Source organism: Tenrec ecaudatus, chromosome X (assembly GCF_050624435.1).
Source record: "Tenrec ecaudatus isolate mTenEca1 chromosome X, mTenEca1.hap1, whole genome shotgun sequence".
In the NCBI taxonomy this organism is placed as follows: domain Eukaryota; kingdom Metazoa; phylum Chordata; class Mammalia; order Afrosoricida; family Tenrecidae; genus Tenrec; species Tenrec ecaudatus.
Genome location: NC_134548.1, coordinates 3,580,887 through 3,725,065, shown reverse-complemented (window position 1 = coordinate 3,725,065; position 144,179 = coordinate 3,580,887). Strand labels below are relative to the sequence as shown.

Sequence of the window (144,179 nt, the reverse complement as noted above, 5' to 3'; positions counted from 1 at the left end):
AAAATTCACAATCACAGGGTAGAAATGCTTTCATGTCCTCAAGGATGATTGATAACGTGACTGGTATTTTTGGCTTCTTGGGAAATCTTGTTCAGATCCATAAACTGATGATGGAATTTGGGTGGAGTTTCTATAGGAAACTTAAGATGAGGGATAGAGGGTACATTGACGTTTCGGGATTGTGGCAGTCTCATAGGAATGAACGGATTATACCTGGGATACCACAGGTGTGGAATGCCTTTGGAGGAGGAATTGAATTTTCAAGTTAGGAAGTAAGAAGAGGGGAAGGAATGATTCTGTTCTGGAACACTCAGGTGTATTAAAAAAAGGAAATACTTAACACCTCTTTGTTCAGCAAATGTGGGAGAGTCCTTGGTAGCTACAGGATGGAGCAAGATTACCATATCAGGTCAGAGTTCTCCAGAAGGAGGAGGTAGAGTTTATTGTAAAGATTACTGTCTGCTGGTGACTGGGTTTGGACGTGGCAGGTGGCTACATTCTCTTTCTGATCATGTTCCTGTGTGAAGACTGGGGCACACAATGCAGTCAAAAACCACATAAAAGACCATTCCTGAAAATTGTGTAAATAAGAAACAATGAGTTCTTAAATCTAACATAGAAAAGAGAGCTAAAGAGGAAAGGTTTCGGACTTGTGTTGGTTTGATACATATAAAGAGCTAGTTTTTCACTTTGAAATGAACTCCTGAAAATTTTTTTTGGAGTGCAGAATTTTTTTTAATCTTTTTTCTGTATCTGTGGCACTGTTGGACACACACACACACACAGAGGGAGAGAAAGAGAGAGAGAAAGAGAGAAAGAGAGAGAGAAAAACGTTGAATGATGAAAACCAACCAGCATTGAAAACATCATGAACAAAGGCTGTGACAATGAGTTAAGGTGGCTCTGGTTACACAGCTTGGTGATGGTCACAGAATTTTCCAGCAGAATAATCATATGTTGATTGTTATTCCTTTTGCTTAAATTAGAAGGGAAAAAAAGGCGGGATGAAAATGATATCATTTTCCTTGTCATGTTGAGACTGTATGATTCCTACTACTTTTAAATCCTCTTCACAGGTGGGATACTAGTTTTAAGCAATTTGCCAAGGTTCAGTTTTTTCCCAGCAATATGAATTATCCTTGTAAGGTTCACATTTCAGTGGTGACAATTATCTGTCCCCCTGTAAGCAACATCACCCTGAACATGCATCAGTGTGTCTGCAGCCCACAGAGGAAGGTGGTGCTCTCTGTTGATCCATGGAGTCACTGGTGACCATGCTGATGGTGTCACTTAGCGGTTCTACAGTTGTCACATAATGGAACAGGCCCGCAGAGTCACACCTTGTTTGATTTCACTCGGTCTTGCTACATCTCGCCAGCTGCTTTTTATTCCAAACGGAAGGTCTTTGGTAACTCCATGAAACTGTACAGATGCTGTTTTCTAGACAAGGGGGCTATGCGGACATTGTTGATGCATGCAAGGCCAGGCATGAAATCCTAGTCATGCAGGTTATGTATTGAATGGTTTTATTACATTTATCAATTCAACTGACAATGTTTTCTGTTCTAGGTTTAAAGGGCAATGCCTTCCCCGTTATATGTACAGAGAAAAGTAGACAATGGATTTGTTGGTATTGGTAAGTACCACCCAGGTGTTTCTGTAGGAAAGGGAGTGTTGAGGGTGGATCGATGGCCAATCTTTCTGACAAGGACTCTGGAGATCTAAATTTGCTTCTGCTAACCATCAGAGGTAAAACCAGGTACAATCCCCTGAATTTTCCAAGCACTTTAATTTGTTATGCAAGGAGATAAAATGATATTACATTAAGAGCCCCTTGAAACTTTGAATATTACCAGGAGAAACTAAAAACAAATGCTTACACTTTTTTCACGTCAGTCATGGGCAGAGGGCAAGGTTCTGAGCCTGTTAAAAACAACCTGAAGAATTAAAGCCTAATGGATCCAGCTTGGGTATTGATACCAAGGTATCTAGTCAAGAGCAGAGTAGATTTTCAAAGCAACCGGAATCAATCATTCAAGGTATAAGTCGATTCCCATAAGACTGGAGGAAACTACATTAGTCTCCACGACTCTTTCTCCAAGTCAGATATTCGGTTACAAATCAGGTGGCTGTTGGTCCAGATTTCTTCCCTTCATTTTGTCAGTTTGTTTTTTCTTAATGTTTTAATGGTCCTGAAGATTATTCTGCATTTTCAGTGGCCAAGAGTCTAAATATTTGATGAAAATTGAGTAGCAGCACACTGAAATGGAAATAACAAACTAATAAATGAAATGATGCGCCCCATTCGTTGGCCTACAAATCGATTTTCTCTCTCCCCTCTGTAACGGTTATCCTTTTCATATACTCTCACTCAAAGCTTCAGCATCTCTTGGATATCAATCTACAGATTAGCGCATCACCAGTAAATCAATCTATTGCTATTGAGTCATCGCTGACTCATAGTGACCCTCTGCAGGATGTCTGAGTCTTTGTAAATATTTCTAAGAGCACTCAGCCTCATTCTTCTCATGAGGAGTGCTTGAGTGGTTGGAACTACCAACTTTGCCATTCAGAGTCCAAAGCTCACTTAACATCACCATCTTGGCTACTCAGATACTTATGTCCCTATCCATAATTTCACTTGAAGGGGCTTCAAAAACTTGGTGGGGGAAAAATTCCATGAGCTTTTGATTTCATCCCCTCCACCAACTTTTCTTTTTTAATCGTTTTATTGGGGGCTCGTACAACTCTTTTCACAATCCATCCATCCACCCATTGTGTCAAGCACATTTGCACATTTCTTGCCATCATCCTCAAAACATTTACTTTCTGCTTGAGCCCTTGGTTTCAGTTCCTCTCCCCGCCCCCTCACTCTACTCCCCTGTCCAAGAACCTTTGATAATTTATTATTATTATTTTGTCATATCTTACACTGTCTGACGTCTCCCTTGACCCACTTTTCTGTTGACTCTAACTTTTCAAGTCCCTTCTGAAATATGGTGGTGGTAGTTAGGCTTCACTAAATTGATTCTGACACTAAGATGATTCTGACTCCTCATGGCAACTCTGTGAGGTGCAGTGGGAATGCCCCTAGACGTCTATAGACAATCACTTTGAGTCCTTCGTCTTTGCAATGCCAGAACTAATTAGGTATATGTTTTATTCGCTTATTTATTTTCCTCCAAGGTCCAGTGAACAAAACGTTGGAACCTGTCCATGTCACAGAAGATGTTTTGATAATGCTGTATAAACTTATGGATGCACTTGGAGGATTTAGCAATTCACCTGGACTTTTGGTAAGTATCAGCTCTACCCCTCAAAGAAGGTATCACCCTCTCCCTCATCAGTGATTCTAGTCAGAACAGTGGCAGGGTGCAGTATCACATAACAGTTTATTCATAAGGACCCCAACTTGTGGTGATCAATCCATCTGCTCAAGTACCAACCACTGTGCTTCTCTTGGTTTTCAGAGGATGGCATTTTGGATGTAGATCACTAGTTGTCTGTCCCAAGGCCCCTCTGGGACAACCATGTGGATCGCTCCTCCCTTGGTTCTAAAGCTTTACCAATTGTCATGGAGACAACTACAGTCCCAGGTCCCCTTCTGAGAGCAAGGTAGAAATGAGACCCCTAGGACTTTCCAGAATGCATGACCTTTAAAAACAGAGAATCAAGCCATTTTCCCAAGGCGTCACCACCAACAACCAAAAGCAAACCCACAGCCATTGTCATGAGGCTGATTCCAACTCCTAACAGCCAGATGAGACATAGCACCTTAACCATTTACATCATCTAGGATTGTGTGGACCCACCAAAGGATGTATTCTACTGAAAACCTGCCTCATCTGTATAGTCACAATTTCTCATGGAAACTTTCCGCTCTCTATATGCCGCATTTCAGCAAGAAACACTTCTGTGTCCAAGGAAGACTTTGACAACTTCTTGGATGTTCTCAGAGAAGAGGACATTCCTGAGAAAAACCTCGTCCATGTCATTGAACGAGGAAATGCAGCCAGACTCTTCCATGCATTTCTATTTGACCTGGCAGGTAAGCATAATTTCAGGTAACACATCAATCTCATTTAAATTCTTTCTAAGCAAATCATTTGTTATGAGCTCCAGTATTTACACAGACTCCTCAGTGTTATTAATATCGCCTGATGATCTCTTTCCCACTTGTCTTTTTTGTTCTTCTCCACAGACAATTGTCCTAACCCTTTTCCAATGTTGCCAAGAACCCTTTCCATGACTCAGACATTTTGAGGGTAAGTTACCATGAGCAGTGTCCATCGCTGCCCTTCCCAACCAGGTAAGGATCTCCCACAGGGTTTTCACATGGGCTGTAGGTGCGGAGGTGGGTAAGGGTCGGGTTGCTAGGCAGAAGATTAGCACTTGGCAACCGTGACCTGCTCCATGGGAGGAGGGGGAGGTTGCTGCTCCCACAGAGTTCCAGCCTCAGAGACCCACAGTGGAGGCTCCAGTCTGGCCTGTACGTTCCTGGTGGAGTCAGCACCAATTGGATGAGAGGTTATGGTCTGGGGTTTGGTAATCCTTCAGTAGCTGTTTTATTCTTGGTTCTCCAAAAGTATGCACCCAGATGACATTTCCTGATTGATGGTCCCCCTGCCATCGATTCAATCCTGAATCGTGTTAATGTTGTGGATAGATGCCATCACGTTGTCCGTGACTCACCGTGACCCAATGCACAGCACAAGGAGACACTGGCCAGTTCTGTACCGTCCTCATGATTTTTAAATCAGTTACAGCCTATCGTTGCAGCTACTCTGTCAATCTTTCTGGTTACAGGTCTACCTCTTTTTTCTGACCCTCTACTTTAGCAGGCAGGACGACCTTCCTCAGGAAATGATCTAAAACCCCCACAGTGGTCCTGTCCCGGTTTCTCTGGGTGTAAATCTTTAGGTGTTAAATGTCTAACTGCAACTCCACACCAGTTTCTTTCTATAACTTGTTGCCCTGAATTCTATTCCAAACCTGGGGAAGCAGGAAAATAAGTAAAAATGCCTCAGAACCTCTCTTTGTCTGCTTACAGAAGCTAAGTGCCCCATCGCTCCTAGCAGAGGGGCTGGTTGGTTCAAACAGCTGACATTTCAGTTCCCAGAAAACAACTTATCCAAGTACCATCAGGCTCTCTAATTCAATATTGGTTCCTCTTTTTAAAAAAACAGTAGTGTTTCAGATTAGGATGTGTTATCTCATTGAGTTAGGTGTATACACGTGGCCAAGATGTCTGGAATCACAAAACCGCTGCTTCCACCATCTCCATACCCTTGGAATCATTCCTAGTGGACATTCACCTGTTTTAGAGACAGACCTTATTAGATTCCATGCGAGAAAGTATAAAATTCTTTTACCTGACAGATACTCAAATCCAGACACCCAACTACCCATGAGCCTCTTTCAAGATCAGCCTGACAACACCCTGCCCTGGTTTTTCTCCCCCACACAAGGTAACTGCATGGAGGCCACAGGCCTCCCTTCCCCGGGGAACCAGAGTCACCAGTAGGAAGAGCTCCCTCTACGTTCCTCTGCAGCTCATCTTCTCCTCCTAGAAGACAGGTGGTCTCCCCCACCTCACCTTTCTCGGTGTCCCCTCCTCTCTGTGTGGTGTCCCTAAATAATTACTTCAATAAAATTATTTGCTATGCACATGATTCCCGTGTTTCCTTGCAGAGAAGGGACTGAACTTGAGGCTCAGTAGATGTCCACATTCAATAGACTTTTCCAGGCAAGTATGTCTCTGGTGTAAGGGATGGCCCTTGGGAGACAAGGTTGGTTGGGATGGAGAGAGAATTCAGAGAACCGGCCAGCTCAATAGGTCAAAGGGTCTAAGCCATCATGAGCAAATATTTACTGTGTGGATGTGACGCATATCTGTGTCCCAGATCTCAGTAGAGCATTGTGTTCATCACAGGGTGACGAAAAAACTTGACCGAATGTTCATGGTGGATGAGAGAGCCTCCTATGAATGTACTCACTAATCAGATACTCTCTCTGCTATTATACAACTCTTCTGTTTGAAATTACATGGGGAATATGTTACGCTCTAGTAGAGGGTCAGTAGTAATCAATAATGAGAACACATCTGAGGCCTCAATCAAAACCTGCGCTTTACACCCATTGTCTTCTAGTCATTCCAATGCACAGGGACGACCAGGGACAGAGCAGACGTGACCATGAGGGTGGACAACTCTTCTACTCAATAAACAAGAAAGAGAAAGTATTAGGTTGGAAAGTGTTGGTTTAATCCCTTAAAAGACTAAACTGCATTTGCTAGTGATTTGTGTCTATGTTTCAAGCATTTAACACACTTAGGACACAGTCAGACTGTCCAATGTTAAGCATGAAGTACACACAGTAGAAGACAAAATAGATGAGAGAGACTTTCTGGAACTATGAAATTGAAGTGCATCCCAAACCCTCACCATCAGATGAAATGGAGATCCCATGGACTTAGAACTAATTTTAACAAGAGCACAGCAGACAAGAGCCAAATCTCTAAAACTATATAACACTAAAACACCTCAAATCAGAAATTACAATGAAAAAGTGGGCAAAGGACAGGAACAGACAGTTCACCAAAATGTCATCGAATGGCTAACAAAATGAACAAAATGCTCACAATCATTCACCATCTGGAAGATTCAAATTGAAGCAACCATGAGGTATCACCTTACACCAACAATGAGAACCTGATTATAAACCACGGGAGCAACAAATGCTGGGGAGTGCAGGATGAGATTGGAACTCTCTTCTGTGCCCGTGGGACTCTTACGTCCACTGTAAAGACGTACAGCCACTCTGGAAAGTGATATGGAGACACTTCAAATTACTGAGAACAGAAGCTCTGAGGAACCTGCAATACCTCTGCTGATTGTAGCCCCAAAGAACTAAGAGTGATCACATGAACAGACAGCATGACCTCCCCTGATCACTTCAGCACTGGTCACCGAGCAAGACGAGGCAACAGGTCAAATACAATCAGGAGAAGAATGATTCAAAACAACATCTGGTGCATGCAAAATAGAGTATTGTTCATCATTGAAAAACTTAACAGACGAGGAGAACATGGGGCTGAGTGAAGGCAGTCTGTCACAAAAGAAAGATATTGTATGAGACCAGAGACTGTCAAACGAAAGAGAACAGGCTGTAGAGGTTTCCAGGGACAGGAAGGGAAAGACGGAGAGATGAAGAAATGCACAAGAGGTTGACAGGTACTGATGGGGTGAAAGGATGAACAGAGATACCTAAGAGGGAGAAGAGACAATGGCGTGGGTGGCAGAATCTCAGTGGACTGAGGGATGGTTTAAACTGCTATATACAGAGCGGATGGTCTACAATGTAAACCACCCCTCACCTAATTCACAATAGAAAATTCACTTAAAAATTACTCGTGTTCTTATAACCCAAATATTTCTGAAGAATCATTTATGCTAAAGTACTGCTGACACTTCCATGATAATAACTTACTGTATAAACCAAGGAAAAGCCCCTGAAAATCAAACATTGTTCTTAATAGTAAATCAAATTTCTCCCTAATAAACTTCATTATTATGAAAAACAATATAAAATGTCACAGGCTCAAAAATCTCCAGCTGGCCAGGTTCTGGTCAACTCAATGTGGACTGCCTCACTCACACTGCACAAGGTGCCATTAGACCGCCTTGCTTTTAGACCATGGGCTCGTCTCACCAATACTCAGCAAGCCTAGCACCCTTGTACTAGGTCATGAAGCTTAGACCAGTCACTCAGCTGTCATCTTCTACCCCCTCTCCCCCCGTAAACCAAGTCCACAAGTGTCAGTGGCAAACTTGACCTCTTTATTGCTGCATTTCTCCCACTTCCACTCAACAAGTGGATCCATGTGGTTACCTAGCAAGCATTTCAGCCTGCTCACAGGCTCCCTGTAAGGGTCGCAGCTTGATGCCCTCAACTGGAGCCACTAAAGAGGCAAATAAGCTCACTGGAAACAGGGCACATACCCACTTCCTGTGGGACATTACTGACAAGGAGCCTGGTGGAGCTGCGTTGATGAAGCCAGAGCCCTGGAGCTGGAGGAGTCACATGGGGCCTCATGCCAGCTCAGCAATGCTTCCACAGCCAATGGATCCACTACTTTCTACCCACTGGCCTCTGCTATTCCTGCATTCCACGCCATTGCATGTCTTTCATGAGTCTGAAGGGGAACTTAAAGATTGGTATCAGAAATATGGTCTAATATCGGGCTTATTGACATGATCTGGACTGGGATGTTTTAATATGTAATTATACTTTCTATAAAACATTTGCTTATATACATGTCTATGAACTTGTAACTCATCAACCCGACTATTACAAAGAGAGAGAGATGAGAGAGAGAGAGAAAGGATGATGATTACTAGGGGTTAGGGAGAAGACAAAAATGAAGTATTCAGGAAGGACAAGGATATAGAGAAGAAAAAACAAAGTCCTGAAGTCACCCATTGTCCAAAGATTGACATGAAATTCGGCACCTTGGGAGACCAGATAGTCTGTCTCAACTTTATTTACACCCTCCTGTTTATTCTCCTCCAGGTGAACACTCTGAAGTTAGTTGCCTTCAGTAGTTGCAACATCAATGTTTGCAGTGTATGATTTAATAGGCAGATAAGTGTAATTCATTGACAATCATGTTGACTCATGGGTCTAGGCTCCATGGAATGCCACACCCTCACATATACTATCAAGATTACACCCAGAAAACTCAATGGGCGTAGTCTACTGTCCAATCAGTCAGCATTAGGATACACACGCCTACTGTGCTGTCTGCCTCCTTGGATGTGTCTCTCAGCTCCCTGAAGCTTCCCTTCATTAATTTCCTGAAAGTCTTTACTCAAGTTAATCTCAAGACCAGGAAATGGGCTTGAAGTTCAAGTGTGTTTACTTTCCTGAAGGTATTCATTCCACGTTTCGCTCTAGTAACTCCAGGTCTCCTAACCCTTTAGGAAAGCTCTGCAGTGAGGACGTTTTAGTTGCATGTATTTGATATCCTTTGATTTCTGATTCTGTTCACCTTTAGGTGCTACCTACGAATGAGGAACCCCATTGGTTTTCGTCTTCCATAAAGACTGACAAACTCAGAAACACAAAGGAGCAGTTCTGCTGTTGCGCAGGGCGACGATGAGTCAGAATTGACTAAATAGCTGCCATGAGTTTGCCCCCTTTTTATTTTCAGATGTATGTGTCTAGTCATGCAACAGGTTCAATATTTTTCATAGTTCTACAATCAGCTTGTGAAATTAGGGAGGTACTTTTAAAAATTGCTTCCATTGTTTTACTTTGCATAGGTTACTTTGAATGGGATAGTCAAGGACACCAAGCCACTTGCTACAAAAGACTGAGACCAAATAACCAATGGTGCAGTCTAGAAGGTCAAGCACTTCAGAAAAAGCAGAGGTCGGAAATTATAATCAGAAAGGAACAGTGATGTTGCCTTAAAGACTGTAATTCAAGTCACCAAATGTGTAGGGTTTGTTGGCTGGTAAATCACTCTGCTCTCTCCACAGCGAATCCTTGGTTTGGTTTCTTATTGTATCATTTTAGTTACATAAATATTTCAAGAGCCTCCTGGTGTAGGCCAAATGCTTCTGAGGTAATGTGGGCCACAGTGAACTAGGAGGAGACCAGGAATTGAGGAGGCCGTGAGCGGGTGCAAATGGGGGAGGAACAGCCCAGGGGAGGACAGTGGGAATGGCCCCACAACTTGAAGAACATCCTCTCTGTCCCTCAGTGGGTCACACAGATGTTGTGACGTTGCCCTATGCTCTGATGGGCACATTATCACGAACAAGAAAAGACAAAGAAAGCCCCCACAGTAAAAAAAAAAGGAAAGCCCCCACAGTCTGTTTGCTGCATTTATATTCTCAAGAATTGACTAATATTATCACAGAAGGGTGAGAGAATTAGCCTAATGTTAATTGGAATATCTATGAGAGAGTAAAATTAAGATTTAGTGAGCTCTACTTTACCAAGCCTGATACCCTTCTCCAGCGCCTGGTCTCTCATGCCAGCAAGCCCAAAGTATGTGTGTTAGTGTGGGTAGACGAGAGAAGCAAATACAGAGACACTCATAGGAGAGAGTTTTACATAAAAAGAGTAATTTTATATTATGAAAAAAATCCCAGTCCAGTCCAGATCAAGTCCATATGTCTCGGACATTAACCCCTTATTTCCATTACCAGTCTGCAATTTCCTCTTCAGATGCATGCAACGCATGCAATGGTGCCGAGTGCATTAAGATCACAGGCGAGTGACTGGAAATTGTGGGTCCAGTGGCAGTGGAAGCATCTATGCTGATTTGGGTCTACACAGGCTCCTCCAGCTCCAAGGCTCGGGCTGCCATCAGTGTAGCTCCATGTGGCTTGTCAAAAGGAATGTCTCCCTCCCATGGAGAAAAAGCAGAGGTCGCCCACCTGCAGGAGAAAGACGGAAGTTCCCAGAATTCTCAGAAGGCCTTGCACACACAGATGCCTCATTGGCTATGGCCTGATTGACAGTATAGATCCCACCCCTTCTCAATTTGACAGATCACGTACCTGGCATAGTATGTAGAAAGATATCTCACCACCCTTGCATCTACAGAGCACTCTGGCCATATTTCCAACACAGATCTGTGTCCTTTTAGCAGTCCATGTTACTGCAGTATTCTTTGACAGCCCACAATTCATATGAATCAGTTCTTCTTTGGTCTTCCTTATTCAATGTTCAACTTGTTCATAACAATGCCTTCTTTTAACAACAAGAATGACCATACACACCCTGACTTCCCCAGCTGGAATACACAGAAATCAGGTTGAGGACACCTGTGGGAAGAGACGATAAAGAAGCTCAACATGAGCAGCTAAAACCTGGCCAGGGTCTGGCTATGGAAGAGAACCTCAGTTACTCATATGCAAGTTCAGGCTGCAGCTGAAGAAAATTCAAACAAATCTAGGAGAGCCAGAATGCGACCTGAAGTCTGTCCCACCTGAATATCACGAACATCTCAAGAAGATATTTGTTGCACTGGAAGCTCAGGCCAGCAGGACTGATAAGCTGTGGTAGAACCTCTGGAACACCGTTCGTGAAGAAAGCAAAAGTTCATTAAAAAAGAAATGGAAGAAACTATCAGAGGGGATGTCAGAAGAGACTCTGAAGTTGCTCTTAACAGTGGAGTAGCTACACAAACGGAGGAAATGATGAAGTCACAGAGTAAGAGCGAACACTGCCAACGGAAGCTCAATAAAACAATGGAAAGTATTTTAATGAAATGTGCAAGGCCTACAGTTAGCAAACCAAAAGGGACGGACACGCTCAGCATAACTGAAACTGAAAGAACTCAGGAAAAATGTCAAGACTTTATTTACAACGTTGAACCATTCTATGAGCAAAATAGTGAGTGACGCAGGAAGCATCAATTGGAGGTGGGAAGAATACACAGAATCAGACATAAAATTATCAAGGGATCTTAAAGGAGGGAGGGCTGGAAAAGACAGGGAAAATAAGGAGCTGATACCAAGGGCTTAAGTAGAGTGTGTCGTGAGATGTACAAATGTGCTTGACACAATGGGTGGATAGCTGGATTGGTGATAAGAGTTGTTCGAGCCCCCAATAAAATGACTTTAAAAAAAATACAAAGAGCTCTTTATCTGCCATTTCCAGAGGGAGCACAGGAGTAGGAACCAACGGGATTGGAGGAAGACGTTCAAGCTGCACTGAAAGCATTAGCCCATGACCAGGCTCCAGGAAAGGGGAGAGCACCAACTGAAATGTTTCAACAACTCAATAAAGCTCTGAAAGTACTTACTTGTCCATGCCCGGAAATTTGGGAGGCAGCAACTTGGCCAACTGACTGGAAGAGATCCAATATTGTACCCATCCCCAAGAAAGGTGACCCAACCGAATGCTCACACAGTAGAACGATGTCATTGGGGGCACAAGCATGTGCAATGTTGCTGAAGATCATCCAACAATGGTTGAGTGTACAGCACTGCACTGACAGGGGAGCTGCAGCGGGATTCAGAAGAGGGTGTGAAATGAGGGATTATCATTGCTGATGGCAAATGCTTATTGGGTCAAGGTAGATAATTCCAGAAGATGTTCACTGGTGTTTCATTGACTATGCAGACATTCAAGTGAGTGGATCGTAAGAAACTTTGGATCACCTTGAGAAGAATGGGAATTCCGAAACAGCGTGTTGTGCTTAGGGAGTTGTGCCCACAAGACAAGAGCACGCGGCACGCTTGCCTGACATTCATGAAGGCAGTGTGTCTTGGGTGTATCCCTTCACACTACATTTCAATTTGTATGCCAAGCAAATAATCAGAGAAGCAAGATCATATGAAGAAAGAGGCATCAGGACTGGAGAAGGCTTCTGAACAAGCTGGCTTGCTTAGAGGGAGCAGGAGCTGAAATGCTTTCTTATGAAGATCAAGGATTGCATCCTCCAATGCAGATTACAACTCAGTGTCGAGAAGACCAAAATGTTCACAGCTGAACTAATAGCTAACATCGTGATAAAGGGTGAAAATAAATGGAAACTGTGAAGGATTTTGTCTTGTTTGGATCTACAACCAATGGCTGGAAGCAGCAACAAGAGAGGAAAAGACTTATTGCATCAGGTGTACTTGCTGCACAAGGTGCTGAAAAGCAAAGATGTTACTTTGCAAACTAAGGTGCACCTGACCCAAGCCATGGTATTTCCAATGACCTCTTTTGCCTGTGAAAGTTTGAAAGAGGAGGACCACAGGTGAAGTGATGCATTTCCATCGGGTTACTCTTGAGAGTATCACAGACTCCAGAAGACAAACAAGTTTATCTTGCAAGAAGTAAGGCCAGAGTGCTCCTTAAAGTCAAGGGTGGCAAGAATTCCTCTTACTGACTGGAAATGCTATCAGGAGAGACCAATCCCCGGATAAAGACAACACACTCGTTAAAGTAGCTGGGCAGAGAAAGAGAGGAAGCCCCTAGTAAGATGGACTGATGCAGAGTCCACAACAATGCACTCACACCAAGGACTGTGTGAATGGCACAGGGCCCGGTGCTGCTGCCTTCTCTTACGCACAGGATCGCTGAGGGTCGGAACCGACTGACGGCCCCTAACAACATCTGTATGAAAATGCATTGTGGGCCACAGTCCTAAGACCAAAGGTAATAACTTATTCCTGTGGCTGATTAACTCTTGTCTAGAAGACAGAGTAACACGAGGGACTCAAGTCTCTGTATCAAGCCAGGTTGGAGGAGCTTCACACCGAGAAGACATCTCTGGTTCTGCATGAATGGCTCAGAGGAGCACACTGAGAAGACAGTGACAAGTGCAGGATCTCCTTCCCACCACAGAGGTCAGACCCACAGACAACACTCCAGATCCCACAGAGGGACGCCAAAGACCACCAGCATGTCCCTCACTGGCTTTGAGGCAAAATTTTCTTTCCAATGAGAAGAATTGCCCTTCTGAGGTTCACATTTCAGTTGTGACAAATGTAAACACCATCACACTGAACATGCATCAGTGTGTCTGCAGCCCAGAGAGGAAGGTAATCCTCTCTGCTAACCACGGAGCCATGGAGTCACTGGTGTCCATGCTGATGGTTTGAATCAGCGGTTCTACAGGTGTCACGTAATGGAATGAGCCCGCAGAGGCACACCTCGGTTGATTTCACTCCGTCTTCCTGCATTTCACCAGTTGCATTTTATTCCTCATGGGAGGTCTTTGGGAACTCCATGAAGTGTAGATACTATTTTGTACACAAAGTGACTCAGTGTATATTGAACGCAAGGCCAGACATGAAATCCAAATCAACCAGATGATGTAGTGAATGGCTTTACAACATTCACCAATTCAACTATGTTTTATGTTCTAGGTTTAACGGGCAATGCCTTCCCCGTTATGAACATACAGAGAGAAGCAGCCAATGAATTTGTTGGTATTGGTAAGTCCCATGTGTTTCTGTAGGAAAGGGGTGGGTTGAGATTGGACTGATGGCCACAGCTTTTGACAAAGACTCTATAGATGTGAATTCTAATTCTGCTAAGCATCAGAGATCACGCCAGGTAGAATACCCTGTATTTTCCCAGCATATTGTGTTATGTAAGGAGATAAGTGATATTATATGCACTTGCAACTTTGAATAATCAAAGGAAAAACTGAAAGCGAATGCTTAGTATGTTTGTTTAATGTCAGCCAATGGGCAGAGGGCAAGGTTCTGAGTCCGTTAAAGGCAACCTTAAGAACTAAAGCCTAAGGGAACCAGCTAGAGTACGATACCAAGGCCATCCTGTCATGAGCAGAGTAGATTTCCAAAGCAATCCCAATCAATCATTTAAGATCTATGCTGATTCCCATAAGACTGAGGAAACTATGTCAGTCTCCACGACCCTTTCTTCAAGTGAGATATTTTGTTACAAATCAGGTGGCTCTTGGTCCAGATTTCGTCCCTTTATTTTGTTAAGTATTTTTAATGGTCCTGAAGTTTATTCTGCACTTTCAATGGCTCAGCATCTAAGCATTTGATAAAAAATTGAGTAGCAGCACAGTGAAATGGAAATAAGGAACTAATAAATGAAATTATGCGCCCCATTGGGTGCCGTACAAATCAATTTAATCTCTCCCTCTGTAACTCTTATCCTTTTCATATACTCTCACTAAAAGCTTCAGCATCACTCGGTTATCAATCTACAGATCAGCACATCACCAGAAACCCAACCTACTGCCATTGAGTCGTTTCTGACTCAGAGTGACCCTGTACAGGATGTCAGAGTCGTTGTAAATCTTTCATAGAGCAGACAGCCTCATTCTTCTCATGAGGAGGGCTTGAGTAGTTGGAACCACCGACTTGGCCATTCAGAGTCCAAAACTCACTTAGCATCGCCATCGTGGCTCCTCAGACTCCGATGTACATATACATCACTGCACGTGAGGGAGCTTCAAGGAGTTGGCGGGGGGAAGTCCATGAGCTTTCAATTTCATTTTTTTCACTAACTTTTCAAGTTCCTTCCTAAATGTGATGGTGGTAGTTAGGCTTCACCAAGTTGATTCTGACTCTTCATAACAACTCTGTGAGGAACAGTGGGAGGGCCCTACATGTCTATAGACCGTCACTTTGAGTCCTTTGTCCTTGCAATGCCAGAAAGAATATAAATATATTTTTTGTTCACTTATTTATGTTCCTCCAAGATTCACCCAACAATACTGTGGAACTTGTCCATGTCACAGAAGAAAGTTTTGATAATGCTCGATGAAACTGTGGAAGCATTAGGACTTACCAAAACGGCTGGACTTATGGGTTAAGTATCAGCTTCACCCCTCAAAGGAGGAATCAATGTCTCTCTCGTCAGAGATTCAAGTCACAACGGGCAGGGTGCAATGTCACATGACCATTCATTCCTCATGATGTCCCTTGAGTTCCCATCATTCCATGCCAACTCGTGGTGATCAATCCATGTGCTTGAGTACCACTGCGCGTCTCTTGGTTTTCAGTAGATGGTATTTTGGAAGGTGATCACCAGGCCTCTGTCCCAGGGCCCCTCTGGGTGCACTAAACTAACAACCGTCCTGTTGACATCCATGTGAATTGACCATTTGCTCCACCCTTGGTTCCAAAACCTAACCAATTCCCATGGAGACAAATGCAGCCCACGACTCTCTGAGGGCCAGGTAAAACTGCAACCCTTAGGGCTTACCAGAATGCACGATCTTTCAGCAGCACAGAGTGAAGCCATGCTCCCATGGCGTCCCCAGCCAACATCCACACACAACCAAAAGCAGACCCACAGCCATTGTCATGAGGTCGCTTCCAACTCACAGCAGCCAGATAGGACACAGCACCTTAACCATTTATAGGGATTGTGTGATCATACTACAAATAAGGAGTTCTACTGTAGCCCCTGAACATCTGCCTCCTCTGTATAGCCACAATTTCTCATGGAAACTTCCTGCTCTGTGTATGCCGCTTTTCAGCAAGAACCACTTCTGTGTCCAAGGAAGACTTTGAGACCTTGGATTTTATCAAGGAAGAGATTCCTGAGGCAAACGTGGTCCATGCCATCAAACGAGGCAACTCAGCCATGCTTTTACATGCATTTCTATTTGACCTGGCAGGTAAGCATAATTTCAGGTAACACATCGATCTCACTTAAATTCTTACTCTGTAAACCATTTGTCATGAGCGCCAGTATTTACACAGAATCCTTAGTGTTATTAGTGTTGGATGCTGACCCCTTTCCCTCGTCTTTTTTGTTCTTCTTCACAGATAATTGTCTTAACTCTTTCCCAAAGTTGCCAAGAACCCTTCCCTGACTCAGATACTTTCAGGGTAAGTTACCATGAGCAGTGTTCATTGCTGCCCTTCCCATCCAGGTAAGGATCTCCCACAGGGATTTCACATGGGCTGTAGGTATGGAGGTGGGTAAGGGTCGGGTTGCTAGGCAGATTAGCACTTGGTAACTGTGACCTGCTCCATGGGAGGAGGGGGAGGTTGCTGCTCCCACAGAGTTCCAGCCTCAGAGACCCACAGTGGAGGCTCCAGTCTGGCCTGTAGGTTCCTGGAGGAATCAGCACCAATTGGATGACAGAGGTTTGGGTTTGGGGATCAGTAAACTCTCTGCAGTAACAGTTTTTTTTTCTTGATTCTTCAAAATTATGTCCTCAGATGACATTTCCTGATTCATGGTCCCCCTGCCACCCATGCAATCCTGAATCGTGTTAATGTTGTGGATAGATGCTGTCACGTTGGCCCTGACTCACCGTGACACAATGCACAGCACAAGGAGACACTGACCAGTTCTGTACCGTCCTCACGATGTTTTAAATCAGTTACAGCCTATCGTTGCAGCTACTCTGTCAATCTTTCTGGTGGAGAGTCTGTCCCTTTTTTTCCTGCCCTCTCCTTAATCAGACAGTCTCCCTTTTCTCCTCACTACAGCTGGTGTGAGGGAATCCCCAACCTTGCAATAGGTTGCCAAGTGCCTAACTGAAATGGTACACCGGTTTTTGTAACTAACTTGTTGCTCTTAATTCTACTGTAAAATGGAGACCCTGGAAAATAATTTTAAATGGCTCCGAACTTCTTTATGTCGGCTTAAGCTAAGTGCCCCATCTCTCTTTGCAAAAGGACCGGTTGGTTCAAACAGCTGACATTTTGATTTCCAGAGGACAACTTACCCATGTAGCACCAGGCTCTCCTCTTCTATTTTGTTTCCTTTTGCTCTTTTTAAAGGTAGTTTTTAAGGTCATGATGTTTCAGGTCAGTGAGTTAGGTTCATTCCCAAGGCCAAGTCTTCTTGGATCATGAAACCCGTGCTTCCATCATCCCCACATCCTTGGAATCATTCCAAGTGGACAGTTACCTATTTTAGAGACAGACCTTATTAGATTCCATATGAGAAGGTGTCAAACTCTTCTACCTGACAGATAATCAACTCTAGACACCTGAATACTCGAGACTCTTTTAAGATCAGCCTGACTTAACACCCTTCCCTGGTTTTTTTCCCCACACAAGGTACCTGCATGGACGCCCACAGGCCTCCCTTCCCCATGGAACCAGAATGACCAGTAGGAACAACTCCCTCTGCAGCTCATCTTCTCCTCCTAGAAGACAGGTTTCCTCCCCCGCCTCACCTTTCTCAGTCTCCCCTCCTCTCTGTGTAGTGTCCCTAGATAATTAAATTGTTCAAATAAAATTATTTGCTGCATACATGGTTCCTGCGTGTCCTTGCAGAGAAGGGATTGAACCTGAGGCTCATTAGACATCCATATTCAATAGAGTTGTCCAGGCAGGTATGCCTATGATGTAACTGATGTCCCATGGGAGACAAGATTGGTTGGGATGGGGAGAGAATTCAGAGAACCGGCCAGCTCAGTGGGTCAAAGGGTCTAAGGCATCATAAGCAAATATTTATGCATGGGCATGGGGCTGTACTGACACATATCTGTGTCCCAGATCTCAGTAGAGCATTGTGTTCATCACAGGATGACAAAAATCCTTGGCCGAATGTTCATAGTAGATAAGAGAGCCGCCTATGAATTTACTCATTGTAATCACATACTCTCTGCTATTATACAGGTCTTATGTTTGAAGTAACATGAGGAGTGTGTTACCTTCTAGTAAAAGGTCAATAGTCATCAATGATGAGAACAGATTTGAGGCCTCAATCAAACCCTGAACTTCATGGCCATTGTCTTCTAGTCAATTCCAACGCACAGGGACACCTAGGGACAGAGCAGACGTGTCCATGAGGGCGGGCAGCTCATCCACTCATTAAACAAGGAAGAGAAAGTGATGGTTTGGAAATTGTTGGTTTAATCCCTAAAAAGATTAAACTGTATTTGCAAGTGATATGTGCCTATGTATTGAGCATTTAACACAGTTAAGAGCCCTATTGCAAGACATGGTCGTACTGTCAGGTGTTAAGCGTGAAGTACACACAGTAGAAGACAAAATAGATAAGAGAGACTTACTGAAACTATGAAACTGAAGTGCGTCCCAACCTATCACCAACAGATGAAATGGATTCCATGGACTTGGAACTGATTTTAACAATAGCACAACAGACAAGAGACTAATTTCTAAAACTATAGAATACTAAAACACCTCAATAGGAAAAAATTACAATAAAAAAGTGGACAAAGGACAGGAACAGACAACTCATCAAAAATGTCATGGAATGGCTAGGAAAAAGTTCACAAACATTCAAACTGTTCACAATCATTCACCATCTGGGAGAAGCAAATCCAAGCACCGATGAGCTATCACCTTGCACCAACAACGACAACCTGATTGTAAAGCACAGAAGCAACAAGTGCTGGGGAGTGCAGGATGAGATTGGAACTCTCATCTACGCCCGTGGGACTCTTACTTACAATGCAAATATGTACAGCCACTGTATAAAGTGATATGGAGACATCTCAAATAATTGCTTATAGAAACTGTTAGGAACCAGCAATACCTCTGCGGAAGATACACCCTAAAGAATTACGAGTGATCACATGGATAGACAGTAGGCACTCCCATGATCAATCACTTCAGCACTGTTCACTGAGCAAGACGATGCAACAGGTCAAACGGCCATCAGTAGAAAAATGCTTCAAAATAAACTCTAGGGCATACACACAATAGAATATTATTTATTACTGAAAAAAAGGAAGTACCTCATTATCTGAATGGACCAGGAGAACATGGGACTGAGTGAAGTCAGTAAGTCATAAAGAGAGATTGTAGGAGACCACTATCATTAGGATCACACCCAAGACAGAGACTGTCAATCCAAAGAGAACAGGCTGTAGAGGTTTCCAGGGACAGGAAGGGAAAGATGGAAAGATGAAGCAAAGCACAGGAGGTTGACAGGGACTGATGGGGTGAAAGGGTGAATAGAGACACCTAAGAGGGAAAAGAGACAATGGCGAGGGTGGTAGCATCTGAGTGGACTGATGGATGGTTTAAACTCTTATATGCAGAGCGGATGGTCGAAAATGAAAACCACCCCTCAAATAATTAATAGGAAACTTACTAAAAAATTAGTTATCTGAAGAGGAAACCGATTACAAGGATCTACATACATATAACCTACTCCATGGGGGGTGGAGAACAGAAATGTGGGTGAAGGGAGACGTCAGTGTTAAGAAATGACAAAATAATAGGGGAAATGAGGAGCTGATACCTTGGGCACACATAGACAGCAAATGTTTTGGGAATGATGATGGTAACAAATGTACAAATGTGCTTGACACAGTGCATGTATGTATAGATTGTTATAAGAGTTGTATGAGCCCCCAATAAAATGATTTTTAAAAATTAGTCATCTGTGTTTATAAATATTGTACTTCTCATGAATCGTTTATGATAAAGTATTGCCGGCTATTCCATGATAATAATTTACTTGAAAAACACCTGGAAAACAAACACTGTTTTTGATAGTAAATGCAATTCCTCTCCTCCAAGTCACTTCATTCCTATGAAAAATGAAGATTTTCATAAAGGAGGTCTATGTAGCACAGGTCTAATCAGAACTATGGCATTCACATGAGTCAAAATTAATTGAGGATGACACATTTGGGATTGTGCTATGGAATCATGGTCCTTGTCTTCAAAATACAATCAAATAGCGTTTCACACTTTGTTGCTGCTCACGTGGTCTTTGAATCAATTCTGACTCAGGTGTGACACTAGGTGTGTGGCACACAAGATAACTGTGAAATTGTTAAGGCTGCGACTGGTCAAAAGTATATTGTCAGCCTTACAGCACAAGACTTATTATTTTCAGTCACCTTAAACACATGTATAAGTTGGATATTGAATAAGGAAGACCAAAGGAAAAGTAAATAATGCATTTGATAATGGTATTGATCAACAATATTCAAAGCACCATAGTGTGTCAAAAGAACAAAGAAATCTATCTTGGAAGAAGTACAGACATACTGCTCCTCAGGGGTGCGGCCTTGCAGAGAAATGATCAGCGGAGACCAGTCCCTGGAGGACATCATGCTGGGTGATGTGGAGGGGAGGCGAAAAATGAGAAACGGAATGACACAGTGGCTACAACAATGGCTCAGAAAGAGAACAACTGTGACAGGGCAGGACTGGGAAGTGTTTCCTTCTGTTGTGCATCAGCTCGCTAGGAGTCAGAACTGACCCAAGGACACCTGACAACACATGGTTATAAAGGAAATATATAAAGGTCCATTGCCTGTCATGCTTCCATTGAGACTCACAATAGCCTGGTAGTCCTGTCCACTTTATGAGAAAGAGATAAAGAGAGGGGGAGGAGGAGGGGAGAAGAAGGATGAAGAGGAGGAAGAGGAAGTGGAAGAAAGGGGTAGAGGGAGAGAAAGGAAAAAGAGGGTAGTCAGGAAAGGGGGCCAGGAGAGAGAGCAGGAAAAAAAGACCTGAAGTCACCCCTTGTCTAAAGATTGACATGTATTGAGGCAACTTGTGAGACCAGATGGTCTGTCCCAACATTATTCACATCCCATGCAATTATTGTCCTCCAGGTGAACACACCTGACGATATTTCACTCGGTCTTACTGCACTTCACCAGTTGAATTTTATTCCAAACGGAAGGTGTTTGGTAACTCTATGAAGTAAAGTGTACAGATGCTGTTTTGTACGCAAGGGGGCTACGCGGACATCGTTGATGCATGCAAGGACAGGCATGAAATCCTTGTCATGTGGGTTATGTATTGAATGCTGTAATTACATTTATCAAATCAACTGACCGTGTTTTCGGATCTAGGTTTAAAGGGAAATGCCTTCCCCGTTATTCATACGCACAGAAAAAAGTAGCCAATGAATTCGTTCTTGTTCGTAAGAACCATGGTGTTTCTGTTGGAAATGGGCGGGTTGAGATTGGATTGATGGCCACAGCTTCAGACAAAGACTCTGTAGATCTGAACTCTGCTTCTCCTAGGCATCACAGGTCAAGCCTGGAATTCCCCAGTATTTTCCCAGCGTGTTAATGTGTTATACAAGGAGATAAGTGATATTACATGAAGTGGTCGTTGCAACTTTGAATAGTCCGAGGAGAAACTGAAAACAAACGCTCAGAACGTCGGCTTCAGGTCATCCCGGGGCAGAGGGCAAGGTCCGAGCTCCTTAACAACAACCTGAAGGGAGCCGTGGAGGACGCGAACCCCGCAGGCTGGTTGTCGGGGGCTCCCCGCCTCGCCCACGCTGGAGTCGGCCGCGCGGACGCCAGGGACGCAGGGGTCGGAGGGAAGCAAGGTTGCAGGGCCCCGGCCGCTGCGGAGCAGCACAGACAACACGGCCTCCTGGATCCCGAGGATGGCCGCAGGTGCGCCTCACCTGCCGGGGCGGCGCTTCAGCGCGCGGAGACTCCTCCTGCACCATCGCTGGACCGCGCGGAGCCGCCGAACCAGGTCGCAGCGCACTCAGGTCCGCGCCGAGGCCAGAGCCCCGCCCCCGCGGCGCTGGCCCCGCCCCCGCGCGGCGACGTCGCCACGTGCACGTCCCTAGGACGCACGGCTGCAGCCTCGGCGCGCGCATGCGCCAAAGCGGCTCCTCCTCCCGCCGCGCGACCCCGGGCCTGCGTGGCCTCTGAGGGCGCTCTGAGGTAAAAGGCGCGGCGGGGCGCCCTTCCGTCCGCCGGAGCAGCAGGTGGGCCGCGCGGCTGCAGGCGGGGAGCGGGGCGCCGGGAGGCCGCGGGGGCTGCGCTCGCGCCCCGCCGAGCACCCTGCGGCCGGCGGCCCGGCCTCCTCACGCCGCGCTGGACCCGCCGCCCTCCCGACGCGCCGCCCCGGCCCCGACCCCGGAGACGACCCGTTACCGGCTGCGACGTCGTCGGGGGTCCCGGAGAACCGGACCCACGGGACCGCCAGGCCCGCGCCGAGGCCCGAACATGGCCCCGCTGCCGCCACCGTCGTCCACCGGCCGCGTACGTTCACTTCCGCTTTCCGGAAGTCCCGCCCCCACGACCCCGGTGACCCGGAAGTGCCCCCATACCTGCTGCTGCAGCTAGTTGGGCCCTGGAGGCCATGGCTGGGCTGGCTGCTGACCTGCCCGAGGGGCGTGGCTTCTGGAGGCCCTGCAGACTGATGGCTTGTGGTTCCAAGGGGAACCCGCTCTGGGCCCCGAGGTCTTCCCGTGCAGCCTTTACCTGGGAGCGGTGCCCCGGAGACGTGCGCGACCCGATCTGGACCAGGCAGCGTGCACCCCCACAGGGGCTTTCCTTCTGCCCCCTGCCCGGCCTTGGATCCCCTGGAATGGGCAGTAGCTGCTTCCTTGGGAATTTTGGGAAGCGCAGGGGATTACACTGCAGCCACCTGCAGGGTGGAAGGTGGGCGCGCGCTGGGCCAGGAGGCTGGGTTGTTTCCTGGCTCTGTGTCTGCCACCCAGTTTTGATTTCAGGGAAGAAGTGGCCAAGGCACTCTCTGAAGCCCTTCCAACCTAAAGCCATGATGAAACTGCCCCTCCTTTATTCCCCACCCCAATACAAATTCAACTCAAACTCTTCCCCTCTCGGTTAAATCGCCTTTTTTTTTCCTTCCCACTTAGAACCTTTGTTTTCATTTATTGACGACATGACCCAGTGGCTTCAATTATTTTCAGTTCAGGTCTTTGGTAAAAAACTACATCCAAAAGACCTGACCAACTGATAAAAGTCGTTTTGCCTATTCGTTGTGAAATTCAAATCCTCTTTCAAAGTTGGGGGATGCACCCTCATGACAACTATGCACATAGAAGACAAGATTTCTGTCCTCACCCGCCCAGTAGCCACTTCTCGTTGCGCCAGCAGCATCTTAAGAAATGTTAGCACCTGTGACAAATGGTATCTCAAAGTTTGTCTTTCCCGTCAATCCCCAGATCTGTGATTTGAGCAAACAGGCTTCAGGTTCACCTTTAATGCAAAGACTGTTATCCTCAAATGATGTTTTCTCCCTTTAAAGTAGTTTTTTTTTAATCATTTTATTGGGGACTTATACACGTCTTATCACAATCCATATATACATCCATTGTGTACGTACATTTGTTGCCATCATCATTCTCAAAACATTTGCCTTCTACTGGAGCCCTTAATATCGGCTCCTAAGAGGCTATGGGTTAATTATGTTTTCTAACCTGGAGATTCAGAGATGCTGACTCTGTAATGCTTCCATATACCCGAATGTAAAATCCCCCTAGCCAGCTGTGGAATTTTATAGCCCAATGCTTCCAGTATATCCTGCAAAAAAATAAGGGATGTTTCATATTCTCTCGGGAATGCGATGTTCCACAATGCTGATGGTTGCAGTACGACTGTTGCTGTCAGTGGTAGCTTAGAACCTCAAGCAGGAGGACGTGAGGGCTGGCATCATCTGAGGTGATTTGCTGTGAGAAGAGAAGGCACAGATGATTGAGGCCAGAAACTTGAAAATTAGCTCTGGTTGCGGTCATTCAGGCATCTCAACTTGGAAGTAAACACTTCCCACCCTATCTCTGAAGTTAGCGGTTTTGTTGTCTGTGACTACTTTTATTTTTGCCCTTTATGTAGGTGGAGCACCCTCACCTGGTTTACAAATGTATTGACACCCATCTCCTTCAAGCACGGGAGCACTTACAGTTTCCCCCTTTTTTACTATTTATAGGATTTCCTTCTTCACAAAACTTCTGTTCAAGACAAACTGTTGTCATAAACACTTGAAAGTGTTTCCTGCTATCAAACAAATAAAAACCAACCTTAAGAACTAAAGCCTAAGGGAACCAGCTAGAGTGTCGATACTAAGGCCATCTTGTCATGAGCAGAGTAGATTTTCAAAGCAATCCCAATCAGTCATTTAAGGTATATCAAAGACTGGAGGAAACTGCCAGTCTCCATGTCCTTTCTCCACGTCAGCTATTCGGTTACAAATCAGGTGTGGGTTCAGATTTCTTGTCAACATTTTGTTTGGTTTTGCTTAATGTTTTAATGTTCCTGAAGAATATTCGGAATTTTCAGTGGCTCAGTGTCTAACAGCTGATGAAAATTGAGCAGCACAGTGAAATGGAAATATCAAACTAGTAACTGAAATGGAGCATCCCATTGGGTGCCCTACATATCAAGTTTACCCCTCCCCTCTGCAACTCTTATCCTTTTCATTTAATCTGACGCAAATCCTCAAATCTGCTATTTATTAATAAACAGACAAGTACATCACCAGAAAACCAGCATGCTGCCATTGAGTCTTCTCTGACTCATAGTGACCCTGTACAGGATGTCTGAGTCTTTGGAAATCTTTCTAAGAGTAGACGGCCTCATTCTTCTCAAAAGGAGTGCATGAGTGGTTGGAACCACCAACGTTGCCATTTAGAGTCCAAAGCTCACTGTTCGGCACATGTTGGAAAAAGGTAGGGGGCAGATCACAATGATCTACATATAATCCCCTTCCTGAGGGACAGACAGCATAAAAATGAATGAAGGGAGACATCGGTAAGAAGAGTAAGACATTAAAAAATAGTAATTATAAATTATCAAGGGTTCATGAGTGTGGGAGAGGGAAAAATGCGGAGCTGATACCAAGGGCTCAAGTAGAAAATGATGGCAACAAATGTACTTGACACGATGAATGGATAGATGGATGTACATATTGTGATAAGAGCTGTACGAGACCCCAATAATATAACTGAAAATATACATGTACGTAATAGCTCTGTGGTGTAAAGCTCTCTTATGCACATGAGTGCCACTGGATTTGTGTCTCGTCATCTGGACTGATGCAGGTGTCATCGAGTCGCTTCTGGCCCATAGTTACCTTATGCACAGCAGAAGGAAACACTGCCCCAGCCTGGACCATCCTCCCAATTGTTCCCAAGCTTCAACCCATTGTTGTAGCCACTGGGTCAGTCCATCTCCTCGGCCTTCCTCCTTCAGCTGCCCTTTACTTTATCAAACATGATGTCCTTCTCCAGCGACTGGTCTCTGACAACATGTCCAAAGTGTGTAAGACAAGGTCTTGCTATCATCGCCTCTAGGGAGCATTCGGGTCTTAGTCTTCCGAGACAGATGGGCTTGTCCTTTGGTTCCCCCACGGGACTTCCAATATTCTCTTCCAGCTTCATCCTGCAAACGCATCCATTCGTCTTTGATCTTCCTTATTCAATGTCCCCCTTTTATTTGCACCCGAGGCTATCGAGAATACCTTGGCCTGAGACAGGAGCACCTCAGACTTCAAAGTAACATCCTTGCTTTTCAATACTGCAAAGAGGTTGCGTGCTGCAGATTTACCTAATGCAACACATCTTTTGGTCTCTTCGCTGTTGCTCCTGTGAGCAAGGACAGAGGATCCAAGCAAGATAAAATGCTTGACAACTTCAACCTTGTCTTCATTCATCATGAATTTACCTTTGGTCTCCTTGGGAGGAATTGATTTGTAATCCCTGCTGAAGGCTGCCATCCTTGCTCTTTATCAGCAAGTGCTTCAGGTACTCCTCCCTTTGGGTCAGGGAGGTTGGACCATCTGCCTATGAGAAGTTGTTACTAAGCCTTCCTTCGATCCTGATACCACATTCCTCTCCACATAAGCCAGCTTCCCTGAGGATTTGCCCAGCATACCGATTGAATTAGTATGGTGAAAGGATAAAACTCTATAACACAACTTTCCTGATTTTAAACCGTGCAGTTTTCCCTTTTTCTGTCTGTACAACTGCCTTATATTTTAAAAACGGGATATTCTTCTTTAAAATAACATTAATTGTGAGTTAATGTATATATTATTCCATGAGTCAATCATGTCCAGCAGAATTGTACAATTGCTATCACAATCAGTTCCCAAACATTTTTTTCTTCCGGGACTCCTTCACATTGTCTATGTTTTACACATCTTCAGCACTGTAACTGCCCTTCCTACACACACAAACTCTGAACCCTTACTCTACTTGCTGTCCCCATCGGTTCATCAGTCCTCATGTTCATAGATTGAAACACAAAATAACATAGAACACAACTTCATAAGGGTGACCTCCAATGACATACCACCTCTGAGATTCAACCTAATAGGAACAAACAAATACAAAAATACAGAAAATGTTGAAAACCAGATCAGTCCAACATGTATCAGGAGGGGTTGACTGACAAAGTTTTAACTGTTCAAGTCAGATATTTGCCTTTCATCTTCTGTACTCATGTCTCCAATGTACTCTGTGTAGTGTCCACTTTACTCCCATGCCTCAGTGGAGGATAGAGTTCACTGGAGGTTTATTTCCCATCTAGTTCCCACAGGTGAATTGTGGGTTCCCGCTGTCATCCATAGCCTTGTACAGCTGCCTCTTGATCCATGTACAGGTTCAAATGAGAGCAAGGACGTGTGCTGGAATTCCGATTCTTCTTGAGGTTATCCGACAGTTCATGCCTTGGTACAGTGAAACACAGGTAAACATCTTTCTAGCACTTTCTGTATTGAGCCTAGATCAGCGGTTCTCAACCTGTGGGTTGTGACTCCTTTGGGGGTCAAATGACCCTTTCACAGGGGTTGCCGAAGACCATTGAAAAACATAAATATTTCACAATATATAATTATATAGTGGTCTGTGGTGACTCACTATGCTTTAATTATGTTCAATTTGTAACAATGAAAATACATCCTGCATATCAGACATTTACATGACAATTCATAACAGTAGCAAAATTACAGTGGTGAAGCAACGAAAATAATTTTATGGCTGGATGGTCACCACCACATGAGGAGCTATATGAAAGGGTCATGGCATGCTCAAGGTTGGGAACCACTGGCCTAGATCCTTCTGACATCAGCAATGATATCCCTCGTTCCATGTCCTCTCCTGAATCCAGCCTGAACCTCTGGCAACTCCTCATCAGTGTTCTGCTGCATCCATTGTTGGGTGACCTTCAGCAGCCTGTTATTTGCCTGCAGCATCAGTGATGTCGTTCTATAACTTGAGCACTCTGTTGGATCACCTTTCTTCGGATGGGGTACAAATATGGATCTCTTCCAGTCACTTGGCCAACTGGCTATCTTCAAAAATTCCTGGCACAGAAGAGTGAGTGCTTCCATGCTTCATCAGCTTGTTGAAGCCTTTCCATTGGTGTTCCGTCCATTCCTGGCACCTCGCTTTTGGATTGTTTATTCAGTGCTGCTTCAACTTTTTGCCCGGGTTCTCCGTCATAAAGATTTACAGTCTTAGAAACACTATAGGGGTTTGTCACCGATCTAAATCGACAGTAGGACCGTGCTGTGGAATCATTTTGCTTTAAATTGTAATGAGCTGACACTTAAAAATATGTGGGATCATTAATAAGAATGATTCAACTGTGTCGTGGTTTTAACCAGATAGAATGGGACATTCTAAAAAAGGATGTTTGGTGAACTATCTTAGGATAGTAAAATAAATAAGGACTCCCTGCTATCAAGTCAGTTCCAGCTCACAGGACTATATGATAGAGTTTATATAACTGTACAAATTAAATCTGTGCATATTAACTTATTCACACACATAAATATCCACGTGTGCATGTGTAAAATATATATACTAATATAATAAATAGACACAAGGGGGCTTAAAATGGAATTTTTCAATAGTTTTTTTTACCTCTGATGTATGTGTGTAAAACAATGAAAAACAGCACAAAAATAAAGTTTTCATTAAAAATGTCATTAAAATAGTTTTTAAAACAGAAGTATGAAAGTTATAACAGACCTTGGTTATACTTTGGACTGATAACTGCAGGTCAATGGTTTAAAACCACCAGCTGCTTCTCAAGAGAATTACAAGGCTTTCTACTCCCATAATGAGTTACAGTCTTGAGGAAGGGACCAGACTTCAACTGGTATGCCAAGACATGAAAGCAACATACCAGCATGAAGCAGGAAACCAACAGAGAGGCCTACAGGGCTGGCAGCCCCAAGTCCAACTACATGAACACCCCCCAGCCTCCCACCCCAGAAGAGTGCACTTCAGAGGACAGCGCTGAAGCTGCAGCTCAGGAAGAGGAGCACTTCTGACAGGAGTAAATGAAGAGGGGAGGAGAGAGAGTGGAGTACATCCTGACCCACGTGATCGAGGGCAATGTAGACGAGAGGAATTATCTAAACCCAAAGGAAGACCGAACATGATAGTGGGACAAAAGGAAAGGAAAAGGAAAAAGAGGCAAAGAACTGGGAGGCAAAGGACATTTATAGAGGTCTAAATGCAGGCATTACATATATATAAAATGAAAGCAAATAGATCGATGTACATATATTGTAAGTATTAAGGCAGTAATGGACATTGTGCCTCCATTCAAGTACTCCCTCAATGCGAGAACACTTTGTTATAACCTGGCATTCTGTGAGGCTCACCTTCCCTGCCATGATTGCTGAAGACAAAATGTTTGCATAAGCATATGTGGTGAAGAAAGCTGACGGTGCCTGCCGATCAAAAGATATAGCATCTGGGACCTTAAAGGCTTGAAGATAAATAAGTGGCCATGTATCTGAGAAGCAATAAAGTCCACATGGAAGAAGCACACCAGCCTGTGTGATCATGAGGTGTGGATTTGTATCACGTATCAGGCATGAAAGACACAAAACAAAAAAATCATTAATGCAAATGAGGGGGAGGGCAGAGTAGAGACCCAAAGCCAATCAGTAGTCAAGTGGTCACAAGGAAGAGACGAGCCAGTCAAGGTGCAGTATAGCACTGATGAAACAACTTCCCTCTAGTTATTTAATGCTTCCACCCTCCCCATCCCACCACCACCATTATCATGACCCCAACTCTATCTTACAAATCTAGCTAGACCAGAACATGTACACTGATACAGATAAGAGCTCGCAACACAGAGAATCCAGGACAGATAAGCCCCTTAGGACTAATAATGAGAAGGGGAAGGTAGGGGACAGGGAGTAAGGGGAGCCAATCACAATAATCGACATAGAACCCCCTCCAAAGGGAACAAACAACAGAGAATGGGTGAAGGGAGACAATGGTTGGTGTAAGACATGAGAAACAAAATTGTAAATGATCAAGGGTTCATGAGGGAGGAAGGGAATAAATGAGCTGATACCAAAGGCTCAAGTAGAAAGAAAATGTTTGGAAAATGATGGCAACATATGTACAGATCTGCTTGACACAGTGATTGTATGGATTGCTCGTGATAAGAGCCCCAATATAATGATTAAAAAACATTTACAGTCCTGAAACTTCCAGGGACAATTGTGCCCTGTCCCACAGAGTTGCTATGAGTTGGCATTGACTGAATGGCAGTGAGTTTCTTTGGTACAGAAACAGGCTTAAATAGATATTACTTACGCTTAGTCTTTAGACTACAATTTTGTAATAGTATAGATTTAAATATATTTTTTAATTGAAAATTTTTGTTTTAGGTTGTGCAAAATTTTATTGAAATTATGTGGTTAATTAAATGTACAGTTTAAAAGTTGAATATTTGAATATTGGATTAATATTTTTGCTATGAGCATTTGCTGTGTCATTTTAATATATTGGCCATAAATATTTACACTATATATATATTTTAGCTATCAATTAAGAGAGGAAAAGAAGTTTTTTACTTTGAATACATTTTTTGTTACATATATAAATACATAATACATACATATATAAAAGTATAGGTTTATGGAAATTTGAATAATTACCAAATTTTGGAAATGACTTCTTTTTAAGAATTTAATTTTGGATTTTATAGAACTTTTGATTTTTTCAATTTTTAGCGTTATGTTTACATCTCATTAAGCTGTTGGTAATATAATTACAAACCAGGAGTTATAAAATTTTTAAAATAATATATTTAAAATACCTTTTTAAACATTCTTCTTTAATATTTACCAATTTATAAAAGCATTTCAGTCATTCTCTTTCATATCTTTCAAAAATGTAAAATAAATTATTTAAAATAATTTAAAATATTTAAACTAAATTAATAATAAATTTATTATAAATTTTAAAATTATTATTTTAAGTGCATTGATTTCTAATGCTTTTAAAAATGCCAATTGACTTAAGAATTTTTGGTGGGTCAGTGTTTTTAAAATTTGTGTGTTTTTTAAAATTTATGTTCTCTAATATAAATTTTTTTATACTTTCAACTGCTAACAACGAGGACCAGGGTTCAAAACCACCAGAGGTACTCCTTGTCCACTATAGAAACTGATTTAGTAAGTGAAGTCAATTTATTTTTAGCTCTAAAATTTAAAATAGAGAGCTTTGAATGTTTAAAGAAAATATGATGCCAATTTAAAATAGCAGGAGTTTTCTTGTTTGTTTAGGAGTTAGGCTTTTAGTTAATAATCTAGTTGTTATTTATTTTTATAATTAAAAATAGACAATTTTACATTGACTATGTTTGTGTTCTGAGTACTAGTTAAAAGATCTCTGGAGGGATTGTTGAGCTTTCATCTTTTTGTTGTTTACAAATGATTTTATTGAAAGGCAGTGAGTTTACTGAGGCCGCTGGAGTGCGATATAATTTTTAATTAAGGTGGACTCAAGAATTAAAGAAATTGTCCTTTTAAGGATTGAAGATAATTGTTGTGGCTTTTGCTGAGGTGAAAAATATGATTCTTGTTTCATAGATCACGAACAACTCATTTAGTTTTTCTGTTCCTGAGGAGAAACTTTACTTCTCTAAGAATTATTTTGAACTTCAATTGACAACCAATAGTTTCTGGAATAATTGAGTATAGAAATGAGATTTTTGGACAACAGAAAAATTATATTTTTATGTGTATTTAAATGAGAGTTTGTTTTATTTTCATTAGATTTATTTTGTAATATAGAAAAGATACCATTTGTTTTAAAACTTTAACTTGACATTGGAAATTTCTTTAACTTGAAAAGGCTCCGAGGGAAGGTCTGCATGTCTTCGTCTATGTTTCCTGGACCCTGGGAGATCTCCATGCGTCCTGGCTTCTGTCTCACCATCTCGTTTATTTTTCAAATGAGATTGACTCAAGATTTTTCCAGTTGGGTTCTCTACAGAAGCAAAACCATTCATGCTTGGATGTGTCTGTATATAGAGAGAGTTATATCAAGAAATGCTTTACAGTTATATAAGTAGACAAATTCCGTCCAGTTCAAGTCCCTCCATCAGAAGTGAGCTGCAGGCTTCTCTGACATGTGTAGCCATGGAAGCCAACCAACAGGAAGCCGGATGATGAAGCAGGAGGGCCACAGACTGGTGGATGCAGAGGTCACTGGATCTGAGGTCGGCTGAATGAATGCAAGGTTGGAGGTCCACTGATGGCTGCTGGTATCAACAGATCAGTGAACCAGAAGGATCCCGCTCCAACCCACAGGACAGGGTAAGAGAGTGTTCAGCTCTGCTCAGGGGCTCTCCCTAGTATACAGAAGGACACGCCCCAATGAAGTGTCATCAGCTGCCCCCAGACGGAGAGTTTGGGCTCCACCGTTACCTTCATCCAGGACTCTCTCCTTGTATTAGGCTGGGTTGACCAGAGAAACAAATCCAATGACTCTCAGGTATGTGTAAGAGAGAGCTTTATATCAAGAAGTAATTGTACATTAGGAAGACATCCCAGCTCTGTCCAGGTCAAGTCCATACGTCCGCTATTAGTCCATAAATCCCTCTTCAGACTCACGCAGCCATGTGCAGTGATACAGGATGCAGGGAGAGCGCAGGCCGCTGGGTGCACAGTTGTGTGGATCCAATGCTGCTGTCTCCGGCAGCTCTCCCAGTGACTCCACACCAGGCAGGTGAAGCAGAGAAAGAGTGAAAGTTTCCAGGATTTCCTGATTGACAGGTTAGCTCTCCGCCTACACTTCAAGTTGATGCAAAATTACGTAACTACCACACTCCCCGAAACAAAACCCACTGCCATCAAGTCAGTTCTGAGGCCCAGCGAGTCTGTTGAACAGGATAAACCTGCCCTGTGAGTTTCTGAGCAGCCCTGTCTTTCTCCTGGTCAGCTGGTAGTTTTGAACTGTGGACTGCAGTTAGCAGCCCAACTCTTAACCATCAAATTGTGTTCAGGCCAACACCCTAAACTAATCATGCCCTGTTAATGCACCAGAGATAACCCATTCTCAAATGAATTGGGATTAGTACCACGTCATGCAGAAGACACAGTCAGTCATCATAACATTAAGTCACCGATGCCTGCTTCAAGGCTCAAACAAATGTCTCTCGTAAGATGGTGTGTTTGTGTTAATCAGCAGCATACGCCGTGAGTGTATTTTTAATTGGTTCTGAATTTTCCCCCTACAGCCAAAACATCCTCAGTGTTACTTGATGAATTGGCTGCACAGAATGGAAATAAGTAGGAAAAATGACATTTCCCCCCAAGAAAGCATTTCTATCAATCTGCTTGATTTGTATAATTTTATGTACCCAGCTTTTATTTATACCCTGTTCTTCTCCTTTCAGCTCAATATGAGTGGGTTTTAACTTATGTCTCAAGCTCATTGATTCTGATTCATAGCAACCCTGTAGGACAGGGTCCTATACAACTGTCCCCGTGGGTTTCCACGACTACAACTCTTTATGGGGGTAGAAAGCCTCCTGATCTCCCTAACTCATTACAGCACCGCCTTCTTTATGAGTCATAATGCATACTGTCTATTTATTGAAAGCTGCAAACATGCATTGTCTTTGCAACACGACTCTTCCCATAGATCATACCAATTAGCCGGACTGTGAATATTATGCTGTTTGGCCGTGACGGGTCTATTATGGAATGTTGAAGACCACAGGCACTCATTTCCCCACACGTTGTCCCCAGAAGATGTTACGTTTCAGCATCCTGGTAGAAACGTCATCTTCCTTTCACGGAGGTGAGACTGAGCAGTCCGATGGATAACCAAATATGCCACCCAAACCCAAGCGAAACTCACTGCCATCGAGTCAGTGCCGACTCTGCGACCCTATAGGACGGAGTAGAACTGCCCCAGGTGCGTGTCTTGTTCGGCCACTCCAGCTGTGTAGCCTCTGAAGACGGCTCGGATCCCAAATCTTTGCATCAAGGTGCTCACCAGCTCCAGGCTCTGGCCTTGGGAGCAGGACTTTGTGACATGATCCATGAGGAGCAGATGCAGCTGCCATCCCTGGTCTCTTGTAACATCCTCCTTGGAGGCCAATGGTCAACGTGCCCCACTCAGGATGTGGTCACTGGGAGTGAGGCAGAGTTTGATTACTCTCCCAGTGACCTGTGCTCACCTTCATGAGTAACGAGAGCCAGTGGGCATCAAGGCCAGTCCAGAGGGACCGTGAGCAGAACTGTGTGCGATACACCTTCCCTTTCTTACAAAGTGCCCCTGGGTGGACTCAAACCTACAACCTTTGCGTGAGCACCTAAGGACATGGATTGTTGTCCTCACTCGGGGCCTCACGGAAGGTACGGCTTCATGTTCTAGATGGAGGGAAGGGTCAGAGGCACAGAAGTCCATGGACAAAGCCTTCCTGGCTGTGGGCGAGGGCCTGACAGAGACATAGTGGGTTCTGTGGGAAACGGCACAATCCTTAATGAGGTGGACATGGTCTCAGGCTCTTTGGGCATGTGGTCAGGAGGCACCGGTCCCTGCAGAAGGACATGGTGAGGGTTAGGGATTGTGTGAGTCTGGGTAGACTAGAGAAACAAATCCATGCACATTCTTACGTGGATAAGAAAGAGCTTTATAGACAAGAGCAATTGAATATTCAGAAAACAGCCCAGCCCAGTCCAGATCAAGTCCATAAATCCGATATTACTCATATGTCCAATACCAATCTACAAATTCCTCTTAGACACATGCAACACATGCAATGACGCCGGATGCAGGAAGCGCACAGGCCGGTGGGTGGGAAGTTCTGTGGATCCAGTGGTGGTGGAAGCATCTCAGCGCTGGTGTGGGTCTCGATGTGGCTCATTCCTGTCCAGGGCTCTCCCTATCCTCAGCATAGATCCATGTGTCTTGTCAGTAGAGAGTTTCTCAGGGAGGGAGTCTTTTCAGTAGTTGTCTCTAAGGGAGTGAGCAGAGAGAGAGAAAGACAGTCTCCTGCCTCCAAAGAGGTATCCCTGTGTTCCCAGAATGCTCAGGAGAAGGCCATGCCCATACAGAGGCCTCCGGGGCTATATCCTGATTGACAGGCGAGACTCCACCTCTTTATTCTTGATCCTCAAATTGACACCAGATTATGCAACTACATCAGGGATCATGTCAACTAGACACTCCTGGCTCAGGGTTTCCTGGATCCAAGCCCATTGATCAGGATGCAGCCAGGTGATGGCTCCTTGAAGGTGTGCCCTTTTGTTCAATAAAAAGACAGAGCAGGGTTGAGTCCTTCTCAGGCCTTTGCCTTCAGGGAGAGCTGGATCTTGCTTCTGGTTCCTCAGTCTCCTGGTGTGCCGGCTGCCAATCCCAGGAGTCATTAACAGACTACCAGGGTGGATTAATTTGTCCAGCTTTGGATTCATTTGCCTCTTGCATCCGCCAGCCTGTGCATCCTGCTCCCTCTGCTGTGTCATGGTCCCCTGTGTCATCTTCCAAGAGTCAGGAGAAACCTGAGAGAACCAGACTAGACTTACCGACGTCCACAACTGTGTCAGCCATTTCTGTATGTATAGATCTTTCTCTCTGTACAAGCACATCCAAGTAATGCTGGGGTTTGTTCTCTAGAGAACCTGGCTGTGATAGGTAGGTTTATTGTGCCAACCTGGCCAATGGGAACGTGGGATTTGTAAGACCGCAGTTTGATTGGAAGGCAAAGAGCTACATGGCTTGGCAAGCCCCGCCATGATCTCTCTCCTGCTCTCTGGTGATCAGACCAGTGTGTGGCTGCCTTAGCCGCTTCTCTGCCTCAACTTGTGAGCTACACTACCTGTGGGACAGCCAACCTGTGGTTCATATAACTAGAGCTTGAGGTTCCTTTGAGATCTGCTTCAGCACACAGCTGGTGTGTACATCGCTTGAGCTGGGGACTGTCAGATCCTGTCATCTTTCTGACTGTCGGTGACCCGTCCTGCTGTTTCATGCCTGTGGCCAGACTGCCTGCATTGCTCTAAGGAAGACTCAGCTGTCTGCTTCCTTGGCCTTGGACCCAGCACCCCTCGTGAGCTGAAGGACTTCCAGTCTATTAAGTGTTTCACGGAAGTGAGTTGAACTAAACCCTCTGTACTGCTGTGTGGACTGATTAGCTGTTATACTCCTTTGTAACATATTTGTCTGTTTATCTATCTATCTTATCTATCTATCCATCTAGCTATCTATGTATCTATGTATCTATCTATCTAATCATAAGTGTCCTGATTTTGTTTCTCTAGAGAGCCCTAACACACTAAACTAACACATGCATCATGCCAGTGCTGAGATGCTTACAACACCACTGCATCCAAAGACTTTCTATCCACTGCCCTGTGATCATCCCACATTCAGCATCATTGCATGTGTTTCGTGAGTCTGAAGAGGACTTTATAGACTGGTATCGGATGGATGGGCTTGGATTGGACTGGCTTGGGATGCTTTCTTAATGTACAACTAACCTTTATATAAAACTCTCAGACACATATCAATCCCTATGTATTTGTCTCTCTAGTCTACCCAGACCGACACAACTTATTTTCCAGCCATAACTCACCAGGCCTTTCTGGTAAGGTGCTGTCTTCTGAGTGGGTTCCCTTGGCCGGCCCTCTGGTTCTTAGCTGAGTGCTTTATCACGGGTGCCAGTGCTTCGTTCCTAGCTGACTTGTTTCTGTGTGTCCCCTCCAAAGCGTTTGTATGTCAGTGTGTTGAGTACGTGATAACACAGTGGAAGCGCGCACAGGAGGTCTCAAGTTGGTTTCTTCCCGCTACTATTTTTTATCCTTTGTGACACTGTTTTATTTCTTGCTTTACTTAATACATTAAAAATAATGGTTTGCTGTTGCATTCAAAGATTAAGAGCAATCATAACAGATGATACCGGGGAATGGAAACCAGAGACAATTTCTTTTTTCTTTTAAATTGCTTTATTGGGGGTTCTTACACCCCTTATAACATTCCATACATCAGTTGTATCAAGCACATTTGCATATATGTTGCCACCATCATTTCTAAAACATTTTCTACTTGAGCCCTTGGTATAAGCTCCTCTTTTTTACCCCCTCTCCCACCCTCATGAATCCTTCATCAATTATATATTATTATTTCATATCTTACACTATCCATTGTCTCCCTTCATCCACATTTCTGTTATTCGTCCCCTTTGGGGTGTGGGGTGTGGCTATATAGCCAACCTTGTGATTGGTTCCTCTTTTCTCCCTCTTCCCCCTCCTCGGCCATCCCCCTCCCCTCATGGTATCGCTTTTCTCAGGACTTTTCCGGAGGGGTTTATCTGTCCTGAATTCCATGTTTTGAGAGCTCTTATCTGTACCAGTGTGTGTTCTCTGGTCTAGCCAGCTTTGTAAGGTAGAGGTGGGTCACTGTAGGGGTGCGTGTGAGGAAGCATGTAGGAACTGGAGGAACAATGTGTGTTTGTTGTTGCTCTGCAACACCAGGTTGAATCGCCCCTTCCTTGTAGTCCTTCTATTGGGAGGGCGGGGGGGGGGGGGGGGGCAGGTGTGTCCTGTTGTTAGAAGGGAGAATTGGCCTTTGAAGCAAAAAAGGAAGAGGAAGGAGCATTTGTTCAGAATCATCCAGTTACCTTTATAGAACCTATATTCAACCAAGGTGAGGTTGTTCCAGTAAGTTACCTAGAGTGGTAGTTGGACAGGATGGAGGTTTGGTTTTGGGGGGAAATAGCTTATTCTTTAGGATATCACCTCGGGGTGTCTTAATTCTGACTCGGCACCACCGAGCACTTGTTACTTCATCTCTGCCCTGCCTCTTCTAAGAACCCTTGGGCCGAGTGTGTTCAAACACTCAGTAGGAGACCCCTGGGGAAAGTAAGACGTAACAAGTTCTTCCATCTAAAGTGCAGGGAGAGCCTTCCATCTTATGTGGCATTTAAGGGTGTGCTGTGGGTGTAGAAGAAGCAGCATTTCCAGGGTGGATTTTAATTCAAAAGTTTCCACTTGAGCGTTTCTATCCTTGGAAACGCACTCAAATGAAATGATGTAGTTTCATGGACTCCACTGCATCCTCCCTCTCTGTTTCTCGCTCTCTCTCTTTCAGGTAACAACACACACACACACACACATCTAAATAAACACAGCGTGTTGGAAGGAATAAAAACACTAAACCAGCATTGAACACATGAAAAACAAAGAGCATGACCCACTCAGCTTGGCGAGCATCAATTAGCCCTCCTCCAGTGGAATGGCCATCAGTTGTCTTTTTTCTTTTAAGCAGAAGGTTATCTGTTTCCCTGTCAGGACAATTTTACTTCCTTCTATTGTTAAATGCCCTCAGAAGTCGACATACCTTAAGTACTAAACCACCCTTACTGGGGAAGAATTTCCATATAATAAGACACACGCATCTGAAGTACACAGTTGAGATTTCACCAGTACATAATCCTGTGCCAACACCCCCACATCCAAGATGTAGAGCATCCACTGCAGCCCCCAAAGCAACTTTTATTACGGTTCCTCATGTTGTGTTGACCCCCCACCCATAAATTTTTTTCTCTGCTCCTTCATCACTGTAAATTTGCTACTGTTATGAATCAGGTGACCCCTGTGAAAGGGTCGTTCAACCCCCAAAGGGGTCACGACCCACAGGTTGAGAACTGCTGGTCTAGAATTTCTGGGACCATGAAGGCTGGATGTGCCCTTGAACCTGTTGCCAGATATTCTCTTTGAACCTAAATTCTTAAAAGACAATAACTCCTGAAGTCTTGCTGAAAATCAAACTCGTGTGTAGCTTACCTGCAAAAGACTCCCTGCCTTGAGCATTGTGCTCTTTCAAAGACCTAGCCCTGTGGGATCCAGCTGACCATGGCAACCGGAGAGGCGTGATGAAAATGAGGAGCTAATGCCAAGGGCTGAAGTAGAAAGGAAATGCTTTGAGAATGATGATGGCAACAAATGTCCAAATGTGATTGACAGATGGATTGTGATAAGAGTTGTACAAGCCCCCAATAAAATGATTTTTTAAAAAGAAAGTAACAAAAAACAGTACCTTAAAGGAGGGAAAGATTTCTTATATGTGCGACAAATGTACTAATCATAAAATAAGTTATTGGAAAATTCAACTCTGTTATATACTAAAACTCTTTTTCATTCAAAAGAGAATTTTAAAAAAGGTTAAGGAGGAAAGACTGTTTAGGACGAAGAACTCAAGTCAGGAGGAGGGGATTGCGGCACCATGCGAAATGAGACATCTGTGTAAAAGTTTTTTACTTGCTTTGCTTTCATCTGTGTGCATTCTCAAGAACAATGCAAATAGAACTCATTACTTAAGAAAGAGGGAAGGGCAGACAGTGCTGGGAAGTGAATGAGCCAAGGGATGCTTTGTCTATCTGTTTTCAAGAATGGCTGGTGGATGCTTCAGGTTTCAGTCTGGAGAATAAGGTCTGAGATCAATGAGGTATGTAACTGACCGCGGATGCCTTCTCTCCAGGTGCCTGTGAGTCCTTACCAACCCCCACCATGAAACGGTCGTGCAGTTGGCTCTGACCAGGTGAAACCCAGAGGTCTGTAATTCATCAGAACCCCTGTTCCTCATTGCAAAAATCCCCAGAAAACCACGGGAATAACAAAATCCTTTGTTTTGTTCTCAAAGACCATCCAATTTAGCGTTACCACAGTCAGCTTCAATTCTGGGTGCCCACAGGTGTTTCTGTGTACAACTATGATGATATGGTTGTTTTAAATTATATTTTTTTCTAAATTAAAGCACCGGATCTCCCTTCAAAGCAATTGTGGGTGAGCAGACACTTCCAAATTTTTATTTGGTAGTCAAGGGACACTATAAAATGACCGTGTTGACAGATGCAAAAGTATGAATGGATGGGGGAAAATAACCCGATTGACAGGAAGTTAAACATTAGGACTTACTTCCTAGGTACCCACTGATGTTGTGGAAACACCAACCTCTCGTTGCACAGAGGAGTGCCTGACCTGTGAGTGACACTCATGGTTGGAAGGCACCAGTGTGAAATACTAGTGATTAATGCAGTGTGTTAGACCAGGTAGACTAGAGCAACAACTCCAGGACACTCAGCTGTGTGTAAGAGAGAGCTTTACATCCAGAAATAATTACGTATCCAGCAAACATCCCAGCCTAGTCCCGAACAAGTCTATACTAATCCGTAAGTCTGATACTAGACCATGAATCCCTCTTCAGGCCCCTGCAGCCAGGGTCAATGATGCAGAATGCAGGCACGTCACAGGCTGAAGGACGCAGAGTTGAGTGAGTCCAATGACATGGTCTCTTAGCTCTCCCAGGGACGTGACAGCAGGCAGGTGAAGCCATAGAGACTGGGGGAGGTTCTCAGGACCCTCCTATGGGAGGTCACGCACACCAGGAGGCACCATCCAGCCGTGACCTGATTGACAGGCTAAACTCCACCCCTACACTTCAAGTTGGTACGAGATCATGTAACTCCAATATGCACTGAAGAATACAAGCAACTACATTACTCTAGCACATCTCTCAGGCTTACGGAAATGGTTACAATTCCTTTCAATGATACCCATTCCTCACAAACCGGCTCCTCTTTTACTAGACCAGCATGACTGTTGTCTTATATCTACTCTGTAAATATCAGAAGTTACTTTTCAGATATGCATTCAACATTTATCAAGGAATAATTTTATCGGGGTCTCGTACAACTCTTATCACAATCCGTGCACCCATGCATGTGTCCAGCGCATGTGTACACGTGTTGCCTTCATGATTCTCAAAACATCTGCTTTCTACTGGAGCCCTTGGCATCAGCTCCTCATTTTGCCTCCTCCCTCCCCGCTCTCCCTCCCTCATGAACCCTTGATAATTCATGAATTATCATTATTATTTCATGTCTTACACTGTCTGATGTCTCCCTTCACCCACTTTTCTGTTGTCCATCCCCCAGGGAGGGGGTTCTATGTAGATCATTGGAATCAGTCCCCCTTTTCTCCCCCACTTTCCCCTTACCCTCCTGGTATGGCTACTCTCCTTGCTGGTCCTGAGGGGTTTATCTGTCCTGGATTCCCTGTGTTTCCAGCTCTTATCTGTACCAGTGTCCATGCTCTGGTCAAGCTGGATTTGTAAGGTAGAACTGGGATCATGGTAGTGGGAGAGGTTGCTTTAAAGAACTAGAGGAAGGTTGTATGTTTCATCGTTGCTACACTGCACCCTGACTGGCTCGTCTCCTCCCTGCGATCCTTCTCCAAGGGCATGTCCAGTTGCTGACAGATGGGCTTTCGGTCTCCACTCTGCACTCCCCCTTGTTCACAATGATATGATTTTTATTCTGGGTCTTTGAGGTCTGATACCTGCCCACATCGACACCTCGTGATCACACAGGCTGGTGTGTTCTTCCATGTGGGTTTTGTTGCTTCCGAGCTAGATGGCCGCTTGTTTATCTTCAAGCCTTTAAGACCCCAGACGCTATATCTCTTGATAGCCGGGCACCATCAGCTTTCTTCACCACATTTGCTTTAATATGGTGTCTTGAAATTCCAAAGGTAAATTCAAGAACAAATTCTTTTTTGTTGTTGCAAAAACTCCAAACCGATATGATACATGTCCTTGCGTTTCTACTGGAACCCACGAGGACTTGGGCAAAACTCCCCGTCCCTGTTTCCCTGTTTGCTCAGAATTTCAGTGAATCTATTTCAGATGTGAGCACTGTAGCAGGAATAGGCGAGATCCAGGTTACATACAGCACTGATGAAACACATAGCATTCTTCTCACCCTTTAACGCTTCTGCACCATCATGACCCCGGCTCTACCTTCAAATCCGGCTAGACCAGAGCATGTGCACGGGCACAGGTAAGAGCTCTCGACACAGGCAATGCAGGACAGATACACCCCTTGGGAACAGGACTGGGAGTCTCAATACCTTAAGAGTAGGGGGAAGGTGGGAGAAATGGGGAACCAATTGCAATGAACGACATATAACCCCTCACTCCCCCGACCCCCAGGGGGGCAGACAGCAGAAACCTGGGTGAAGGGAGTGGATGGTATAAGATATGACAATATTAATAATTTGAATTTATCAAGGCTTCATGTGGTTGGGAGGATACGGCCGGGAGGGAAAAAGAGGAGCTGTTACCATGGGCTCCCAGTGGAAGGAAACTGTTTTGAAAAGGATGATGGCAACATCGGTACAAATGTGCTTGGGACAGTTGATGTATGAATTGCTATAACGCTATAAGAGCCCCCAGGAACATGATTCACAGAAACCAAACCAAACAAACAAAAATGGGCTAGCTGTCTGCAGCAGGAGCCCCGGTGGTGAAGCGGTTAGGAGTTGGGCTGCGGACCCCACGGTTGGCAGCTTGAAACCATCAAGAGCTCTGCGGTAGAAAAACTGGGCTTTCTGGTCCCATACACGTTTATAGTCTCGGGAACCCACTGGGTGTAAGTTAGCAATGACTCAATGGCAGTGAGGGAGGTGACTTTAACAGCGGTGCCACGGAAGAAAGGCCTGGTGATCCCCCTCAGTCGAAATGACACCAAGGGAACCCCCTGGAGCGGACACATGGGGTGCTCCTGAGTCCAATGAATGATTCATGGAGGTGGTGTGGGGAGTGCACTTTACCGACACACCTCCAAGTCGATCAGCATGGGGGCTTCTTGCAGGATGGCTTGCAGAGAGGACGACTCTGCAGGAACGGGCCCAGAGCCTCTCTCTCCCCCTTCTGCTTCTTCCTCTCCATTCTCACTGGTCCTTAGGTGACCCTGCAAGCACAGCGCCCAAGGAGCGTGACGGATCCTCTTACAAGCCTTCAACGCGCTCCTCCTTCATTCTTTGTGCCCTGGGGGCACCTTTGCAGGAAGTTCCTGGAACACTGTCGCATTGTGCTGCGGGGAATCCTGCCTGGTTTAAAATAGGAGGGGGGGGGCGTCGCTTCCTTATTCAATCTGTGGGTCTCTCACCATTGCCCAATCTGTGTGCTGAGCGAATCACCGGGAAAACGGCATTACAGGAAGAAGGATGCAGCGCCAGGATGTGAGGAAGGCTGATTAACCACCTGCGATGGGCGGATGACACCACCTCGCTTGCTGAAAGTGAGGAGGACTTCAAGCACTCGGCCGATGCAGCTCAAGGAGGGCAGCCTTCCGTGTGGACGATGACGACTCAGTGTCAAGACCAAATCCTCACACCTGGACCAGTAGTTTGCACCATGGGAAATGGAGAGGAGATCGAAATTGTCGATGATGTTTGTTTGTCTTGCTTGGATGCACAAGCAATGCTCCTGGAAGCGGTAGTCACAAGTCAGTGCTCACAGGAGCATTGCATGGGGTGAATTTGCTGCAGGGGACCCCCCACCCCCACCCCGCTTAAAGCGCTGAAAAGCAAGGATGGTTTGCTGTGAGAACTAAGATGTGCCTGTGGTGTATCTGTGGTGGAAATTGGGGGTCCCAGGATCACAGAGTCTCCAGTCATGCCTTAGCTACCCTGTGCGTTTAGTAATTTTTATGGTGTGCTTGTCATTTTGACATAATCTTGAGAGTCTTAAAAAAATTTTTTTTAATCCTAAGATTATTTGGGCGCATTCTTCATGAGAGCTGTTGAAGATTTCACAGTCAAATAAAATAATATACATATCTATTTAATAAATCTTTGTATTGGAGCCTCTAACTGCGCTTATAATAATCAATACACCCAGATAAGTCCTGTAGAGAAAGACTGCAATTTCCTGGGCTGACTAAGCGAATGGTAGGAATTAACCCCTTAATTGCCTCAGTGCAGGGTCCTCACCATGCCTATTAATGGTCTGAAAGAAATTCAACGGAGGCATAATTCAACCTGAGACTCAAAACGGATTTGGGGCATTTGCTGTGCCGTAGACCCCAAAACCTAGTTCTCAGAACGCACACTCTAATACCACTCTCTCCTCTGAATATGGGGCGTGTTCAACTCGAACCCAAAGTTCATTAGCTTCCCCGGCCAATCAAGGTTTATATCGTTGATAAGTTTCCTAACAAATGTGTTTTTATTCGACATCCATAAAACGTTGGAAAGCTGGGGAAAGTAGTTACGTTTATACAGAGGATGAGCCCTGAAAATGCTCACAACATTTCCACATGCAAACCCCCGGGAGTGATTAGTCGACTCAGTGGCAATCTGCACCACTGGCGAGTGGGATCAATTCTAATTCATGCACCGGGTCGTCTTGCAGAGTTCTGGAACTCTCCGAGCCCAAGATGTCAGTCTTTCTTCTACTTCCAATATGTTCTTTTGTAAACTTATATGTTTCCACATTGTTTCATTACGGTTTTGGAATGTCTGAAGAGAGATGACAAAATTTGATGTGACCATGGCTAATTCTTCTTAATAATTTTAAAGCGAAAAACCTGAAGGAAATTTCTGAATTAATACAAAGTAAAAAGAAAAAAACAGATTGAAAACCAAACCTTTTATTTCCATTTAAAGTCGGAACGAATGACAATGTCCTGTGATACAATATTGACTCTTCGTTTCATGAAGCTTCAGATATCATTCAAGCCAAGAAGTTACTAAACATGTGAATTAAGTGTATAGGTAAGTGCATCGATTCAAACGAAATAAGGTTGTATTAAAAAATCATTAGACTTATAAGCTAATAGGTAAATGTAAACCACAAAGATGTCAATGTCTACTGTCATCATCTGATACAACATGAGAGTGACATTTATGATGCACAAGCAATCTCCTACCCTGTCTGCACAACTCTAGTCTAGAGCCATGCTTCCCAGCCTATGGGTCCCAACCCCTTTGGGTGTCGAACGACCCTTTCACAGGGGCTGCCTGATTTATAACAGGAGCAAAATTACAGTGCTGACGGAGCAACGGGAATACTTTTATGGTTGGAGGGTCGCCAGCACACGAGGAACTGTATGAAAGGGTCGCGGCTTTAGGGAGGTTGAGAACCACTGCTCTTCAGGCAAACGTGACCTATCATTGAGAAGACAGCACCCCAGCTCTGTCCTGGAGCAGTACGGAAGGAGACCAGATAATTGTACAGAGGCTGGGCGTCAGCAGCACAATCTATAAGCAGTAAATCAAGGTTACCTAATTACCCAGAAGGATGGCAGTGGGTTTGGTTTCCCTGTCTCATTATTGAGGACGACCAACCCTGTAATCATACCAATTTCTTTTCCCTAACAATTTCCTAGATGATGAAGCAAAGATAGCAGCTCCAGGGGGAACTGCCCCATACAGTGGCCCATGGCTTATGTTAGTTGTGCAAGCAGACTTGCAACATCATTATCCCGGAAGCAACCGGTAGATTTGAACCACTGACCTTTGGCTTATCTTCCATGCATGTAGCCACGGCACTAGCATGGCTCCTGCATAGGAAACCTCTGTCACAGGGCTGAATGTCTCTCATACCAGCCAGGCAGAGGGCTTCTGAGGCTTTACATCTTCAGGGGAGTAGAGCAGCGGGTGGATTTGAAGCACCAACCTTGCAGCTCGTAGTCCAAGGCTTCCCAGAGCACAGCCCCATGAGTCATAGAGCACAGAGGCATATCCGATCAGCAGTGCACTGATGGACCTCTTGTGCTATGGACACCCAGGAAACCCTTGTCCACAGGACTGAGCAGAGTCTCTCCAGTGGTGACCTCGGGGGTGGGAGGGCGGGGGTTAGCAAGAGGCGCACGCTTGCCTCCCGGGTGTCATGAGATTTCTCAGTCGCTCTGCAGGAGGGATTCTCAGGGTCCATCGGGTTGTTGACTCTGACTCAGTGACCCCCTGGTGAGTAAGTAGGACAGTCCCTGCAACGTCCTGGGCTGAGGTTTTTATGGGCACACACCGATTTTGGTTTTGATTTACTATTCTTATAGCCGAACTCACTGAAAGGCATGGCGCATAGCTTCCTACAGAACGGGCCCCGGTTTCACACAAAGGAGAAAAAGATAGAAGACATGGGAGGGAGGCTGGCGCACACCCTCGTGGGCATGCCCTCTCCGTGGTTCCTGCTACTGTGTCATCTGAGTGACTTTCAACTCAGGGGACTCAGCTTCCAGCACCGACCCAGGCGTCTTCCTTACATAAACACGATGACTGTCCTTCAGGGTCCCCGCCCTCTGCCCAGGGTGCATTCTACACTTGAACCTGGCTTGTGTTTTCACCCTGCACTTCAGACCGGTGTGCAAGATGAGAAAACTCTTGGATCGTGTGCTGGCCGTCTGTGATCCCTTTGAGGAAACTTGAGATGTCATAGCTTGACTCTGTGTGCTCGATGATTTTATTGTGTGCTTGTCGTTGCGATGTATGATCTTTATTGTGACATGTGATCTTGAGAGCCCTGTGGCACATGCTTCATGAGAGCTGTCAAAGGTTTAGCAGCCGATTAAAGTACTGTTATGTCATCGGATGAGCTCTTGGCTGTGATGGCTTGTGTATTGCCGGAAGCTATGTCACTAGCATTTCAGATACCTGCAGAAGCATCCAAAGGGAAGAGGTTTCCACACAGCTTCCAGACTAAGCACAGGCTACAAAGAATGAAGAGGCTGTCCGGTTCCGATGGATTCGCCCCGGAGACCCTGATGAACAGCACTGGTCCATTCTCAGATACTGAAAAGTCTCTTGAGTCGCCGCAGAGCATTGTCAGGCTTAGTGCCAGACGCTGAGTCCCTCGGGTCTGCAGGCTCTCAAAATACGCCCGAGGAAGAGCTGCCTTCTCAAAACAGAGTCCTTCTTGTTGATATGGATGGAATCAAGACTCCGGGCTTTCGTTAGCTGACGGCATGACTCACAGAGTGAAAACGACCGCAACTATTTATTCATTCGTGGAACTTGGAATGAATAAAGTACGAATCTAGGAATATTATCGATTGTCATTGTTTTCGTTGTTAGTTTCGGTCGAGTTGGCTGCAACCCACAGAGACTCTGTGCACCACAGAAGGAGACAGTGCATGGTCCTGCGCCAACCCTCCCAATCATTCCTGCTCCTGAGCCCACTGGTGCAGCCACTGGGTCGACTCACTCGTAGACTTAGAAGTCATCAGAAATGAATCCTCACCCCGAGGGCTGATTTAGCCAATTTACAATTGGACAGTCGTCTCATTTACTATGCCAGCAATGACAAATTCAAGAGACAGGACATCACATTTGTTTTCTAAAGAGACATTTCAAGATTTATCTTGAAGAACAATGCTTTCTGAATAGGATCATATCTAGCTGCACTCAAGGAAATCCAGCCAACGCAATAGATAATCGAATGCATTGGCCAACCACTAAAGTTAATTATGAAAACGTTAAATCTTCCGTCTGAAGACAATTAAACCCATAATCTAGATGCATTGGGAATTATTAGCAACTAAAATACAAGTGCAAGAAGCAAATAAGAATGGGCAGAAATTTAAAATATGGTCTTGGTAATGGAAATGGGGCTTGGGATCACATGGTAGAACTTTGTAAGAAGGAATGATGTCTTCATCACAAATCCTTTGTGTGGTTTTTCCAACGACACAAACGACAACAATACACATGGACCTTTCCAGATGCAAGACACAAAAATTACGTTGCGTACCTCTGTGAAAAGAAACGATCCAGAAGCTAAATAAAGGTAGCTAATGTGGGAGCATCTGCTGACAAGTCTTCTTGCTACCAGCAAGAAAATAGAGGTGGGGTGAAGGAAGACAGAGTTTAGAGAAAAAAAACCTTCCCTTAGACCTGTTCTTGTGGCCAACTTCCTGCTGCAACACAGCCGGACAAACAGAAACAGAGTGAAACAGAAAGAAAGCAATAAAAATCCCCCGAAAATGGACCAATCGACAACACGACAATACACGGAGTCAAGAGTTGTCAAAAGATTTCATGGTGCTGGGATCCATCGTCGAAGCTTATGGAAGCGGCACAGGAAGAATCCGACAGATTGCCACAGTGGACGCATCTGTACAGGACCCCCTTCAGAGGGTGGAGAAGCAAGGTGTCATTTTGTGGACTAAGGTATACCTGATGTGACCTTCGACACTCTGCCTTGCTCCACATGCCTATGACCGTTGGAAAGCGACTGCGGCAGATCCAAGAACTGATGCCATTGAATGGTTGCGACAGCACCTGCATTCGAACTTCTAGCCTTCTGGACGCGGAGACAAAAAAAGCCTGTTCCTCAACGCCGCCTCTTGGGGGTGTTTCTGGAACAGAGATGCCGGGGGACGAAGACGTCATCGGTCCACGGCTCTGTTGAGCTGGTCTCTGGACGATGGTTGGCTTGTGTGACAACACTGAGGTTGAGAGTTAAAACCGGAGCGACTGGTCATCTGCAGAGCAGCAGGTTCAAGTCGGTACCGGGACCAGCTGCCTTGAATTGTGTCTGACACCGGCTGAGCCCCCCTGTGTGCCACAGTACAAGTCTGGATACATGATGGGTTTGGTGGTGGTGGTGGTAGTGGGGTGGGGGAGGGGGAACTGATTTTAATTAAGGGATGGCTCCAAATGAGCCTGTCGGCTGAAATTGAAGTTTACATTCTAGTTCACTTAGGGGACCTGGCCCAGAGCAGTGACCTCAAGGACCGTATGCACTGGATCTGATGGATGGGAGTCAAATTTCATCACATCTTTCAGTGTGGTAAACTGAGTCAGAGAAGAGTTCCAGGCACTTTCTCCTGTCTACACATCATCCCCACTGTATGCTCCCATAACAGTGCCCCTCCATGAGAACTCCCACGAGCACAGGGCTGACCACCATGAGCTAGCAGCCCTTATCTACAGGACACTCAGGGACAGCCACCTCCCCTCTGCCGTCCCCAAGGATAGTATCAGACGTCTCCCCCAAATGAGCTCAGGGACTGTGAGAGTTAAGATACTTCCCACCGATAGAGATCTATGCACATATACTTATATGTTACATATTAAGGTAGCAGATACTCAAGTCCTCCCTCAACGCAAGAACACGTTGTTCTCACAATACTGCATTCTGTGATGCTCACATTCCCGACACGATCGCTCAAGGCAAAACGGGTGCATAAGCAAATGCGGTGAAGGAAGCTGATGGTGTCTGGCTATCAAAAGATATAGCGTCTGGGGTCTTAAAAGCTTGAGGATAAACAAGGGGCCATTTACCAGAGAAGCAACAAAGCCCACACGGAAGAAGCACACCAGCCTGTGAGATCATGAGGTGTCAAAGGGAGCAGGTATCAGGCATCAATGACCCAGAATAAAAAAAGCATATCTTTGAGAATGAGGGTGTGTGTGGAGTGGAGTCCCAAAGCCCATCTGTAGACAATTGGACATCCACTCACAGAAGGGTCATGGGGAGGAGACGAGCCAGTCGGGGTGCAGTGTAGCACTAACGAAACTCACGTCTTTCCTCTAGTTCTTCAATACTTCCCCCCACACCCCACTGTCATGACCCCAATTCTACTTTACAAACCTGGCTAGACCAGAGGGTGTGCACTGGTACAGAGAAGCTAAATAGGATTGATGTGAATGAGGGGGAGGGCAGAGTGGAGACCCAAAGCCCACCTTTAGACAATTGGACAGTTTCTTACAAAAGTGTCACAAGGAAGAGAAGAGTCAGTCAGGGTGCAGTGTAGCACCCATGAAACATGCAACTTTCCTCGAGTTCTTTAATGCATCCTCCCCCCAAATATCATGACCTCAACTCTACCTTACAAAGCCAGCTAGACCAGAGCATGCACACTGCTACAGATAAGAGCTGGAAACACAGGGAGTCCAGGACAGATAAACTCCTCAGCACCAACAATAAGAGTAGTAATACCAGGAGGGGGTGGGGGAGGGAGGGTGAGAAAGGGGGAACCAACCACAATGATCAACATAATACTCCCTCTCAGGGGGACAGACAGCAGAAAAGTGGGTGGAGGGAGATAGCTATTGGTGTAAGCCATGAAAAAAAATTTTTTTTTACATAATCAATGGCTCAAGAGGGAGGATGGGGGAAGGAGGGGGGATAAATTAGGAGCTGATACCAAGTGGTCAAGTAGAGAGCAAATGAGTTGCAAATGATGATGGCAACAAATGTATAAATGTGCTTGACACAGTGGATGGATGGGTGGATGGATGGATGGATGACGGATGGATGATGGATGATGGATGATGGATGGATGATGGATGATGGATGGATGATGGATGATGGATGGATGACGGATGGATGATGGATGGATGATGGATGGATGATGGATGGATGATGGATGGATGGTGGATGGATGATGGATGATGGATGGATGACGGATGGATGATGGATGGATGATGGATGGATGGATGATGGATGATGGATGGATGGATGGATGATGGATGATGGATGGTTGGATGGATGATGGATGATGGATGGATGGATGGATGATGGATGGATGATGGATGGATGATGGATGATGGATGGATGATGGATGGATGATGGATGGATGATGGATGGATGGATGATGGATGGATGATGGATGGATGATGGATGATGGATGGATGATGGATCATGGATGGATGATGGATCATGGATGGATGATGGATGATGGATGGATGATGGATGGATGATGGATGGATGGATGGATGATGGATGGATGCTGGATGATGTATGATGGATGATGGATGGATGGATGGATGGATGATGGATGGATGATGGATGAATGGATGATGGATGATGGATGGATGATGGATGATGGATGGATGGATGGATGATGGATGGATGATGGATGATGTATGATGGATGATGGATGGATGGATGGATGGATGATGGATGGATGATGGATGAATGGATGATGGATGATGGATGGATGATGGATGGATGGATGGATGATGGATGATGGATGGATGGATGGATGATGGATGGATGGATGAATGGATGGATGATGGATGGATGATGGATGGATGATGGATGGATGAATGGATGATGGATGATGGATGGATGATGGATGATGGATGGATGGATGATGGATGGATGGATGATGGATGGATGATGGATGAATGGATGATGGATGATGGATGGATGATGGATGATGGATGGATGATGGATGATGGATGGATGATGGATGATGGATGGATGATGGATGGATGGATGATGGATGGATGATGGATGATGGATGGATGATGGATGGATGGATGGATGGAAGATCTATTCTTATAGCTTATCCCCCAAATAAAATGATTTCAAACAAACAGAGGAAGGAATATAAATTCGTGTCTTTTACACAGAGCGGCTGCCCAGACATCCACCTGACAGAGAACCCTGATTACCAGGGCCATTTTAACAACCGGTTTGCTGACTCAACAAAGCCTTAGGCATGAGTTCTCCTGCAGCTGGGAATGTGTGAACCCCACTGCTGCCTGGGACATGGTTTCCAGCATCACAACACAAGCCACCACAGGAAGCCAAACTGACCAACCAATACTGTGAAGTGGAGGCTGTCGTGTACAAAGTAGAATGATGCCATGGGGGAAGGAGGAAGAATTTCTCTTTCAGGGACTTTGGATTTATTTCAATGGTGGTGGAATGCTCGGGAAAAGGTTGTGCAAGGGTATCGCCAAGGGCACCGAATTACACATGGAGACGTCGTTGAATTGGAGAATGTCTTGTGTGTATTTTCCCACGTTTAAAGAAAATTAATAATTGCATGAAAAACAATGAGTACAAGGAAGAGGAAACTGCTGTGAAATAGATAATGATAGTGAATTTATAACTTGATATGATTGAGTTATGAATTTTTCTCTGAGCATTGCCCTGGCTGCATCCTCTAGGTTTGCTGGATTTTCTTTGTTTCATTGGGTTTGAATTTTGTTGTTGTTGTTGAACAGTCAGAACCGCAGGCGACTCCAAGGGAGAAGGACAGGCTTCTCTGCTCCAGGAAACAGTGACTGTCTCAGAAACTGCCCACGTGGTAGTTCGACCCGCCCTACAGTTGGCATCAGCTTGATGGAAGTGAGTGTCACGGTGTTGAAGGAGAGCCACTGATTAAGTGCTCAGGTGCTAACTGCAAGGGCCAGAGGTTCAAATCCACCCGAGTCTCCACAAGAGAATGACCTGGTCGATCTCTTCCCATAAAGATCACGGCTTGGGGGATCCCGTGGAGCAGTTCTGCTTGGTCACATGGGTCACAGGCCCCAAACAGCAGCAACTAGACAAAGAAAGAAGGTTCACGGTGCGATTCAGCAGACATGGCATCCCATGTATCCCTCTCTCGTGACCACCACTGGAGAAAGTCTGCTCACTCCGATGACGAGGACTCTCATCTAGTCACAGACACCATTTCATGGAGATCTGCGTGGAAAGATATTTTGGTGCACTGCGGATTATATGTTAGTATGTGTTCTTTGAACTCTGGCAGTGGCGCCTGGGAAGCATCGAGTGCTAACAGCAAGGTCGATGGTTCAAGCTCACCAGCTTCTCCAAGGGAGAAAGAGGAGGCTCTCTGCTCCCATCAACGTGGGAGCTTCAGAATCCCTACATGGGGGTCGCTGTTTGAGGGAACTGACTTTGTGGCAGTGTGTTTATTCTTTAAAGAGCCCTGGCAGTACCGGGGTGAAAGCACTTGTATCCTAACCACAATGTCAATGGTCAAACCCACCATTATCTTCTAGGGAGAAACCTACGATAGTCTGCTTCCATAAAGAGATAGAGTGTGGGAAACCCACTGGAGCCCTGCTGCACTGTCCTACAGGAGGGCTACGGATTCGAATCGGCATTCGGTTAGGGCTTGTATGGCAGTTACGTCATCTTCTGTCAATTGGAGTGAAGGGATGGAGTCTAGTCTGTCAACCAGGTCATAGCCAATGAGGCCTCTGTGTGGGGATGGCCTTCTACCGAGGATTCTGGGAACTCCTGTGTTCCTCACTGGAAACAGGACACACACTCCCTGCTTCACACTCTGTTGACAAGCCACATGAATCTCTGCTGAGGAAAGCCAGAGCCCTGGAGTAGAGCAGCCACACGGAGACCGCGCTAGCACTGAGAACCTTCCACAAGACTCCACACACTGGCCTGTGGTCTTCCTGCTTTCCGCTTCATTGCATGTGCTGTGTGAGCCTGAAGAGGAATTTATGGATCCGTATCAGACATATGGGCTAATATCAGACTTAAACTGGGCCAGGCTGGGTTAGTTTCTTAATATATAATTGTTCTTTGGTATAAAGCCCTCTCATACACATTTGAGTGTGTCTGGATTTGTTTCTCTGGTCAACTCAGACTGACGCAGCTTAGGATCATATCAGTAGAGATGGATTCAATGGACGGAATCAGTTAGGAATCAGTAACTTGAAAGAGCAAAATAGTTGCCAGGAAGAAAAATCATTTATTAATGATCGTGCATTCGTGACATGGGAGAGAAAGTATGATTTGAGGGCAAAGAGGCTTTTATCTTCAGATTGATGATGATTCTGTTGCCATGGAGAGGGGATCATGCCTGCATTCTTGATGCCAACTTCTTCTTTAAGACATGCAACAACATACAGACGGACAACATCACTGAACTGGTTTAGACATTTCCAGGAGGATAGAGGGGAGGTAGCAGAGGGGTGCAGAGAAAAGACATTCTTAAGATGAGCGTGGGTGTTCGCATGAGAAATTCACACACCCCAAACTCATAGGAGCGTGTGCCTGTCAAGGGTTAAGAGTAGGCGTCTCTGTTTCCTGTGTCTAGTTGCGAAAAGCCCAAGTGAGACTCAAAATTGTAACTATAAATATTGTTTTTAAACTCCTACTTACTGGAAAAAACGACTATCAGAGGGCAGAAGTGTCACCTAATTGATATTCCCAGGACAGTCATCTGAAAGAGAATGGGAAGGACAAGGAAGGAAAGAGAAGACATGAAATGAACAAACAGCTGGTCATTTTCGTGCATCCCCATTGATCACCCTTAAAGTGACAGATTTCCAAAAAAGATGAGCCTGAGGAGGACATTGGAAAGCCCCCTTCCCCCCATCCTCTGAGGCGAGCCTCGCAGTGGAAAATCCGGCAAAACTTTTTTTCTATGGGTTGCGGGAAGGAGTGACTTTACCTGAATCCATGGCATTCACTATGTTCTCTACAGGGATGTCATTCTCTTTGACCACGTCCACAAAAGCCTCATAGTCTTCCTTGGGGACCTCACCGTCTCTTGCTGCATATCAGGGAGGGTGTAAGGCCAGAGGAAGAAGCATCAGTGCCCGTCAGAACTACCGCACTTTCAAGATGACAAAGCTCGACTGTGGGGTCCTCACTGGGTCCTATTTCGTGGAGTCCAAATAGAGTCCCCTCCTTGTGCCTCTCCTTATGAAGACAGAGGGCCTGAGCCTTCAAAGAGGAACAACCTGGGCTGCTAATCAGTGAATGCCAGTGACAATGAGTTTGGTTTATGTGGCTATTTGATAAGCTCTACTGAGACAATGAAGGACTCCTGGGGATGCTGTGAAGTCCCTGGGGGATAAGAGATGAGCTGGGTGTGATCCACAAGGTCAGTAGTTCAACACCAATAGCAGCTCTGAGGGACTTAAGATAAAAAGATAGGACTCTCTACTCCTATAAGGAGTTACTGTCTGGAAACACAAAGAACTCATGTCCTCTGTCCTGTAGAGTTGCTATGAGTCAGCATCGACTCTGTGGCTGTGAGGGTTTGGTTTTGAGGTTTTCTTAATGACTTCACAGTCCCAAGTGAGTCTCAGTGACAGAAATCCAACAATGACCACAAAGCCTCACTCATCAATCTGGGTACCCCAGATTCATTCTGCAGCCATGCCAATGTGGGTCTACCCCTCAAAAGGTTCACGTGTATCTATTATGGATGGAAAATACATGTTGTCCAGGCTAAGTCCCATCCCTGTGATTAGAGCCCCTTTGGGACATGAGTGTCCTGGGTTCTGCGAGTGAGGTTGTGTGAGTGAAGGATGTGCCTTCAGTCAATCTCTTCAGATACTCAAGGGACGAGAACTCACAAACACAGCAAGAAAGCAGAGATGCGATAAAACCCAACAAAACCACATACAGGTTACATGAAGAATAGCACGGAATCCAGGGCTCAGAAAGAGAACTTTCCTAACAGTGATCACCGTTGGGGTTAGGAACCACCAAGTCGTTTCTGATTCATATCAACTTTAGGTTAGAACTGAGCAAAATAAACAATAGAATCAACGGAGCAGAGCAAATAACTATCCTCACAGATGGATCCATAGACCACATCATGCATGGTAAACAGGGTAAAGATCCGAGCTGCCAAAGGTTTCATATTGCTCAGATCCACAATCCAAGCTCCTGGGAGCAGAGGTAAGAAATCAGGCCCCTACAATATAAGCAAGTATACTGCATGGGAAACTGTAAAGTGCGGTGAAACAAGGATGTCTCTTTTAGCACTGAGCCGCACACGCTTCAACCAGGATGTTTCCCACAGCTGTCTGCATGTGGAAGGTGGGCGGTTCTTAAGGAAGATGAGAGAAGGGAGTCATTTGGTTTATGGTGCTCACACTTGGAGTCTAGACTTCTATCTTCCCGAACATTGAGAAAATAAATTTCTGCTCCCGAAAGCCACCCTGTTGTAATGTCTCTGGTTCGAGGTGCTGGGGAAGTCAGACAGCATCTGTCAGTGCCTCTGCTGAGTTGGTCAAGAAGGGATTTGTTGGGTTGTGTGAGAACACGGAGATTGTCAGCGGAAACCTGAGCGAGAGGTGGGGTGCCGAGCAGTAGCTCAAGTCTGATCCAGCACCAGCCGCCCTGATTGGCATCTGACCTTGGGGACCCTCATGTGTGTGTCACAGTTGATGTTGGGGGCTGACACGATGACAGTGATACTCCTAAAACAGTCTTTTGAAATGGAAGCGTAACTACCAGGTCACTTGGGGGACACGGTCACTGTCAGTGACTTCTTGGACTGCACTGCAATACGTATTGGATCTTAGGGATGGAAGTTCACAGGTCTCAAGTCATTCTGTGGTGTGTTTTCCACCACACCTAACAGACTACTCCTCGCCCCGTAAACCCACAGACTCAGATCCCACAGGTTGACCCACTTCCACAGGAATCTATGGGGCTGTCAATACTGGAAACTCCCCAGAGAGCTTGTTGGGATACATACAAAAGATTTCCACCAATTTTGTTCTGTTGCCTGCTTCATCCTTGTTGAAAACAACTACAGAAACGGTCTTGTCACTGATATTCGTAAAGTAGAAGCTGTTGTCTCCTGAATCTGTGAAAGACAGAAAGTAGTATTTCAATCCTCTCGATAATCAGTTGGCTGTACCTTCTTTGGCCTGGGTGATCTGTCCTTCCTTACAGGGCCGTCGACATCTCACGGACTTTGTTCAGAACACAGAGAGACCTGGGTCTCTGCATGGCTGCCTTACCCACCAGCACCTCCTTCAGCTGATCCTGATGCCTGTGTCCCCAGTGATGTCTAAGTGCCAAGAGAACTTCGCTGCTCTTGGGTGCTGCGACGTGGATTCAGACTCTCGGCCACCGCGTGTGAGAGTAGGATTGCACCAGGGGGGTGAAAATCTGCCCTCTGTAATAGGTCAGGCTGACAGTCCTGAGTTCCTCAGAACTGCTGAGGTTTCAAATGGGCTCTCTCCTGCCAAGGTGCATCCCCTGTGCCCCCAGGGCTCCCTCGTCCCCACAAGGGCTTGGTGACGGCAACAAAGCTTCTTAAATCACAAGACTTCTATTTTACAATGAGTGGTGAGACAGAGTCATGCCGTGAGTGCACAGACCTTGTAACAGCCGATTGTTAACATCATGGGAAGGAAAGTGTGTCAGTTTCCCAGGAAAGTTATTATTTAAAACAAAATTTTATAATCTACCTGATAGATAAATTATGGGTGGATGGATGGATGCTGGATGCATTCATTAATATAGTCTAATGATGGGTAGATGGATGAATAGCAAATAGATAAATGATTCATAGATAGATGGTGAATGGGTACATTATATATGGTTAGGTGGATTAATGCATGAATTGATGGATTGATCGTTTCATGGAGAGGTAGATAGTTATTTATATGATGGATAGATGGATATGTGATGGCTGAATGGATGGTTGGATGGATGTGTAGATGGTTAGATGGATACGTTTTTGGGTGGATGGATGGATGGATAAACAGATAGATGGATGAATGGATAGATAGATGGATACATATAGAGATATAAATTATGGATAAATCAATGGACAGATGGATGCATAAAAAGACAGATGTTTGAATATATAGATAGATGGATACATATCTATAGATTAATTATGGATAAATAAATGGATAGATGATGAATAGATAGGTAGATAGATAGAGAGATAGAAGTTGAACAGTTGGATCATGCATGGTTGGGTAGATGAATGCATGAACTGAAGGTTTGATGGATAGGTAGCTGTATGTGGATAAGCAAACATACGAGGGGTTAGTTGTATGGATGGGTAGATAGGTAGATGGATCTAGGGATAGATGAATAAATAGCTCTAATAGTCTTAACTCAAAGTGGAATCATGTACAACAGAGTGAACTAGGGCTTTACCCTACGCCATCTTCACAATTTCTTGATATGCTCAAGTCAATCCTTGCCAGAATGATGTCAATCCATCCCACCAGGGTTTCCCTCACTATCGCTGTGCCTCTACTTCATCCCAAAATTATGTCCTCCAGCTCTCCTTCCCTCCTGATGACAATCCAGAAGCAACAAGCGGGACAACGCACTCTTTGAATGCAAGTCAATTCCAGTGGCTGACTGTCAGAGGATGCTCAGCAGACCTTCATTTCTGCTCTGCCTTCACCTGGAGGCTCCTCTGAAACCAGTCTACCAAGGATGACCCTGCTGGTGTTTGAAATCTCGGTGGCAAAGCTTCCAGCAGGACAGCAACGGGCAAGCCGTGCAAGTGGGGCACACTGACACGTAGGTGGTAGACCTTTACAGCTGAGCAAAGTCTACAACATTGATGAGAGTAAACACCCAAACTCACCACTGCCTACCTGTCTTCCTCCTCCTGACCCTGATCTGTTCATCTGTGCTTTGGGGACTGTTAAATCTATCGCCTCTCTAAGCTGCACTGGATGCGGAATGGTGGTTTCCTGTCATCTGTTCTAAACTCACTCACTGTGGATTGCCATCAGACTGGGAGCTTGCAATGGGTCACCGTGTGTTCATTTTCTCCATGGAAATTAGCACACACTGTGGCTGGGCTTCAGTGCCTTCTTTAGCTGTAAACCTTGAGCATGTTTGCTTCCATGCATTAGAGTGATGCCATGGTGCAGTGGATGAGCACTGCTACCTGAAGATTGGGGTTCAAGTCTAAGCAGGACCCTGCACAAGGAAGGCGTTGTAATCCACCAAAGAGGAGAAATGAAATGAACTCCAGGCTTTGGAAGCTCCACGTGTGCACCTCTACTCTGAAATGCATGGAAGTTCCCAGAGCGAGGGTTTCCTCAATCAGTACCGGTGTATAGAGCTGAGATGGTGACTATTGACCTGACATTGAGCTCAAATGCAAGGAACTGGCTTCTGAGGGCATTTGCAATAAGCAGCAGGGGCTCTCATGAATTCCAGACCTCTGGGGACAAGGTACTCACAGTCGACTTGGAAATGACCCTCTGCTGTTCTTTTCCCCGTTAATAAAATCTGGTGGCATTGGCCATCAACCCTGAAAAACAAACAAGGCAGCAAATTTTTCTTTAGTTCTCATGTTCTTCTCAACATATTCCCCTGCGGTCTTAAAATATTTTATTTTTTTAGGATTTATTCTACGAGTGCGTTATTGAGAATAGAGAGGAAAGAAGGCACAGCGATTCCTGGATTCCTGTGCATAAGGTATGTAGACACAGGGGGCCTCCTTGGAGTTGTGTAAGCATTCTTCCCTTCCTGCCCTGCATTGCTCATTCCTCAGGAGTATAAAGCCAGTGCCCCCTAAGTTTCCTAGGAAACCCTCCCGGGTTCTCTGTCCAGTTTGATCACATAAAGGCAATTCTTCAACAGGAGCCCGGTTCAAAGCAGGCATTCCTCATCAGTGGAACGAAACACAGCGATCTGATTTTAAACAAGACTTCCGGGGATATTTGCTTGAAGGGTTAAGGCACAGAGATGGACCCAGGTCAACCCCTGCCCACCTGACTGAAAGAGAGGTACATGTGGAAGGACGTCAAAGAGAAGAGACTCAGCAGGATGTGGACGTTAACGACCAACACCTTTAACGTCGCCTGCAAGTAAGGTGTGTGTTTTGTTTTTGTTTGCAAGACAATTTAAAAGCGATTACAAGCACGGCATCAACAGGGAGCTACCAAAAATTCCAGCCAGATTCAGAGGAGACGATGGGAGGAGTATCATCATCACTGACATCAGGTTAACGCGAGAGAATACCAGGAAGATGCTTATTTCTGTTTCACTGACGATGCAAAGCAATTCAACTCAGTGCATCATAACAGACTATGAGCATCTTTGCAAAGAATGGGAATTCCAGAGCATTGTATTGTGCTCATGCAGAACTTGCACGTCCACCAACAGGAAGTCCTTCAGACAGAACAAGGTGACACTGACAGGTGTAAAATCTGGAAGGGATGCAGCGAGGGGATGTGTCTCTTAGCTCTTGCTGAGTGCATCCTTCATGGAGGGGACCACACTGAACACAGTGCATGGGGTCACATGGTCAGGAGTCAGGTCCTATCACTCTCACCTGCCTATTTTGGTCAGAAGAGTCCAGATCAATCTTGTGAACCATTCAAACATAAAGTACCACCCGCCCGCCCCACCAGCAGTGGACCTGTTCCTATGTCTACAGTTTCCACTCTAACTGTGATGTATTGATTTGTCCCCACCCCCACCCCCGGCCAGGAATTTGGGATACTTCCTTGTTCCCTGCTCTATCTGTGCAGCTTCCCAACTGTGACTCCTTGGATGCTATTTGAACTCATCCTCATGGCCTCCCTCAGCTGGATATTGTGTCTGTATCTTGTAATCGTCTTGGTCTCATTGTACAATACTTTTTATATTAAAATACAATCAGGAAAGGCGTGTTTCAGGGTTAAAGCCTTTAGGCTACTCATTGAATCTGCACACTAAGGACATAATACAAAACCTGGGCTCTATGAAGGAGAACATGTCACCAGGATTAGAGGAAGGTTCAAACCGAACCCACAATACTCAGGTAACGCAACCTGGCTTGCTGCGACAATGAGGACTTGGGGCACTGGAAGAGCAAAGACTGGTACCTCCAGTAAGGGTTCAACATGCGGAAGAAGTCAAGGTACAGAAAACTCCAATCTTCACCACCGCACCACTAGAGGTTGACCTCGTGGCTCAAGAGAAGCGATCCCGGTGTGCATGGAATCAGTGCAGAGATGGCATGATGTGCTGCATTGGGTCAACTGCTGCACAAGAACCCTTCAACATGCTGAAGAGCAAAGATGTAATGTTCAAGACTAACAAAGAGCCAACCTGTGGTCTTTCCATCTTCTCATTTGCAAACCTGAGATTGGATGCGGGTTATTTGCTTGGATTTTCATTGGGTCACTTTAGGTAGATTTTACTTACTTGATATAAAAATCAAAGGATACTGAGTTGCCGTCTTGAGAAACAATGATGTGACGGAGGTATGCCAGCAGGGGTCCGCCCACCTGGGTCTTCTCCTTGTTAGTCGCTGCTACATACGTGTTGTACCATATCCCTGTCATCTGCAAGGTGTTCATAAGAAACGTGAGTCCTGTAATCCACCCACTTCAGAGGGAAAACAAGGAATGGGTCTGATCTTGTTGACAAAAGCAAAGTGAACCCAGGCCCACAATGCAGCCATCAACCGGAGCTCAGAGTGCCTCTTGATAGAGCAACCACAGCGTCACCCAACACCAAGGAAATAAAATCCAAAGGATTGGAATCCAAAGGAAGCAGAAGCAAAACCGTGGTCGTGGAGTTGGCTCTGATACCCGACGTAACCACGGGGATCACTGAGTCTCTTCACTGTGAGGCAAACCCACAACCCAACCCACTGACACAGAGGAGCGGCTGCCTCTTGGCAACCCATTATAGGACCTCTGAGACGCTCCATCTTCATGGAAACAGACAGCCTCTCTTTCTCCCTGAGACAAGCAGAGTGGGGAATCATGAAGAGCTGTCAGACAGCAGCATGGCTTTAGGGACACACTGATGGGTTGACCAAACCGCATATAGACTCTGATACAAAGTCACCTAGACGAACATTCACACACACACAGACACACAGACACTCCTTTCCAACTTCTGCATTTTACCTCAGGTGACACCTCAGTCTCCAACTGTGGTTCTGATTCGGCACAAACCAGACCAAGGACCAGTGTCAAGAGCAGGGTCTTCATGCTGAAGGTCATCCTTGCTCCCTTCATGACAGCAGCTCAGGTCAGATTGCAGGTGAGACGCCCTGAACATGACTGCACTTTTATATCATTTCTGATGCAAGGAACCGATTGTCCTCAGTCAAAAAACCATGCCTAATAGAAAGTCTCAGCATCATATCCGGCTTGGCAAGTGAGCCCTTCCCTGGCCTTGGGGACTGGCACGCAGGAGACTAATCTTCCGAGAAGCTTAGAGAAGGTTGAGTGGAGATGGAAAATTGACCTTTCTGGGGACAGCAGGAACAGGACACATTGAAACAATGTGTCAAGGAGAATCACGTGCCACCCTCACCATCGTGGTTATGTTTGGTTCCATTGTTACAGCCACAGAGTTCATCCATCTCCTTCAGGGTCTTCCTCTCTTTAAATGACGCTAAACTTTACCAGGAAATTACGTCCTTCTGTACGCCTGGTCCCCCCTGAGAACATGCCTGACGTAGGTGAGACCAAGTTTTATTCTCTGGGCTTCAAAGGAGCCTTGTGACCATACTTTTCCAAAATAGCTGTACTTCTTCTCCTGGTCGTCCAGTGTTGTCTGCTTGACTGCGGTTGGGTCCATCAGCACATTCCCTAGAACGATGGGAGCGGCTCGATGCTTCCCAAAGTGGAAAGACCTCGCCTGGACTATCAGCTACGCTCCTGGCCAAACATGGACGATGTCTTACACTTGAACAGGCCTCACAGCAGGGGACCTCACTGTGTCAGGATTTCACTTGCACTTCTCAGAGGTTTCAAAATTCTGGTTTCACAGAGGGAATGTGTCTGGCCTTGTTATGCATGGCCACCTGGGTGGACTTGAACACACAATATCTAGACATGCAGCCAAGAACCTGAAGTAGATCCCTATAAATACCCCTGCACGATATTTTATGCTCTTAAGAAACACACACACACCATCACCCCCTGCCACCACCACCAACAACAATAGCAAAAGAAGATGGAAAAATACACAGCTCTGTACCAAAAAGAACTCGTTCTCACTCCTCCCTTTCAGGGGTTGCATATGAGCAAGAGCCAATGGTCCTGGAGGAAGAGGTTCAAAATGAACTGAACAGAATAATAAAAAACATCAGGAATTGGTGGGACACCCTCAATTGTTGTCAGGACATTTGGGAGACAAGTACTTGGATAGCAGACTGGCAGGGACCCACATTTGTGTTCATTCCAAAGAACAGTGACCCCAAAACGTGCCCACACTAGGGAAAAACAGCACGGACATCACGTGCAAGGGACGCTTTGCTGAAGATGCTCAAACATCGGTTGGAACAACCCATCGACATGGAGTTGCCAGAGGTTCAGTCTGGATTCAAAAAAGAACGTGGAACAAGAGATACCATGGTTGATATCAGACCAATCTTGACTCAAAGCAGAAGCATCAGAAACGACTCTGCTTGTGTTTTGTTGACTTTGCAAAGGCACTGGACCATGGGGACCATCACAAAATATCAACAGGTGTGAGAAGAATGAGGATTCCACAACATTCCATCGTGCTCCCACAGAGTTGCATATGGATCAGGAGGCAGTTGTGCAGACAGAGCAAGGACACACTGCATGGTTTAAAATCAAGACAAGTGCAGCAGGGTATAAGCTTTCCCCCTACTGGCTCAGTGTGTTAGCTGAGCGAGTGATCAGAAAATGGCTTCTATGAAGAAGACTGTGACATCCAGATTGGAGCAAGGCTTATCAACAACCTGCAATATGCAGGCGACACCACCCTACTTCCTGAAAGTGAGGAGAACTTGAAGCACTTGCTGATGAAGATCAAGGATTTCAGCCTTCGGGGTTGCATCTCCCGGAACTTCTTTCGATGGGCCCCGCGTGCAGCTGAACCTCCAATCTTTCCGTTGTCATCTGGGCAGTATGTCCAGCAGTCGTCCACCTATGTCTGTCATGCTGCAAGGTCTCCCGTATTTCACGACTGAGAAGATTGTGCTTTACCCTCTGACAATGTCCCTACTTATTCCAACCAACACCAGGTCCCCAATCTGGGTAGTTTTCATCCGGGTTGTAATTCCAGATGACATAAGGACCCAACGTATGGACGCAGCAGTGACTCCCGTCACGCTGGCATCTTTGGAACCTCCGGGGGCAGCTGCACTCTGTCCTGCGGGCTTGCCGTGAGTCATGATCAGCTGCATGAAGACCCATGCATGTTTTCTGAGTAGCGCTTTGATATGAGGCAGGCAGGAACCATGAAAAAGAGGATTATTCAATGCCTTTGATTTTCTGTGACCTTTCTAATGTCCAGAAGCACTTCTGGATGCGCTCAGGGCTGGACAAACAAGGAAACGGGCATGTTGGACTGTGACACCCTAGCAAGAGTACTGAGGGCAGCTCCAGACACAGAAGTCCCTTGTTCTTCGACACTGTGGGCCTTGGGTTTTAGGTGCTTGCTTTTGTGTTCCTGTCTCAGGACTCTGTGCTTGTTCTCGGTCTCTAATGTCAGAGTGTCTCTGCGTGTGTCTCAGTGCATGTGTGCTTGTGTTTCTGATAAGTATTTTTCCATGGTTGGTGTGAACAGGCTATAAAACATCCCTGTGATCTATCAGTTCGATCTGTCCTGCACCATTTTTTTTTAAGTTAGTCATTTCATTTATTTTTTAATCATTTATTTTAAAAAATACTTTTATTGGGGGCTCTTACATCCCTTATTGCAATGCAGACATTCCTCCAATGTGTCGAGCACATTTGCACATATGTGGGTGCTGACAACATTTTCAAAGCATTCTCTTTTCACTCGAAACCCCCGATTATCAGCTCCCCATTTCTTTCCTTCCACCTCCCCGCCAGCCCGCTCTCACAAACCCTTGATAAGTTATGGATTGTTTTTTCCATCTCTTTCATAGTTCTCCCGCATGAGCCTCCTGACATCGTTCTCTCTCAAAATGTTTGCTTCTGCTAGTTAGAGTAAGCCACGGGCCTACCCACACCAGGCACAGGCAAGAGTCTCAATCAGCCTGACCATCAGAAAGAGATCATTGGAATCTCATGTATGTGGATCGATCTTGACACTTGGTCAGCTGGCCTCTCCACTGACCCGATGTGAATGGGTTCTAGGAGCAAGTGTCTCTTGCATATTCTATCAGAAAACATTGCTCCCCTGAATTTTAAAATACTGAGGTTGGTCTTAACTTTGTTAATCATGATATGTAATTTTAATTTTAAAGCTATCATTTTTTTATCCTTGCCATTTTCTTTCCATTGTGTCTTGCATGGTTTCTGGTGGTTTTCGGAGTTTGTGGAGCAAAGAAGGAGTGCATGCATTACAGATAATAACGGATGCCAGGATTGATAGGGGATGTGTGGGTCGGGTGTGGGTGGAAATGAGGAAGGTGAAGGAATTTGGGGAGCAAACAATGAATCAGGGGACATGGCCAACCCCAGGGCTACTATTAGCAGCATGCACACTCTCTGCAGGATAGCAGAATCAATGGCGTCACATGCTTTCCTGGGGTCCTTTCTATTCTCCCTACATGTCAACAGGGAAAATCCTAACATCTGCCCATGTGGGTACTTGTTATGTACTATGTTCAACATGCCTGGCTGGAGTCTACTCATGCTCTATCCTGAACTCCACTGTCGTTTCATGCATTCCGTATCTTCGTGTACAAACACCACGTGGTGATAGTGCTTGGGCCCTCACCTGAAACTCAAAGGTTTGAAACTCCCTGGGCTTCCCCTGGAGAAAGATGTGCCATTACACTTCCATGAAAGACACTGCAGAATTGGAGAATCTATGGAGCAGTCCCATTGTGTCCCATGGGTTCAGGATGCGTTGGAATCGACTCGGCCACAATGTATCTGTTCTTATTGCAGTGCTGTTGGTTTTTGACAGAGAAATTTAAGTTGAATTAAAAAAAATGTCCTTTGATATTTTTGGGTCTGGAATGATTCCTGCAAAATTTTAACATCGATGGACTTAGATGTGAACCGGACCAGATAAGGGATTCTTCCAGCACAGAACACGTCACTTCCAGAGAGAACGGACTGATTTTCACTGTCTTCTGTTGACTGAGACTTTAGTCGCGTGAGCTTGGATTTGTGTCTAAGATATTCTAAGTGTGATTAGCAATAATGTTAATTGCAACCACAGTTGTCAAAAAAGTAGAGGGAGGTATGCATGCAATGTTAATTCACTCATTTCATAGAACTCGTTGTACTTTTGATGAAATACAACGTTTTTATTCCGTTGTATTTGTCGCTTCAGTAAACGAACATAGAACGTGAAGAGCAAGTGAGGGACACACCATTCATCTGTTCAGCTTTGCGTTTCCCCCCAAACCCCACTGGATATGATATGAGTGCATTATGCCATTCCTGAGAGTTTCCAAAGAGCTATAATTCACGTTCAAACAATGGCTGTAAGTTCAACAGAAGCAGACGGTTTTCCAAAGGTGAACAGGATACGTCCAGAGAAGAGAAGTCACTGAACTGTCTCTAATCTGTCAAACACTATGACTCTTGTCTGACTGGCCTCCCCTAAAGGAGTGGGATCCTCCTACTCCTGTGAAAAATGCTTCAGGATCAATCACACAGCTGATGATGCGCAAAGGATATTACAAACGAGGAGGCCAATCAAGAAGCAATAGGGAAACGCCCTACAAAACAGTTTTATTGGGTTTTGTCAGGTACAACGTCTTATTTTTTAAGTAATATTTCAACACCCTTATAACATAATCTAGCTTTGTATAATTTACATTCTTATTCAAGTATTAGCTGTATGGAATAATATACTACCTTTTTCTATACCTTTTATAAATACTTAAAACAGTCCTTAGGCCGGTGAACCAGCTGTTGAATTATGCAACTCTCACAACTGCTTAGAAAGAAGGTCTGTCTTCTTCTGTTAGCCAGAGCTACGTCAACCATAATCAACGGAATGGCTGTGGAATTGGTGTTCTTGGATCAGTTTAGTGCAAAGGTAGTATTTCCTCATTGATGACTATAATCCTATCCTGGGATTTGATGTGCTACACAATTTCCAAAACGACGGTGCTCTGTTAGTGGAAAACGTCAAGAACAGATGCACCCAGACACAGTGAGAAGCATTCCTGTGTCCACAGATGGGAAGCATGGGCATGAGACCCTCTTGCTGGACAGGAGACACGTGGTCCTCTTGGTGACGGGAAGGGCAAGAGCAAAGGTGAGTGAGGTCAGGACGATTTGAACGAGGAGCCTAGAGACACCATGGGAGGAAACGGACAATGTCTGCAAATCATACGTAACAGCACATACTTGAATTTGAAAGGACCAGCAAAGACAAGTCGGGAACATGGGTGTGGTGATGAGGCAAACTCGGATGAGCTCGGATGCATATATGAGGGCATGTTGGAATCAAAGCTGAATTTAGGGGAAGCTAATGGATGGTTCTTAGGGCCTCATGGATGCCTTAAGGAAATGAGCCCACATCCCGAGGTTAAAGACCTTTTTCCTTCAATTTCTAATTCCATGTGGGGACACTGTTGTTTCCCCACACTGCATTTCAAAGGATCCCTTGATTTAACATAGGGAGGTCAGACTTCTCAAGTGTTCTTTCCCCATAGGTATGAATTTTAACTCTAGAAATGCCAGGAAGCAATAATTGGCGTAAGCGATCTTCTATCTTTACAAACCATGGGATATCAGATTTTATCACTGCCTTAACTTCACCTTTGTAATCCTGATCAATAATTTCTGCAACAATCTGAACACCTTGAGAATTTAGGTTGGACTTTCCCAATAAACATCCCAGAGTTCTTTTAGGTAGCGGACCCCACATGCAGCTCATAATAATTTCTGATTTAATCACAGCTTTTAACTTTCCTTCACAACTCTGATCAACTCCAGTATCAATTTGAATTTCTTGCCTATTTACGTTAAAACTGCTTGATGAAAACTATATTACTGTTTCAGTAAGAGGTTCCTGCTTTTTAGAATCAACAAACTGCCCTGAGGGCTTCTGGTTCATTGAACTTACTGCAGGGAGGTCAGAGGCTGGTCTTTTGCAAGTTAGGCTAGGTCTCCCCTCCTACTGTGTGGCTTGTGGATACCTGTGATTGCTGCCTTTCAAAGATTCCTTTGCTGGACTAGGGAGAGGCTTTGCCTTCCAAGCTCTGCTGGGTGGGGCTTAAACCAACCTCCATCCTTTATTACCTGTGCTCAGTTCAAAGGGGCTCTGAGCACGCCCCTCTACACTTTTTGTGGCTGGGTGTAACTTTCAGGTAAATGTCCTCTATTGCTAAACTGAATGACCATGCTCTGCCCAATGTCTACCTCTATGGCAGCAGGCGCGACGTCCAGATGCCTTGGACTCTTTCCCTGGGTCTTTTCCGCAGTGAATTGTCCTGGTCTTTTGTAATATCTGCCTGCAATCTCTCTGATAATGTCCCTCTGCTCCACATGTAAAGCATCTCCCTTTAGGTCTGGTGTAGCTTGCCAAAGCCGCAGCCATGAGGTTGGCCCTGTGCTCATCTGACCCTACATCCCGGCATAGCCTGATATAACCTAACAGTGTGTTCTGCTCCTTGAAAGGGCGTATGGCAGCTTGACGTCATGTATTCGATTTCTCAAATGCTAATGTAAGAATAAGATTATGTGCTGCCCCTTTGTCCGCCACACTCTTGTGGACAGCATCCTGCAACCTGGACATAAAATCCATATTAAGGCTCATCATTCCTTTGCTTTCCTGTGGTGTAACTTGGCCGTCTGCTTTCCCAGGCGTTTAGACAGACTTCCCACACCTCTGTGAAAGTCTGCTCATCAAATTTAATGGTGCCTCAATTGTGATGTAATTCTTCTCTTCTAGCAGCTGATGAACCCCTATATCTATGGCCTCTTCTGCATTTATGCGTGCTCCTGCAAGGGCTGCTTCCTTCCATAGGATCTGATATTGCAAAGATGCTGAAGGGGAAAGGCACACTTTCATCAGAGCTTTCCAATCTGCCGGGATCCAATATTCCATATGCACCATATTCTTGATCATACCAATTACAAATGGTGAATCTGGACGATAGCTAGATACTGCTTGTGTGAGATCTTTCAGTAGCTTAAAGGGAAAGGCAGTATGCCGCCATTCTTGATTCCCTTCAGGGTGCTGCTCGTCAGGCTCCCTGTCTATAACTCTCATGGGATAAGCCATTCTGAATTCTAAATATGCTTCTTGAGCTATACTCTTCTCCACCCGTGAGAGCAAAGGTGCTTTCCTGCTCCTTGACTCTGCTTCTTGCTTCCTGAGCCTCACCTTCTATGTTAAGCCTCTCCGTTTGCATTCCTTTGGATCTAATCTCGTCTCTCCCTCTAGCATGGACTTGCTTGATGGTTGTATAATTCCCTGCGCTATATTCTGGTGGGGCAGATGCTTCTACTCTGTGATCTCTTTCTGCCTCAGACCTGTTTTTCTCAACTCCACCTAAATCTTCTCATCTGCCTGACACTCATTCTGCCTGCTTCTCACCTGGTTTCAGTCTGCATAGCTTAGAGGCTTCTCACTGCTCTGCTGATCTTGTTTCTTTGCTCTCTCACCCTGCAGGGGCTTCAACACTGCTTTAATCTGCACCCACAGCTCCCAGGCCTCCATGGGTATGCTCTGTCCTTCCCTGTGAGCTTTTCTTAAGTTAATGGCTACCTTACCCCAGATCTCCATATCAATTGTTCCTGGCTCCAGAAAAGAAGGGTTAAATTTCTTTACCACTTGAAGAAACTCTTTCATTCTCTTATTCTTTACCACTACATTTTGTTTCTTCAAGACATGGCACAGTTTCATACCATACTCTGTATCCTTGCTCTTTGCCCAACTCATAGCTCACTTGGAATAAAAAACACACTTAAAACATAAACTCAAATTGTTTATTCTTGATTCACCCTTTCTGTCCGATGAGGTGTTACAATTGTTACACAGGATATAACTCAAAGGAGTTCTTTTGCTACGAGGCCCCATGTGATGGCCGCCGTATGTGAGGGAAACCAGCCCCTAACACATCATCACGGGTCCGGTAGACGCAATTGTACAGCGATATTAAGTAACGATTATAGTAAAGTCATTGAGAGCATGAGAGATAGAGAGACTGAAATAAAGGAGTCAAACACATTTCGGGAGGAGAAATCAGGCTTGTTCCCTTGGAGCGGATGGTACTTTTGAAGTACTGATCATGTACATTTCAGCCCCACACATAACTACAACCCCTCAAAGATATGCAATGTGAAAAATCCTATAGTTCTACCCTGTCCTACAGGATGGCTGTGAATTGGAATCAGGTGCAAGACATTGAGTGACGGTTCAGGAGCATCTCAATAAACTTGGAATCAATTGATCAAATCAGTTAGGAATCAGTAACATGAAACTGGCCACCACAAGTGGCTGGATGGAAATACATTAATTAAAGATCTTGAATTTGCAGGAAGGGAGCGAACGAGTGATTTGAGGGCAAAGGGCGTTTTATCTTCAGATTGATGATTCTGTTTCCATGGAGACAGGCTGATGCTGTATTCCTGGTGCCAACTTCTTAAGACATGCAATGATATAAAGATATGCAATATCACTGAACTGGTCTAGACAGTTCCAGCATGATAGACGGGAGGTAGCAGAGGGAGACAGAGAAGAGACCTGCTTAGGATGAGTGCTGGAATCCTCATCAGAAATCCACATTCCAATTATCACGGGAGCGTGTACCTGTCAGAGGGCTATGGGGGCTTCTCTACAGGCTGTGTCTGGTTGTCAGAGCCCCGGAGAGAATCGACAGCAGGCATGATCAAGATTTCCCTGAATGGTTGTATGTGTTAACAATTTTGTAGTTTTCCATATTTTAGAATAGAAAGTTTTAGAATTTTCTATAATTTTATAAAGTCTGCACAAACAGGAGGTTACAGGATATAGCAATCTGTTTCCTTGGGGCTCCTGAGTCCTATGCATCTTCTATAAATTATCTGTGGAACCATGAAAGGAATAGGGATTTACAAGTCATGGGTTCACACCAGAGTCTCCCAGGGATGAATAGTAGCCCCCTGGTGGCACACTGGGTTAAGCCATCGGCTACTAATCCAAAGGTCAGCAGTCCCAAACCCCCACTACTCCCGTGGACACAATATCACACTCTGCTTCTTCAGAGATTCACAGCCTTGGAAATGCTCTGGGGAGGCTCTGCTTTCTCTCGTGGGCCACTCAGCCAAGTGGGAGCCACTGCACTCTGGGTTTGTTGTTGTTGTGTTTGGGTTGGGTTCCGTTGGAGTTGTTCTGTCAACAAGGTAATGTTAGCCTTGGTGTGTCCTGTACTTATGTCTTCCGAGATCGGATTCCATCTCTTGTGGCCTCCTCTTGGAAAGGTTCAAGGCTCCAAACTACCCAATGCCCAGCCATCTGCTCCTGAAATGTCCAAGACATTGGAAAAGGGAAAACCTTCTACAGCCCAGTTCTCCCCGACTCGTGAGGGCCCCACGTGTCAGCCCAGTCTCCGAGGAAATGAACCCTCGTGTCCATTGGAGGATTTCACCAACCTTCCTCCCTCAGTGCCCAAGTTATTTTTAGTTTGCTTTTATTCTTAACTCTCCTCCATTAAAGAAGCCCTGCCCTTCTCCCACCCACCACGTAACATATTTGGACTCCTGATATATTACTATTTTGGTCGTTGTCAATGTTCAACCTGTAAGATTGTAACAATCAAGATTGGTTAAAAACTCTTACCTACTGGAAAAAACAACTGTGAGAGGGCAGCGCTGTCCCGTGACTACTCACCTCATCGATATTCCCGGGACAGTCGTCTACAACGATGGGTAAGACAAGGAAGAAAAGAGAAGACATGCAATGAACAGACAGGCAGTTTCATTGTGCGTCTCTATGGACAGGCGCCCTCTAAGTGACCGCTCTCAGGGAGGATGAGCTGTGCAGAGGACATGGGAACCCCCATCCTCAGAGGCGGGCCTCACCACGGTAAATCTGGTAAGTGCTTTGATTTAGGGGGGAACCAACAGAATGTCTTTACCTGCTTCCATGGCATCAACTATGTTCTCTGGTGGAATACCTTTCTCCTTAACCATCTCCACAAACCTGTCGTAGTCTTCCTTGGAAACATCCTTGGTTTTTGCTGTACATCAAGGAATGGAAGGCAAGAAGAAGAAGTATTTTCAACATGACAGCGTGTGGCTAGTGGGTCTTCTGTAGGTAATATTTGGTTGAGTCCAAATAGTTAGCATAGCATTATTCTGTGTTTTCTTGGGAGGAGACCTGGAAGCTCTAACGAAGATAAGCAGGCCGCTAAATGTCAGGACTGCCATTGGACACCAGCTGTCGTATAGAGTCGCTGTGAGCCCAGCTCAACTCGAAGACGTGTCTTTGCTTGTTTAGCTTTGCTGAGAAAACTAAAGAGTCCAGGGTCCCTACATGGATTTTGTCTCTGGTGAATCCCCTCTGACCAATGTTGAAGGGCGTGAAGAGCCTTGATAACTTACAAAGAGTACTGAAAACTCAATTATGGCAGTTGTAATCATGTTAAAATATAATCCCTGATTGTGGTATCACTCTTTTAACCCACTTTAATTTTGTTCTAGTTTTTAAGATTTCTTGGTTGTTGTTTTCATCGATTGAGATTTTCTTTTTCTTCGCTCATTTAGATATTGTTGTATTTTTGTGTTGTTGATGGTTTTATTTGGGTGAATTTTGCAATGTATGAAGTCCAGGATAGGCAAATTTGGATTATTGGCTAATCGGGAATATGGACGGGAGTTTGGAGGGAAGTGGAGAACTAGCAATACATTCAAGAAGGTAGAAAATGATCTGCAATTGAACGCGGCGATGAGTCCACAACCCTTTTGATACGACCTAAGAGGGGACCAATATGCTATGTGAATTAGACCTCCATAAAACTCCTGGGAGAAAAAAGAGCCCTGAGAAGGTTGGAAGGGGGATCTCAACCTCAGGATCATCTTGTCAAGCGCCCGAGCAGCTGCTCAGGAGCAGGATGAAGCGGTGGCAGCTGTCAAGATGGACAGCGTCTGTAAACACAGAAACAAAGCGACTCAATCCTATCAGGTCACTGTTCACCCAATGGTTGGATCAAGGGCAATGAGTTTGGTGTGTTTGCTTATGTCATTAGGTGTGTGGAGGAAATCAAGGCGCCCGGGGGGTGCTATCTGGTATGAGTTGGGTTTTCAACCTACAGATCAGCAACTCAACCCCTCCAGCTTCTCCAAGTGGCAAAGACGGAGCTGTCTGCTCCCATCGAGATGTTCACTCTCAGAAACCAAACCCAGGGTTGCTATGAGCTGGGACGGGCTGGGTGGCAATGAACTTGGTTTCCAGTTCTGGGTGTTCTTATCTTGTCAACACAGAATGGGGACTCTGACTGACTTAAGAGCCCCACGAAATACAAGAGCCCGTGTGGCATGGCAATCAGAATACAACCAGGACAACACAAGCCCACTTGGGAAACACCACACCGAATCTGTGACCATACCGTAGGAGGGTCTATTGCTCAACAGGTTCAAATTTATCTGTTATGGATGGAAAATGCACGTTGTCAATGCTAAGCCCCATCCCGGAGATTACAGGCATGCAAGATCTCCGTTCTCTGATTGAGGCTGTGTGAGTAGACAGTATGCCTTCAGTCAATCTCTTGAGATATTCAACAAGTAGCAAGGACACAGAGCTTGCCAGAGAGTAGACAGATGCTGTGTGACGATTCGCAAGGAATCTAGAACTCGGAGAGAGAGCTTTCTCATACAGCCATTGTGGCTGGGGTTGGGACCATCAAGTCACTTCTGACTTCTATTTGTATTACGTTGCAACAATGGGGGAAAAGGTCAACAAACAAACAAAAAACAGAGTAAAAAGAGCTAACCAAAATTAATCAGAAATGGGCCCAAGGACCACATCACGATCAACTGAGTAAAGCTGGGAGTTTTCAGAGTTTTCATTTTGCTTGGACCCATGTCCATGCTCCTGGACGCAGTAGCCCGGAAATCGGAGTCCTTAGACCACTGGTCCAGACCGCTTTAAGTGCAGTTGAAGACGCATGCCTCTTTCAGGGCCAGGCTACTCCTGCCTCAACCGTTCAAGGCATTTTCTAGAGTTACACACACATTTGAAAGCTGGGTAGGAAACAAGGAGGACTGAAGATCAGATTCACTTAAATGATCGTCCTGACCTGTCAAATCCAGTCTCGTAGCTCCCCAAACATTGAGAAAACAACTTCCTGCTCCTGAAAGCCACCTGTTGGGATTTTCTGGTACAGCGGTGCTGGGGCACTAAGAGGGTGACCGTCCGTGACTCTGTGGCGTTGGCCCACAGAGAACGCGATGGGTTGTGTGTGATCACTGAGACAGTGAGATAAAAACTTGTGGGGTGGGGTGGGGGTGATGCACCGAGCAGCAAGCTCAAGTATGATGTGGTAGAAGCTGCCTCGTGCTGCAACTGACTCTTCACAACCTTCTTTTATGGTTCTCAGTTGATGTTGGGAAAAACTCATGGGCTGGGAGGCTGACATGATTGACACGGAGAATACAATTCGCTCCATCTATTGGAACAGAAGCTTAAATTCCCTCTCACTCGAGGGACTTAGCCGGCACTGGTAATGTCACAGGTACTACCTCAACACTTATTGGATCTTAGGGCTGGGAGTTCACATTTTAAACCATTTTCTAACACTGTTTTTCACCATCTCTAAGAGATCATTTCTCACCCCATAAACCCAAGGACTCAGTGTGTTTCATGGAGTCCTGACACCCATGGGTATTTCTCTTATTTCTATAGATACACGGTGCCGCCAAATACGGAGAATTACACAGAGGGGCTCATGGGATACATACTTAATAATTTAACCATTTTTGTCCTTCTTCCGTCTTTACCCTGGTTGTCGTCAACTACCATGATAGATTTCTTCTCGTGATGGAAAAACTGGTATGTGTTCTCTCCATAATCTGTGAAAGTCAGAAGTCGGCATGTTAGACCTCTTGATAAGCAAGGACCCCACATTTCTAGTCCCCTGCTGCGATGTAGGGTGACCCCTCCTGTGTCACAGGACCATCACCATCTTGCTGGCCTGGCTCAGAAACTTTTAGCCTCCGGTTTGAGGGCTGGGTCTCACTCATCACCACCCCCATAAGCTGGAAGGGACGCCTGTGTCTCCAGTGGTGTCTGAGTACCACCAGAGCATGGCCACTATGGGGTATCCTGGGGAGGGTTCTGACTCACAGCCACCACGCGTGAGACCACAGGACCCCCCAACAAGGTGCCCAGTGCTGTCATTTGCAGATCAGATTGCCACAACTTTGTCCCTCTGAACATTGGTGGGAGCAAACTCATAACTTTCTGTTTGCAGTCGGCTGTTTAACCACTGTACCTCCCGGGTTCCTCTGCGACGGCACAGGTTTGGAGATGACAGCAGAGTTTCAAGAATGAGAGGAAGCCTACTGTAGGTTGAGTGGTGTGACGGAGTCGGATCATGCACGCAGGATACACTGTCAAGGTCGATTGTTCTCACCGTGGAATTAAGGGGAGTCAATTGTGAAGGACAGTTATTATTCAGAACAAAAACATATGATCTATTTGATAGGCAGGTTATGGTCTATCAAATGGGTTATGGTCATATTGTTGGTGGACAGAGAGATGGATCATTTTATAAATCAATGGTCAGATGGATACAGTGATAGATTAACGAAGCATGGATGAGTGGATGGTTGGATCAATATATGTATGGATGAATGGATGTAAGATGTATGAACAGATGAGTTGACAAACAGATAGGTAGGTAGGTTGATAATGGATGAATATTAATTTGAAGCCTTGATGGGCGGATGAATGAATGGATGGATGTGGACAGGCAGAATCACTTGAATGGCCTTAACTCATGGTGGGACCATGTAAAACAGGGTGAGCTATGAGTTGGCCCTGTGCCATCATCACGATTTGACAATAAGGTCAAGTCCATCCTTGCTGAATTTTCCCAATCTATTCCGCCCAGGGTTTCCCTCAAAGATCACTGCGCCTCGACTTCATCCGAAAGAGGTCTTCCTCCAGCTCTCCACCACTCTTCACAACGTCAGCCTGTGGGACAACGTTCTCTGGGAGGGCAAACAGTTCCCACTGACTGGTTTGCAGAAGGTGCTCAGAGGACCTTCCTATCTGCTCTGCCTCAAACTGGAAGGTCGGCTGCAACCTGCCCAACACGGGTGGCCCTGCTGGGGTTGGAAATAACGATGGCAAATCTCTCGGCATGACAGCAGCAGGAAAGCCACCCCAGGAGGACACAGTGACAGATTGTGGAAGAAACATACACTTAAGAATATTCTACAGCACGGAAGGCAATCGACTCCCAACTGAAAACTTCCTGGCTGTGTTGCTACTCTTCACCCTGATCTGTCCCTCGGTGCTTTGGGGCCTGTTGAATCTGTGTGCTCTCTATTGTGCACAGGATACACCACGGTGGCTTTTAATGTCTATTCTCAACTCACTGTTGATGGGCATCGGACTGGGACCTTGCCATGGGCCACAGTGGGAGGATTTGTCCTCAGAAACTAGCAGACACTGTGGCTGAGACTCGGTGCCTTCTTTAGTTGCAACGATGAGTGGGCTCAGCTGCTTAACTTAAGTTTCCTCGTTTAAGTACATTCACAGGCACCTCCGAAGAAATGCCTGGTGAGCTCCTTCCAAACAAAGCAGAGCAAAAAGCCACAGAACATCCTACGGAGTGCAGTTCTAGTGGTCACCGCTTGGGGGCGCCAGCAGTGGGACTCAACTGCACTGCAAATGGCGTGGTATGATTCCACGCACAGGAGTCATAGTGTGTTACAGAGGAGTAACACTGAGACCAAAAGGTTGGGAGTTCCAGTCCACCCAGAGGCTCTGCAGAGGAAGTGGGGGCAACCTACTTCAGGACGGAAATATAAAATAAAAATCAGCCATTGGAAACCTTTTCCACTGCACTGAAACTCATGAAGAAACCCGGATGCTGAGTCATCTGGAAAAATACTGGTCTGCAGAGCTGACATCTGGACACGCATAGTGTGAAACTGACCTCACATTGAAGACAAAAAGCAAGGATGGGGAGATCCTCCCGGTTCTTTGGGGTACATCTGCAATAAGGAGCAGGGGCTGTGAGAATTCCAGACCTCTGCAGTGAAGATACTCACAACCAGTTCTGAACACTCCCTGTTGGGGGTTTTCTCCCACTACTGAAATCAGCCGGCATCCACGGGGAGTCCTTCAGGAGAAACAAGGAAACCATCACAGAATTCCTAAGTGTGCATTCCCTTCCCAACACACTCTTCCCTCCTTTCTCTTTTTCTAAACGATTTTGTTGGATGGTGCGTTACTGAGAATACAAACAGAACATACATAAACTCAAGTGATTTCCACGCGTGGGACCGTTATGCCCCCCAACCCCCACTCCCCGCAGAGTTGTCCTTCTCTTATGAGACCAGAACCACTTCCCCCGACGCATCTGGTCAAAACTTTTCAGTCCCTGGGGTCAGTCTGCTGCCGTCTAGACAATTCTTAAAGAAGTACAATTCTCAGAGCAGACATTTGTTATCAGTTCAGCTAAACATCAGTCCTTTCAAGAAGACTCCAAGTGATACTTTGCTCTAAGGATTAAGGCGTAAAGATTGGTTCAAGTCAATAATTTCCAGGGGTTATCCACTCTGCATGCCTCCAGTAAATCTGGATCCTATCAGAGGTGACTCTGAAATTTGTTCCTGAGGGTTGAGCAGGAGCGGCAAATGGGGGAGCCAATGAAGTAAAAGAATTGACGTGGAAATCTCAAGGGAGGGCTTAAGAAGAAAAAAATAACGTTCTAATGAGAACGGAAAAGAACCCGACTTAGAAGCCCCAAAATCAAGAACATGCTCAACTGAAACGGAAACACAGAAGAGAAAGTTCAGGCCCAGAGTTGCCTCACTGAAGGAAACCGTGGGAAAAATATCAAGTGCTGCAGAATCACAGCAAAAACACATGGATAAAAGCGACAAGAGTCATGGCTCCAAAATGAACGGGTTGGCATCCATTTGTTTCAAGAGAGCTTATGAGATCAAGAGCAGATGGTACTGAAAGAATTAGTCCACAGTCCAGCGAAGGCATAATTGAAAAAGGAGCAGGCAGGAACGGGCAGACTACCAGTCCCAATGTTTAAAGAAGCACAAGCAGCACTGGAAGGCATTTGGAAGACCTCGAGCTAACCAAATGAACGGGATCCAAATACATGCTGATGTCAAAGAACCAGGGACCCAACGGAATGGGGAAATCAACTACCAGAATCCCCAATATCACATGCAAGTAAGGGTTGTTGCTGCTTAAGGTCCTTCAGAAGCAACACTGCATCCACAGGGAGCTGACCACAGTTCTCACCAGATTCACAGATGTGGAATGAGTCATGCCACTGCTGGCAGCAACAGAGAATCCCAGGGAGGTGTTTGCTTGTGGGGCATTGGCTATGCTCAGGCTTTGCACAGTGTGTAACACAAAGTAGGACAATACTCAAGGGCTGACAACTCCAGGACACTTGATGGTGTTCATGCAGAACTCATATGTGCACCCAGAAAGAGTCCTTAAATAGAACCTCAGCATACCAGGACTTTGAGATTACAAAAGCTGCATATCCCTTCACCCTACGTCCTCCATCAGCACGCGGAGCAAAGATTCTCAACAGCTGGAGTGCATGAAGAACATGGCACTGGCATAGGAGGAAGCTTCAGCAACACTCAGGTGGCACAAATGAAGATGACTGGGGCACTCGAAGCTCAAAGATGCTTGCCTTCAGCGAGGATTCAGCAATGCATAACAAGTCAACTTGGAGAAAACCCAAATTCTCAAAAGCAGATCCACAGACAACCTCAAGGGACACGATTTCCTCTTTCTTTCATCCACAGGAGTACGGAAGCAGCTGCGAGGTGGCATCATGAGCTGTCTTGGTTAGGTTGTCTGCACAAGACCTCTTGAGCAGGGTGATGAGGAAAGGGAGAACGATCAAGGCTAAAGACCACCTGGCCTAACCCACGGTATTTTCAATCTTCTGTGCAATGTTGAGACCAGATACACTTTCATCACTACATTTTTCCTGGGTCATGTTTAGGGAGATTTCGCTTACTTGACATAAAACATGGCTGTTATGTAGTCGCCTCCTTGAGAAACAGTGAGGTTACGGAGGTATCCATGAAGCGGCCCACCCACCGCAATCTTCTCCTTGTCACTCGCTGCTGCATACGTGTTGTACCATATCCCTGTCATCTGCAAGGTTTTCATAAGAAACGTGAGTCTTCTAATCCACCCACTTCAGAAGGAAACCAGGTCTGATTACCATCACCTGGAGCTCAGAGTGCCTCTTGAGAGAGCAACCACAGAGCCACCCAACACCAAGGGATTCAAGTCCAAAGGAAGCAGAAGCAAAGCCGTGGTCACGGAGTTGGCTCTGATGCCTGACGACCCCACGGGGTCACTGAGTCTCTTCACTATGAGACAAACCCACAACCCAACCCACTGACACTGAGGAGCAGCTGACTCTCGGCAACCCATTATAGGACCTCTGAGACGCTCTATCTTCCTGGGAGCAGACAGCCCTTTTTCTCCCTGAGACAAGCAGAGTGGGGAATTATGAAGAGCTGTCAGAAAGCAGCATGGCTTTAGGGACACACACATGGGTAGACCAAACCGCATATAGACTCTGATATAACCTCATCTACACGAGAAGTCAAACACACACACACACACATTCTCAACTTCTGCTTTGTACCTCAGGTACCAATTTATTCTCCAACTGTGTTTCCAATTTGGCATAAACCAGACCAAGGACCAGCGTCAAGAGCAGGGTCTTCATGCTGCAGGTGATCGTTGGTCCCTTCCTGACAGGAGCTCAGGTCAGATCGCAGGTGAGACGCTCTGAACATGACCGCACCTTTATATCATTTCTGCTGATGTTCGTCAGCCAGAGGCAGTGCCTCAGAGGCAGTGTCTTCATAACATCCTGCTTGGCAGGTGAGTCGGTCCCTTGCCTTAGGGATGTGCACTTATGATGCTATCTTCTGAGAAGGTTCAGGTCAGATGGGAAATGGACCTTGCGGGGGACAGCAGGAAGAGGACACGATGGAAACAATGTGTCAAGGGGAGTCACGGGCCACCCTCACCATCGTGGTTGTTTGATTCCGTTTACAGTCACAGAGTTCCTCCATCTCGTGCACGTCCTCCTCTCTTTAAATGACCCTAAAAGCTACCATGAACTATGTCCTTCTGTAGGGACTGGTCTCCCCCGAGGACATGCCTGATGTACGTGAGACCAAGTTTCGTTCTGTGGGATTCTAAGGCGCATTCTGACCATATTTCTTCCAAGACATATTTATGTCGTCTTCTGGTAGTCCATGTAAACTCAACTCCAGTGCTACCTCATTGACTCACCGCAGGTGGAGGGCATGAACTGAAACACAGGGAGCTGCCCGTGGCTTTACCAATTTAAAGGCAGCCTTGACTTCAATAGCCCTCAGACGTTGGTCAAGAGTGCAGGAGTCCTGGAAGTTCAACCCGCAGTGGCCCCTGACTGACAGGCTTTCAATGGCACTTCCTGGAGTTTCCAACTTTCTGCTTGCCAGAGGTCAAGTGTCAGGTATCGCTCTGAAGGGGTATCTACGCAGACATGAACCTACCACCTCTGGTTACCAGCCAAGGATCTGAAACCTGTTGTTCCAGGCCATCGGGTGGCTTCCAATGCTTAGCCGCCCTGTGCACCACGGAAGGACACCCTGTCAGGTCCTGAGCCATCCTCACCATGGTTCCTCAACGTGAGCCCATTGTGGTAGCCACTGTGTCTGTCCGGTTCCTGTGCTGGGGTGGCTTGTATGCTGCGGGGCTGCTGGAGGCTCTGTCACTGGCAGTTGAAGCGCTGGGAGGTTCAAGGGGACAGCTTCCAGAGTAAAGACAGAATGTGCAGGTGGATGCAGCTGTCCACTCCGTAGGGAGTAGCTGCTGAAAACCTCAAGCTCGTTCCTACAAATGAACTGACATCTGCCAGGAAGAGCAACTGGACAGAAGTGGACGAGAAGGCAGGTGCACAAGACCTCTGGAACGTGACACAGGGCTACTATGACCCTGTGAGGGCAATGGTGCATCTGACCAAGTACACGATCTGTTCATGGGATTCGCATGTGTGAAGGCTGAGCAATGACTATGTCAACCCAGAGAGGATGCCTTTGAATTACGATGTAGGCAAGGAATAGGAACTATGCCAGGGACTCCCGTCAAGGAGTCATGGTGATGATGCACTGAGCACCACATTCGGCTGCCGGCCATAACCCACCAGCTTTTCCACTGGAGAAGGTCGAGGCTATGTGCCCCAGAAAAGATTTACAGCCTCAGAAACCCACAGGGCCAGATGTGCTCCTGTCCAGAGGCTCCGCATGAGTCAGAATCGATACTATGGCCAGTGTGCTCCTCAGACGTGATGTTGGTGAGAGTTGATGTCACGTGTTGTGCACATCCTCTTCTGGGGAAACCAGCCAGGAGTCAAAATTGGCGGAGTGGCAGTGTGTTTGGCTTGGTAAGAGAGGGATAGCATGTCAGGCAACGTAGAGGGTTGGTGAGAAAGAGAGGCTCATCCCTTCATGCAGTGGGGTATCTTTGAGGCTACAGCGACAGGTTCACACATAATAAGGGGCTCCGAGGTCTCACTGCACTGGGCAGTGTTGCCCTGATCCTGTGCACAGAGCTGGCTAATTGGCCCCCCACAAGGCAGATGGAAAAGATATCTTCACTGTTTCAGGTTGTCCGGAGCTTTGTGAAATCGAACTTCCATGCATAGTGTTAGAATTGACTTCATTCTTCCTCCAAACTGCCAGGAAAGTCAACTGGACACCCAAGGTCAGAAGGGCCACAAGGAAGAGACAAACAATGCACAGTGCAGTGTAGCCTCGAGGAAACACTTATTTTTCCTCTAGTTCAGTGGTTCTCCACCTTCCTCATGCCGTGACCCTTCGTACATTTTCTCATATGGTGGAGGACCCCCAACCATTAAATTACCTTCGTTGCTACTTCATCACTGTCATTTTGCTGCTGTTATGGATCGGGCGACCCCTGTGAAAGGGCCGTTCGACACACACCCCTCCCCCACAGGAGTCGCGACCAACAGATTTGGAACCACTGTTCTACTTCTTTAATCCTTCCACCCTACACCACTATCATGAACCAAATACTATCTTACAAATCAGGCTGGACCAGAACACATATACTGGTTCAGCAAAGAGCTCTCTGCTCTTTTCTTAACCATGCTCCTCTCCATACCCCAGTTAATGGTGCAGTTGATTCATGAAGTCCAGTCAAAGTGCCTCAGGGAATCCTTGGGATCCGAAGGGTTTCCTCTGCTAATCTGAAGGGTGCTGGATCACCAGGTCTTTTTTCTTCAAGGGAGACTTGAACCTCCAATTTTCAGTCAGCAGCTGATCTAGGTTAACATGTTAGCCTGGGTACATAACAGAAACAAATCCACAGAAACTCTTATGTATAAGAAGGAGTTTTATATAAAGGGGAAGTGCACATTTAGAAAGCATCCCAACCCAGTGCTGTCCAAGCCCATAAGTCCAACACAAGCCCATATATCTGACACCAATCTACAAAGTCCTCCATCTCACAAAACACACACAATTACGCCGACTGCAGGTGGAAAGCAGAATCACTGAGTGTGTGAACATCTCTGGGCTGGCATGGGTCTCCATGCGGCTGCTCCAGCACCCAGAGCTCCATCAAGGTAGTTCCATGCAGCTTCTCCTCAGGGATGTCTTGCAGGAAGTGAGCCTTGCCAGTTGAAGGAGGGAACTGGCTAAAGCAGCTGCACCCTGGTCTGATCATCAGAGTAGGAGACCTGAGAACTAGAAAGGTGAGGCTCACCTAGCCATTTATCTCTCGGCTCTTCAATTACTCCCATGTGTTCATTGGCCAGGTTGACTCAATAAACTTTAATAACTTCAGTAACCCCTGTACCACCCCATAACCAAGACAGATGGCATCCAGGTAATTCAGTCACAACCGCCACAAACGTGTGGAAAGTGCAGTGTGTTCCCATGGTTACTTAGGTTGGTGTATAATCTCCAAGTCTTTCTTCTGAGGGCTTCTGGGTGGGTGTGAACCTCCACCATTTCCTTTGTCATCAAAGTAGCCAATGCCTTGCCCATTCTCCTCTGTCCAACTCTCTACACAGCTTCGCATCATTCACGATTCAGAAGGTCAGTTTCTCTCATCAGACAATTTCCCAACACCTGAAGTCCAGAACCATGAGGCAAATCTGTGTGTGTGTGTGTGGGGGGAAGTGTTTCAGGAGAGTGGCCGTTCCAACTCACACCAGGAATCCAAAGCATCCATGGGGCCATCTGTGGCCATCAGGTTTACAACATGGGACGTGTTACGAAGCAATTCTCCTCCACCCTGTGGGGTGGCTATGACGGAGAATCAGGTACATAGGAAGCCCTGCAGTTTTCTTTCTGACTCTGGAGATTTATGAGGGTAGCTAGGAAGTTACCAAACAGGAATAATTCCGAAGTTCTTTTGTCTGCAATGCCCCTTCTCTGTCACTCTGGAGAACATGCCTCGCGCTGCTCCTCAGCTTCTGGGCAGTGCGGTCCCTCAGTCTTGCCTGGCTCTTGGGTCCGGGAAGCCTGTTCCTCCCAGTGTCACGGCTGCTCCTCTGCTCTGTCTCATGGTCTTGGTGCCTTGGCCTCCATCACCTCCCTTCAGTCAGGGGTCTCACAGGGGCTCCTCTGACAGCTCTTCTTTCTTGGCGGTCACGGGTTCTCTCTGTGATTCTGAAATCACTTTCGGAACCCTCACAGAGCCAAGGAGGCTCCACGGGATCTTTAAATCATGTAACTTTAGCCAATTGACCCCTACAGCTCCTACTTTCAGGGACACAGAGAGCATTCTTCCCCCTTTGTCTCCTAATTCCGGGTCCGTGCACGTTTTGTTACAATATTTTACCTTTCCTCCAACTGTTCTTTGAACTTTACTGTGCATGCATTCAAGTTGCTTTAGCTTTTTAATTTTATGAAAAGATTACTTTATTACTTTATTACTATAAAAGATTACTTTATTACTTTATTACTATAATGGATAGCTTTGGAGACCCTGTGAGGCAGTTCTCCTCTGTCCTATGGGATTGACACGTCAGTGGGTTTGATCTGGTTTCCTTTAGGTTAGAATTGTCCCGCCGGGACTTCCGATATCAGTGGCTCATGGTAAAACATTCTGAGGCCGGTGTTTTTCATGGTCTGTGATCCTATCAGCACACCTGGCTACGGTCTAGTCATGGTTTTATCTCTTACCTCTACTGCCCTTTTGATTTTCTGAGTCTTGACATGAAGGGGACCGTTGCCATTGCAGTTGGAGTGGCTGGCTGTGCACACCTGAAGGTCTGTGGTTTGAACCTGTCGGTGTCTGTAAGAATTCACCCTAACCGCTTTAGCGTGCAATTTCTCAAGATCGTCATGGGATTAGCCAACAACATGTCAGTGGACTCCGATTAAAACACTAAGTCGTCCTCTAAGAGACGGAGCGGTGCCAACCCATCAGGACCCTTGTGAGAATGGGATGGGCAGTCAGGACAAATAGGATGACCTTCAATTACTTAGTGGACGTCGGGGGTAGGCACACACCTACCATCGTCACAAAGAGGGAATCTCATCAGTTCCTGGTCATTCTCACTCCCCTCCCACGTCTGTAAGATGCAGCCCATCGTTGATAGGAGCTGTGAAGGTGGCTTCTTGGGGTCTCAGACTGCCGCCATCTCAGATGACCAGCATCTGAATCAAGGGCCTAGGGAACAGGTCCAATCCCTGTCCTGGCCTTTGGGCGATGCAATGCCTGGCTGCAGGGGTCCACACACATTGGAAACTCTGCAAGGGAAATACATGGCATTCAGTTTCCATCAAAATCACTGACCAGGAAACCTGTGGGGACAGCTGTCCTCTCAGGACAAGCTCCACCATGAGTCTGCATCAACTCAACAGCAATGCACTTTTCTTTCTCTTGTTCGGTAATTACCAAAACAAAAAAAAATTATTTGACTTTCCATAAGCTTTCTAGTACCTGGAAAGCCTTCGGGAGCTTTTGGAGATCAACAAACAAAGACAGGACTGAACTAGATATGCCATCTTAGTGACACGAAGAGCAGCTTCCAGAAACAAAGCAGCCATTGTCTTGCCCTCTGTTTACCTTCTGGTTCAGGCGCTTGTGTCCACATTTCTGATGGATGAGTATGCACCTGTTCTTTGTCCTCAGTTCCAGGGTGTCACTGCTCTACCGAAAAGTGGACCTTGGCCAAGTGCTTGGCTTCTAACGCAGATATTGGTGGGTGGAGCCCAGGGGACAACCCCCTGGGAGAGAAAGACCATGACATCTCCTTTCGTAAAGACTGACAACCCTGGGACTCTGCGGACAGTTCCCTGTCCTGCTGTGCCCTTCCGACTTGGACTCCACAAGACACAGGGCTGAGTGAGTTTTGAGTTTTTTGGCTTCAGTTCAGGTCTCAGAGATTGTGTCCTCATCGATTGGTGCTGACCCCACGGTACAGGATTATCCATTCTCCCACACCATTTCTGGGTTCCTCGAGCGAGGGTGGCATGACAGCAGGATGGTTACTTACGACACTCTGTGGGGTCGTACACAGCTCTTCTCTCATGCCCTGCACATGCTCAGGAAGGCAGTTCTTCTAAATGGATTTGGGGGCAGACACCTGATCGCACAGCCTCATCCCTGAACAGAATGGCCCCCCATGATGATTTAGACACCTCACGTCCTCTCTCCTTAACACATCTGTCAATTCATTCTCCAGCCTGATGTAAATTTGTCTCCTGGAGGTCATCCATTAGAGGACAGACAGACATGTCTCCATAACTGGATTGCAAGTGGGCATTTGTTGGGGGTCATAACCTACCCTTTCTCTGCACTGTAAGGCAAGAGTAATGTACCTGAGAGCTCCAACTGTGTAACTTTATATTTGCATTTATTTACATATTTTAAAACATTTTACTATGAGATCTTACACCTCTGGCAACAATCCACACATCAATTTTATTGATCACATTTTTACATCCTTGGACATTTATGTTCTATTGAGACCTTGGTGACCGCTCCGCTTTTCCTCCACCTTCCACCACCCTTGTGACCCATGAATAAATTAAAAGTTATTATTATTTTCATACCTTATACGCACTACCATCTACCTCCCCTACAGTTTCTGGCGTGCATCCTCTGAGGGGTAAGTGGGAGTGCAGGGATGCGGGTCTGTGTTGATCCAGGAGCTCAGTTTCTTTCGTCGTCTGTAAATCTACAGACACCGCAGAAGGCGTGAGTGGAGACTAATGAAGTCCCATGGAGAAGGGGACCTGTTTCCTTAGAGCAGCGGTTCTGAGCCTGTGGACCGAGAGCCCTCTGTGGGTCAAACGAGCCTTTTACAGGGGTCATGCCTGATTCATCACAGGTGCAAAATGACAGGGATAGAGTAGCAATGAAAATAACTTTAGGATTGGGGGGGGGCTCCCCACCATGAGGCAATGTATCAAAGAGTCACAGCATTAGGAAGGTGGAGAACCCATAAGATGGAATGACACAATGCCTGAAACTCTGGACTAACATGAAGAACTAGCCGTGTGAATGGCACAGGGCTAGTGCTGATGCCTTCTGTTACACACAGAATCACTGTGGGTCGGAACCGACTGACAGCCCCAAACAACATCTGTATGACAATGGATTGTGGGCCATGGTCACGGGACCAAAGGTAATAACTTATTCCAGTGGCTGATTAACTCTTGTCTGGAAGCCAAAGAAACACAAGGGACTCATATCTCCATATGAAGCCATGTTGTAGGAGCTTTACACAGGGAAGACATCTCTGGATCTGCATGAATGGCTCAGAGGAGACACTGAGAAGACAGTGACAAGTGCAGTATCTCCTTCCCACCAGAGGTCAGAAACACAGACAACACTCCAGGTCCCACAGAGGGATGCCAAGACGATGACCACCAGCAAGTCCCTCACTGGCTTTGAGGCAAAAGTGACCCCAAAGACCAGGGTTTTCCTCCTCAGAGTCGGCACTTCCAACACTCGATCTCTCTCAGGATTCACGGAGCAGACATTGCTGCTCTTTCACAAGAAACCTGGGGGAACAGATCTTGTGCTAAAAGGGTTTTTGTTTTGTTTTGTTAGAGAAATAGAGTGGAAAAAATGAACTGCAAACAGTCTACATGTCCTTAAAGAATTGCCAACCAGGATGTTTACGATTGCTGTTTCGCGAAGATGTCTTCGGGAACCCCATGATAAAGAGTCACATGGAAATACAGGAGGCATAATAGGAGGGAAGAATACACAACCTCTACAGCAGGTTACCTTCTACTGGCTCTTCAGAAGGCAAGTGAACAACACAGCAAGATGAAGACTCTACTCCTGATGCTGGGACTCGCCCTCACCTGCGCTGCCCTGGACACTCTGCCTAAAGAAAAACTCTCAGTGGTAATGAGGAAATCCCAGCACAGAGGGGTCTTCTTTTATGCATGTGCATGTAGCTTTGAGGGATTGTATTGGTGTTTCCAAATGTGTGCACCTGGGTCTACACCTGTAAGTCCCCAAAGCACAGTCTTTTGATTTATTGGGTAATGATAAGTTTCTATGACCAAGCCCCACGAGAGAATGCTGATGCAGGACACCTTGATGCCTTGCTTGGCAGAAATATGCTCCATATGATTTTGCGTGGCTGGTTTTTCAGAAGCAGGTAACTGGAACTTTCTGGTGGGGTCTCTTCTGGGCAGAGTCTGTCCGGCAACTCTCTGGTTTGAATGGAGTGCTGAAACACGGACACCATCAGCAACATGCTGTGTTTCCACTTTCTCCCTCTGTACTTCACATGAAATAACACAGTGGATGTGAGTTGGAACCACAAACAACATCAAGGGCATGCTGCATTTCTACCTGTCTCCCTCTGTACTTGCCCTAGAAATACACACTGGATGTCAGGTGGAAATAGTAGATGATGTCACTGTGTAATCTCCTGCAGGGATTTCTCACTTACATTTCCTATCTTGCCATTGTGTTTGATGTTATTGTTGTTAAATGCTTTTTATCTTAAACACATGCACTTTTGTTCTTATGCAACTGTGTGGCATTCTTCTTGAAGACGTTCAAGAAAAAGACAGTCCCGTGCCAATATTTCTCACGAATGTTACTTTTAGATCAGAGAAAATTATAAACCACTCTACATTGCCTCCACCAACCCAAACAAGACAAAGGACGGTGGAGATTCCAGTGTTTTCATCCGTGAGTTTGTGCGTCTCCCGCTAGATGGACTCATCAGATTAGGATTCTATATCAAGTAAGTAAACATTTCATGGAATGAAAATGAATACAGCAACCTGGTTACCAAGAGAGAATCCACCTTCCTTGGTTGGAGAGAAATCTCAGGGCTCTGGGTGGTGGCCTTTGAACAGTCTCTAGAGGTGGAGATTTAGGAGCCAAAGTCTGGTATATGAAACCCAGGATTGGTGTACATAGAGAGACAGCAAATAGAATTTTGGTTTGGGGAGGAGGAGTTTACAGTACTGGTGGTGGTCAGGAGAAAGGAAGATGAAATCTTGTAGTCCATGTAGACAAAGAGTGTTTGGATATGGATCGTGGGACCAATTGTCCAAATCTGATTGACATGGTAGAACTATGGAATGCTACAGTGCGTGCCTTAAATTAAAAAGTAATAGAGAGCCACACCTCCAAGGAAGCATCATCCGGCTGTGACCTGCTTCATAGCAGGAATTCCACCTTGGATGTCACATGTCCATGTTGACGTAAAATCACATAAACACACTGTGGAAACGCTTTCATTTCCCAGAGGGTAACTGATAATGTGATTGGTATTTTGCACACTTTTGGTAAAAACTCAAGTCAGGAAGAAATAAGTAGAAATATTTTTGGCTCCTTTGGAATCCTCGTTCAGATTCAGAAACATGTTGGAATATGGTTGGGGTTTCTAAAGGAAAGTTAAGATGAGGGGCAGAGAGGGCAGTGATGTTTGGGGATTGTGGCAGTCTGGTAAGAATGAGTGAATTAAACCTGGGATAGCACAGGTGTGGAATGCATTTGAAGGGGAAATGAGTTTTCAAGTTAGGGAGCAAGAAGAGGGGAAAGAAGGATTGTGTTCTGAATTACTCAGGTATTTTAAAAAGAAATACTTTAACACTTCAGTGTTCAAGAAGTGGGGGGAAGGGTGTTCCAGGGCGCTGTAGACAGGAAGCAGGGTGATGGCATCATAAGGTCAGAGTTCTCAGAAAGGAGGAGGAAGCGATAACGCTGAAGAGGATTTTCTGCTGTGGATATGGTTTGAACTCAGCATCTCCAGACCACCAACAGGTGCCAATGGAAGTTGGCAGTCGGCTACATTCTGTGCTTCCTTCTGATCATGCACCTTCTGGGAACTCTTGGGCACAGGATGCATTCAAATACCAAATAACAGACAGTTTTTGAAATTCTGTAAGTAAACAATAACGAGTTCTTAAATCTGACATAGAAAAGAGATCTAAAGAGAAAAGATTTTGGACTTGGGTTGGGGTATGTAACGAGCTAGGTTTTCAATTTGACATTAACTCCTGAAATATTTGAGTGCAGAACTTTGTCTTTATCTTTCTCTGTATCTCTTTCTCTTTGTGTGAATCACGCGTGCATCCAAGCGTGCGCGCGCGCATGCACACACACACACACACACACACACACACACACACACAGATTTTGAATGATGAAAGGAAACCAGCATTGAAAACATCATGAACAAAGGCGCTGGGACAATGGGTAAGGTGCCTATGGTTCCACATCTAGCCGAGAGTCATATAACCTTCCAGTAGAATAATCATATGTTGCCAGCAATTCCTTTTGCTTAAATTAGAAAAAAAATGAACAGGGTATCATTTTCCTTATCATGTTGAGAATGCATGCTTCCTACTGTTTTTAACTCCTCCGTACATGTGGACACATGCTTTCAAGCAACTTTACTGAGATTCAATTTTCTTCCCACGAGAATAATTGTCCGAGATTCACATTTCAGTGGTGACAAATGTCTGGCCCCTGTAAGCAACATCGCACTGAACACGCATCAGTGTGTCTGTAGCTAAGAGAGGAAGGTGGTAATCGTCCTGACAAACACCCATCCTTGGAGTCACTGGTGACTGTGATCAGGGTGTGACTCCGCGGTTCTACAGTTGTCACATGATGAACAGGCCCGCAGAGTCGCACCTTGTTTGATTTCACTCAGTCTTACTGCATTTCACCAGTTGCATTATATTCCAAATGGAAGGTCTTTGGAAAGTGCCTCGAGTAAAGTGTACACATGCTGTTTTGTAGACAAGGGGGCTATGCGGACATTGTTGATGCATGCAAGGCCAGACATGAAATCCTAGTCATCCAGTTATGTATTGAATGATTTTATTACATTTACCAATTCAATTGAAAAATTTTTTTCTGTTCTAGCTTTAAAGAACTATGCCTTCCCTATTATGAATATGTATCGAGAAAAGGAAGCAATGAATTTGTTAATATTGGTAAGTACCAGAGTGTTCTCTGGGATAGGCGCTTGTTGAGATTCAATTGAGGGCCAAACTTTCTCACATGGAATCTGGAGATACAAATTTTGCTTCTGCTAACCATCAGAGGTAAAACCAAGTAGAATCCGCTGAATTTTCCAAGCATTTTAATTTGTTACGCAAGGAGATAAATGATATTACATTAAAAGCCCCTTGAAACTTTGAATATAACCAGGAGAAACTAAAAACAAATGCTTAGAATATTTCATGTCAGTCATGGGCAGATGGCAAGGTTCTGTGCCCTTTAAAAATAACCTAAAAGACTACAGTCTGATGGATCCAGTTTGAGTATCGATACGAAGGCCATCTTGTCAAGAGCAGAGATTTTTAAAGCAATCCCAGCCAATCATTTAAGGTATAAGTTGATTCCCATAAGACATGGAATCTATGTCATTCTCCATCGCCCTTTCTCCAAGTCAGATATCGTTAAAAATCAGGTGTTGGTTGAGATTTCTTCCCCTCATTTTGTCTGATTGTTTGATTATTTTTGCTTAATGTTTTAATGGTCATGAAGAACATTATGCATTTTCAATGGCTCAGACTCTAAATCTTTGATGAAAGTTGAGTAGCAGCTCTGTGAAATGGAAATAAGCGAACAATGAAATTATGTGCCCCAGTGGTTGCTTTACAAATCAATTTTATCTCCTCTGTGTAACCGTTATCTCTTATATAAGCTCTCACTGAAATCTTCAACAGCCACTGTGTATCACTCTACAGATCAGCCCATCAACAGGAAACCAACCTACTGCCATTGAGTCATCTCTGACTCATAGTGACCCTGTATAAGATGTCAGAGTCTTTGTAAATCTTTCTAAGAGCAGACAGCCTCATTCTTCTCATGAGTGCCTGAGTGGCTAGAACCACCAACCTTGCCATTCAGAGAACAAAGCTCACTTAGCATCACCATCTTGGCTTCTCAGACACTGATGTGCTTATCAATAAATGTACATGAGACGGCTTTTAAAAGTGGGCAGAGGAAAAGTCCATGAGATTTCGATTTCATTTTTTTTCACTGTCTTTTCAAGTCCCGTCCTCAATGTGGTGGTGGTAGTTCGGCTTCACTAAGTTGATTCTGATTCTTCATCACAACTCTGTGACAAACGGTGGGAATCCCCGTAGGCTTGTAGAGACCGTCCCTTTGCGTGCTTAGTCCTAGCAATGCCAGAAACAATATAGGCATATTTCTTGCTCATTATTTATTTTCTTCCCAGGTCCATTCAACAATAGTGTGAAATTTATTCATATCCTGAGAAAAATTTTCATAGTACTGGACAAGAGGGTAGATAAATTTGGAGGATTTACCAAAACGGCAGAACTTCTGGGTAAGAATCAGCTCCACCCCTGAAAGGAGGAATCAACATCTCCCCGATCAGGGATTCTAGTCACAACGGGCAGGGTGCGATATCACATGGTCGTTCATGCATAAGGACCCCACTTGAGTTTCCAACCTCCTTGCCAACTCGTGGAGATCAATCCGTGTGTTCCACTTCCACTGACCTTAGGGTGGTTTTCAGAGGATGGTGTTTTGGAAGTTGATCACCAGGCCTCTGTGCCAGGACCCCTCTGGGAGCACTGAACCACCAACGGTCCTGATGGCATCCACGTGGATTGTCCATTTGCTCACCTTTGATTCAAAAAGCATTCCAATTCCCATGGAGTCAACTGCAGCCCCAGGTCCCCTCGTGAGGGCCAGGGAGAACTGTGACCCTTAGGATGTTTCAGAATGCATGACCTTTCAGCAGCAGAAAGTCAAGCCATGCTCCCAAGGCGTCCCCAGCCAACATCCACAACAACCACCAAAAGCAGACCCACTGCCATTGTCATGAGGTCGATTCCTACTCCCAGCAGCCAGATGGACATAGCACCTTAACCATTTACATGATCCATGGATTATGTGGACACGCCAAAGGTGGTGTTTTACTGTAGCCCCCGAAAGCCTGCCTCATCTGTATAGTCACAATGTCTCATGGAAACTTCCCACTCTTTATATGCCGATTTTCAGCAAGAAGCACTTCTGTGCCCCAGGAAGACTTTGACAACTTCTTGGATGTTCTCAAAGAAGAGCAGATTCCTGAGGAAAACCTAATCCATGTCATCAAACGAGGTAACTCAGCCACACTTTGCCCTGCGTTTCTAATTGACCTGGCAGGTATGCACAATTTCAGGTAACACATCAATCTCACTTACATCCTCTCTTTGTAAATCATTTGCTATGAGCTAGAGTGTTTACACAGAATCCTCAGTGTCATTAGTGTCGGGTGCTGACCTTTTCCCCTTGTCTTTTTTGTTCTTTTTCTCAAGACAATTGTCCTAAGAATTTTCCAAAGTTGCCAGGAACCCTTCCTATAACACAGACATTTTGAGGGTAAGTTACCATGACCAGTGTCCTTTTCTGCCCTTCCCATCCAGGTAAGGATCTCCCACAGGGATTTCACATGGGCTGTAGGTGCAGAGGTGGGTAAGGGTCGGGATGCTAGGCAGAAGATTAGCACTTGGCAACCATGTCCTGCTCCATGGGAGGAAGGGGAGGTTGCTGCTCCCACAGAGTTCCAGCCTCAGAGACCCACAGTGGAGGCTCCAGTCTGGCCTGTAGGTTCCTGGAGGAGTCAGCACCAATTGAATGACAGAGGTTATGGTCTGGGGTTTGGTAATCGTTCTTCAGGAACTGCTTGATTCTTGATTCTCCAAAAGTATGCACCCAGATGACATTTCCTCATTGATGGTCCCCCTGCCATCGATTCAATCCGGAATCTTGTTATTGTTGTGGATAGATGCCACCACGTTGTCCCTGACTCACCGTGACACAATGCACAGCACAAGGACACACTGACCAGTTCTGTACCGTCCTCACGATTGCATTTTTTAAAGTCTGAGCCCATCGTTGCAGCTACTTTGTCAGTCTTTCTGGTGCACGGTCCTCTTTTATTCTGACCCTCTACTTTGTCAGGCAGGAAGTCCTTCCCCAGAAAATGATCCGTCTGTAGAACACATCACAGCAGCCCTAGAGCGGGTTTCCACAGGGTAAATCTTCAGGGCAACAGACAGTCTCTTTTTGACCTCGAAACAGCTGGTGTGTGTGAATCCTGAGTCTTGCACTGAGTTCAAAATGACTCACCCCACCTCGACTCCACTTTCTGCCTATAACTTGTTGCTGTGAATTCTATTACAAACCTACGGACCCCGCAAAATATACGTAAAAATGCCAGAGAACCTCTTTGTCTACTTACATAAGCTAAGTGTCCCATCTCTCTTACCGAGGGACTGGTTGGTTCAAGTAGCTGACACTTTAGTTCCCAGAAGACAACGTATCCATGTACTACCAGGATCTCTTCTTCTATTTTGTTTCCCTTAAAAAAAAAAACAGAACAAAGCATAAACATAGTTTTTCAGGTCATGATGTTTTAGGTCAGGGAGTTAAGTTCATTCCCAAGGCCAAGACTTCTGGAATCATGAAATCCCTGCTTCTACCATCTCCACAGCCTTGGAATCATTCCATGTGGACATTCACCTGTCTTAGAGACAGACTTTATTAATTTCCAAGTAAGAAAGTATCAAACTCTTCTACCTGACAGATACTCAACTCTAGACACCTGACTACTCTTGAGACTCTTTTAAGATCAGCATGACTCAACACCATGTCCTGGTTTTTCTCCCCCCCCCCCCCCCCACAAGGTACCTGGATGGACAGTCACAGACACAGCTTCCTCGTGGAATCAGAATCATTAGTAGGAAGAGCTCCCTCTGCGTTTCTCTGCAGCTCATGTTCTTCTCAGAGAAGACAGGTTCCCTCCCTCACCTAATCTTTCTCAGTGTCCCCTCCTCTATGTGCGGTTTATCTAGATCATTAAATTGTTCAAACAAAATTATTTACTGTGTACAGGGTTCTTGTTTGTCCTTGCAGAGAAGGGATTCAACTTGAGGCTCAGTAGATATTCACTTTCAATAGAATTCTCTAGGCAGGCATGTATGTAACTGGTGTAAGGAGTGGCCCATGGGAGACAAGGTTGGATTGAGATGGAGAAAGAATTCAGAGAACCAGCCAGCTCAATGGCCTGAAGGGTCTAAACCAGCCTTGGGAAATATTTACTGTACAGATGTGAGGTTGTACACACCTGCCTCCTAAATCTCAATAGAGTAACATATTCATCACGGGGTGTTAAACACCTGGCCAACTGATCAGAGTCGATTAGAGAGCAGCCTACGACAGTTCTCACTGTAATCAGATTCCCTCTCTGTTCTTACAGCTCTCATGTATGAAATAACACGGGAGTCTGTGATCGTCTAGTACAGGATCAGTAGGGAACAATGATGAGACAACATCACAGGCCTCAGTCCAAACCAGAACTCCACACCCATTGCCTTCTAGCTAATTCTGACTCACAGGAACACCCTGGGACAGAGATGACGTGTCCATGAGGGTGGGAAACGCATCCAATCATTACATGAGGAAGAGAAGTGTTTGTTTGGAAATTGCTGATTTCATCCCTAAAAAGACTACATTATGTTTGCAAGTGATATGCTCCTAGACATTGAACCTTGTCAATGACTCAACAGGAACGCCAATGAAACCAATAGAAGGATCCAGCAAACCAGAGGACACAGAGTCAACCTTCAAAAAACAGTTGGACTCCTGACACCACAGGTCTGCAGTGAGCACCTGGAGAGCCACGTGGGGACCTTTGAACCCTGCGTGTGGCTGTGAATTACAACTGAAAGACATCAACGGGTATTATTCACATAATAGTGATTTCATTTGTTTGTAAATGATCATTGTCAAATTGTTGGAAGGGACACACTTGACTCTTCCATCTACGAAGTTTCCCAAACCTACTCTCTACCAGAAGAGGATGCTGGGGGAACGAATTTCAGGACTGGGATACCATTTATCGTAGCTACACAAAGATGAAGTGCGTAGAACCTAATCTTAAAATTGAATGAAAATCACTATCATTTAATTGATTCTGACTTACGGTGATTCTACAGGGCAGGCTGAAAGGCCTGCTGAGGGCTTCTGAGATGGTTATATTTTACTGAAGAAAAAAACTTCATCTTTGGCCGTGGAGTAGCTGGTGATTACCAACTGCTGACCATACAGTTAGCACTAACGCACTAGGACTCCAGACCTAAATCTCTTGGGAGATTTAAAGAATACATAATATATGTAATTAATAATGTCATGTAATTAACCGGTATTTAATTAATCGATAATAATCGATTGATAATATACTTAACATGATGTATACCATATATGTTAAAGCATGTATATACAGATGACAGTCATAAGTTGACCAAACTACTGGAAGGAAATAGGAAAATATTAACGGTATTCAAATAGACTTCTAGATACAAGGCAATCCGACTCTTATTTTAAAGAGATGGGAAATAATGAACCATCAACTTCAGATGGAAAGTAAAGAGACCCTGGCTACAAAAACACTAACACAGTAGAACGAAGTAGACAATCTAAAATGTCCGAATCATTCTACACAGACAATGGAATAATAACAGACACACAGAGCGATGGAAGAGAATTGAGTTCTCATCAGTAACTCCATCCTGTTGTACACAGCTCAGAATCGCCCAAGGCCTGGAAACCATGACATTAGGAAGAGAACATTTCTCTAACACATGGTGCTTTCCAAACTGGATATCGATTTGCAGAAATAGGACACAGAATCCACGTCTCATGCCGCATACAAAGCCAACTCAAGATGAATCACAGATGTACATGTCAAACCTAACACTACACACATCATTGTAAAACAAATACGTGTGCACTTAGGAACCCTCACACGCGACACTCCCATGTTACCAAACGAACGAAAAATCCATGAACAACAGATGATAAACTACATGACCCAGCATCCTACCACTGAGATCATTTCAAGGATCATGGCTTTACTCCCAGGGAGAACTAGTTTAATATATGCCTGAGCCATCATGGTTAAATATTTACTGCATGGACATGAGGCTGTACAGACACATATCTGTGTCCCAAATCTCAGGAGAGCATTGTGTTCATCACAGGGTGACAAAAATTCTTCACCAAATATTCATGGGTGACAAGAGAGCAGCCTATGAATTTACTCATTGTAATCAGATTCCCTCTCGGCTATTATACAACTGTTATGTTTGAAATAACATGGCGAATGTGTTACTATGTAGTACAGGGTCAGTAGTGATCAATGATGAGGCCACATCTGAGGCCTCACTCAAACCCTGAACGTTACACCCATTGTCTTCTAGTCATTCCAACGCACAGGGACAGAGCAGATGTGTCCATGAGGGTGGACACCTCCTCTACTCTTTAAACAAGAAAGAGAGAGTGATGGTTTGGAAATTGTTGGTTTAATCCCTAAAGAGACTAACGTGTATTTGCAAGTGATTTGTGACTATCTATTGAGCATTTAACACACTTAAGCCTGTTGCCAGACACAGTCATACTGTCAGTTGTTAAGCATGAAGTACACACAGAAGACAAAACAGTTGAAACAGATTTCCTAAAACTATGAAACTGAAGTGCATGCCAGCACCTCACCAGCACATGACATGGAGAGTCCATGGACTTAGAAATAATCTTAACAACAGCACAACAAACAAGAAACTAATCTCTAAAGCTATGGAACTCTAAAACACCTCAATCAGAAAAAAAAAATCCAATTACAAAGTGGGCAAAGGACAGGAACGGAAAATTCACAAAAAATCTCACCGAATGGCTAGCAAAATGTTCACAAACATTCAAAATGATCACAATCATTCACCATCTGGGAGATGCAAATCCAAGCACAGATGAGATGTCACCTTGCACCAACAACGACAACCTGATTATAAACCACGGGAGCAATAAATGCTGGGACTGCAGGATGAGCTTGGAACTCTTACCTATGCCCGTGGGAGTCTTATGCATGCTGTAAAGATGTTCTGCCACTCTGGAAAGTGTCACCTCAAATAATGGAGAACAGAAAGTGTTAGGAACCAGCAAAAGCTCCGCTGCGTGTACACCTTAAAGCACTAAGAGTGACCACAGGGACACACAGTATGCACTCCCATGATCACTTCAGCACCGTTCCCTAAGCAAAACGATGCGACAGGTCAAATGTCCATCAGCAGAATGATTAAAAAAGAAAACCTCTGGTGCATGCACACAATAAAATATTATTCATCGCGGAAAAGAAGTACCTAATGGTTTGAATGGACCAGAAGAATAACGGGCTGAGTGATGACAGTCAGTCAAAAAGAGAAAGATAATATATGAGACCAGTAGTATAATGATAACACCCAAGACAGAGACTGTCAATCCAAAGAAAACAGGCTGTAGAGGTTTCCAGGGACAGGAAGGGAAAGATGAAGCAATGCACAGGAGGATGACAGAGACTGATGGGGTGAAAGAGTGAATAGAGGCACCTAAGAGGGAGAAGAGACAATGGCGAGGGTGGTAGCATCAGAGTGGACTGATGGTTTAAACTGTTAATATGCAGAGCGGATGGTCGAAAATGAAAACCGCCCCTCACCTAAATCACAATAGAAAACTCACTGAAAAAGGAGTCATGTGAAGGGGAACAGATTGCAAGGATCCACATACATATAACCTCCGCCATGGGGGTGGACAATAGAAAAGTGGGTAAAGGAAGACACCAGACAGGGCAAGATATGCCAAACAATAATAATTTATAAAATATCAAGGGTTCATGAAGGAGGGGGTTACGGGTAGAGAGGGGGAAATGAGCAGCTAATAACAAAGGTTCAAGTAGGAAGCAAACATCTTGAGAATGATGATGGCAACAAATATACAAATGTGCTTGACACAGTGGATGTATGTATGGACTGTGATAAAATGATTTTTAAAAATTAGCCATCAGTGCTTATAAATATTATATTTCTCAAGAATAACTTATGCTTACGTATTGCCTGTTCTTCCATGATAATAATTTACTTTAAGAACCAAAGAAAAACACCTGGAAATCAAAAGATGCTTTTGATAAAAAATGCAATTCCTCTCCTCTGAATCGCTTCATTCCTAAGAAAAATGAAGGTCTAGTCAGAACTATGGTGTTCTTATGAGTCAAACACACCTGAGGAAGACACATTTGGGATGACGTTACAGAACCATTGTCATTGTCTTCAAAATACAACCAAACAACTTTTCACACTTTGCTGCTGCTCACGTGGCCTTTGAATCAAGTCTGATTCAGGTGTGACACTAGGTGTGCGGCACACAAGGTAACTGTGGAATTGTTAAGGCAGTGAATTGTCAAAAGTAGATTGTCAGCCTTACAGCACAAGACGTAGTATTTTCAGTCACCTTAAATACATGTATAAGTTGGATATTGAATAAGGAAGACCAAAGGAAAAGGAGATAATACATTAGATAATGGTATTGATCAACAATACTGAAGCACCAAAGACTGTGGAAATAACAAAGAAATCTATCTCGGAAGAAGAGCAGACATACTGCTCCCTGGAGGCGAGACATTGCAGAGTAGTGATCAGTGATCAGGAGAGACCAGTCCCTGGAGAAGGACATCATGCTAGGTGACATGCAGGGGAAGCGAAAAAGGAGGAAGGCCCTTGATGAAATGGAATGACACAGTGGCTGCAACAATGGCTCAGGAATAAGAACAAGTGTCTGACAGGGCAGGACTGGGAAGTATTACCCTCTGTTGTGCATCAGCTCCCTAGGAGTCCCAACTGACCCAATGACACCTGAAAAAAACATGTTTATAAAGGAGATAACAAGGTCCATTGTCTGCTATGCTTCCAGTGAGACTCACAATAGCCTGGTAATTCTCTCCATATTGTGAGCAAGAGACAGTTAAAGAGAGGTGCAGGAGGAGGGGAAGAGGAAAAGGAGGCAAGGGGTAGAGGGAGAGAAAGGTAAAAGAAGGTAGTCAGGGAGAGAGCTGGAAACAGAGACCTAAATTCACTCCTTGTCTAAAGATTCAGAGGAATTTACACGACTTGGAGACCAGATGGTCTCCCGAGACATTATTCATATCTTATGTGTATCCCCGATTAGGTAAACACCCTGAAGATATTTGTCTCAAAGGGAACATCAGTGTTTGCAGTTATGTTTTAATGCACAGATGAGTGTAATTCATATGGCCATCTTGTTGACTCATGGAACTAGGCTCCATGGAATCCCACACCCTCACATCTACTATCAAGATTTCACCACGAAAACTCAATGGGGGCACAGTTCTACTCTCCAATCATTCATCATTAGGATACAAACATGTATGGTCCTGTCTGCGTCCTCAGATGTGCCTCTCAGCTCCCTGAAGCTTCCCTCCATAATGTCCTGAAGGTATTTACTCAAGTCAACCTGAATACCAGGAAATGTTTGACGTCAACTGTGTTCCCTTTACTTAAGACGTTCTTTCCCAGTTTTCTGTCAAGTAGGTCTACAATTCCCTAGCCAACTAGGAAAGCTCTCCAGGGAGCAAGTTTCTGTTGCGTGTATTTTATAACCTTTGAATTTTTATTCTATGTTTAAGTCGAACTATGAATGAGGAACCTGTTGGTTTTCTTCTTCCATAAAGACTGACACACTCAGAAACCCAAATGGACAGTTCTGCTGTCGTACGGGGCTATGAGTCAGAACTGGCTAGATAGCTGCAATTAATTTGCCCCTTATTTCAGATGTAGGTCTTTGGTCAAGCGATTGGTTCAATATGTTTCTATCTTCTACAAAAAACTTGTGGAACTAAGGAGTTGTGTTTCTTCTCAATGATTCTATTGGTTTTTGTGCACAGTTTAAATTTAAGGGGTTAGTCAAGGATGCCACGTCACTCTTTTCTAAAGAGACAGAGACCAAATAACCAATGACACATTCTAGATGGTCAAGCATTCAGCAAAACATAGAAGGAAGAAGAAATTCTAAGCAGAGGGGCAAAGTGCTGTTGCCTTGTGAGGATTGTCATCCAAGCCACCAAATGTGTAGTGTTCGATAGCTAGTAAAATCACTTTGCTCTCTCCACTGAAAACCTTGGTTTGGTTTCTTATTCTATTAATTAAATTATAGAAATTTTTCAAGAGCCTCCTGGTGTAGGCCGAATGCTTTTGAGGTAACATGGGTCACAGTGAACTAGGAGGACACCAGGAACTGAGGAGGCCGTGAGGGGGTACCAATGGGGGAGGAACAGCTCAAGGGAGGAGAGTGAGCCTGGCTCCACAAGTTGAAGAACAGTGTCATTGTCCCTCAGTGGGTTATAAATTTGTGCGGTTGGCATATGATCTACTGGGTACATTCTCAAGAACAATCTGAACAGACAAAAAGTTCATAAAAGCACACTCAAGGTCTTGATGCATACATATTCCAAAGAATTAAGAGACATTACTACAGAAGCATGAAAGAGGTAGCTTGCTGTTAATCGAAAATACTTAAATTATAGTAAAATTAGGATTTAGTTAGCTGTTGGAAACCAAGTAAAAAGAATATAGGCACCCACAATCTCTTTGATGCATAAAGACCCTCCAGAAATAAGAGACATAATCACAGGAGGGTGGAAGAGGTAGCATGCTCTTGATAAAAATATCTAATATATAATATTAAGCTGTAGTTAGATGTTGTAAGCGCTCAGTGCAGTCACCCCTTCCCGTGCAGGAAGAAAACGTTTTGTGACTTATGTCAGCGATGTCCTAACTCAGGAAGGGGGTGGGCAATGCCATTGAGATGAAGCTCCAGTGATTTCTCATGATCCAGAACAGAGGGATGTGAAGATCCTGGTTACCAAACAGAGTGCTTTGGGAAGATGAGTACAGGTAATGCAAAGGATAAGCCTGACTGGCATGGCTAAAACCTTGTCAGTTTTTCCCCACTATGATCCAACTGGGACTAACTAGTTTTTTTCATTTACAATATTTCTTTGTTCATTTTGGGGTTCACAACAGATGTGTTGAGTCATTGGGGCTGACCCTCTTAAATTTGTGTTATGTGTTTCTCTGATGTTCAGTATATGATATGATACCCAGCATTGGAGGACTACAGGGAAAGCAAGCAGGATACAGGTGTCTGGGTCGGGGGGTGTACAGAAGGGGGAGGAATGGGGCTGGTAAAAGGCACCTGATGTCAAGGAGTTCCAGAAGACAAAGAATGTCTTAAAACTGACCGTAGTATTAATTGTACAATACTGCCTGATGTGATTAAACTGTGGAATGATATGATATCTGCATTCACATCCAACAAAACGGTTTAGAAAGAAAAACATAAGTCACATCCAAAGCCTCCCCCATTTAGATCAACAACGGAATACAGCGCTTCAGGGATGGTGTGATAACCACTGGTGACACAAGCTAATGTTCCTGGGACATGACATTGAGAAGGTGACAATCCATAGCAACTCCCTGCACCAGAACAACAAACATGGGCCCTCCTGCACCCTCCTCACATTGTTCCTGTGCCTGAGCCCATTGTTACAGCCAGTGAGGATTCCGCTTGTCGGGGGTCTTCCTCTCCTTCACGGCCCCTCTACTTCACCAAGCCTGATGCCCTTCTCCAGGGACTTGTCCCTCCCGGCAAAAAGTCCAGAGTATATGAGACAAGATCTCACCATCCTTCTAACTAGAGTACACTCTGGCCCTACTCCCAACTCAGATCTGTGTCCTCTTCTCAATCAATGTTACTTGTAATATTCTTTGACAAAACTACTATTCAAATACATCCCTTCTTCTTTGGCCTCCTTTATTCAATGTCTACCTTTCACAGGCTTGTGAGGCACTTAGGAGTCCTTGTGTCAGGATGGTTTCATATTTTCCAGGATGTAGTTCTTCCCTTTCCGATTAAAGTCGATAGGAGTCAGCATTGTACTACATACATGTTACTATGAGACATGGAAAGTAACGTGATGTGGGTGAGGCCATGAGAAAGCTATGTATGGGAAACTGTTTCCTTGGTTAGCAGCTAAACCTGCCCTTTGTCACACTGTTTGGGTATCAAGGGTCTCCTATTTTATTTATGTTGTATTTTTGCCATGAACAAGGGTCCTAACTTCCTTGTCAGTTTCAACTGTAACAGAGATCAGGTTGACTAGAGAAACTCAAGTTTGCTCTGCAAGCACGAGGCAGAAGGAAACTTAGGTTTGCTTCCTCCAAACTACTCAGAAAAAGGAAGGGAAAATCAATTTGTAGACCTTAAATGGTCAGTATCAAGGTCATTTCAAAATGAATCTTCACAAATAGTGCTGTCTGGATGGGATTATAGTCATTCACCTTCAGGGAAATCTAATGAAGGCAACTATTATTCAAATTTATGGACCAACCAAAAAGGCTGCTCCTGAAGAGGTTGAAGAGTTTTATCAACATCATCAATCAGAAATTGATCAAACATGCAATGAAGATGCATCGATATTTATGAGTTACTGGAATGCAAACATTCAAAACAAAGAAGGAACAGTATTTGGGAAATGTGGACCTGGTGATCGGAGCTAAAACAAAGATCCCATAATAGAATGTTGGAAGCCTGATGGCTTGTTTATCGCAAATATGTTCTTTTTACCACAGGATTGAACACTATACACGTGGAGTTCTCCTAATAGATAGCACACAAACCAGACTGACGTCTGTGGGAAGAGATATTGCAGAATCTCAGCATCAGCAGCTGAAACCTGGCCAGGCGCTGATTGTGGACAAAACCCTAAATTATGTGCAACTTCAGGCTGAGCTGAAGAGAATTCAATGGAATCCAGGAGAGCCAGAATACGACCTAAATTCTGTCCCACCTGAATATCAAGTACATCTCAAGACGAGATTTGCTGCAGTGGAAGCGATTACCAGCAGGTATGCTGAGCCGTAGAAGGACAACAAGACCATGATTCATGAAGAAAGCGAAAGGTCATTAAACAGACAGGGAAGAAAATATCAGAAGGGATGTCAGTAGAGACACAGAAAGTGGCTCTTAATAGTGGAGTAGCTACACAAATGGAGGAAAGGATGAAGTCAGAGAGTGAAAAAGAACATTTCAAATAGAGTTCGAAAAAACAATGGAAAATATTCTAATGAAAGGGCAAGACTAAGATGAAAACCAAAAGGGAAGAAAACGCTCAGCATAAATGAAAGTGAAAGAACTGAGAAAAAGTTCAAGAATTGATTTGCAATATTGACAAATTCTATATGCAAAATACTAAATGGTGCAGGAAACAATAAAGATGTTTAGAATACATAGGTACTGCACCCCCACCACCAAAATGCATCTTTTATCAAAGGGAACGTAGACCTAGGAACCGATGGACTTTAAGGAGCAAGTTGAAGCTGCACTGAAAGCATTAGTCAAACAAGGGCTCCAGTAATTGGTAGGTGAGACCTTGTGGACATGTGATCAGGAGAGACCAGTCCCTGGAGAAGGACAGCAAGCTGGGTAAAGTGGAGGGGAAGCGAGAAAGAAGGAATGCCATCACTGAGATGGAATGGCACAGTGGCTGCAACAATGGCTGAGAAATAAGAACTGTGAGATGCGCAGGACAGGGAAGTGTTTCCTTCTGTTGTGCCCCAGGTCCCTAGGTGTCAGGAATGACCCATGGGCACCTGATAACAATATGGTTAAAAAGGAGATAACAAGGTCCTTGTCTGGTATGCCTCCATGAAGAATCACCATAGCCCAGGATGTCTCTCCACATTCAAAGAAAGAGATAAAGAGAGGTTTAGTAGGAGGGGAAGAGGAGGAGGAAGAAAATGAGGAGGAGGAGGAGGAAGGAGGGGAAGCAAGGAGAGAGAGAAGAAAATAACAAAGTCCTGAAGTCATCTCCTGTCTAAAGATTGACGTGTAGACAATCTGTGAGACCAGATGGTCTTTCCTGACATTTTTCATGTCCCGATATGTTTATTCTCCCCCAGGTGAACACCCTGAAGATATCTGTCGAAAAGGAAATGTGAATGTTTGCAGTGTATGATTTAATAGGTGGATGAGTGTAATTCATTGGCAATCATGTTGACTCAGGGTTCTAGGCTCCAGGGAATCCCACACCGTCGCATCTACTTCCAAGATTGCACCCAAGAAAACTCAGTGGGGCACAGTTCTACTCTCCAGTCACTCAACATTAAGGATACAAATGCATATGGTCCTGTCTGCCTCCTTGGATGCATCTCTCAGCTCCCTGAAACTTCCCTCCATACATTTCCTGAAAGTATTTTCTCCAGTTCAACTCCATACCAGGAAATGAGCTTCCTTGCAGTTTAAGTGTGTTTGCTGTCTTCAAGGTGTTCTTTCCTAGTTTTCCCTCAAGCAGGTCTGCATGTCCCTAACCATTGAGGAAAACTCTCCAGGGAGAAAGTTTTAGTTGCATGTATTTGATATCCTTTGATTTCTGATTCTGTTTGGCTTTAGGTGCTAGCTATGAATGAGGAACCCCATTGGTTTTCTTCTTGCATAAAGATTGACACACTCAGTAACACAAAGGTACAGTTCTGCTGTTGTACGTGGCTAAGGTGACTCAAAAGTGACTAGATAGATGAGTTTGTCCCTTTTTAATTTTGAGATGTATGTCTCACATGGTTTTCTCTTCTACAATCAACTTGTGGAACTAGGGAGCTATATATTTTTTTAAATTATTTCCATTGTTTTGCTGTGCATAGTGTAAATTAAAGGGTTAGCCAAGGACACCAAGCCACTCTGTGCCAAACATCCGGAGAACAAATGACCAATGCTGCAAACTAGACGGTCAAGCATTTCCGCTAAAGCAGAAGTCAGGATGAAGAAGGGAAATTCTAAGCAGAGGGACCGAAGTGCTGTTCTGTAGTGAGGACTGTCTTCCAAGTCGCCAAATATGTAGGACTGAAAATTCACTTTGCTCTCGCTGCAGTGAATGCTTGGTTTGGTTTCTTATTATTTTTGTTACATAAATATTTCAAGAGCCTCCCGGTGTAGGATGAACGATTTTGAAGTAACATTGGCCACAGTGAAGTAGGAGGAGGATACCAGGAATTGAGGAAGCTGGGAAGATGTGTAAATGCGGAGGAACAGCTCAGGGGAGGACAGTGGGAATGTCCCCACAACTTGAAGACCAACGTCACTGTCCCTCAGTGGGTCATTCAGACACTGTGACATTGGCATATGGTCTGCTGGCTGGGTACATTCCCAAGAACAATGAGAAAAGAAGGCAAATAAATAAAAGCACTCTCAATCTCTTTGCTGCATATATATTCTCAAGAATTAAGAGACATATTCATAGAGATGGAATAGCCTGCAGTTGATTAAAAACTTAAAACATAACATAATGAAGCTTTAGTTAGATGTTGGAAACCATAAGTGTGAGAACCCCTTCCAAGAGAGAAATAAATATGTTCTTGGTCAAGGGATGTCGTACTCCATGAAGGGGGTGGATATTGCCAGTAACATGAACCTGTGGTGATTTCCCATGATCCATGTGGTTGTCACCTAATGTGGTGTCAATTTAAGGATTAATGGTGTAGAGGTGGAGTCTAGGGTATTCATCTGGAGATAGCAAGGAATCTTCTCTGTGGGCATGGCCTTCTCCTGAGATTTCTGGAAATCTGGTTCTTCCTCCTTGGAGGCGGAAGACACTTTTCTCTCTCTGCCACTCCCTGGGAGACATTGCAGAAGACAAGCCACATGGAGGGAACCAGACCTCTGAAGCCAGAGAAGCCACAGAGAGATCCCTGCCAGCGCTGAGATGCTTATAACACTGCTGGATCCAAAGACGTTCTACCTACTTGCTTGGGACTCTCCTGCATTTGGCTTCATTGCATGTCTTTCTTGTATCAGAAAAGGAATTTAGAGATTGTTATCAGACATATGGGTTAATATCGGACTTATGGACTTGATCTGGACTGGGCTGGGATGTTTTTTCAATATTCAATTGCTCTTGTATATAAATCACTTTCTTATATACGTGTGTATAGATGGATTTGTTTCTCTAGTACACCAACACTAACACAATCCAAAATAGAGGGGTGAGAAAAACCTGGTTGCGAAACAAAGTAAATTGGAGCGATCAAATAGTTATCAAAGTGATAAACCTAACTTGGTTAAAACCCTGTCAGTTGAACCCACCTCTGAGTGCCACTGAGACTGATGTAATTTTCAACATTTTCTGTATTTCTTTGTTCATGTTAGGGTTTATCACAGATGTGTTTGGTCCTTTGGAGTGACCCTCTTGAACTGTTGTGTTTGTCTGTTGTTGAGTATATGATGCCCAGCATTGGTGGACTATGGGGACAGCAAACAGGGTAAGGGTTTCTAGGGGCTCCTGGGCGGTTGGGTGGAGGAGGGGAGGTAAAAGGCATCTGAAATCCAGGAGTTCCAGAAGACAAAGAATGTTGCAGCAATGGTGCAATACTGCCTGATGCGGTTTAACTGTGGAATATGATCTCTGTATTCACTTCCAACGAAGTGGTTTAGAAAGAAAAGTCAGATCTAAAGCATCCTCCATTTAGATGAACACGGGCGTACGACGCTTCAGGGTCGGTTTGATAAACACTGGGGAAACAAGCTGCTGTTCAAAAGACATGACTTTGAGGAGGTTACACCCTACGGCATCTGCCTGCATCCTAGAACAAGTCACGGGCCCTCAATCTCCTCCTCGCCATTGTTCCTGTGCCGGAGCCCAGTGTTACAGCCAGTGACAATCCATCTTCTTTCAGGTCTTCCTCTCCTTCACAGCCTCTACTTTACCATGCCTGAGGCCCTTTCCAGGTCCTAGTCTCTCATGACAACATGTCCAAAGTATGTGTGTTAGTCTGGGTAGACCAGAGAAACAAATCCAAGACACTCATATGTGTATAAGAGATTAAAAAAAAAAAAGAGAGAGAGCTCTCTCCATATAAAAGGGTAATTGTATATATATATTTTAAATCCTAGCCCAGTCCACATTAAATTTGTTAGTCTGATAATATCTCTTATTTCTGATACCACTCTGTAAATTCTTCTTCAGGCTCATTCAATACATGCAATGACTCTGATCATAGGAAGATCACAGGCTAATACGTAGAAAGTCTTGTGGATCCGGAGGCAGTGGAAGCATCCTAGCACGGGCGTGGGCCTCCATGTGGCTCCCCAGCTCCAGGCTCTGGCTGCCATTAGCATAGCTCCATGTGGCTTGTCAACAGGAATGTCTCACAGGGAGACGAAGCTGAGAGGGCATCTCTGCCTCCAGGGGGGCATTTAGGAATTCCCAGAATCCTGAGGAGAAGGCTATGCCCACATGGTGGTCTCAGTGGCTATGGAGGCATTGACAGGCTAGACTCCACCCCTTGGAAAGTTGACAAGAGAGTATGTAAATGCCACATTTTATAAGACAAAATCTCACCATCCTTGCATCTGAAGTGCACTCTGGCCGTACTTCCAATACAGATCGGTGTCCTTTTAGCAATCAGTGTTACTGCAGTATTCTTTGACAGTCCACGCTTGAAATGCATCAGTTTTGCTTTGGCCTTTATTCAATGTACAACTTTTACAGGCACCTGAGGCACTTAGTAGCCCTAGTAGCAGGATGGTTTTACATTCCCCTGCAATGAGAAAGGGCCACCGTTTCAAATCTCTAACTGCTCATCAAGAGAAAGGCAGGATTTTCTGCTTCCACAGTTACAGCCTTGGAAACACACAGCGGGTAGTTCCTCCCAGTCTGATATAGGTCGCTACGAGTCAGCACTGATATCATGACACTTCGTATGAGACACTGAAAGTAACATGACCTGGGTGAAGCCCAGAGAAAGATAGGAATGAATAACTGTTTCCGGTCTTAAGAGGGAAAAACCACTCTGTGTCACAAAGTTTGGGGAATCAATGGTCTCTTATGCTCATTATAAAACCTGTTTTATTTATTTGCCATTTCTGACGTGAACAAGATCCTAAATTCCTTGTCACGGTGTCAAGTGCAATACAGATCAGGTTGAGTGCAGAAATGCCTGCGTTTCTCCTGCAAGCTTGAGACAGAAGGAAATTGATGTTACTTTCCCTGAAACTACTCAGGAAAAAAACAACAAGGGAAAATCAAGCAATTTATATGCCTTAAATTGAGTACCAAAGTGCCAAAGTCATTTCTACTTGAATCTTTAAATACAATGCTGTCTGGGACAGGATCATAATCGTCCACCGTCAGGGAAATCTAATCAAAGCAACTATCGGTCTAATTTATAAACCAACCTCAAAGGCTGCTCCTGAAGAAGTTGAAGAACTCCATCAACATCCTCAAACACAAATTGATGAAACATGCAATCAAAATGCATTGATAATTTTAAGTGAATGGAATGCAAACATTCAAAACAAAGAAGAAGGAACAGTAGTTGGGGAATATGAACAAGGTGTTAGGAGCTAAACCAAATATCGCATAATAGAATTTTGGAAGTGTGATGACTTGTACATCACAAATACCTTCTTTTAACCACAGGAATGAACACTATACGCAGGGAGTTCTCTTGATGGAATGCACACAAACCAGACTGTGCAAAGAGACAACGCAGAATCTCAGCATCAGCAGCTGAAACCTGGCCAGGATCTGCCGGTAGACATGACCACCAATGACTCATATGCAAGTTCAGGCTGAAGCTGAAGTGAATTTAAACATATCCAGGAGAGCCAGAACACAACCTTAAGTCTGTCCCACCTGAATATCAAGAACGAACCAAGAAGAGATTTTCTGAACTGGAAGAAAATGCCATCAGGCCTGCTGAGCCATGGAAGGACATCATGCGCGAATAAAGAGAAAGGTCACTAAAATACACAAGGAAGAAAATACCACGGGGCATGTCAGAAGAGACCCTAAAAGCTGATCTTAAGAATGTAATAGCCACACAGATGGAGGAAATGATGTCATAGAATGAAAGCGAACATTTAAAAGGGAAGTTTGAAAAGACAATGGAAAATATTTTACAGCAATGTGCAAGAACTAAGGCTAGAAATCCAAAGGGGAAGGACACACTCATCCTAAATGAAAGTGAAAGAAAACAAGAGAAATTTCCAGACTTGATTTATAAGTAAAACATTAAATAGTGCAAGAAACATCAAAGAAGATGGTTAAAATACATAAAGTCACTGTACCAAAAAAATAAAAATTTATCCTTTTCCTAGTATTTCCAGCGGGTGCGCAGGAATAGGAACGAATGGAATTGAAGGAGGAATTGAAGTTCAAGCTGCACTGAAAGCATCAGGCAAAACACTGGCTCCAGGAGTGGGCACAGCACCGACTTAAATGTTTCAACAAGTTAATAAAGCTCTGAAAGCACAAGTTAATAAATCTCTGGAAGTAATTTGGGAGGCAGCAACCTGGCCAACTGACGGTAAGACATCCAATATCTTACCCATCCACAACAAAGGTGACCCAACCAAATGCTCACACTGTACAACGGTGTCATTGAGGGCAAAGGCATGTACAATGTTGCTGAAGATCAGCCAACAATGGTCACAGCACTGCACTGACAGGGGAGCTGCCTCTGGATTCACAAGAGGGTGTGAAACTAGAGATACCATTGCGGGTGCCAAATGGACCTTGGGTCAAAATTGATAACACCAGAAAGATGTCTACTGGTTTCTCATTGACTATGCAAAGCCATTCAATAGCGTGAACCCTAACAAATTTGGGTTATACTTGAGAAGGGGAATTTCTCAACCCTTTCTTGGGCTCAGGAAGTCATGCACACAGATCAAGGGCAAGCTGCTGGCTTGACATTCAGGAAAGGTGTGTGTCTGCGTTGTATTCCTTCAGCCTATTTCTCAATATGCATGTTGGCAAATAACCAGAGAAGCAATATTATATGAGGAAGGATGAGGCATCTGGATTGAAGAAAAGTTTATGAACAAGCTAACTTCCTCAGAGTGAGCAGGAGTGGAAATATTTGCTTATGAAGATCAAAGGCCTGCGTCCTTCAATGCAGATTACAGCTCAGTGTCAAGAAGGCCCAAATCCTCACAGCTGCACCAGTAGGTGACATCCTGATAAATGTAGATCAAAACTGAATTTGTGAATGACTTTGTTTTGCTTGGATCCACAATGAATGGCTTGGAAGCAGCGGCATGAGATGAATAGACTTAATGCATCAGGTGTATCTGCTACACAAGGTGTGGAGGAGCAAAGATGTTACACTGGGGAGTCAAGTGCACTTGACCCAGGCTATGGGTACATTTGAATCATGTTGCTTGAAAGTACCACAGACATTCAGGGGATAGACAAGTTTGTCTTGCAAGAAGACAGGCCACAGGGCTCCATAAGACAGGGATGGCAAGAATTCATGTTATGGATTTTGACATGTTATGGATTTTGACATGTTATCACAAGAATAATCCTTGGAGAAAGAGAACATGTTTGGCAAAGTAGAGGGCAGAGAAAGACAGAAGGCCCTCAATGAGATGGATTGACACAATGTGTGAACAATGGATCACACGAAGGACTAATTGTGTGAATAGCACAGGGCCCAATGTTGCTCCCTGCTATCATGCACAGATCGCTGTGGGTCAGAACCGAATGAGGGCCACTAACAACATCGGCATGAAAATAGATTGTGGGCCTTGGTCGAAGGACCAAAGTTATTAACTTATTCCAGTGGCTGATTACTTCTCTTTTTGGAAGAAAGGTTAACACAGGGGACTCATGTCTCTATATGAAGCCATGTTGGAGGAGGTTTACACCGAGAAGACATCTCTGGTTCTCCATGAATGGCTGAGGAGCACACTGAGAAGACAGTGACAAGTGCAGGATCTCCTTCCCACCACAGAGGTCAGACCCAGCCAGACAACACCCCAAATCCAACAGAAGAACGCCAAGACGATGACCACCAGCAAGTCCTTAATTGGCTTTGAGGCAAAAGTGACCCTCAAGACCAGGTTTTCCTCCTCAGAGTTGGCACTTACATCACTTGATATCTCTCAAGATAAATGGCATAGACATGGATACCCTTCCACAGGAAACTTTCAGAAAAAGAATTGGGGCTAAAAGGTTTTTTTGGTTTGTTTTTGAGAGGTAGAGGGGAATGATTTACACACAATCTAAATCTCCTTAAAGAATTGTCAACCAGCATGTTTACTGTTGCTGTTTCAAGATGTCTTAGGGAACCAATGATGAATAGCCACATGGAAACACAGGAGGCATAAAAGGAGGCAGGAATACAGAACCTCTACAGCAGGTTACCATCCACTGGCTCCTCAGAAGGACAAGTGACCAACACAGGCAAGAAGAAGATTCTTCTCCTGATGTTGGGACTCACCCTCACCTGCATTGGCCTGCACTCTCTGCCTGAAGAACAACTCTCAATGGTAATGAGGACAGCCCAGCACAAGGGATTCTTCTTTTATGCAAGTGCATGTTGCTTTGAGGGACTGTGTTGGGGTTTCAAAATTTGTGCACCTGGATCTTCACCTGTAACTCCCCAAAGCACAATCCTTGGATTTCTTGACCAATCCCCATGAGAGAATGAGGATGCATGACACCTTTATGTCTTGCTCTGCAAGAAATAAACTGCATAGGGATTGCATCGCTGATTTTCAGAAGGAGGCAACTGGGATAGATTTATCCTTCGATTTATTGGGTATTGATAAGTTTCTACAACCAATCCCATGAGAGAATGAGGATGCATGACACCTATGTCTTGCTCTGCGGGAATTATGTTCCATAGGTTTTGCATTGCTGATTTCAGCAGTAATTAACTGGGACTTTTTGGTGGGGTGACTTGTTCTGGGCAGAGTCTATCCTGCAATTATCTGGATTCAGAGGCGTACTGAAAAGTGACACCATCAGAAGCATGATGTGTGTCTGCTTTCTCCCTCGGTACTTCACATGAAATAGCACAGTGGATGTGAATTGAACATAGTATGTGATGAAACAGTGTAAACTGTTACAGAAATTTCTTACTTTTGTTTCTTCCCTTGGCATTGTGCTTGTTGTTATTGTTTTTATAAGCTTCCTATGTTCAACACATGCAGTTTTTTCTCTAATGTAAGCCACGGGTCACATTGCTGTAGATGATGTTCGAGAAATAGTGATACCTGGGCCAACATTTCCTACCGATATATTACTTGCAGATCCGAGGAAATTATGATCGCATATACGCCGCCCCTACAAATCCAAACAACACAATGGAAGGTGGTAAATTCGATGTTAAAATGCATGATGTTGGGGAACTGATTACAAGGTTCCACATGTGACCTCTTCCCTGGGAGAGGGACAGCAGAGAAGGGGGGGGAAGGGAGACTCCAGATAGGGCAAGATATGACAAAATAACGATGTATAAATTACCAAGGGCACATGAGGGAGGGGGGAAAGGGGAGGGAGGGGAAAAAAAAAAGAGGACCTGATGCAAGGGGCTTAAGTGGAGAACAAACGCTTTGAGAATGATTGGGGCAGGGAATGTATGGATGTGCTTTGTAGAATTGATGTATGTATATGTATGGATTGTGATAAGAGTTGTATGAGTCCCTAATAAAATGTACAAAAAGAAAAGAGGAGAAAAAAATGATTAGGGCAAAGACTGTACAGATGTGCTTTATACAATTGATGTATGTATATGTATGAATTGTGATAAGAGTTGTATGAGCCCCAATAAATTGTTAAAAAAAAAAACCATGATGTTGAGTATTTCCCGCACAGTGGACTCATGCGTTTTGCATACTATGTCATGTAAGTAGACATTTCATGGAATGAAAACGAAGACAGCAATCTGGTTACCAAGGGAGAATCTACCCTCCTTGCTTGTAGAGAAATCTCAGGACTCTGGGTGGTGGGCTTCAAACATTCTGTGGAGGTAGAGATTTAGGAGCCAAAGTCTTAGAGGACAGAGTCAAAAGCCTCCCTTGGAATCAACACGCGGAATATTGTAGGAAGACACATGAACAGTGCCCTCAAGTCTTTCAGTTACCAATGAAATCCTTCATCGGTCACTTTCTAAACACCAGGGAACCTGAGGCGGGATTTCAAAGGTGTGAGCAGAGCATAAAAATACAACATAACCTCTCTGTAGAAGTACTCCTGGCTACTTTGAATCTGTTGCTGTGTGCGTGGGTAGGGAGTTGGGTGGGACATCGCGGTCGCACAGGTGGCCTAGAGAAATCAATCCAGTGGCACTCACATGTCCATGAGACAGAGCTTGAGATCAACAAGCAATCTCACACCCACAGAACGCATCCCAGCCCAGTCCACCTCAGGCCGACCAATAAGATGCTAACAAGGGCCACATTACACCCACGTCTTGGCAGGGTTTGGATGCTGAAATGTGATGTGGACTGTAGGAGGGTGACAGGCCAGTAGATGTAGTCAGTCACCTAGATCCAAGGTCAGTAGAGACATGAAAGGCCACTGACAGCTCTCAGCAAACAGTGGCGTACATGGGCAACCCTTCAAATACAGAATGCCATCAAACAGAAAGCTGAAGTCATGGGGTGAGGGGTATGTAGGTTCCCAGCTTCCTCTGCTTATCAGAATCTGGTGTGCAGAAAGCTATGGATGACAATGTCAGCCCAAGATCCATTTGTGGAACTACATAGGAAAGTCGTCTGTGGAAAAATCCCTTCTATTGACAACTGACAGATTGGAGGAAAGCGTTTCCTAAAGAGAGCGCTTTGGAGGGATGAGCATAGCAGACTATAAAGGCATAGACCTGACTTAACAGTTAAAATTTTGTCAGATTTGCTTCCCCCTCACCCTTGATGCATGCTACATGTAACTTAGTTTCTAAAATTTTTGGCATCTTTGGTTTGTATTTTTATGGTTTTTTTCTTTGAAATTAGGGTATATCTCAGAAGTGTTACGTTATTGAAGTTGTGTTACATTTTTCTTTTTTTTTCCTTTTGTATATGAAACCCAGGATTGATGTACCTACAGAGAGAGAAGTAGAATATCAGTTTGAGGAGGAGGGAGTCACAGTGGTCAGGAGAAGGGGAGAGGCAGTCACTGAGTGCATATATAGAAAGAATGGGTGGAAACTGAGGGAGCAACTGTACAATTCTGCTTGGATTGACTGAATAATGGAAACCTGTGATATATCCATTACTTTAAAAAAGAAAAAGAAAGTCATACCTGCAAGGAAGCAACTTAAGGCTTTGACCCATTTGACAACGGGAATTTCACCTTGGATGTAACATAGCCTACATGATATAAATTCTCACTCCCATGAGGTGGAAAAGGTTTCATTACCTCAAGGATTATTGGTAACATGACTGTTCTTTTGCACACCTTTGGTAAGAACTCAAGTCAATAACGAAAGAAGTGGAAATATTTTTCACTTCTTTGGATTCCTAGTTCAGATCCATAAACAGATGATGGAATTTGGGTGGATTATACCTGGGCTTCTATAGGTATGGAAGGCCTTTGGAGGAGGAATTGAATTTGGAAGTTAGGAATTAAGAAGAGGGAAAAGAAGGATTCTGTTCTAAAACAGGTTTATTTAAAAAAATAAATACTTAATATTTGTGTTCAACAAATGTGTGGGGGTTGGGGGTGGTGCCAGGGAGCTGTATACAGGAAGTAGGGTGATGGCAACAGAAGATCAGAGTTCTCAAAAAGGAGGAGGTAGCATTTATCCTGTAGACGATTATCTGTTGGTGATGTGATTTGAACTCAGCACCTCCAGGCCCCAGAACAGTTCTCCACAGAAGGTGGCTACATTCTCTCCTTCCTGATCATGTTGCTTCTGTGAAGACTGGGGCAGAGAATGCAGACAAACACCCAATAAAAGACAATCTCTGAAAATTGATTGCGTAAGTCAGAAACGATGAGGTCTTAAGTCTAACACAGACAAATAGATCTACAGAGAAAAGATTTGGACTTATGTTGGGGATATATAATGACCCAAGTTGTCAATTTGAAATTAACTTGCGAAATTTTAATTTGACTGCAGAACTTTGTCTTTATCTTTCTCTGTATCTGTTGTACACAGACATACAGTCATAAATATTCCAATAAGATAACCATATGTCGAGTCATTCCTTTTGCTTAAATTAAAAAAAAATAGAATGAACAGGGTATCATTTGCATTGTCGTGTTGAGAAGGTAAGGTTCTTACTATTTTTAACTCCTCCATACGTGTGGACACTTGGTTGCAGTCAGGTTGACTGAGGTTCAATTTTCTCTCCATTGATCAGAATTGGTTCACATTTCAGTTGTGACAATTATCTGTCTACCTGTAAATACCATCCTACTGAACATGCAGAAGAGTGTCTGCAGCCCACAGAGGAAGGTGGTGCTCTGTGTTGATTCATGGAGCCATGGAGACCATGCTCACGGTGTGACACCGCGGTTCTATAGATGTAACATAATGGAACAGGCCCCCAGAGTCACACGGTGTTTAATTTCACTCGGTCTTACTGCATTTCACCAGTTGCTTTTTATTCCGAACGGAAGGTCTTTGGTAACTCCATGAAGTAAAGTGTACAGATGCTGTTTTGTAGATAAGGGAGCTATGCAGACATTGTTGATGCATGCAAGGCCAGGCATGAAATCCTTGTTATCCGGGTTATGTATTGAATGGTTTTATTGCATTCACTAAATCAAATGACCAAGTTTTCCATTCTAGGTTTAAAGGGAAATACCTTCCCCGTTATTCATACGCACAGAAAAAAAGGAGCCAATGAATTTGTTCGTGTTGGTAAGTACTAAGGTGTTTCTGTTGGCAATGGGCTTGTTGAGATTGGATAAATGGCCACAGCTTCAAAGACTCTGTTGATCTGAACTCTGCTTCTGCTAAGCATCACAGGTCAAGCCAGGTAGAATCCCGGGTATTTTCCCATCCTGATAATGTGTTATGCAAGGACATAAGTGATATTACATGAAGTGCCTCTTGCAACTTTGAATATTCTGAGGAGAAACTGAAAACAAATGCTCAGAGCATCTCCTTCATGTCAGCGCCAGGCAAAGGGCAAGGTCCTGGGCTCCTTAATAACAACCGAAATGGAGCTGTGGAGGACGCGTGGCTGCAGACCTGGGGATCTTGGGGGACTTCCCGCCTCTCACAGGAAGCATGGAGTCCCGCAGCCACCTGGGACGTAGAGGTCAAAGGGAAGCGGGGGCGCAGGGCCCGGCCCCGCCCGCTCGGAGCACCAGAGACGAAGGGGACTCCTGGATCCCGAGGATCGGCCTCAGGTGCGCCTCACCTGCCAGGGCGGCGCTTCAGCGCTCAGCGACTCAGGTGCACAGTCGAATTGCCTCCGGGACCACAGGAGCCGCCTGAAGCCCCAACGCACCCAAGTCCGCCCCAAGGCCAGAGCCCCGCCCCCGCGGCGCTGCCCCAGCGCGGCGACGTCGCCACGTGCACGTCGGCACGACGCACGGCTGCAGCTTCGGCGCGCGCATGCGCCAAACAGGCTCCTCCTCCCGCCGCGCGACCTCGGGCCTGCGTGGCCTCTGAGGGCGCGCTGAGGGACGAGGGGGCGGCGGGGCGCCCGTCCGTCCGCCGGAGCAGCAGGTGGGCCGCGCGGCTGCAGGCGGGGAGCGGGGCGCCGGGAGGCCGCGGGGGCTGCGCTCGCGCCCCGCCGAGCACCCTGCGGCCGGCGGCCCGGCCTCCTCACGCCGCGCTGGACCCGCCGCCGTCCCGACGCGCCGCCCCGGCCCCGACCCCGGAGACGACCCGTTACCGGCTGCGACGTCGTCGGGGGTCCCGGAGAACCGGACCCACGGGACCGCCAGGCCCGCGCTGAGGCCTGAACACGGCCCCGCTGACGCCACCGTCGCCCGCCGGCCGCGTATGTCCACTTCCGGCTTCCTGAAGCCCGGCTCCGCCCCTCGACCCCGGTGACCCGGAAGTGCCCCTATGCCTTCTGCTACAGCCAGTTGGGCCCTGGAGGCCTTGGCTGGGCTGCCTTCTGACCTGCCCGAGGGGCGTGGCTTCTGGAGGCCCTGCAGACTGATGGCTTGTGGTGAGATGGGGAACCTGCTCCGTACCCCGAGGTCTTCCCGTGCAGCCTTTACCTGGGAGCGGTGCCCCGGAGACGTGCGCGACCCGATCTGGACCAGGCAGCGTGCACCCCCACAGGGGCTTTCCTACTGCCCCCTGCCCGGCCTTGGATCCCCTGGAATGGGCAGTAGCTGCTTCCTTGGGAGTTTTGGGGGTTGGTTGTTTCCTGGTTCTGTCTCTGCCACCTGGGTTTTGATTTGGGGGCCGGGTGTGCAAGGCATTCTGAAGCGCTTCTAACCTAAAGCCATGATGAAAATGTCCCTCCTCTGTTCCCCAACCCAATGCAAACTCAACTCAAACGATGCACTAACTAGGTTTCTGTTCCCCTCTCTTGAGGTAAATCGACTTGTTTTTTCCTTCCTACTTAGGCCCTTTGTTTTCATTTAGCTTGCATTAATTTCAGTTCAAGTCACTGGTAAAATCTTCGTCCAAAAGAGCTGACCAAGCTGACGGAAGTCGTCTTGCCTGTTCGCTGTGAAATTCCAATCCTCTTTCAAAGTTGGGGCATGTACCCTCATAACAACTATGCACGTAGAAGACAAGATTTTGGTCCTCACCCACCCAGTAGGCACTTCTCGTTTGCGCCAGCAGCATCTTAAGAAATGTCAGCATACTGGAGCCCTTAATATTGGCTCCTAAGAGGCTATGGGATAATTCTGTTTTCTAACCCGGAGATTCAGAGATGCTGACTCCGTAATGCTTCCATATACCCGAATGTAGAATCCCCCTAGCCAGCTGTGGAATTTTATAGCCCAATGCTTCCAGTATATCCTGCAAAAATATAAGGTGAGGGATGTTTCATTCGGGAATGCTGATGTTTCACAGTGCTGATGGTTGCAGCACGACTGTTGCTGTCAGTGGTAGCTTAGAACCTCAAGCAGGAGGAAGTGAGGGCTGGCATCATCTGAGGTGATTTGCTACGAGAAGAGAAGGCACAGATGATTGAGCACAGAAACTTGAAAATTAGCTCTGGTTGCGGTCATTCAGGCATCTCAACTTGGAAGTAAACACTTCCCACCCTATCCTTGAAGTTAGTGGTTTTGTTATCTGTGACTACTTTTATTTTTGCCCTTTAAGTAGTAGGAGCAATCTCACCTGGTTTACAAATGTATTAACACCCATCTGCTTCAAGCGCGGGAGCACTTACAGTTTCCCCCTTTTTTACTATTTATAGGATTTCCTTCTTCACAAAACTTCTGTTGAAGACAAACTGTAGCCATAAACACTTGAAAGTGTTTCCTGCTATCAAACAAATAAAAACCAACCTTAAGAACTAAAGCCTAAGGGATCCAGCTAGAGTATCGATACCAAGGCCATCTTGTCATGAGCAGTGTAGATTTTCAAAGCAATCCCAATCAATCATTTGAGGTATAAGTTGATAAGACTGGAGGAAACTATGCCAGTCTCCATGGTCCTTTCTCCACGTCAGATATTCGGTTACAAATCAGGTGTGGGTTCAGATTTCTTGTCCATATTTTGTTTGTTTTTGCTTAATGTTCCTGAAGAGTATTCTGAATTTTCAGTGGCTCAGCATCTAATATCTGATGAAAATTGAGTAGCAGCACAGTGAAATTGAAATAACAAACTAGTAACTGAAATGATATGCCCCATTGGGTGCCCTACATATCAAGTTTACCTCTACCCTCTGTAACCCTTATCCTTTTCAAATACTCCCACTCAAATCTTCAAATCTGTTTATTAATAAACAGACAAGCAAATCACCAGAAAACCAACATGCTGCCATTTAGTCATCGCTGACTCCTAGTGACCTTGTATAGGATGTCTGAGTCTTTGGAAACCTTTCTAAGAGCAGACGGCCTTATTCATCTCAAAAGGAGGGCAGGAGTAGTTGGAATCACCAACTTTGCAATTAGCAGACCCAAACTCACTTAGCATCACCATACTGGGAAAACGGGGGAACCAATCACAATGATATACATATAATTCCCTCTCTGGGAGATAGACAGCAAAAAAAAAAAAATGGGTTAAGGAGGAAATTGATCAGTGTAAGACATTAAAAATTTCTTTTTTTATATTAATAATTTCTAAATTATCAGGGTTTCATGAGGGAGGGATGGTGGGGGAGGGAAAAATGAGGAGCTTCCTTCACCCACATTTCTGTTATTTATCCCCTTTGGGGGGGCATGGGGAGAGGCTATATACCCAACCTTGTGATGGGTTCCCCTTTTCTGCCCCCTCCTCAACCATACTCCTACCCTCATGATATCTCTATTCTCAGGACTGTTACTGAGGGGTTTATCTGTCCTGAATTCCATGTGCTGAAACTCCTATCTGTAACAATGTGTGTTCTCTGGCCTAGGCAGCTTTATAAGGTAGAGGTGGGTCATGGTAGGGGTGCATGTGTGAGTAAGCATTGCAGGAACTTGAGGAACGATGTGTGTTTGTTGGTGCTGTGCAGCACCCGAGTTGAATTTCCCCTTCCTTGTAACACTTCTGGGGGGGGGGGGTGATGTCCAGTTAGAAGGGAGAATTTGCCTTTGAGGCAAAAAAGGAAGAGGAAGGAGCATTTGTTCAGAATCATCCAGTTACCTTTATAGAACCTATATTCAACCAGGTGAGATCGTTCCAGGAAGTTTCCTAGAGAGGTGGTTGGACAATATAGAGGGTTGGTTTTGGGGGGAAATAGCATACTCTTTAGGATATCACCTCGGGGTGTATTAATTCTGACCCTGCACCACCCAGCACTTGTTACTTCATCTCTGCCCTGCCTTTTTTTTTTTTTTCCTAACCCTAATCATAACCCTAACGCCCTGCCTTTTCTAAGAACCCTTGGGCGGAGTGTATTCAAACACTCAGTAGAAGACCCCTGGGGAAAGTAAGAAGTAACAAGTTCTTCCATCTAAAGTGCAGGGAGATCCTTCCATTTTATGTGGCATTTAAGGGTGTGCTGTGGGTGTAGAAGAAGCAGCATTTCCAGGGTGAATTTTAATTTAAAAGTTTCCATTTGAGCGTTTCTATACTTGGAAACACACCCAAATGAAATGAAGTAATTTCATGGACTCCACTATCTGCATCTTCCCTCTGTTTCTCACTCTCTCTCCCCCTTCTTTCTCTTTCAGGTAGCAAAACACACACATACACACAAGCACACACCTACATACACGTACGCACACACACACATCTAAATAAACACAGAGAGTTAGAAGGAATGAAAAACTAAGCCCACATGGGCGACATGCCTAACCCAGTCTCTATGACAGTGAATGATGGTGACCAGGAGACCAAGGCCTATTCAGCTTGGTGAGCATCAATTAGTCCTCCTCCAATGGAATGGCCATCAGTTGTCTTTTTTCTTTTAAGCAGAAGGTTATCTGTTTCCCTGTCAGGACAATTTTACTTCCTTCTATTGCTAAATGCCCTCAGAAGTCGACATGCCTTAAGTACTAAACCACCCTTACTGGGGAAGAATTTCCATATAATAAGACACACGCATCTGAAGTACACAGTTGAGATTTCACCAGTACATAATCCTGTGCCAACACCCCCACAGCCAAGATGTAGAGCATCCACTGCAGCCCACAAAGCAACTTTTATTACAGTTCCTCATGTTGTGTTGACCCCCCACCCATAAAATTTTTTTCTCTGCTCCTTCATCACTGTAAATTTGCTACTGTTATGAATCAGGTGACCCCTGTGAAAGGGTCGTTCAACCCCCAAAGGGGTCACGACCCACAGGTTGAGAACTGCTGGTCTAGAATTTCTGGGACCATGAAGGCTGGATGTGCCCTTGAACCTATTGCCAGATATTCTCTTTGAACCTAAATTCTTTAAAGACAATAACTTCTGAAGTCTTGCTGAAAATCAAACTCGTGTGTAGCGTACCTGCAAAAGACTCCCTGCCTTGCGCATTGTGCTCTTTCAAAGACCTAGCCCTGTGGGATCCAGCTGACCATGGCAACTGGAGAGGCGTGATAAAAATGAGGATCTAATGCCAAGGGCTGAAGTAGAAAGGAAATGCTTTGAGAATGATGATGGCAACAAATGTCCAAATGTGATTGACAGATGGATTGTGATAAGAGTTGTACAAGCCCCCAATAAAATGATTTTTTAAAAAGAAAGTAACAAAAAACTGTACCTTAAAGGAGGGAAAGATTTCTTATATGTGCGACAAATGTACTAATCATAAAATAAGTTATTGGAAAATTCAACTCTGTTATATACTAAAACTCTTTTTCATTCAAAAGAGAATTTTAAAAAAGGTTAAGGAGGAAAGACTGTTTAGGACGAAGAACTCAAGTCAGGAGGAGGGGATTGCGGCACCATGCAAAATGAGACATCTGTGTAAAAGTTTTTTACTTGCTTTGCTTTCATCTGTGTGCATTCTCAAGAACAATGCAAATAGAACTCATTACTTAAGAAAGAGGGAAGGGCAGAGGGTGCTGGGAAGCGAATGAGCCAAGGGATGCTTTGTCTATCTATTTTCAAGAATGGCTGGTGGATGCTTCCATGTTTCAGTCTGGAGAATAAGGTCTGAGATCAATGAGGTATGTAACTGACCGCGGATGCCTTCTCTCCAGGTGCCTGTGAGTCCTTACCAACCCCCACCATGAAAGGGTCGTGCTGGTCGCTCTGACCAGGTGAAACCCAGAGGTCTGTAATTCATCAGAACCCCTGTTCCTCATTGCAAAAATCCCCAGAAAACCACGGGAATAACAAAATCCTTTGTTTTGTTCTCAAAGACCATCCAATTTGGCATTATATCAGGCAGCTTCAATTCTGGGTGCCCACATGTGTTTCTGTGTACAACTATGATGATATGGTTGTTTTTAATTTTATTTTTTTCTAAATTAAAGCACCGCATCTTCCTTCAAGGCAATTGTGGGTGAGCAGACACTTCCAAATTTTTATTTAGTAGTCAAGGGACACTAAAATGACCGTGTTGACAGATGCAAAAGTATGAATGGATGGGGGGAAATAACCCGATTGACAGGAAGTTAAACATTAGGACTTACTTCCTAGGTACCCACTGATGGTCTGGAACCACCAACCTCTTGTTGCACAGAGGAGTGCCTGACCTGTGAGTAACACTCATGGTCTGGAAGGCACCAGTGTGAAATACTAGTGATTAATGCAGTGTGTTAGACCAGGTAGACTAGAGCAAGAAATCCAGGACACTCAGCTGTGTGTAAGAGAGAGCTTTACATCCAGAAATAATTACGTATCCAGCAAACATCCCAGCCTAGTCCCGAACAAGTCTATACTAATCCGTAAGTCTGATACTAGACCATGAATCCCTCTTCAGGCCCCTGCAGCCAGGGTCAATGATGCAGAATGCAGGCACGTCACAGGCTGAAGGACGCAGAGTTAAGTGAGTCCAATGACATGGTCTCTTAGCTCTCCCAGGGACGTGACAGCAGGCAGGTGAAGCCATAGAGACTGGGGGAGGTTCTCAGGACCCTCCTATGGGAGGTCACGCACACCAGGAGGCACCATCCAGCCGTGACCTGATTGACAGGCTAAACTCCACCCCTACACTTCAAGTTGGTACGAGATCATGTAACTCCAATATGCACCGAAGACTACAAGCAACTACATTACTCTAGCACATCTCTCAGGATTACGGAAATGGTTACAATTCCTTTCAATGATACCCATTCCTCACAAACCGGCTCCTCTTTTACTAGACCAGCATGACTGTTGTCTTATATCTACTCTGTAAATATCAGAAGTTAGTTTTCAGATATGCATTCAACATTTAAAAAAGTAATTTTATTGGGAGCTTATACAATGCTTATCACAATCTATAAATACATCCTTTGTGTCAAGCACATTTGTTCATTTGTTGACATCATTGTCTTTCTACTTGAGCTTTTGGTATCAACTCATTTCCCCCCCCCTCCCCCACCTTCCCTCCGTCACTAACCGTTGATAATTCATAAATTATTACTATTATTTCGAGTCTTACACTGTCCGATGCCTCCCTTCACCCACTTTTCTCTTGTCCATCCCCCAACGAGGGGTTTGTATGTAGATCCTTGGGATCAGTTCCCCCTTTCTTCCCCACCTCATCCTTAGCCTCCTGGTATCACTTTGGAGTTTTCAGTCCAGTCCTTACATCCTATTGTTTCTTCCATTTCCCTTAGCTACTCCTGCTGATAGCAAATGTCAGAGTCTCTTCTTTATTTTCTTTTTTGTCTCTTGAACGACCTTCTACTTTCTACAGATATGATGATCTTCAAAGAAAGAAGAAGAAGAAAATTATGATGTTCTTGGTGTCATAACTCAGCTCCCGAGGTCTTCTACCAGCTCTGTTAAGTGCATCCAATCTGCTCTTGCAATTCAGGTGGGATAGAATTCAGGTACTGTTTTGGATCTTAGCAATAATTTTCATTTTCTTCAACTTCAACTGGAGCTTACATAGGAACAATTGATGGTCTGTTCCACAATCAGCTCCCGGTGTCATGTTAGGTGCTGATATCGGTCTTCTCTATCATCTCTTCCCACAAATATAGCTCATTTCATTTCTGTGGATTCAACTGGAGGAATGCATGTGTACAGACAGCTGAGTGCTCCCTCAGGCAAGGCATGAAGGGTGCCACCAATGGGCAGCAACCAGCAGGGTGAGTCACCAACAGTCAGCAGCTCAGGAGTTTAGGGAAGCAGGCTCAGGTGGGATATCGAACACAAGCAATGCAAGAAGACAGGATCCACCAACCTCAAGTTCAGCCAATGTACAGATCAGCAGCATAGCTAAGCAGGTCTGGACGGAGCCTCAAGCTCCAGCAACATCCACAGGTTAGCTGTGACACAGATAGTGTAGCTCACAAGTTGAGGCAGAAAACTAGCTAAAGCAACAGCACACTGTTGCTGTATCTTTTGATGGCCGGGTACCATCACCTTTCTTTACCACGTTTGCTTATATATTTATTTTGTCTTCATTGTGCAATTGTGTCGGGAAGGTGAGCATCACAGAATGTTGAGTTGTGACAACACAATGTTCTTACATTGAGGGAGGGCTTGCCTTACTCTTTTTTTTTTTTTTTTTTTGCCATTCATTTGGGAAACAGCATCTTCTAAGGGCCCATACTGATAATGTCCATTGTATCCACAGGTCTAGTACAACTAGATAGAACAGTACGTATCACATCTATTTATTCATTTCACAAAACCTGTCATACTTTCGATGGAACTGTAAATTTCTATTACCTCGCGTTTGTTAATTCAGTTAACGGATATAGAATGTAAAGGAAAGGTGGCAGACAACCCGAGGGTGACGTGCTGCCATGCACTTCAGCTTTGTGTTTCGCCCCAAATCCCCACAAATGGTATGAGTGAATCATACTGTTCCTGAATGTGTTCAACGAGCTAAAACATATCACCAGAGAGCAAGAGAGAAGGGGGCAGGCCTTGCCCATCAACCTGCCTGCGACCTTGATTAATCCCACATGTTCCTATTGGCCAGGTTGGCACAATAAACCTACCTATCACAGTGAACCTGTTGGTATTTGAAATGCTTGTGACTAGGGGTGGGATACAATTAATTTAACAGCTAGTTTGCTGCCCTAATGACGGTTTAAAGATTCGAAAACAATATACTGAAAGGTAGTTTCTTTTTTTTTTCTTTTTTAAAAAAAACATTTTATTAGGGACTCATACAACTCTTATCACAATCCATACATACATCAATTGTATATATCACATCTGTACATTCTTTGCCCTCATCATTTTCAAAGCATTTGCTCTCCACTTAAGCCCTTTGCATCAAGTCCTCTTTTTCCCCTCTCTCCCTGCTCTCCGCTCCTTCATAAGCCGTTGATAATTTATAGATTATTGTTTTGTCATATCTTGCCCTCAGACACAAAGTTCTGGAAATGCATCGCACTACCCAATGGTTCACTGGATTCTCCCTTGCCTGAGGTCTCTGGTCCCACATACAGATGCAGGAGTTGGCCCAGATCTGGTGTGATAGGTAGGCTTATTGTGCCAACCTGCCAATAAGAACATGTGGGAGTAGACGATCACAGTATGCTTTGAGGGCAAAGAGATAAATGGCTCAGCAATCCCCACCCCTCTCTCTTGATCTCTGGTGTTTGGACCAGTGTGCAGCTGCTTTAGCTAGTTCTCTGCCTAGCTAAAGGCAGAGAGCTACACTACCCGTAGGACAGCAACATGTTGATTACATCACTAGAACTTGTGGTTCCTTCAAGACCTGTTTCCATGTTGATGGTGTTCACATGGCTTGATCTTGAGTCTGTCGGATCCTGCTGTCTTGCATCCCTTTAGTTCACTATTCCATCTGGGCCTGAGCTGCTGACTGTTGGTGACATTCCCCGCCCCCCGCCCCTCACCCCTGCTGCTGTTTGCTGCTTGTGGCCTGACTCCTTGCATTGCCCTAGGGAAGACTCAGTTGTCTGCTTCATTGACGCAGCAGCCCTCATGAGTTGAAGAGGGACTACCAGTATATTAACTTCCACAGAAGTGAGTTGAACTGAGCACTCTGTACTGCTGTGTGGACTAATTATCTGTTGTATTCCTTCATGCTGTATCTATCTATCTATCTATCTATCTATCTATCTATCTATCTAATCATTAGTGTCCTGGTTTTGTTTCTCTAGAGAACTCTTTACATCTGGTGAGATTCACAGACCTTGTCCTTCACTTGTGATTTTTTTTCCACTGGTGAATTCTTTAGAGGGCCTTCAATCAGCTTTTCTGAGAGGTAGAATTGTCCAGGCTCCATTAGAGATGGAAAGTTGTCATTATAATATGGAGGGGTGGAATTATAATTCCACTCTGATGTCTTGAGTACAGGTCACCAGAGACCCCTTCAACAGTCATGTTTATTTAAAGCTGAGTTCTACTACTGCTGGTGATCTTCCCATGTATTTCAAAAAATGCATTTGAATTGCAGTGCTAGAGAAGACTATTTTAATTACCATCCACCACTAAAAGGACAAACAGACCTGCATTGGAAGAAGTCCAGATTTCTCCTTAGAAGCAAGGAGACAAGACTTTGTCTTACATATTCTGGACATATTGTCAGTAGAGATCAGGTCCTGGAGAAGACATCATGTTCAAGATAGTTGTGGGGTGGTGAAAAAGAAGAAGGCTCTCAAAGAGACTGATGGACCCAGGGGCTCCATCAATGGGTTCAGGCATACGAATAATTGTGAGGATGGCGCAGGACTGTGCACTGTTTGGTCAGTTGTACTTATGATCCCTATGGGTGTGAGGCAATTCAATGGCACCTAACATCAACAAGGAGCAGATCATGAGTCCTACATCCTAAGGCATCACTGGGTGGGTTCAAACCACCAACCATTCAGACATGAGTGTACACTTCACAGTGAGCCCTTTCTTGGGACTTCAATTGCCTGAATTTTAATGTCATAGCTAACAAATAGCATTCATATATAAAACAGGTATACATGCACACATGATTTAGTGTATGACTAAAATCTACAAATTAGTGAATATTGCAATATCTGTGGGGTTTTGTTATGAACATTAAGGTAGAGGACATTATTGGAGCAACTATTTTGGAGGGAACGGAAACCCTAGACATGAACAGGATGGTTCCGTGCCTCCCCTCTACTGTGGCCCCAGAAGTCTTGTGCCTGTGTTTTCTAAAACCCATGTGATCCCTATAGACCACTGTCATTATGGCAGGGACATTGTGTTTGTAATGGCACTGAGTCCTCTCACTGTTGCTCTCACACAGTAATGGACCGCCGTGCCCTTGGGGTCATTGTGTTCAGCTGCAGGGAGAACTCCTTGGTGGACATTCTTCTGGAGCTCTTGGCGGAGTTTCTTCTACTGGAATATATTGCTCACAACTACTCCAACTTCTTCTGCAGGTTTTCACAGTTCCAGCTCTTGCAGTAGAGGTCATTGGAAAGCATGGCTACAGTAGCTTCTTCTTTGGTCTCAATTTTTTCCAGGTTGTAGTCCAGCTGCTTGGTCATCTTGGGAGAGCTTGCTTGCTGGTAATTGAGAAGCATGTCTACAGTGGGTTCTGCTTTGTTCTCTATTTTTCTCCAGGTTGTATTCTGGCTGCTTGGCCATCTCGGGAGAGCTTAAGTCAGGCTGGCCCTTGCTGGATGATGTCCTTGAGCAACTCTACGGCCTCCTTCAGCTCCCAGATCTGGATCATGGCTTCCTTAAAGCCGGAACTTTTCCTAAAATCGCTTATTCAAAACCTGTGAGCTGAAGACATTCTAGGAGTCTCAGGGAGGAGGCACCGCTTGGCGTGCCTACTACACAGTGCTCAGGCTGCTGGTGCTTCTCTGGCACCACGCCCCAGGCCGAAAGGTAGTTTCTTATATCATGCAGTTAGTACTCAAATAAGAACAACATAAGAGGTAGAGAAAATTAGATTGTTGAAAGAAATAGTTTTAAAATATTAATGAAAAATATTAAATCATATCTGACTCCAAACCAATAGACTGTTAGTAAAGGTGTTTCATATTTCCCTTGCAATATCCCTTGCAATATTTTCACTTGCAATATTCCTCAGTTTCATTTGAGCTTCATCATCTGTGTGATTCATCCTTAGCCATCTTTTAGTGACAGGTCAGTGAGATAATAGTCATTGTGTTTGATATATTAGAAAGAGTTAGATGATCTCTTTCATCTGAACGTGTTATGTTCGTCTTTGGAAAAACACCTTTCTGTTTCTTCTGAAGTGATTCAATTGCTCTGACAGGAATTTTATGATACAGTGTGGGAAACCCACTGGAGCGATGCTGCCCTGTCCTACAGGATGGCTATGGATTTGAATCGGGTCCAAGGCATTGGGTTAGGACTTGTATGGCAGTTACATCATCATCTTGAGTGAAGGGATGAAGTCTAGCCTGTCAACAAGGTCCTAGCCAATGAGGCCTGTGTGGGCATGGCCTTCTGAGGATTCTGGAAACTCCTGTCTTCCTCACTGCAGGCGGGCCACACACTCCCTGCTTCTCATTCTGTTGACAAGCACATGAATCTCTCCTCAGGAAAGCCAGAGCCCTGGAGCTAGAACAGCCACACGGAGTGCCGCGCTACCACTGAGAGTCTTCCACAAACTTTCCACACACTGGCCTGTGGTCTTCCTGCTTTCCGCATCATTTAATGCGATGTGTGAGTCTGAAGAGGAATTCATGCCTTCTTATCAGACATATGGGCTAATGTCAGACTTATGGCCTTAAACTGGACTGGGCTGGGTTAGATTCTTAATATAAAATTGCTCTTTGATATAAAGCACTCTGATACACAGATGAGGGTCTGTGGATTTATTTCTCTGGTCAACCCAGACTGACACAGCTTAGGATCATATCAGTAAAGATGGAATCAGTAACATTGAAAAAGCAGCATAGGTGCCTAGAAGAAAAATCATTTATTAATGATCGTGCATTCTTAGAATGGGAGAGAAAGTATGATTTGAGGGCAAAGAGGCCTTTGTCTTCAGATTGATGATGATTCTGTTGCCATGGAGAAGGGATGATGCTTGCATTCCTGATGCCAACTACTTCTTTAAGACATGCAACAACATAAACACAGACGACATCACTGAAATGGTTTAGACATTTCCAGGAGGATAGTGGGGAGGTAGCAGAGGGGCACAGAGAAAACACATTGTTAAGATGAGCGTGGGTGTTCGCATGAGAAATTCACACACCCCAAATTCATAGGAGCGTGTACCTGTCAAGGCTGTAAGCGTAGGCGTCTCTGTTTCCTGTGTCTAGTTGTGAAAAGCCCAAGTGAGACTCAAAATTAGGAGTTACCTGGCTGCCAAACATGAGGTTATACAACACAGCTGTTTCCTAGGCGTGTCTGCATCATAGGTCCCTTTTATAAGTCATGTGCAGAAGTGGAAAGGTATAAGACCTTCAAGATAACGTATTCAAACAGATTCCTCCAGAGATGAATTGTACACATCCCAGAGGCCCCCCATGTGATTCTGTAAGCTGCTAATTGAAAGGGTCAGCAGATCAAAGCTGCCACCCATTCCAGTGGACGGCAATATCGCGGTGTGCTTCTTCCAAGATGCAAAGCCTTGGAAACGTGATGCGGAAGCACAACTTCCTCTTTGTGGGCCACCTCCATAGCGACAGAACTTTGAGAGAATTTTGTCTTGTTTTGGTTGGGTTCTGTTTGAGTTGTTGTGCTCACAAGGCAGAATTCACCTAGAGTGTGTCCTCAGTCCATGTCTTCTGATCTCTGGTTCAGTGTCTTCTGGCCTCCTCACTGCAAGGTTTGAAGTTCAAAATACCCAATGGCTTAGCTATCTGCTCCTGAAACTTCCAAGTCATTGGAAGAGGGAAACCCCTCTAGAGCCCAGTTCTTCCTGACACGCGAGGGCCCCGCATGTCAGCCCAGTCTCCGAGATAATGAGCCCTCGTTCCCATTGGAGGATTCTACCCACCTTCCTCCTTCGGTGCCCAAGTTATTTTTAGTTTGCTTTTTGTCTTAACTCTCCTCCGTTAAAGAAGCCCTCCCCCTTCTCCAGCATCAAGTAGCATATATGAACTCCGAAGACATTACTATTGTTGTCAATGTTAAACCTTTTAACGTTGTAACTATAAATATTGTTGTAAAAGTCTTACCTACAGGAAAAAGAACTATCAGAGGGAAGAAGTGTCTCCTAATTGATATTCCCAGGACAGTCATCTGAAAGCAAACGGGAATGACAAGGAAGGAAAGAGAAGACATGCAGTGAACATACAGCCGGTCATTGTCGTGTGTCCCCATTGATGCACCCTTCAAATGACAGCTTTCCGAAACGTGAGTGTGAGGAGGACATTGGAACACCCTTCCCCCCCACCCTCACCCCACCCCCCCAACCCTCAGAGACGAGCCTTAGAGTGGTAGCTCCGGTAAAAGTTTCTTTCTATGGGTTGGGGGAAAGAGGGACTTTACCTGAATCCATGATGTTCACTATGTTCTCTAGAGGGATGTCATTCTCTTTAAGCAATTCCACAAAAGCCTCATAGTCTTCCTTGGGGATCTCACGGCCTTTTGCTGCATATCAGGGAGGGCGTAAGGCAAGAGGAAGAAGCATCAGTGCCCGTCACAACTATTGCACTTTCAAGACCACAAAACTCGACTATGGGGTCCTCCCTGAGTCATTCTTTGGAGCCCAAATAGTGAGAATCTCATCCTTGTGCCTCTCCTTAAGAAGACAGAGGACCTGAGCCTTCAAAGAGGAACAACCTGGGCTGCTAATCAGTGAATGCCAGTGACAATGAGTTTTGTTTATGTGGCTATTTGATAAGCTCTACTGAGACAATGAAGGACTCCTGGGGATGCTGTGAAGTCCCTGGGGGATACAAGATGAGCTGGGTGTGATCCACAGGGCCAGTAGTTTAAGACCAATAGCAGCTCTGAGGGACTTAAGGGAAAAATAGATGGGACTCCTACTCCTATAAAGAGTTACTGTTTTGGAAACACAAAGAACTCATGTTCTCTATCCTATAAGTTTGCTGTGAGGCAGCATCGACTCCATGGCTCTGAGGTTTTGGTTTTGATGTTTTCTTAATGACTTCACAGTCCGGGTTGAGACGCAACAATAGAAATACAACAACGACTGCAACACTTCATTGATCAATCTGGTAAACCCCAGATTCAATCTGCAGTCATGCCCAACGTGGGTCTACCCCTCAAAAGGTTCACATGTATCTGTTATGGATGGAAAATACATATTGTCCATGCTAACTCCCATCCCTGTGATTAGAGACCCTTTGGGACATGAGTGTCCTCGGTTCTGTGACTGAGGTTGTGTGAGTGAAGGATGTGCCTTCAGTCAATCTCTTGACATAATGAATGGACAATAACTCACAAACACAGCAAGAAAGCAGAGATGAGATAAAACCCAACAAAACCACATAGAAGTTACACGAGGAACAGCACAGAATCCAGGGCTCCGAAAGAGAACTTTAACCGTTGCAGTTAGAGACCATCAAGTAGTTTCTGATTCATATCAACATTAGGTTAGAACCGAGCAAAATAAGCAAAGAAACGAACATAGGAAAGCAAATAACAATCCTCACAGATGGATGCATAGACCACATCACGCACGGTAAACAGGGTAAAGATCGGAGCTGTCAAAGATTTCATATTTCTTGGATCCACAATCAAATCTCATGGGAGAAGAGGCAAGAAATCAGGCCCCTATAATATAAACAAGTATACTGCATGGGAAACTAAAGTGTGGTGGAACAAGGATGTCGCTTGGTTTATGGTGCTGACACTAGGAGTCTAGACTTCTAGCTTCCTGAAAGTTGACAAAATAAATTTCTGCTTCTGAGAGCCACCCTGTTGTGATGTCTCTGGTAGGGAGGTGCTGGGGAAGTCAGACATCGCTTGTCCGTGCCTCTGCTGAGTTGGCCCACAGAGGATTTGTTGGGTTGTGTGAGAACACGGGGATTTTGAGCTAAATCCTGAACGTGTGGTGCCGTGCCAAGCAACAGACTGAAGTCTAATCCAGCACCAGCCGCCCTGAGTGGCATCTGACCCTTGGGCACCCTCATGTGTGTGTCATAGTAGATGTTGGGGCTGACATGGCAACAGTGATATACCCCCAAACCTGTCAGTCTGTTGAAATGGAAGCGTAAATTCCATTTAACTTGTGGGACATGGTCAGTGTCAATAACCTGTTGGACCACATTGCAACACGTATTGGATTTTAGGGATAGAAGATCACAGGTCTCACGTCAGTCTGAAGTGTGTTTTCCACCACACCTAAAAGACATCGACATCCCATAAACCCAGACTCAGTTCCCACAGGCTGACCCACTTCCACAGGAATATATGGGGCTGTGAATACTGGAAACTCCCCTGAGAGCCTATTGGGATACATACAAAAGACTCCCACCAATTTTGTTCTGTTGCCTTCTTCATCCTTGTTGAAAACAACTATGGAAATGCTCTTGTCACTGATATTCGCAAAATAGTATCCATTGTCTCCTGAATCTGTGAAAGATAGAAATTAGTGTTTGAAGCCTCTCAATAATAAGTTTGCTGTACCTTCTTTAGCCTGGGTGATGTGTCCTTCCTTACAGGACGGTTTCCATCTCACTGACTGTTCAGAACACAGAGAGACTTGGGTCTCTGAATGGCTGCCTTACCCACCAGCGTCTCCTTCAGTTGATCCTGATGCCCGTCTCCTGTGATGTCCAAGTGCCAACAGAACCCGACTCCTATTGGGTGCCGTGGCGTGGATTCAGGCTCTCGGCCACTGCATGTGAGAGTAGGATTGCTCCAGAGGGCTTGAAAAACTGCCCTCTGTAGGAGGTCAGACTGCCAGGCCTGTGTCCCTCAGAACAGCTGAGGGTCCAAATGGCCTATCTCCTGCCAAGGTGCAACCCCCGTGTCCCCAGGGCTCCCTTGTCCCCACAAAGGCAAGCTGACAGTGAAAAGGCTTCTTCAGTCACAAGAAGCTTCTATTTTCGAGTGAGTGGTGAGACTGAGCCATACTCTGGGTGCACAGAACCTTGTAACAATCAATTGTTCACATTGGGGAAACTAAGCGTCAGTTTTTCAGAAAAGTTATTATTAAAAACAGAACTTTATAATCTACGTACTAGATTGTGGATGAATGGATGGATGCATGGATACATAAATAGAGTCTAATGATGTATACATGAATGAATAGTAAATAGATAAATTAAACATAGATGGTGAATGATCCATTATGCATGGTTGGTTGGATTAATGCATGAATGGATGGATGATGGTTTCATGGAGAAGTAGATATTTAGATAATAGATGACTGTGTGGGTGGATGAATGGATGATGGGATAGATGCGTATATGGTTATGTGGATACATGATGGATTGATGGATAATTCAATGGATGGATGGATAAACAAACGGATAAATATATAGATATAGATTAATGATGGATAAATCAATGGACAGATGGATGGATGGATAGATGGTTGAATGGGTAGATAGATGGATACATATATATAGATTAATGATGTAAAGATCAATGGATAGATGGATGAATGGATAGATGGATAGATAATTAGTGAATAGTTAGATTCTGCATGGTTGGGTAGACGAATGCATGAACTGAAGGTTTGATGGATAGGTAGCTAGTATCCACTGTATGTGGATGAGTAAACATATGAGGGGTTGGTTGTATGGATGGGCAGATAGGTAAGACAGATCTAGGGATAGATGGATAGAGTAGATCTAATGGTGTTAACTCAAAGTGGGATCATGTACAACAGAGTGAACTAAGGCTTCACCCTGGGCCGTCATCACAATTTGTTGATAATGCTCAAGTGAATCCTTGCCGGAATGATGTCAATCCATCCCACCAGGGTTTCCCTCAATATCACTGTGCCTCTACTTCATGCCAAAGATAAGTCCTCCAGCTCTCCTTCCCTCCTGATGATAATCCAGAGGCAACCAGTGGGACAACGCTCTCTTTGAATGCAAGTCAATTCCAGTGGCTGATTATCAGAGGATGCTCAGCAGACCTTCATTTCTGCTCTGCCTTCACCTGGAGGCTCCTCTGTCCACCACAGATGACCCTGCTGGTGTTTGAAATCTCGGTGGCAAAGCTTCCAGCAGGACAGCAACGGGCAAGCCGTGCAAGTAGGGCACACTGACACGTAGGTGGTAGACCTTTACAGCTGAGCAAAGTCTACAACATTGATGACAGTAAACACCCCAACTCACCTCTGCCTACCTGTCTTACTCCTCCTGACCCTGATCTGTTCATCTGTGCTTTGGGGGCTGTTAAATCTATCGGCTCTCTAAGCTGCACAGGATGCGTAATGGTGGCTTCCTGTCATCTGTTCTCAACTCACTGTTGATTTCCATCAGCCTGGAAGCTTGCAGTGGGTCACGGTGTGATCATTTTCACCATGGAAATTAGCACACATTGTGGCTGGGGCTCGGTGCCTTCTTTAGCTGAAAACGATGAGCAGGTTCAGCCGCTCACGTTCACAGGCACCCCAGAAGAAATGCCTGGTGATGTGCTGCCAAACAAAACAAAGCAACAAAAGGCCCCAGAAAACCATAAGCAGTGCAGTTCTCATGGCCACAGATGGGGGCGCCGGCAGTGGGACTCAACTGCACTACAAGACGCATGGTTTGCTTCCATGCACTGGCGTCCTACCATGGTGCAGTGGATGAACGTGGCTACCTGAAGATTGGGGTTCCTGTCCAAGTAGAAACCCTGTACAAGGAAGGCATTGTAATCCACCAAAGAGGAGAAATAAAATGAACACCAGGCTTTGGAAGCTCATGTGTGTGGCTCTACTCTGAAATGCATGGAAGCTCCAGGAGGCAGGGATGTCTCGATCAGTACCGGTGTATAGAGCTGAGATGGTTAACCATTGACCTGTCACTGCAGACAAAGGCAAGGATGGTGCGATCCTCGTGGTGCTTCTGAGGAATTTGCAATAAGTAGCAGGGGCTCTCATGAATTCCAGAGCTCTGGGAACATGGTACTCACAGTCAACTTTGTAACGACCATCTGCTAATTTTTCCCCTGTGTATGTGACGATCTGGCATATGCCATTAACCCTGAAGAACAAAGAGCAAAAAATTATTATTTTCTCTCGGGAGAGTGCGAACTCACTCCCCTACTACCACAAATTCTGCAGTCGAGTTTCCCGCATTTGGGGAAATCGCAATGGTCAGCAACCCCGCAGTGCAATGGATGAGACTCCCCGGGACAACCACCTTCCTGATCATGGTGTCTCCCCTGCTATGGAAGTATTACAAATTGTTCTTTAGGGATCATGTACTTCACAACACATTCCACTGGAGCTCTTAAAATATATCATTTTATTGTTTAATTTATTCTATGAGTACCCTACTGAGAATAGAGAGAAAAGAAGGCACAGCGGTTGAATTATTCCTGTGCATATGGTCTGGAGACACGGCGGGGGGCCTCCTTGGAGTTGTGTAAGCATTCTTCCCTTCCTGCTCCATGTTGCTTGTTCTCATGAATGTAAAGCCACTGTCTGCTACGTTTCCTAGGAAACCCACCCGACTTCTCTGTCCAGTTTGATCACATAGAGGCACTTCTTCAAGAGAAGCCCTGCTCAAAGCAGGCATTCTTCATCAGTGGTATGAAACACAGCGATCTGATTTTAAACAAGAATTCTGGGGATATTTTCTCTAAGGATTAAGACACAGAGATGAACCAAGGTGAACCCCTGCCCACCTAACTAGAAGAGATCCACGTTTGTAGGGACGTCAAAGACAAGGGACTCAGCACAATGTGAACATTAACGACCAACATCTTTTAACGTCACCTGCAAGTAAGGTGTGTGTGTTGCTTGTTTGTTTGGAACACCATTTAAAAACGATTGCAAGCACAGTATCATCAGGGAGCTACCAAAAATTCCAGCCAGATTCAGAGAAGATGGGAGGCGTGCCACCATCACCGACATCAGGTTAACACGAGAGAATACCAGCAAGATGCTTATTTCTGTTTAGCTGACGATGCAAAGCAATTTAACTCAGTGCATCATAACAGACTATGAACATCTTTGCAAAGAATGGGAATTCCAGAGCACTGTATTGTGCTCATGCAGAACTTGTACGTCCACCAAGAGGAAGTCGTTCAGGCAGAACAAGGTGATACTGACAGGTGTAAAATCTGGAAGGGATGCAGCGAGGGGACGCTGTCTCTTAGCTCTTGCTGAGTGCATCCTTCATGGAGGGTACCATACTGAACACAGTGCATGGGGTCACATGGTCATGATTCATGTCACATCACTCTCAACTTGCTATTTTGGTCAGAAAGCACCCGGAGAGTTGAATGATTTCCTCTAACTCTGATCCCGGTGTCATGGAATCAGTGCAGAGATGACATGATGTGCTGCACTGGGTCAACTGCTGTACAAGAACCCTTCAACATACTGAAGAGCAACGATGTAATGTTCAAGACTAACAAAAAGCCAACCCGTGGTCTCTTCCATCATCTCATTTGCAAACCTGAGATCAGATGCAGGTTATTTGTTTGCATTTTTATTGGGTCAATTTTAGGTAGATTTTACTTACTTGACGTAAAATTCAAAGGATACCGAGCTGCCTCCCTCAGAGACTGTAATGTTTCGGACATATCCTAGCAGTGATCCGCCCTCCTGAACCTTCTCTTTGTTACTCGCTGCTGCGTACATGGTATACCATGACCCTGTGATCTGCAAGGTGGTCACAAGACGCATGAGTCCTCTTATCCACCCATTTCAGAAGAAAAACAGGGAACAGGTCTGATCTTGTGGACAAAAGCAAAATGAATCCAGGCCCACAACGCAACCGTCAACAGGAGCTCAGAGTGCCTCTGGAGAGAGCAACCACAGCACCACCCAACACCAAGGAAATAAAATCCAAAGGGAACAGAAGCAAAGCTGTTGTAGTGGAGTTGGCTCGGAAGCCTGACGACCCCACGGGGGTCGCCGAGTCTCTTCACTGTGAGACAAACACACAACCCAATCCACAGGTACTGAGGAGCTGCAAACTCTCGGCAACCCATTATAGGACCTCTGAGACACTCCAGCTTCATGGGAGCAGACAGCCTCTATTTCTCCCTGAGACAAGCAGAGTGGGGAATTATGAAGAGCTGTCAGACAGCAGCATGACTTTAGGGACACACACATGGGTAGAACAAACCGCATATAGACTTTAATACAAACTCATCTAGACGAACATTGACACACACACATACCTCCGGTGACACCTCAGTCTCCAACTGTGGTTCTGATTCGGCATAAACCAGACCAAGGACCAGGGTCAAGAGAAGGGTCTTCATGCTGAAGGTTATCTTTGGTCCCTTCTTGACAGGAGCTTAGGTCAGATCAAAAGTGAGAAGCTCCAAACATGACCACACCTTTATATCATTTCTGATTCCAGGAACTGATTGCCCTCAGTCAAAACACCATGCCTAATAAAAAGTTTCAGCCTCACATCCGGCTTGGCAGGTGAGTCCTTCCTTTGCCTTGGGGAGTTGCATGCATGAGACTAATCTTCAGAGATTAGAGAAGGTTGTGTGGAAATGGAAAATTGACCTTTGGGGGAACAGCAGGAAGAGGACACATTTGAAACTGTGTCAAGGAGAGTCACACACAACCCTCACCATCGTGGTTAGTTTGATTTCCTTGTTACAGACACAGAGTTCCTCCATCTCCTGCAGCGTCTTCCTCTTTTTAAATGACCCTATACTTTACCATGAACTACATCCTTCTGTAGGGCTGGTCCCCCCTGAGAACGTGCCTGACGTCGGTGAGACCAAGTTTTACTCTCTGGGCTTTTAAGGAGCATTGTGACCATACTTTTCCAAAATAGATGTACTTCTGCTGGTTGTCCAGTGTTGTCCGGCTGACTGAGGTTGAGTGCCTCCGCACATTTCCTAGAACAAAGCGAGCGACTCGATGCTTCCAAAAAAAGTTGAAAGACCTCCCTTGGACTATCAGCTAAGCCACTGGACAAACATGGAAGATGTCTTAGACTTGAATATGACTCACAGCAGGGCCCCTCACTGTGTTAGGATTTCACTGGCACTTCTCAGAGTTTTCAAAATTCTGGTTTTGAGAAGAAATATGTCTGGTCTCATTATTGTGTGAGACAGACCATCTACCCCGCACCAAGCTGCATCTGAAATGAGGTGTGCAGATGAAAGGAAAAAAACAGACATGTACAAAGTATGGGATTGGGAGGACAGCAGCCTGATAGACTGTAGCACCGAGTATATTCAAAGCTTGGTTTTTATATGATTCATACAAGGGAATGGTTACAAGACAAGGATTAAAGCACTTGCTCTAAAAAATATTGTGAACCTCTTATCTGTGCAAACATAACTGAGCACACCGAACACTTGAATAATAAAAACACTACATTCTAAGATAAGCACAAGGATATGCAAGGTTCAAAAGAATCTCAAGGAGGTCTTAAGGAACTGAGTTATCTCGCAGTTTATTTATCTGCAAGGTAAACGGAGGCACAGGGGCCCAATTAGTCACCCACCAAGAAACAACTGGACCAGCCGACCACCTTCTACATCTCCCCCTTCTTTATTTACTAAAAATGAGTAAAGCGGGACTGGGTCTGTCTTAGGTTGGGATAGCTTCTCATGATCCTACCCGTCATTGTGGCTACTTTTATTTAAAAACAGTTTCCTATCTTAGGTTGTTGCATCTGAACTCAATCCTCTTACCCATCATTGACTGCCAGTTCTTCAGACTTTGTGTAGGGGATAACTCCATGAACTCGATTCAACTGAAGGCTGTTCAGATGAACTTGTGACGTAAATCATGCCAAAATGGTTTGAAGACATTGCATATAAGAAGGTAATAACATGCAAAAATTCCCAAAATGACACCAAAAATAATATATTCCTTATATCCATGCATACACAACCTGGGTTTAATGATCTCATTGTTAAACAAACACGTTTGATAAACACAGCAACTCTATCTTCTGCCAAACCAGACATCCTTGAGAACATTAAGCAACCTGTTTTTCCAGACCTTGTATACTTTCTTGTCCTTGACAGTCTGTTCAAAATGTAAAGTCACAGAAGAAATCGGCAAACATTGACACATAGGTCATGAGAATTCTCAGCCATTTCAAGGCTGAGACTTAATGGCCTTCAACATCTCTCCCCCTCTTTTAGTTACTGAAAACGTTTTTACTCAAAACGTCAGCAGATGACTGTTCCTTTCTTAGCTTGTCGAGTCCTGAAATCTCCCTCACCCATCATCAGTGTCAGTCCTCCAGGCGACTATGACCTGTCTTAGCTTGAGAAACGCAGACTCGATCTTACCCGTCTTTGACTAACCATCCTTACACCCCTGTTTGGGGAGGGGGCAAAGTGTACATGTGCACTTCATGAAGCTTTGTTCTTAAGGCCAATAATTCAACCATAACCTTGCGCAGTATCATAGGGAGTATGCATAAGATCAACTACACCCACTCCTGCTGTGACCATGGACATATGCATGTGGGGCAGGCCTCCGAGATTTCCCAAGGGAGGGAAAGCATCTCGAAATTGCTGGAGCCAATCAAAAACCTCAGCAACCTTAGCGGCATCACAATTAAGAGACTGAGCATCTTTTATGGCTAATATTTCTTGATGGAGTTTTAATAAATCTAAAGACTCATTAGCATTGTGCCAAATACCTTGAAGATGATTCTTCACTTTAATCCAGCTGACTGCCGTTGTACTGTTTAGGAGTTACACAGATCTATGTATGTACAGCATGGCACTGTAGACTAGACCTGGCCGTAAGCCCCTGTATATCATCTCCTAAATAGATGATCATGTCATAAAGAGCATTTACTTTTTGTTCTAACTTCCTGTCTATATCTTCTTGAGTACCCAACACATTAGTCACATTTTTGGATAATTCATTTACAAAGTGGGCGGTTTGTAATTGACTGGCAGCATAACAAAGTAAGGTTGATACAGAATGGTGATGACAATACCTTCACGGGTTCAGGTAATAACAATTAGACAAATTATAATTATTACAAGACACGTTAAACGTCCAAAGCTGTGAAAAGTAGAGGGGAGTATGCATGCCATGTTAATTCACTCATTTCATAAAACTCGTTGTACTTTTGATGAAATACAACATGTTTATTCCCTTGCATTTGTCGTTTCAGTAAGCATAGAACGTGAGGAGCAAAAGTGCCAGAGGGTGACACACTATTCATCTGTTCAGCTTTGCATTTTCCCCAAATCCCACTAGATATGATGAGTGCACTATGCCATTCCTGAGAGTTTCCGAAGATCTAAAAATCATGTCCAAACAATGGCTATAAGTTCAACACTCACTGAGGGTTTTCGAAAGGTGAACAGGATACGTCCAGAGAAGAGAAGTCACTGAACTGTCTCTAATCTGTCAAACGCTACGACTCTTGTCTGACTGGCCTCCCCTAAAGGAGAGGGATCCTCCTACTCCTGTGAAAAATGCTTAAGAAGCAATCACACAGCTGATGATGCCCAAAGGATATTGCAAATGAGGAGGCCAATCAAGAAGCAATAGGGAAATATCCTACAAAACAGTTTTATTGGATTTTGTCAGGTACAACTTATTTTTTAATGAATATTTCGACACTTTCTTATAACATAATCTAGCTTTGTATGACTTACATTCTTATTCTAGAATTAACTGTATGGAATAATAAACTACCTTTCTCTACACCTTTTGTAAATATTTAAAACAGACCTTAGGTTGGCGAATCAGCTGTTGAATTATGTGACTCTCACCACTGCCTTAGAAAGAAGGAGCTGCGTCAGTCAGAATCAACGGAATGGCTGTGGTATTGGTGTTCTTGGATTGGTTTAGCACAAAGTTAGTATTTACTCATTGATGACTATAATGCTATCATGGTATTTGCTGTGCTACACAATTTCCCAAACGACGGTGCTCTGTTATTGGTAAACATCAAGAACAGATGCACCCAGACACAGTGACAAGCATTCCTTGTGTCCACAGATGGGAGGCATGAGGAGAAGGACCGCTTGCTGGACAGGAGACACGTGGTCCTTTTGGTGATGGGAAGGGTAAGCGCAAAGGTGAGTGATGTCGGCACAATTTGAACAAGGAGCCTAGAAACACCATGGGAGGAAACAGACAATGTCTGCAAATTCTACATGACATGCATTTGATGAGACCAGCAGAGACAAGTCAGGGTCGTGGGTGTGGTGATGGAGACAAAAACGGATGTCCTCAGGTGCATATACGAGGGCATGTGGAAGTCAATTCAGGTGCATGTATCAGGGCTTCTCTGTGCATGACTGGATGCATGTTTATTAACTGTCCATTCAGTGTTGCTGCTAGGTGCCATTGAGTCATTTCTAACCCATATCAACCCCACGCTCATCCCCGTAAAACATGTGGGTGCTTTGCCACACTCACAGTTGCTCCTTGTTGCAGTCCATGCGGGCAGCCATTGTGTCCCCCATCTTCGAGGGCTTTCCTCTTTTTGGGTGACCCTTTCTTTTACAAAACATGCTGTCCTTCTCTATGGATAGGTCATTCTTGACAACATGTCCAAAGTATGCAAGAAAAAGTCTCTCAATTCCTTGACATAAGGAGCATTCTGGCCTTCTGTTTCCAAGACAGATGATTCAGTCCTCTTGGCAATGCATGCTACTTTGATTATTCAGACAGCACCACAATTCAAGTGCATTGACTCTTGTTGACTCTTCGTTATTCAATTCCCAACTTTCTCATGCACATGCGGCCATTGAAAAGACCATTTCTTGGATCAGGCGCACCTTATCACACAAGGTGACAGCCTTGCTCTTCAATACTTTAAAGAGGTGTGTGGTCTGCATGCATATCCACACAAATATCCAAATATTTAACAACACATGGTGTGAGAGATTAAGTGTTCATCTTCATTGAAGGCCATGGTCTTTGATGTACCTCAGCAAATGCTTCAAGTCTTTTTGCCTTTCAACAAGCAAGGTTGTATCACCTGATGTCTTCATTGACAGAGCCCAGCACCATCTGGTCTCCATGTTCAATCTGTAGGTTGAGCCAACATTCTGGGAAGCTGGACAACGTGAAGTAGACACCTGCACAGGATGGGAGGAAGACTCAAGAACAACATACCATGTCCATATGACCACCTTTGTTTAAAGCACATTTGTACATTTGTTGCCATCATCATTGTCATAACATTGTCTTTCTACTTGACCTTTTGGCATCAGCTCCTCATTTCACCCCCTCTGTCCCCCCTCCCTCCTTCATGGCTTTTATCACCAAGGCCATATTTTCCAACTACTGTTCCTTGTTTGTTTCCAGCTTTTCCATTCCAATTGCCAATAAAAATCCATGCACCTTGATTGCACATTTGATCAAGTTCAGACTAAGTACATCAGGGAATTCTTCAGTTTCTGCATGACTAGCTTCAGTGGTGTGTTTATCATTTTGTATACTAGTTGTATTGGCTGGCTTTCCTTGTGTGTGGATAGACATCATCTAGAGTATTGATCTTGAACCATCCTTTGTGATGATGAATTCAACACCATTTCTTTTGAATCTGTCATTCCCAGCAGAGTATACCACATTATTGGTTAATACGAGTCAATTTCAGCTCAGGAATGCCTCGAACATTGATCCTTCTTCTTTTTGTTTTGTTTGTAAGATCACTTTGTCGGGGTGATTTTGCACCTAGTTAAAATCCATACATCAATTGTATCAGAAGGGGAAGGTAGGATGAGAAAGAGGGAACCGACCACAATAATTGACATAAACCCCCTTCCAGGGGGACAGACAGCAGAAAACTGGGTGGAGGGAGACAGCAGTTGGTATAAGTCATGAAAAAAATTTTAATAAATAACCAAGGGCCAAAGAGGGAGGCTGGGGAGATAGGGGGAAGAAATATGGAGCTGATTACAAATGATCAAGTAGAGAGAAAATGATTTGCAAATGATGATGGCAACAAATTTATAAATGTGCTTGACACAGTGGATGGATGGATGGAAAATCTATTCTTGTAGCTTATCCCCCAAATAAAATGATTTCAAACAAACAGAGGAAGGAATATAAATTCGTGTCTTTTACACTGAGCGGCTTCCCAGGCATCCACCTGACAGAGAACCCTGATTACCAGGGCCATTTTAACAACCGGTTTGCTGACTCAAAAAAGCCCTCCTTAGGCATGAGTTCTCCTGGAGGTGGGAATGCGTGAACCCCACTGCTACGTGGGACATGGTTTCCAGCATCACAACAACAAGCCACCACAGGAAGCCAAACTGAGAGACGAATACTGTGAAGTGTAGGCTGTCACGTACAAAGAATGATGCCATGGGAGAAGAAAGAAGAATTTCTGCTTCGGGGACTTTGGAAAAGGTTTTGCAAGAGTATCACCAAAGGCACCGAACTAAACATGGAGACGTTGAATTTTAAAATGTCTCATGTATATTTTTCCAACATTTAAAGAAAATTAATAATTGCACGAAAAACAATGAGTACAAGGAAGAGGAAAATGCTCTAAAATGGATGGCAGTAGTGATTTTACAACTTCATATGATTGAGCTATGAGTTTTTCTCCAAGCATTGCCCTGGCTGCATTCTCTAGGTTTGCTGGATTTTCTTTCTTTCATTGGATTTGGAATTTTTTGTTGTTGTTAAACTTCAAATATCTATCTAGCTATCTATATATATACATATACATATTTATATGTAGTTGGTGGGGAGCCCTGGTGGCATGTTGTGCTGAGATCTCCAGAGTCCACAGTTCAGAACCCCAAGCGACTCCAAGGGAGAAAGACAAGCTTCTCTGCTCCAGTAAACAGTGACAGTCTCAGAAACTGCTCACAGTGGTAGTTCACCCCTCCCTACAGTTGGCATCACCTTGAGGGAAGTGAGTATTACAGTGGTGAAGGGGAGCCACTGATTAAGTGCGAAGGTGGTAAGTGCGAAGGTCAGAGTTTCAAATCCACCCGAGTCTCTACAGGAGAATGACCTGGCCGATCTCTTCCCATAAATATCATGGCTTGGGGGATCCCGTGCAGCAGTTCCGTTTGGTCACATGTGTCACAGACTCCTAACAACAGCAACTAGACAAGGATGGGGAAGGTTCATGGTGCGATTCAGCAGACATGGCATCGCATTTATCCTTCTCATGACCACCACTGCAGAAAGTCTGCTCACTCCAAATGACGAGGTCTCTCATCTAGTCACAGACACCATTTCGTGGATATCTGATTGGAAATAGTTATTTTGGTGCACTGCTCATTATATCTAACTATGTATTCTATGAGCTCTGGCAGTGGCGCCTGGTAAAAATCGATTTCTAACTGCAAGGTCGGTGGTTCAAGTTCAGCCTCTCCAAGGGACAAAGAGCAGGCGCTGTGTTCCTGTCAACGTGGGAACTTCAGAATCCCTACATGGGGGTCGCTGTTAGAGGGGAATTGACTCTGTGGCAGTGTGGTTATTCTTTAAAGAGCCCTGGCAGTACCAGGCTGAAAGCACTCGGATCTGAACCATAATGTTAAAGGTCAAACCCACCAGTATCTTCTAGGGAAAAACCTTTGATAGTCTGCTTCCATAAAGAGATACTGTGGTCAAATCCAATGGAGCCATTCAGCACTGTACTTACACAATGGCTATGGATTCAAATCGGGTCCAAGGCATTGGGTTAGGACTTGTATGGCTGTTTTGTCATCTTATGTCAATGCGATTGAAGGGGTGGATCTGTCAATAAGGTGCTAGCCAATGAGGCCTCTGTGTGGGAATAGCCTTCTCCCAAAGGATTCTGGGAACTCCCGTTTTCAACCCTAGAGGCGGGACACACACTGACTCTGCTTCACATTCTGTTGACAAGACACATGAATCTCTGCTAAGGAAAGCCAGAGTCCTGGAGCTACGGCAGCCACACGGAGAGCCGTGCTAGCACTGAGTCTTCAACAAGACTTTCCACACACTAGCCTGTGATCTTCCTGCTTTCCACATCATTGCATGCGATGCGAGAGTCTGAAGAGGAATTCATGCCTTCTTATCAGACCTATGGGCTAATATCAGATTTATGTCCTTAAAATGGACTGGGCTGGGTTAGATTCTTAATATAAAATTGCTCTTTGATATAAAGCACTCTCATTACACATATGAGTGTCTCTGGATCTGTTTCTCTGGTCAACCCAGACTGACGCAGTTTAGGATCATATCAGTAGAGATGAATTCAATAGACGGAATCAGTTAGGAATCAGTAACATTGAAAAAACAACATAGGTGACTGGAAGAAAATCGATTTATTAAAGATCCTGCATTCATTGAATGGGAGAGAAAGTATGATTTGAGGTCAAAGAGACATTTATCTTCAGATTGATGATGATTCTGTTGCCATGGAGAAGTGATGATGCTTGCATTCTTGATGCCAACTTCTTCTTTAAGACATGCAACAACATACAGACAGACAACATCACTGAACTGGTTTAGACATTTCCAGGATGATAGAGGGGAGGTAGCAGAGGGGCGCAGAGAAAACACATTGTTAAGATGAGCGTGGGTGTTCACATGAGAAATTCACACACCCAAAATACATAGGAGCGTGTACCCGCCAAGGCTGTAAGATTAGGCTTCTCTGTTTCCTGTGTCTAGTTGTGAAAAGCCCAATTGAGACTCAACATTAGTAGTTACCTGGCTGCCAAACATGAGGTTACACAATACAGCTGTTTCCTAGGCGTGTCTGCATTGTAGGTCCCTTTTAT

At 44.9% G+C, this 144,179-nt stretch overlaps 1 protein-coding gene, 2 long non-coding RNA genes and 1 other non-coding gene across 14 annotated transcripts in view; 1 reads left to right on the top strand and 3 right to left on the bottom strand.

The window, feature by feature from the left end:
* Window positions 1-22,428, bottom strand: part of LOC142434982 (uncharacterized) — a 68,950-nt gene extending 46,522 nt beyond the window's left edge. For 8 of the 11 annotated variants that reach the window (XR_012781214.1, XR_012781215.1, XR_012781212.1 and 5 more), the window contains exons 1-3: window positions 22,295-22,428; window positions 18,113-18,223; window positions 17,177-17,361 (exon numbers count right to left, since the gene is read on the bottom strand). This is a non-coding gene — a long non-coding RNA (uncharacterized LOC142434982). Of the gene's footprint in view, window positions 1-817; window positions 5,316-10,116; window positions 10,449-10,571; window positions 10,839-17,176; window positions 17,362-18,112; window positions 18,224-22,294 lie in introns of those variants that run through there. The other 3 variants (XR_012781206.1, XR_012781216.1, XR_012781211.1) reach the window with 3 other exon arrangements.
* Window positions 22,429-53,082: 30,654 nt separating this feature from the next.
* On the bottom strand, window positions 53,083-115,852 carry LOC142434431 (odorant-binding protein-like). The gene is made up of 9 exons (XM_075539150.1): window positions 115,729-115,852; window positions 73,455-73,565; window positions 70,634-70,735; window positions 70,387-70,412; window positions 59,848-59,987; window positions 57,894-57,964; window positions 55,421-55,531; window positions 53,375-53,476; window positions 53,083-53,143 (listed from the first exon to the last, which is right to left on the bottom strand). The coding sequence occupies exons 2-9, from the start codon at window positions 73,513-73,515 to the stop codon at window positions 53,118-53,120; spliced, it is 639 nt and encodes a 212-aa protein (XP_075395265.1). The 5' UTR covers window positions 73,516-73,565; window positions 115,729-115,852; the 3' UTR covers window positions 53,083-53,117.
* On the top strand, window positions 90,436-93,078 carry LOC142433019 (uncharacterized). The gene is made up of 4 exons (XR_012781066.1): window positions 90,436-90,547; window positions 91,228-91,329; window positions 91,527-91,590; window positions 92,898-93,078. It is a non-coding gene; the product is annotated as an uncharacterized LOC142433019 (long non-coding RNA).
* A 17,710-nt stretch (window positions 115,853-133,562) lies between the features above and the next one.
* On the bottom strand, window positions 133,563-133,724 carry LOC142435110 (U1 spliceosomal RNA). The gene has a single exon (XR_012781256.1). It is a non-coding gene; the product is annotated as a U1 spliceosomal RNA (small nuclear RNA).
* Between the last annotated feature and the right edge of the window lie 10,455 nt (window positions 133,725-144,179).

Coding starts and splice junctions, on each gene's coding strand:
- LOC142434431 (XM_075539150.1), bottom strand. CDS start 73,515: ATGGTAGTTGACGACAACCAGGGTAAAGACGGAAGAAGGACAAAAATG. Junction 57,965..59,847: donor TCCTTTGATTTTTATATCAA/GTAAGTAAAATC, acceptor TTTGTTTTTCAG/GGTTGATGGCCAATGCCACC. Junction 53,144..53,374: donor AGTGAATGCCATGGATTCAG/GTAAAGTCACTC, acceptor ATTCTCTTTCAG/ATGACTGTCCTGGGAATATC.